Source organism: Ceratotherium simum, chromosome 9, assembly GCF_057802395.1.
Source record: "Ceratotherium simum simum isolate JZ-2026a chromosome 9, ASM5780239v1, whole genome shotgun sequence".
NCBI lineage: Eukaryota > Metazoa > Chordata > Mammalia > Perissodactyla > Rhinocerotidae > Ceratotherium > Ceratotherium simum.
This window is the reverse complement of record NC_141908.1, coordinates 59683273-59824794: the sequence shown is the minus strand read 5'-3', so window position 1 is coordinate 59824794 and position 141522 is coordinate 59683273. Positions and strand designations below refer to the sequence as shown.

The following is a 141522-nucleotide window of genomic DNA, read 5'->3' as shown; positions in this document are numbered from 1 at the left end:
CCTTATTGGAGCATCATCAGCTTTATAAAACATTCCAATTTCTTTTTAAAGAAAAAGCTCGAAGAAATATAGGTTACTTTGCAAAATGAGTTAAGAAAATCAGAGTCTCAAAAGCAGGAGGAAAGAGATAGAGCTGGAGAGTGGGTCCCAGAGGACCGCAAGACAGGGCTTGCCCAGGTTCTCATTTCAGTGCATAAAGGACATGAGCAACCTGGGGCCGGGTTTGCCTAGCAGCAGAAGGAAAGAAAACTGAAATGGAATATAGGAAAGCTAAAATTACATTATAAATGGACCAAAAACCCCTCCTGTTCTGCCTAGATTGTTGCAGTGTCAAGGACTCTGCCTCCTAAGTATTAAGAACTGCTTCTGAGCAACCCTACTGCACAACACAACATACAACCTGACATCTAATCCAGTCCCTGCCCTCTGATTTTGTGACCTAAATGATGAATCCAAGATTCCGCAAATCAAAATCTGTGACACGACTATGAAATTTTAAGACACTGGCAAATATTATTTTCAATAGTGTGAGAAATCTTTAGAACATATTCTAAACCCCTGTGAAACATATTACCTTGGTAGTCTGGAAAAACAGGATGCTCTGACAATGAGAAGCACATATTATTTGCTCAAAATATCATCCTGATCCACATTAAGAAGACTTTCCATAAAATGTCAATGTCAAATTGCTGAAAAAGCAAAGGATTATTACCAAACCTCAGCTGTATTATAGACATATTGACTTACTGACTTCCTGAACGAATTTTTCATGGAGAAGACTTACAGGTAACTGGGAAGTTATTGTTATTTATTATTTGCTAATTAAGTGGGTGTGTAGACGTTTTCTTCAAGCAAACACAACCCCCAAATTCAATTAACAATAGGGGAGAATGTTATTTTCTCTAGAAGTTCCAGAATCTAAGCCCACTTACTAGAGAGAAGAGTCTGCATAGAGGATTGTTAGAGATGCACAAGAGGTTTTAGAAAGACTTTGATTAAAACAAACAGTACGAATCAGAACTGTCACATTTCAGATGCTTTTTTCTTACTACCATTCACTATACCATTCTTTTATGTCACCTTTTTTTGATACCAGTATTTTATCATATCTGTAAGTTTATGTTCCTCTTTTCCCCCAGCACTCTTATGGAGATAACGTGGGTATCTTCCTTTCTGGAGAGAATTACTTAGAGCAGTTTTTCTCTAACTATCTGTGTTAAAGAACTAGCTTTTGTGATGTTTTGTTTTTGTTTGCAATGTGTTGGGGATTAATTCTGTTGTACAACAATGAAAATGAATTGCTGGCAAAATAAAATTAATAAAACATAGGCATACAGAAATAAGCCACATTTTTATTATTAAATTCAGTAGTCATATTGCTCTGTCAAATTGCTATAAAAGTTATTAAAATGCTTACTCCCAATGTTTCCATTTGTCTCAGTATAGACCAGTAACAGTTCATGGATTAGCACCAGCCTATGGCTCACAATTTGAGTAGCATTGACATGGAGGGTTCAGATTAACCTAAAGTATCATGATTACCCATAGTACAGAGAGACACTGAGTTATAGGGATCCTACTCCATACAGTAGCTGCAGAAAGAATCAGTATCTCTTATTTATGTAGCATGTTTTTACTTCCCAAAGTGTTTGCATGTTCATGCTCCCATTTATCTTCAGGGCAAACTATGCGGTAGGTAAAGGAAAGCTCATTACTTTATCTGCAAGAAGCCAACAAATCTTCATCACGAAAATGCATTTGTTTAAGCACACGTGTTTTAGCCTACTATTTTCTAGTACTACACTGTAAAATCTGGATAAAACACACCCTGTGCAAACCACAGGGTAAACTGAGTTACTGACCTTTTTATTCAAATCGAGTGCTCATATGTGCCATGCACTGAGCCTGGCGTCTGTGGGGAATTTGAGAGGTGAATAAGATGTTGCTTCCACTCTGTTAGGGTAAAGGAAGCATACAAGCAGCAAGGTTAGTGCAAGGCACAATGTGATAGAAGTATATTATGAGTACTAAACCAAGTTCTATAGGAGTTGAGAAGAAGGAGAAGTTAACGTCAGCTGGAAAAAGTAGCATTTGGGGGCTGGCCCCATGGCTTAGCAGTTAAGTGTGCACGCTCCACTACTGGTGGCCCGGGTTCGGACCCCGGGCGTGCACCGACGAACCACTTCTCTGGCCATGCTGAGGCTGCGTCCCACATACAGCAACTAGAAGGATGTGCAACTATGACATACAGCTATCTACTGGGGCTTTGGGGAAAAAAAAGCAGGAAGATTGGCAATAGATATTAGCTCAGAGCCGGTCTTCCTCAGCAAAAAGAGGAGGATAAGCATGGATGTTAGCTGAGGGCTGATCTTCCTCACAAAAAAAATAAATAAATAAAACTGTAAAAAAAAAAAAAAAAGGTAGCATTTGGGTTGAGTCTTGACGTAGAGCAGCTTTTGGAATTGCTGAAATGAATTTTTGCTGGGGAGGTAGAACAACATAAGCAAAGTCACAGAAGTAAGAAGAAACAAGGGGAATCTAGAAACCATTTCATCCCAGCTTGACTTTGCGTGAGAATGACTTTTGGGAAATAAAGCTGGAAAAGTAGATATGTGCTAAATTGTGGAAAACTGAGCCAGGAAACTAAGGAGTGTGGGTCCTTTTTCTGTCCCACAGGTATGACTGCACCTCTGAGTGCAGCCTCTTTGCTCTCAACCTTACCTTGAGATAACACTTAATCACAGTCCCCAGAAGGCATTCTTGATCATACAAAAGCTGGCAAAAATAAATATTACAGAAGATTTGATGAGGAAACGAAAAAGAGAATTACATTACACAATATACAACAAAAGTTAACAAAAGTCCTGATTAAACATTAATGTCCTTCTCAATGACTCATCAAGTTTCTTACTGGCTACCAAGACAATTCATCTCTCTCAACTTTTCCTTCTCTGTCCCAGAACAATTTAAAATCTCTCTCCTTATGAAATGCGGTATTTCCGTATTCCTCATTCCATTCAATAAACAGGGAATTATCATTAATGTCATCTTCCTTAGATGATATATACTTTCTCTACAAGGAAAGTATAAATAACATTCAGATCTCTTTCTCTTTCTGTAATTTGAGTGGAGACACAGAGATATTTGTTAGATGAGAGTTGGCATTGAAATAGTCATGAGCGTAAGGATGGGGGACCAGTGGCAAGCAAAGGAAGCTGTTTGAGAGTAGAGAAGTAAAGAGAGAAACAAGGATGATAGAAAACACACAGTGTTTGAGATAGAAAGAATAACCCCTAAGCATGACTTTCAGATCCACCGTTAGCCCCAGCTCTGCTTGGTCTCTTTTCTTAGACACTTGCACAATGATCCTTTATAGCCCTATAATACATCTCTTTTTATTTAATTTAGCTTTAATGAGTTTTTGATTATGAAGACACACTGCACTTGTGTGGTGTATGGTTGTAAAGGAAGAGGAAAATAATAATTGTATAAATCACCTTCAAATATATTCGTTACAAATAGTATAATAGAGACAAGGATTAACTGCCTCTAGAATAATCCAGGCTGATCTTTCTCTCCCTAGTCTTAGTGAAGCAGAGACTGCGCATATATAGTTTTCAGTTGCAAAACTCTTATTCTTGGAAGTTAAATTCCCTAGTAAAAGGAAACTGATGAAGGAAGAGGGAATACTCTGGAAAATAATGGCATACGCGTGGTGGATACATGTACTGCTTCACAGTTCCTCACAACTTCCCCCATTTTATGAAAAGGGATGGTGAAGAAAACCCAACAACGTTAACAGCTATCTTAATGCAGATAAGAATTTAGAATTAAAGTAAAAGAGATTATTTTCTTCTCAAATGAAGTAAAAATGTAAAGCTGACAGGTCTGTGATAAAATCACAGAATCTCGACTCTGCACGTGCTCACAGGCTTTCCGTGCTGAAGGATGGGAGCTGCTCTGTGAACTCAGCATAGATGTTCTTCCCATGAGCCACACTCGTACATTGTCTGTATCGTCACCTTTGGCCACGAAGGACTCCAGTAAATACAGCACCCTCAGAAAAGCTTCATGAGGGCTCATGGACACAAGGCCAAGAGAAGAGATAAAGTCACCAGCACCGGACAGAACAGGCTCTAGGTTTCAGAACACTGAATTTTATGATTAAAAAGGGCTGGTGGCTAAAATTCAGTGATTATGACATGATTTCCCCAACCATACTTAAGGTAACACTAAGGTTACCCAAACAAAATATTTTAATGAATTCACAAAGACCAGAAGGCATTTCTAGATTTCCCAGCTGTAAGAGTTCTAAAATCTAACTATTACGTTCAGCTCAACAGAACAGTAAAGAAAAACGCTTATTGCTGGTGACATTCCAGGGAACAGTTAAAATTGCTTTATGGCCTTTGGTAATGAGAGTGGACAGCAGTGTAACAATACATGATAAGGTGAGTTTAGTTATATGTCCGGAGAACAATCTGCTTTAACCTTATGGTTCAATTCTTTAAACTGTTTCTGTTTTAAGTAATTACAAACGATAGCTGGCAAGTGACAGTTATAACCACTGTAGCAAAAGGACTTTGTTGTAGCTCGTAGGCCACCCTGAATACTATTATCTCAGACTTCTAGGGAATGTAAGTGAGAGTGTCACAGGAAACAAATGCCCCCTGACTTACGCTAGACTTATAACGGTCTCCTTCAAGCAGGACCAGCTCGAGTTTGTGGCTAGTGGTGCTTTCCCAAAGGTAGTGCATATAACATGGATGATGCCTGAGCTGCTATTGGAAGATATAAGAAAAAATGTATTTTCTTTTAATAGTTATATGTTTATTTGGAAATTCTTACATTAAAACAAGCATAAAGACCACAACAAATCCATGATTTGGCAGATGTTATTGCCTAAGATGGGTTTGTTAAAAAAGGTCATATAAAGAAAAATATTAAATAAATAAAAGTATAAGTGGCAGAACTTTTGATGTTGGTGTATAAACAACTGTGGTAGCTAGCCTCCAAGACGGCTCTGTGGTCCTCAACTCCTAGTAATTCTGTCCTTTATAATTCCCTCCCACACTGAATAGGGCTGACATGTAGCCAATAGGCTCATGTAATCAACAGGCTATTGTGGACATGAAAAGAGTGTGACTTCCAAGGTTAGGGTAAAGTCGTTGAGGCTTCACTTTGACCTTTGGTTGTTCATTCTGGGGGGAGTCAACCGCCATGCCATGAAAAACAGCCCTCTGGAGAGTCCCATGTGCCAAGTAGCTGAGGCCTCCTGCTAACAGCCAGCGAGGAACAGAGCCCTCTTGTCTACAGCCATGCGAGTGAGCCGACATCTTGACTGCAACCTCATAAGACACCCCGGCCCAAACCACCTCAGCTAAGCCACGCTTGAATTTCTGAGCCTCAGAAACTGTGTGAGATAATACATGTTTGGTGTTGTTTTAAGATGTAAATTTGGGGGTAATTTGTTAAGCAGCAGTAGATAACTAATAATAGATAAGGAATACCGTGACCACGACTGGGCAACAACGATGGAGACTCCCATTTACCATTGCTCGGAAATAGCTTTGGTTTTTCTCTTCTCTAAAACTTCTGTTACATGCAGCTGAACTGAGATCCAAAGAAAAGTCTACCTCTTGCTTCTGCTCTGTACCAAGCTTGCGCATGGTGCCTCCTGTCCAGCCGTGTTTACCGTCACTTATTCCTTCTGACAATGAGAGGGTTACAGGCTTTCATGAAGGCAAAGACTCGGTAGCCGAGAGAAATTCAGAGCCTTCTGAGAGCAGGTCGGTCTGAGGATGTGATCTGAAATTCTGAATTCCTAACGTTAAATGACCTCCTGTTCCCTTTCTGTTCTTAAAAGAGTCTCAAAGCAGCTGCCGTCTCTCAGCTCTACCCTGAGATTTTATGGTTTTCCTGGGCCCCTAACTGGGTCCGCGGTAAATTCAGAGTTATGGTTACAGTTGTTAATGATTTTTTCCTAACAACTTCAAAATATATTTTAGTCATTTTTCTTGTTAATTAAATTTCTTCTGATGTTAGCAGAAGCCGGTTGCATTAAAAAGTTCCTTGAACTGTTAGTCCCGCTTTTTGCCTTCATTCAGAGGACTTGCTGAGAAGGTTGCTATGATGCTGTTAGTTCCACAGATTAGGGAGCAAAGAGCTAGTGGAAAGAGCATAGAGACCGAGTGAGGAGAATTCAGCTCGTTTTCTGTATTTACACAGACACACTCGCTCACTTTTTTTTATTTCCCAATTATTTTCTTGTCATCAATGGAAGTTTCTTATTAGGGTTTGGGCAAGCATGTTGAAAATTAATTTGGTTTCCGCTGTGTTCTGCTGTGTCAGCATTTCCATAATTACATCCCACCATTGGCTGTCTCCCAGATGATTGCTAAAATTATATATCATGAGATTTAACTACAGACCAGACCACGGTGTTTTTTAATCTTCACTAGAATTCCTTCCAAATAACTAAGGAGCTAATCATCCTAGCCCTGTTTATTCTTTGTCTCTAGTTTGGGCCTTTTCAAGCATTTTTCCTTAAGAGAACAGAAGTTCCTTTACCTTTTAAATTTTCAGGCTGCTTTTGGTTCGTCGTCTTGGGGAAAAGGAACAGAGCTTGCATTTCTTCCATAACTATCAGAAGAGGCTCCATGAGCCAGTCTCACTTATAATTTGCACAATGTTCTAACAAATAGACACATTATTTGCCACATAGTAAATTTAGTAAATATCTACTTTAGTGGGTACCTAAATCTCACACTATCACTTTTTGATTCTAGCTCAGGAATCATATTTTTTAGTATCCATGTCGCAAGTAACTCAGATGAAAGCAATTATTGGTAGAGCTGTAAACTAAATACATCAGGAAGGCTAACTGCTGGTTCTAGATCTCTAGCCATGACTTGGGTGAGTCTTGTCACTCTTCAGGTGACAGTCACTCCATCTGTAAGATTGGAGGGTTGGGGGAAATGACCAAAGATCACTTCCTGCTCTATAAGCCTAGAGCCTCTATCACAGCGATAGCAGCTCAGGACACCACATGTTCCTGTGGGCACTTATTCTCCTGGCCACTTTCGTCTCAGTGTTCCTGCTCACTGGCTATTTTATTGTCATCAGTTATGCCTGTTCCTTTTCTTTATGCTATCTCCCTTTCCTTTTTTTTGGATTCCCCATCCTTTCTTTCTCCCTCTAAAGTCTTAACGATGGAAAGGGGACATGATAGAGATTTGCTACCCCTTGACGTAAATGATGCTCTTCTAGCTTCCTTAGAAAATAGACCTGAAAAAGGCCTTCCAGGAAAGTTGTCACCCAATCATTCTTTTTTTATTATTATTATATGAGTTTCAGATGTAGAACACTGTAGTTCAACATCTGTACACACTACAAAGTGATCACCCCCAAAATTCTAGTTACCAACGATCACTCTACAATTGACCCTCTTCCCCTCAGGTAACCACCGATCTGTTCTCTATACCTATGAGTTTGTTTTTGTTTTCTTTTGTTAGTTCTCTTTTGTTTTTTTTTAGATTCCATATATGAGTGAAATCATACAGTATTTTTCTTTCTCCTTCTGACTTGTTTCACTTAGCATAATACCCTCAAGGTCCATCCACGTTGTCACAAATAGCAAGATTTCATTGTATTTTATAGCTGAGTAGTATTCCATTATATATATATAGCACATCTTTTTTATCCATTTACCCATCAATGGACACTCAAGTTGTTTCCATATCTTGGCTATTGTGAATAATGCTGCAATGAACATAGGGGTGCATATGCCTTTTTGAATTAGTCTTTTTGTATTCTTTGGATAAATACCCACAAGTGGAATTGTTGGATCCTACAGTAGTTCTATTCTTAATTTTTTGAAAAATCTCCTCAGTGTTTTCCATAGTGGCTGCACCAATTTACAGCCTCACCGACAGTGCACAAGGATTCCCTTTTCTCCACATCCTCTCCAACTCTTGTTATTTCTTTGTCTTTTTCATAATCGCCATTCTAACAGGTGTGAGGTGATCACATTGTGGTTTTGATTTGCATTTCCTTGATCATTAGTGATGTTGAACATCTTTTCAAGTGCCCGTTGGCCATCTGTATGTCTTGTTTCACCCAGTCATTATTTATGTGCATATCATTTCTTTCTGGAATGTTCTCTTTTAATTATTTGGTTATGTATTGATTTTAGGTCTCTGTCACCAGAAAGTACTCTTCATGAAAACAGCCATCTGTGTGCCTTATTCCCTGCTTCAGCCCCAGCACCTAGGCCATTGATAGGCAAAATAATAACTGTGTTTGTTTGTATCAACTTATATGCTCAGTATGCTAAATTAATTAATTAAACCAGAATCCTTTCAAGAAAATCTGGCTTTTGAGGAAAGTATGCCCCAAAGACATCAGAACTATTTAGAAATAGCAGCGGTTCAGAAAACACTTAATGTAGTTACATTATATTGTCTCCAGTGTGATACGAGGCAGAAAATGGAAAAGAAAGAAAAAAATTCTTAGACAGAGGAGTGTCTCGTAAACCTCCCTAGATAGTTCACAGCTGTGTGGCATGTGGTATGACTGGATAAACAAACTTAACAAGCACATTTGGGTTGGACAATTCTGGATATAATTGTGTTGTACATCTCTTTCTGTGGTCAGAGACAAAGTAAAAATCTTAGTGGCTCAATTCTTAACGACTGTGCTATCCTAGGTTATGGAACTTCTTCGTTAATTTGAGTTCTATAACTATAGGCTTTACGGGTCAAACTAAACTTGTTTTTCAAGTAGGAGCTGTTTCTGAGAAGAAATATTAAATGAAAGGGAGGGAATATAAATGAAATTTTAAAAAATTAAAATTCATGACTTGAGGGCTAGTTCTACTTTGTGATTTGGTTTAAAGGAAAGAATGAAGTCTTCAATTTCAGTAATTAAATTATGTCTGTGTATTCAACCAGTGTTTTGAAACTATGTTGCTTATTTATTAATTGAAAGGTCCTTTGAGACCATTATGCAAGGAAATACAAATTTAAAATGTTAAAAGGATTGATAAAAGCTCAATTATTTGTACTCCTTTTATGTAAACTTAAAAATTTTAAATTATGTTTCAGTCAAGTTTTGCTTTTCCATAAAAAAGAACTATCCTGAAGTACTTAATTTATGAAACTGAAAAGTCCAAGTGAAATTGTTTTGAGGCTTGCTGTTTCATGACAAGCAAATATAAGTATGAATTATGACATTGTTAACAATACAGTGGCACTGTTAAATTAATGTTTCTATTTTTATAACCAAAACTTTAGTTGTAAATCACTGCAAGCAGATGTTTAGGAATATATTTTAATGTTTCTTCTAGTATTTTTTTAAAAAGTTACATAGATATTTAATTGAATGGAATTGGCAGCCAACATACTTTTTTGATGAATGTGAAAGGAACTTGGAGTTGAGTAAATGTGATCTGAAAATCTAAGTAATGTTAATGAAACTCAGTGACAGATAGTAACAAATTTAATATGCATATAATACTCTAAATACGGAAGATAACTTCAAGTCCCTATGTGACACGAGAAAATTCCTTTACCACAAAAAGTTAATTTTTTAATTTTAAAGGTTATTCATACTCAGTGTATAAAATTGTAAAAACAACAAAAAATAAAAGGGAGAAGAAAGTAACCCATAGTGAACCCATAGTATTTTATTTGTGTTGTTTCTATATCTTTTAAAGCATAGTTAAGATCCTATAGAATACATATATTTATATACTGGCTTTGAGAAGGAAACTTAAAATTTGCTTTTTCCCAATTATAAGTCATATGTTTGTTGTAGTAAATTTTAAACATAAACAAAAATTAAAAGAAAGAAAAAAAGAACTATCTAGTATCTCATTACCCATGGAACACTAGTTGAGCCCAGATAGACATTGGGATTTAATATTGATATAAGTGGCAATGTAATCAGTAGGTAAAAGATGGACTATTTAATAAACAATGTTGAATAAACAGAAAAAATATATGGAATTTATACCTCACTGTATGCACCAAGATAAATTTCAGTTAAATGAAAGATAAAAAGTAAAAAAAAAAAAAAAGTACTAGAATAAAACAAATGGGAGAATTCTTTTATAATATTAGAGAAGGAAAGACTTTTTAAACTATGACTCAAATCCAGCTCTCTCTCTCTCTCTATATATATATATTTCTGCATGTTAAAACAGAACCTAAACATCTGAAACCTTAAGAAAAGTCAAAAGAAAAATGGCAAACCAGAAAACAATACTTGCAACTCATATCATAGAATAGACAAAGGGCCAATCTCCCTAATATACACAGAGCTGCTAGGAATTAATAGGAAAAGTAACAACACGTTACAAAAGTGGACAAAGGGTATGAACACTCAGTCCGCATAAGATAAATAAAAATGGTTCTTACATGCATGAAAAGATACTCAAATTCACTTATAATAAGATAAATTCAAATTAGAACTACACTGAGGTATGATTTTTTACCTAGAAGTCTGGCAAAAATCCAAATTTGATGACACATTGTATTGATGAGGCTTTGGGGAATTGGGTACTCCCATACATTGCTGGTAGAAGTCACAAATTGTACAAACACTATGCAATACAATTTGATAATGCATATCAAAGTCACAAACACATATATCCCTCTACCCAGTAATCTCAATTCTGGGAATTTTTCCTACAAATATAGTTCCATATGTAGGAAAGATATCTATGTATGTATGTATGTATCTATCTACCTACCTACCTATCTATACACACACACACACACACACACACACACACACACACACACAGAAACACAAGATTCTCTCTGCGTAATTCTTGGGAATATCAAAATATTGAAAACAACTTCAGTGTCCATCAGTGGCAGACTGGTTTAATAATTTATGGTGCATCAATAAAATGGAATACTATGGAGCTATAAAAAAGCCATAAAAAATAATGAAAAATATCTCTGTGAAATGAGAAGAGTGAAAAATAATAATTAAAAATCTCTCATGATAAATTTTAAGTGAACAAAAGTGAAAAAAATGCAGAAATTGGCATTTGTGGTGAAACCTGGGAATAAAGTCTTGATTTTACATCACAAGCTTAAGGAATTAATTTTGAGCATACATCTTCTAGGAGTTTTTTCAAGATGGATACATGGGTAATACATTCTGTAGGACTTTGATTCAAATTTGCACATGGGTGAAGCTAGTTCAGCTCTCCTCATACTTGAAAGCTCTCCTCATACTTAAAAGAAAATTTGGCTATGTACAAATGTCCAGGGATACGATTTCCTCCTCAAATTTGCAGACATTGTTTCATTTTTTCATTTTCTTCTGACATGTATTGCAGAGGAGAAATCTGAGGACTGCTTCATTTTACTACATTGTAGATCTCTTTTGGTTCTTAAATTTCTGGGCTTTTATTTTATTCTTATGATTAAAATGTTTGTTACATTTAGTCCAGGTACAAATCTCTTTTTCAATGATTTTGCATAGAATCTGGTGAACTCTTTCGATCTGCACAGTCAGGTCATTTATTTTTCTTTTTCCTCTAAATTGAAGTAAGTTGAAGCTTTTAAGTTACATCTTTAGATATTCCCTTTCTAATAGTTCATGTTTCCTCCACAGGAACACTTATGATTCTAAGCTTAAATTTCTAGTTTTGTCATGTATGTCTCATCTCCTCCCTCACATTTTTTGATCTCCACCTCAGGAATTCAATTTTGACAGTGTCAATTTTGCTTTTTACCAAATTCTAATGTGGATATAATTTTGCTGTTATACCTTAAGATTTCTTGCAAAGTGTGTATAAACTACCCATTGCAAAATAATAATAATCTAATAACTAGGAATAGTAGGAGCAATAGGATAGTAAAGTAGTAGAATACAATAGGTGATATTTACAAGAAATTATTTAAGATGGGGTGAGCAGTGTAATAAACCCTTTATATATTATTTTATCTAGACCTTAATATGAACCCCCTAAGAAGACATGAAAGTCACAATTGTACAGGAGAGGAAACTGAGACAACAAAAGGCTAAGTATTTGTTTAAAATTATATGACTAGCAGATGGAGGAGCTGGGAATTAAAAACAGATCTGATGACTCCAGAGCTAGGCCATTGTTTGCCCCATGGAGTCTTTTTGGGTCATTTTTGGCAAATCCTTCCTTCAGAGTCCAGAAGTTCTCTGAATCCCTCCTCATGTAACCCTTCCTGAGTGCCTGATACAGTGTGGGCAGATTGTGCCTCACATAGATGAGCGAAGGAATCATTGTGCCTCTCACAGCATATCCTGGCATAGGGTAGGTCAGGCCAGAAAACCAATATAGTAGTCGTGTGTAGACCCTACTTCAGATGGTGCAAAAATGACTCTAGGTTGTTGAAAGAGGAATCCAAATGAAAAAAAAATTACTATTTCTGTGATGAAACAGACAGGAAACATTTAGTGGTAGAGTTAAACAGGAGAATATTTATATCCTCCAAGGTCAAGTTAAAGTCCCACCTCCTCAACGAAGCCTTTCCTGCTAGCCCACAATCGTTTTCTTCTCTGCTTTCAATTACATTTACTGTATGTTAGTGTCCCCTTTTTTTTTTTTAATTTTCTGTTTATTGCAGTAACATTGGTTTATAACATTGTAAAAATTTCAGGTGTACATCATTATACTTCTATTTCTACATAGATTACATCATGTTCACCACCCAAATACTAATTACAACCCATCACCACACACATGTACCGAATTATCCCTTTCACCCTCCTCCCTCCCCCCTTCGCCTCTGGTAACCACCAATCCAATCTCTGTCTCTATGTGTTTGTTTTTTACATTCTGTCATACATAATCTTGTTGAAATTTTTAAATGTTTATAAATTGTCTGCTGAATAAGCCAAGCTTCTTGAGGGACAAGTACTCTTTCTTATCTTTCTTTTTATCATCCTAGTATTTGCTAGGTGATTGGCTTATGGAACACCACCCAAAGAAGTTTAATTGGACTGAAATGATGTAAGAATAGTAAGTGATCATTAGTAGCTTTGTAAGGATGATCACAGTAGGATTCACAAGCTATACTTTTTCCTTCTATGAATTCAACTGAAGAACCGCATTGAAACTTTTATTCATCATGATCCAGGCAGAAACAGAAAGTTCTCTCAGAGAGATGATTAGAGAGATTTAAATGAAGGGAATATTTACAGAGGTGTGGCAGGGTTAAGACCAGCAAGGAATGGTGTAGCGCCCCAGGGGCAGCAATGCCATTACCACCCCAAAGCCTGAAGGGGTCAAAGCATGGCAGTGATACCAAGTGTCATGAGAACTAAGTAGTGGCACATGGACCAACTAACAGAGCTGTGATCGTAGGTAGAGGAATTGATTTACAACCAAAACACACTCTATCTTTCTCTCTCTCTGGCTCTCTCTTCGGCTTTCTATCTCTCTCCCTCCCTTCCCCTCTTTCCACCCTCCTGCTCCCTGATATCTACCTGGTTCCTCCCATCAGATGAACCCAATGGGGAGTAGTAAGGCGAGAGAGCTCAGATGACGCAGTCCATTGATGTCAGCCTGCTGGGGCATAGATCACCGTGGAGAAGAGCAGAGAATAGATCTAGAAGGACAAAGGGAGGATAATCAGCACAGGACTCCTTCCTGTTTTCTTTGGATATTACTATTTGTAAAACTTGTTGCTGTATGTTACTATTTTTACCAAATAATATAGGGATGGTCACCAGATGCAAAATAATTATTATCTATCGCCAAATAATAATGTATGTAATTAAGTCATTTGTTTCCTATGTGGCATTTTTTTAGTTTTTCTCAAAATCACCTTATATTATTCCAGTGATTTTATATTCTTATTCAAGTTGCTAGAAACTATTAACCTAACAATGGTGAAAAATAGAACTTACTCTTGTTTTAATGTACGGTTTTTAATGTTAACCTTCACTTCTTATTGAAGTCTATAATTTATCTCCACTTGGTATGTTCTTCTTCAGGACTATTTTGATCCTTCACTTTTTTAGACCACAACTACATATTTACTTTAATTATTTAAAACATATAGGAAAATACATCAAGTAGTTTCAAGAAAAATACTCCTTATGAGAAATGTAGAAATGTAAGAGTACACTTCTTACTTGTGAGCAAATTTATTAACACTGGTTAACCCCCAGAAACTGGCAAGAAATCACAATAGCCTTGAGAAAGAGGCTGAGGACATCATCTTCCTGTTATAAATACAAAAATAAACTCCTGAAATGATCGACAGGACCAAGGGTCCTTGACTCACCGTTTTAGCACCCCCTGTTCACATGCAAACGCATTTGACAGTCTAGATTCAGTGTAAATTTAACTTGCCCCCCTAAGAGTCACATTTCCTATTTTAATTGATATGTTAGAAGAATTCAGTCATTTCTACACTGATATAATGACTGGCTACCACAATATTTGAATCTGCCTTTCATTACATTATCCGAGTAGCTGGTATAAAGCTATTTATTGGGATGGAGAAGAGTGGGGAATAGAAGATCTAGAGAGAAAAAAATTCAAGAGTTTAGTTCTGACTTGTTGAAACAAAGAGGCCTATTCACCTTCCCAGGGAGTAATTGAGTCTGGAGTTCACAGGAGAGGCCTGGACTGGGGACACAAAGAGGGGAGTTGTCATTGTGGAAGGTGCTTAAAGCCATGAGCCTGAATGAGATCACCAGGGAGGAAGTAGAGTTAGGGATGGAGTATTGAAAGGCTCTTCATGAATTACAAGGCATTTTGAGAGAAAGGGAGCTTTCCAGATGTTAAAATGTATTTTTTAAACAATAATGATTAAAACAATGTGATATTGAATTGCACTAGAGATGAATGATAAAGAGTCCAGAAAGAGACTCAACTATATCTGGGAATTAATGCGTGATAAATGTAACATTTCCAATCTGCAGAGCAGGTATAGATTATTCAACAGAACATAATCAGCATGGGATTGCCTCTCCATTTTCTTTGGATATTACTATTTTTAAAACTTGCTGCTATTTTGACTATTTCAACAAAATGAATAGCTAAAAGACTGGAAAAATGTTAGATCTTATTTTTAATCTATAAGGAATTATTTTTGATATAATTTATGAAAAAAATAAATTAGCACACAAGTAAAAATTTTTTATGTAATTCTGGGGTAATGAAGGTATATCTAAGCATAGCATATACGATAGGAAACATATTTAAAAGTTTGTAAAGAAAAAATAATGCAATAAAACAGCAAAAAAATGACACACTAGGAAAAATATTTTCAACAAAACTGACAGAGGTTGTTTTCTTAATGTTTTACAAATCGGGGGTTATTAAACAAATGAATACATCCATAGAAATACAAATGAATACATCCATAGAAATATAAAGGTTATGTCAAACAACAAAAAAAATTGTGAAAAACATAAATGACAGATAACTTGCAAAACAATGCTTGATATATTTAATTATAAAAACAAACTAAAACAACAGTGAAATACCATTTTTCATATTATCAGACAGGCAAAGATATTACTCAAAACTTATATTATTAATGGAGGTCACTTTGATGATATATATCAAAAGTCCTAATACTGGCTACGGCAGATAGTGTTTTCCAAAGATAGCAGCAGGAATATATAACGCATGCCACATGTTTTTTCTTATAAATGCAACATCAACACACCTCCATTGAGAGATGGGATCTATATCCCCTCCCCTAGAATGGCAGTAATGCTTGTAACTGCTTCAATTAATAGAATGTTGCAGAAGTGATACACGTGACTTCCAAGACTAGGTCATAAATTGCAGTACGGTTTCACCTAGAGTTCTCTTTCTCTGTGTCTGTCTGTCTCTCTCGCAATGCTTTCTGTGGAAATCCAGCCACCATCATGTAAGGAAGCTAGGCCCTCAGCTGATGCCTAGCATTAATCACCAGACAACTAGAAATATGAGTGAAGGACCAAACCTTCAGATGATTCCAGCCCCTAGACTTTCAGTCTTCCAGCTGACATCCAATATCATAGAGCACAGACAAACCATCCCTGGTGTGTCTGAATTTCTCACCCATGGAAACCACAGATGATAATTAATGATTATTGTCGTTTCAAGCCACTGAATTTTGGGGTGATTTCTTAGCGCAGTAACAGGTCACTAATACACTGGCTTTCAGCATCATAGAGCAAAAACCTGAATCCAGGGCATATCTGCTAACTAATTTATCTTGAGGAAGCACTCAGACAAGTGCACAAGTATTTATGTACAGGGAAGTTGATTACAGCTTCCAATTTTTCACTCTTATAAGCAAGATAATGTCAAACAATTGCTTAAATAAATGGTGATGTACCCACATTACAGAATATGCAACCATTTAAAATATGTAGTACATGTGTATTTGACATAGGAGTTCTTCAATTTATATTATTAGGTAAAAAATTAGGTTTCAAAATATTTTACATGTAGAATTCCTTTCTTCTGGGAATTTTTTTCCCTTTATCTAGGCATAGACAAGTCTTAAAAAATATCATCAAAATTATAATGGTGGATATCTTTCATAATCAAGTAAAACAAGCTATGTCTATTTTGGAAACTAGAAAGAAAAAAACTTAAATCACTTATGACATTGTCTCTTCTAATACTCACAGATTCTGTGAGGTAGGTGTGATTAGTGCTCTTGTTTTTAAAGAGATGAAGTGCATATGTTAAATTTTGAAAAAACTACCCTTGTCTTCCCATTCCTCCTACACCTCCTTTCCTATTCCTGATCAAACTGACAAGTGTCCTTCTTGTCCTTAAGGAATGTCTAGGGAGGTGGGGATAATAACTTATTTTAAAGAATGTCCATAGATACTACCCAAAAATAAATGAGTCATTATATTACTGCACATCAAAAAGACCCTGGATAATATTATTATGCAGACTTTTATAAATGGGTAGAATAGCTCAGAAACTCTAACTGGCTTGTCCAGTATCAGTCAAAAATTATTTGAAAACAAGCTAGATATGCCAACTCCAAAATTTATGATCTCTGCACTATGCTAAGAAGCGGTGCAAACCATTTCAAATTTTTATTGTATTATGCAAATTCTAGGTGTTTTAGGTATTTTGCAAAGAGAATTATATATTAATATTGCCCTAGACATCATAGTCTACGTAAATTAATACTCATTTACTTCATTTAAACAGAACTATGAAGGTAAAAAAAATAATGAATATTACATATTGAATTTCACAAGTAGATTATTATTGAGATGATACAGTAAAAACGTAAGATAAAAGTTAAAGTGTATACTTTAAATGTATTTTAATTCTGTACCAAGAAAATCCACTTATTTATAGGACTATATCTATGCTGTTTGTTGAATACATTCTGCCTACTTTCCACAGTCTAAAATATTAACCAAAAGGGGCTTATTTTAAGCCTTAATAATATAGGACTTGTCCAAGACATAATTGTGAATTCAATAAAATTTGTCTTCAGAATTCATCCTTTATTCTTCAGATTTCATTACCTAGACATATGGACAGGTGTCTCTTCTCCCCACGGGAAGGTTGATTCTGGCCATAAAACTACTGTAGTTAAAGTACATTGCCTGGCAACTCTGCATCATTGGCCCAGAAGTAATTAAAAATTTTGACAATTACAGTTTTAAATTTTGACAATTACAGTTTTACAAATTAGTTGTCCTGCCTTAGAGTGTTTGACTGGTTTTTCATCATGTTGCTTCAGGATGCTGCATGGAAGTAAGCCACTGAGACTTTTCATTAATACCCTGGTGACATTTTGCAAAATATTTTCTACCTTTAACATCTAAGTTACATAGAGGTGTGCCATTGATTAGGAAAATGCCTAAGAAATTATCAGCTCTGGTTCACAGTCTGTATAGAGGAGGAAATTGAAGCTCAGAGAATATAATTACCCAAGGATCAAAAACTAAATAGTAGAGCCAGAATTAGAAACCTGATTTCCTAAATCTTAGTCTACTGCTTTCTCCCCATGGCTCCATTTCCACTCTCCGGCAATGCTGCATCTGCCCTGTTGGACCAAAGAAAACGAATGACTACTTTTAGTCCTCCAGGACAGTTGTCTGCTGCCTATGGGATCCTCAGAACACAGTGGTTGCTGGCTCTGCCTAATTAACAAGACAGTTCTAAATGTGTACTAAAGATGTGCCTCATGCTATAGGTTGCATCCAAAGCCATCATTTAATTGAGTGATTATGGCAATCTTCCTAAATCATTGCAAATTATTAAGCAGCATGTGGTACAATGGTGACCAGGAAGGCTTAGGTGTAATAAATGATTGTCCTTTGAGAGAATCATTTCTTCATAACAGGGAAGTAATTCATTGGGGAAATAAAAGAAACTTCAACTGTAGCAATTACACATATTGAAAAACCTTTTATACATAAAATCCTTTGCTTCTTGTCTGAATTAAAGCAGAAACCAAAGATCCATTTCCCAAAAAGTTATCAAAACTATGCAAATTCACTTGAAATAGAATTGTTCTTTGACTCATTACTTATATTGTGACATAAACACCGCAATTATTTTCCATGAAGAAGTTTAAATTTCCATCTGAAGTGTATTTATTTAATTCAGATTTTTATGCTTAAATAAAATTCAAAAAACAAACCAACCTAAAAACTCAAAGGAAAACTTAGAAAGTATAATATTATTGGTGTTTAGAGAAACATGATTTAAACCAAAAGTTGAAAATCCAGGTAATTCATAAAACAGAAGAATTTTAAAAATAAATAAGGTATCAGAAATAAGTCTGTAGTTACTGCACCAAAGGTAATAAGCCAAGGACCAGAACGTCAAGAATTTAAGTCCACTTGGCTCTATAGTGGCCCTGCAAGCCTCCTGGCTTGAGTAAAACTGACGACAGCCTCCTTTTCCTTTCTTCCTTTTTTAAAAACTCACGTACGGGGCCGGCCCCGTGGCTTAGCAGTTAAGTGCACGCGCTCCACTACTGGCGGCCCAGGTTCGGATCCCGGGCACGCACCGATGCACCGCTTCTCTGGCCATGCTGAGGCCGCGTCCCACATACAGCAACTAGAAGGATGTGCAACTATGACATACAACTATCTACTGGGGCTTTGGGGAGAAAAAAAAAAAAAGGAGGAAGATTGGCAATAGATGTTAGTTCAGAACCGGTCTTTCTCAGCAAAAAAAGAGGATTAGCATGGATGTTAGATCAGGGCTGATCTTCCTCACAAAACAAAACAAACAAAAAAAAAACCATGTACATTGTGACTGTCATCTTTTACTTGGTGTACACAACTTTCAAAGCATGTTTTTCATTTTTTGCTCCATGTTAGTTTGTTTTTAATACTTTTTTCTGGGTAATATTTATAAATGGATACACCAATCATTCAAGCTGCATTTTTTGATTTATTCAATCATTTCACTATTTTTCAATATTATGAATAAATTTCATTTAAAAGCATTTCTGATAATGTTTGTTAAGTAAGAAATGGTTTGAGGATACAGTACAATTTAAGGGGATACCAAAGTGGATAATAATTTAAATCTCCAAAAGAAGAAGAAAGCCCAAAAGTTTACATGTTACATGCTCACATTAAAAAAATGTCTAACATCTGGGAGTCATGATTAGGCATTCAATTAGGCCAAATGAATGTCAAGAATTTCACATGGATTCCATTAATCAGATTTGCTATTACATCATTTGAATTGAAGTCCTTTATTTCTCCACTTCATAAATAATATCTCTTCAAGGACCTGTCTGTGGGTGAAACTAAGACATAGAATTTACATTACTCTGAAGAAACAGATGCAGAAAGGGGCAATGCCTGCGAGGCTCTCAGCTCATCATCCATACTAATGCATTGGGCCAGGAGAAAGTAGGTTGTTTTGAAATGTACAAGTCTCATTTTTTTCTTTAAATATGGATTTTATTCCTGAAAAATGTTTTGTAATTGAAAAGAATTAATTATGACACAAGTCTTGGAAAGATTTCTGAAAACTGAACAATGTAGTTTAGTACTTAATGTAAAACTGTAAAATGGAAAAAGAAATAACATAACTCATACAAATATAGAATAAGCACGTCTAATATTTACTGAACTTACTAATGAGGGAACAAACAGGATGATAAAATTGGTTCAAAGAGAATTTGAGGACCTGAGTATTTATAGGAAATGAGGAAAGAAAGTCAAAATAAGATTGCTAGGTTAGATGCAAAACAACATAATATTCTATAGTCGATAAAACCATAACGTTTATGGTTAACTTTTCTACCAGGAAGAATTCATTTGAATCTCTACCAAATAAAAATATACAGATAACACGAAACTTCACAGAGCCTGGCCCTTAATCAGTAGTTAATAGTCAAATAAACAAAGCTCCATTCCTCTAGATAATCAATCTCTGAGTGGTCCTGTGGATAATGCTCCAATAACATTGAAAGATCATGCAGTCCTGCTTTGTCTTATTCCTAAGTTTTGGATAATTTCTCTTAACACAATTAATATTTAGAATGATAATATTATATGTCTGGCAGGGTCTATAAAGATGATGTTTATCAAAGGAAACAGACCTACAATTCGTTGGTTGAGTTATACATAGTAATCACTGAGCCATTAATTTGTGTTTTTTAAGGAAAAAAAATCCTATAAAATTGCCCTAAGGCAAATCAAGTGAAGACATCGACCTTCCAGTTTGAAGTAAAAGTATGTTTAAAGGTTCTGAATCATGAAAAATCTTAGTATATTCAGAAAACAGTGAGAGATTCAATGTGACTAAAGTTTAGAGAGCATATATGATTCTAGGAAGCTGGGCTCAAATCGTAGAGGCCTTGCGAGTCCTAATAAGGAATGTGGACTCTTTCCTGACGGTAATAGGGAGCCTAAGGGGGTTTACAGAGCAGGAGAGACATCATCAGCCTGGCTTTAAGGAAGACGCTGATAAGTTCTTTTCACATACAACATATTTTATTGCCTTTTTATCTGTACTTATCTGTGGCGTTAATAACATGATTTTAGTTGTATAAAATGTTGGTGTGCTGAGCACTGGTAGCCCACGTCCCAAAGGCGTGATATAGGTGAAGAGGAAGTTAAGAATGTCCCTTCCCTGTCAGTGTGAATCTGACAGTGTCAATCCTTCCTTACCACTAACTGTGACTGTAATCATTAGTGTGGGGTAGGTGGATGGAGGTGGTGAGGGAATTTTTTTATTAAGATCTAATACATATATGATAGAATTCACTATTTTACAGTGTACCATTCAGTTATATTTTTTCATATATTCACAAGATTGTTCGCCCATCATCACTATCTAATTCGAGAATATTTCATCAGCCCAAAAAGAAACCCCATACCCAGAAGCAGTCACTTCCCATTTCCCTCTCCAGCCCTTGGCAACCGCTAATTAATTTTCTGTCTCTATAGATTTGCCTATTCTGGATATTTTATTTAAATGAAATCATATAATATGTGGCCTTTTGTGTCTGGTTTCTTTCACTTAGCATAATGTTTTTAAAGTTCATCCATGTTAAAGCATGAGTTAGCACTTTCATTTTTATGGCTGTTTTCCAAAGTAGCTGCATCATTTTACATTCCCACCAGCAATGTATAGGGTTCCAATTTCTCCACATCCCTGCCATCACTTGTTATTGTCCAACTTTTTGATTACTGTCGTGCTAGTGGGTGTGAGGTGGTATCTCATTTTACTTTTGATTTGTATTTCCCCTGATGCCTGATGACATTGGACATCTTTTCATGTGCTTCTCGGCCATTTGTATATCTTCTTTGGAGAAATGTCTATTCACATCCTTTCCCCTTTTATTAGTTGTGTGGTTTTTAAAAAATAGTTGAGTAGTAACAGTTTTCTGGGTACTGGATACTAGACTCTTATCAGATAGATGATTTGCTGATATTTTCTCTCACTGTGTGTTGTCTTAAAAAAAGTTGGTGGGGGCTGGCCCAGTGGCATAGTTCACATGCTCCACTTTGGCGGCCCAGGGTTTGGATCCCATATAAAGTAGAGGAAGGTGGGCATGGATAGTTAGCCCAGGGCCAATCTTCCTCAGCAGAAAGAGAAGGATTGGCAACAGATGTTAGCTCAGGGCTAAGCTTCCACACACACACAGACAAAAATTGCTTCTTAATGCCAACCCTACTGGCACAATTTCAAGGCCTGAATAGTCTTGTCCTATGTTAAGCTTGCAACAATATTGTTCTCCGTTTCTCAGAGTGGAGCCACCCTCCCAGTTAAGCGAGCCTTCTGCCCACGTCTCTACCTCGCTGCTCCCACCTCCCATTCACACCCATGCGGCAGCTTATTGCTTCAGTGTAAGGTGCTGGCTGGAGACTGCTATGCTGGTGCCACCACTGCTCTCGAGGCGGAGGAACATATGGGCCTGAGGGATCATCTGTTACAGGGCCATAGCAGGGACAGATTATTGTCTTGCCCACATTTGGGCCACTGATTTCTAGTCCAAACATTTTTTTTTCCCTAAAGGGACAGAATAGAAAATTTTCCCAGTTTGTTTAGATTACATAGAGACCGGAGTGACCATCAGAATAAAAGTCAGAAAGGACAAGTATAGCAAGGCTAATCTAGCCCTGATGCCGCACTGATCAGTGAAGCCCGTGACAAGAGAAACTCGTGACCGGTGATATCATCATGTCGCAGGTCCGCCATCTAAGGGGACGGTGCCTTGTCTGGAAGATTTCAGACCTTGTCCACGTGGACAAGAAGCCATAGAGAAAGTGCATATTTAAGAACTAAAAGAAAAGATAGTTTTGAAGAGAAAGGAGAAAAGTTAAATGTGGTTCATGCTTTCCACATCATTGATGAATCTGAGCCTGGTGCCAAGTGCAAACCAGAAGACCTCTCTCCTACTTATCTGCTTCATATAGTAATTAGTTATTGTTTTGTTCAAGTTGATAGTTTTATAAAACAGGATATATTGTCCCATGTCATTTTGACTAATTTGGTTGTTTCCAAGGTCCTCAGTTTAAAAAGAAATTACCTCCTTTATAATAAAACAGAAGTATCAAAACCTGAATGTCTTCAACTGACCATTTGCTACAATTTTACTACCCAACCAACAATTCCCATTGCGTTGGGTTTACTTGGGAACCATCTCTCCACATTCTATCATATTGATCCTCAATCTTAATCATTTAGATATCGTAGGGTCACCATATTTAAATGGTCCCTGTAGCAGGGATTTTTCCCTACGTCTTTTGAAAGGTGGGTAAATATTCGATTGATATCTAACAGGAAGTTCCTCTGATTTCATTGCAGAAATAAGACATTACATGTACACAATTTTAATCTACGGTAGAAAATACTAATCACTCATTTAGTACTTTAATTCAAAGATTATGTAAATAATGTTATCCTTAAAAAATACTGAAAAAATATCAAACACTCAAAATAAATGAAAACAAATTTCTGCTTTTAAACTTTTATGGAAAATACACTTTTAAGGAAGTGTGAAAATTTGAACACTTTGTTATCAGTGAAAATGAACTACATAGTAATGTCATGATAAACAAAGTTTACTAAGAAGCCAAAATCTAGCAATTTCTAAAAATGATAGGATAAAGATTTGTCTGAAGAAGTCCATGTGCTGTCACATGGTATTAGATCTTATTTTCCAGATGCTAGGCAACATATTCATAAATGCATTTTTGTCTTTTCCCTTGAAAAATAGAAAATTGTTGGAGGCAATATGTTAATTTAATTGCATTTTTTTCTTGTATCTGATTAATCTTGCATACTCAAAGAGGGAAACAGTTGGGATTACTCTTTGTGCTAAATTGATAATAACTTTAAATAAATCGCTGGTATTGTTTGAATATGGATTTTAAACTCTTGATTGAAAAAGACATTAAAACAGATCTTTAGCTGTCTAATGACAAGGAAACTAATATCATAGGGGGTTACAGCATTGTAAATACTTAGGAAATAATCTTAACACAATAAACTAGGAAAGTTATTTTTGAGGCAGTGTCTTGGAGGTATTAATATATTTTTTTCAATTATCATCAATAATTTAAGCTGCTTCAGAATGCAAATCTGGCCAATTTTAATGAATTTGTGCAGTTGTTCAAAAATATATCCATAAATGAAATAGCCAGTACCTCTCCTGATTCCCCCCAAAATTCACAAACAGCTGGAAACTAGGCCGGAATGCAACACTACCAGTTAAAGTAAGGAAGTAAGATTTTAAAACAAAGTATTTTGTGTAGAAAACATTATTTGTCCTCATAATTAATAGCTCTAATGTTATCTGCTACATATTCAAAGTGAGCAGAAAGACAAATGTTTCCTCAGAGAACACCCAGCGCAAATATCAGTAAATTGTTTGACCGTGTGACATCCCCAGAGGCGGTTCTGAGAATGAGTGCACAACTGCCTGTGGAGCTCACCAAAAGGCCAGATGTTGTGCTAGAATGTTCCAAGGCTTGGCATCTGGGTCTTGGCAAGCCCCAGAGATAGCCTTGTGTCTTGTGCCTATTGCTAAAGTAGGAAATGAAAGAAAGTTCCACAGTAGAGAGTCTAAATGATTCTGAAGAGACATACAGGAATCAAAAGTAATTCAAAGTAACACTAGTTTTTAGCAAATTATTGGTTTGTCTATACCAATTAAATATACTGGGAGAACATCAAAATAGTTTCAAGCCTTGGGATAATTTTTCATTGACTTTAAGCATGCTCTAAGTTAATTGTTTCAATCAATTTAATTATTTCCCAGTAACTGAGAGTGCACAGCACATCCTTCAGTGGTGAATAACAATAGAAGGAAGGCAGCCATAGTTCTACTCTCAGATTTCACATAGTTTTAGAATGTTTTAAACTATGCTCCATCACATTTCTATGAAATTTAGAAGTCATAATATGGCTGTTGGAATATAAAAATGAATTGTTTGATGGATCTGATTTTGTAAAGGTATTGTTTTTCTAGGGGCTATAACTTGTAGATTTATAGGTAGATTCTGAAAAGTAGCACGGTAATAACAAGACTCTTGAATTACCTTTAACTCATTAATCCCACTTGTTAGGAAGCTACCCAAAGAAACCAATTAGAAATGGACAATGATTTATTTGTAAGGATGTTCATTGTGAAGGTCAGTAAGTAAATACTAACACAAATGTCCAATAATAGGGGATGTTACACACGATAGGGTATTCTGCAGCACAAAAATCATTTTTAAGACTGTCTAATGGCATAGAAAAATGCTAATAATATATTAAAGGCAGGAGACAAAACTATAGCATACACAACAGGACCCAAATTTGCAAAAAAAAATCAGGCATATACTCACTCAAGACTAGAAAAAAATATTAGCAGTTGTTATGTCTGGATGGTGGATTATGGGTAATTTTTATTTTTCTCTACCTTACTTTGCATTTTTGATATATTTTATAAAGATCACACAATAAACATTTGAAAATATTATGCAAATAGGAACTAAAAAATGTGCTTTGTTATAGCGTTAGCAGAACGTATACGGTTTGAAAAGGCTGAAAACCAACCACAACTTCTTAAACATGAAACATTGGAAATTCTCTAGCTGCTCTTGGGAATGCCACCCAAGTGTTGGGATTTCTGCTTTGTCTTTACTGAGGATAGAGCAACAAATTCAAAGAGGAATCCTGATCCTACTGCTTTGGTAGAAATCTATATGTGAAATGGAAAAAAAAATCATTTTTAAACTAAAATAACACTTCAGGAGTATATTTAACAGTGTTGCATTAAGAAACAATTTCAAAATAGGCAACAATTTCATGATGATAAGTGATCACTTATTATAAAATTGTTTTTTTCAGCTTATTCCAAATGTTGGATCACTTACAATTTCCTTCCCAAGATATATACCCTGTCCCATTTTCCTACACTTAAGAGTGAAAATTAATCACATCACTATTATTGTTTCTGTTTTTCAGTTAGATATTTTCAATATTGATTTTTTTATTAGCAATTTATTTATTGCCACTGCCTTTTAAGAATATTTATTACTATAGCATGTATTAGATTATATGTATTTCCAAACATACCTGTAATTTGAATATTTTAAGTATTTAATACCAATATCTATATGTTTGCATACAAATTTCGTGTTTAATCCCAAACATAAAACTCTTCTGCTTGTAATACCCTCCTGGCACCTGGCTTAGTATTTCACTTACTTGGGGTTTAATTTTCACTAAATAGATTTTTTTTTAATTCCAGATAAAATCATTGTAGTCTATGTTAGATGTTCATTTAGCAGTATCTCTGAGAGGTGGGACTGACTTTCAATAGCAGCATCGAGAGAAGAATACATTAAATCAGGTTCTCTCTCTTTCTGAGGATGGCAGCGCGAGCTCAGCTGGGCCCCGTGGTCCTCAGCCCAGCCCTCGGCAGAAGCAGTGAATTCAGCCATAACTACAGCAGAGTCTGATCATTCTCCTGATGAAATTACACTGATCTAATTTGCACGCTGTGAAGACATTTGGCACTGGCTGGATCTGAGCCTTGACATCTTCATTGGAACTAAAAGTGCACTAAGAACTGACATTACATTTCACGTTCTCTTCTGCCAGGCTGTGGCATTTCGTCCTCTTTAAAGGCATTATTTCAAGAACATTTAATTTGGCTTTGATATGCCTGCCATTTTGCTGGGTGGAACACACTGCACCAGAAAAGCTCAGCTGTAATAAAGTTTGGCACCATAGCCCACCATATACCTGCACCATCCTGTGCAATTTAATTGGCATTCAGTGGGCTGATAAATGGATTGGCTTAATGAGACAATATACTTGACATATGCGGGACTCTCCTGAGGAATAGGATTCATTTTTTCACTTCACACATCAACATGCTACAGATACCAACACAGTCACCTCCAGCAGTTGTGCTGTAGCCAATGGATGCCGCCCACTGGGCTGACCAATAACATTGTGATCTTCCAACCACCTCCCTCTTTTCCCTCAGCACCGAGCAGAGTACGGTTTTAAAATTTCATTGTCTTTTGTATTTTCCCAGACACAAGGAAGAAGATAGTCCCCATGCTTACTTACATAAATAAGGACAAATCTGTATTTTCCTAGGAGATCAAACAGCCTTGTGGTCTAAACAGATTAGTTTTACTATAAAATATACGTAATAACGAATTCTAGGTATAACTACTGAATATGCAATCGTGTAAAGGAGCAAGTGGGTGCCATTCTATCTTTGGAAATGCTAGTTTTAAGAATGCATTAAACAACAGAGATACCATTTTTCACTCTTCAGATTAACAAAGGTTCAAAAGAACCATAATGCTGAGTGTTGGCATGGGAGTGAAAAACAAGTACCTCATGTCTGCTGGTGGGATTCTAAATTGATACAACTTTTCTGGAAGGCAATTGGCAATATGTATCAAAAGCCTTAAAAATGGGCATAGCCTTTCACTAAAGCACTTCCACTTCTGAAAATGTATCCTAAGCAAATAAAGACATGCCAAAGACGAGTATTCAATGATGATCATCACATTGACTATAGCAGAAAAAAATTTAAAACAATTTAGATGTCTAAAACAAAAAAAGGGATTACTTAAAATGTGGAATACCTATATTCTAGAACACTGTACAGCCATTAAAAGGATCCAGTAGAAATATTTGTCATGAAAAAAATTTTTAGATGTCTTTTATGTGGAAAAACGATTATAAAACACTAGCTTCATTGTTGAAAAGTTTATACATAAATTTAAATTGTGAAAAATTTATATATAAATACATCTATACTCATACTCAAAATGGTCAAAGGACAAATAACAAAATAGTAATAATGCTTACCTCTGGAGGTGGGATTAATTAGAGTTTCCTTTTTATTTTTTCTTTATATTTTTCTTATTTTTAAATTAATAATTTATTTAAAGGATTTAATTAAGATGGTATTTTAAACTCAAGGAATTTCTTTCTGACAAAAATGTGATTTTTGGAAATTCTTTTACTGTGTCTTAAGCCAAATCATGCCCAAGTAATTCAATTCTTCCCAAGATTCCAGGTCATTTACGTGTTCAGTTGAATAGCTGTCTAGATAGATAATCTGTCTTAGACAAATGAAGTTTCTTTCTACCTCCAGCTTCCTGGGATTTCTCAGTTCACTAGTAACAGCTGAGTAGTCGAAAGCAGCAGATTTTCAGAACATGATTGACATTCAAAAGACTTCTGGAGTTAACATCTCCTAGTCACAATCCTTATCATATGGAAACTGCTTGGTCTATTCTGTTGTGTGTGTGGTTTTTTTTTTTTAACAATGCTGAAGATTTTGAAAAAGGATGCAAAATATAAGGATCTAGATATAAGATTAATATAATCCTATAATAAAAAGATTATTTATTTAGATTTGCTAAGGCCTCATGGGAACCATATTGTGCCTGGCAATAGGGAAGATAGGGTATGTGCCTTCAAGTCTGCCCAGGCAGGTAGGAAAGGAAAAACAATTGGGATGGAATGAAAGTGCTTTAGAAGGGAGATCAGCTTCGGGGAGCCAAAGTGCTCCATAACGACCAATTGGAGGGCTTGGTGAGCACTGCAACCCAGGCAAGATGAGGCGCCATGTGAACAGCGTCCAGGGCAGCTGCACCGCTCACAGCTTAGCTGTCCTCTGTGCCTCGATGCTACCTGATCTGGCTTCCTTCCTGCCTCTGAGGTGGGGAGGATGCCCATGAGCCACTGCTCCTCATTTCAACTGGGTGCCAGTTTGATGTTCCCCATTCTGCTCCAAAGGAAGTTCCAACACACAAATAAGCTCAAGGAAATGAAAGAATGAACCGGTGTGTGACAGTTTCTAATTACTGCATAAAAACAACATATGGAAACTTCATTGTCCATTTCATCTCTCAACATGTACCATCAAGTCAGACTTCTTTTACTCAGTCACTCTCTTGAGCATTTGGACCTGATTTACTTCCATAAGAAAGTTTAAAAAAAATACTTTCTGATGAGATAACAGTACTTTTTTATTTTAAACATCCTGATCCTGGGGAGGTTTTGATAACCTTTCTCTATTTTTCATTTGAGTTTTCTCATTGTACTTCAGACAGTTAATTCTATTCCATAGTGTTGTTCAAGGCTGGATTGAAGTTGTCCATTCTTCAAAAAGTTTAAATTAACTATCTCTAAGTACCTTTTATACATGCTTGAATGGGTCCCTAATCAGTTATTAGAGGAGGCAGGGGGACTGATTCAGCATTTGTAGCCTACTTAAATCTTCTAAAGTTAGCATATGAACAGGAGGTCGAAAAATAAAAATCAAGCAGACATGTTTGGTGACCTAAAAAATAATGAAAAAACAAAGTTAGTGAAAACAACGTCTCGAGGTAGAATGGCTAGCTGGAAAGTCAGGAGACCTAGAGTCTGGGCCATGTTTTGCCACAATTATTACCTGCGTGACCCTAAGCAAGTTCACTTTCCTTATCTTCTGCTTTAAAATAGGATTTAGGCTATAAGATTTCTAAGATTCCTTTCCTCTTTCCTGCATTCTCAGACTGTATAGAATGATTTAAGTACCATTTGTTCTGTATATGGGCAAAACACTGCTTACCAAAGGTTGCTTGCATTTAAATGCTAACCTTGGAGTAAAGTTTAAACCAAAGTTTAAACCAAAGAAGCAAAGCATACATCAAGTGCCCATTTGCTAAAAGCAAAACCATCCAGTTTCTCCTCTCATCCCCCCTGGCCACAGAAGCAGAGTCAGTTAATGAATCAGAAAAAAGCTGGTTACCAGATGTCCTGGCTTATTAACACGCACATCGCATTCTGTAATGGCATTCATGGAGCAAGCTGTGTGGAACTGCGAGATGGCAAAGGAAAAGTTCTCCTCTCAGATGAGCTTCAAAATGGGGGTGTGCTTTGGTAAATTTCAGGAATGGTTGCTGCACAAGTTCATTTAAGCCGTTGTCAGGCATTCTACCTGGTGGACGCTTGCCTGGGTTACAAAGAACCCCTTCTTCAAGGTCATAGGATATCACGCCTCTCTCAGCCCTTCCTCCTCCCTCTAATCTGTGCAGAATTGCCAACATGAACTCTTATATGTGGAAAGAAAGACAACGATAATAAACTTTGGAGCAATGCAAAGGAAAAGCCAATTCTGTTTGATTGGTTTTCACCACAGCTAATTTTAAAGCCACCCATTGTTCAGCTCTGCAGTCTAATTTTATGTTAATATCCTGAAAGTTGTCAAATCTTGGCAAAACCTATGCATAAATTACACAGAAAGTAGCTCACAGGAGGGGGAAAAGTAATGACTGTCATGGTTAGCCAAACCCATTAATAGTCTGACAAGCAATAACCCAGGAGCTCTGGTCAACTGCTGCAGACATCTGTGAAACTTTTGCAATTAATATTTTTTTTCCTTTTTTTTGTTGGAAGAGGTATCAGCTGTGAAATAGCATGCAACTTACTGATCGTTGCCAGCTCTGCCGGTAAGCGTTGGGTTTATCATCTCTCTTGGTTGATCACTGCCCTACTTTTCACAAAAAGCCACTTTTTTTTTTTTTTAAAGTAATGCCATGTTTCTCAACACAGAGATTTATAGTTTCCAGAAAATGGGTACCCATGGTGTGTGCCTACTTAAATGATAAAAAATAAGATGCTTAAATTTCTAATTCCTTACTGATTTTTTCTCTGTGAGGTTGGGAAGAAATAAAGATGGAGAGACCCAACATCTCTCTTTCAAGCTACACCCTAGGTCCTCGGCTTGCTGGGAGATCATCTTATTGTGCCTTTTTCTACCTTTTCTACGTCATTCCAATACACTTTTTCTACAGGTAAGGGCTTCAGGGTAAAATAAATGTATCTGATTGGTCAGTGTCTGTGCCCTGGTGGAGGTTAAAACATTTGAATATCATTCTCTATATACGTATATATATAATGTACATACATACATAATCTATTGCTCATTTTCGCGAGAATATTGCTGGTAGAATTAATTGAGTTTCCAAGCCTTCCATATAAAGGCTACTCAGCTTTTCCCCACAGCTGTTATAGCTGATGCATGTAGCATAGTGCCTGGCACTGAGTAGATACTCAAAAATATTTGCTGAATGAATGGATGGGTGGGTGGATGGATGGATGGATGTTAGCAGGGCATATTCCCATTTATGACCTTGCTATTGTAACTCCATTTGTTGATTTTATGCAGAACTTACTTGTTGCTAAAAATTATTGCCTGCATGTAGCATTTTCTTGGAGAATGCTAATAGAAGACTTGTTCTTCTTAAAGCTTGTAGGAATTTGCAATCCTGTCTTCTAGAATCATTTGGTAAACAAACTCTGTCTGAGCTCCTGCTTTGTGCCAGGTCCTGTGCTTGGAGGTGGGGATAAGAAGATGAACAAAACACAGTTTTTTCTATCACAGAGCTCACAGAACGTTCAGAGGCAGCCATGTAGAAAGGTGATTCCGATGAAAAATGGCAAATGCCATAATATAGTTCAGACTTAAAGGAGCAGCACACTCTACCTGGTATAGCAGAGGAAAGTGTCATGGTAAAGACATTTGGGTTGGGTCTTGGTAAAAAACGGCCTTCAGAGAGAATGAGGAATGGCTTTCAAGGCTCGAGGTCTGCATGTGTAGAGATATAGAGGAGAACGTCAGTGGCTAAAAGCAGAGGGCATGGGAGAATGTGTCTGGAGATAAGGCTGGAAAGATGAACTGAGGTAGGATAAGAAATGGCCTTGGGGCCGGCCCGGTGGCTTAGTGGTTAAGTGTGCGTGCTCCTCTACTGGTGGCCTGGGGTTTGGATCCCGGGCACGCACCCATGCACCGCTTCTCCGGCCGTGCTGAGGCCACGTCCCACATAGAGCAACTAGAAGGATGTGCAACTATGACATACATCTACTGGGGCTTTGGGGAAGAAAAAAAGGAGGAGGATTGGCAATAGATGTTAGCTCAGAGCCGGTCTTCCTCAGCAAAAAAAAAGAGGAGGATTAGCATGGATGTTAGCTCAGGGCTGATCTTCCTCACAAAAAAAAAAAAAAAAGAAGTGGGCTTGGTGCCATACTAGTGACTGCAGAGTTTACTCTGCATTTAATTGGGGGATGAACGGAAGCCTTTAACCAGAGAAACAACTCTGTAGGTACTACCTGTGATGGCTAGTAGTTGGGGGGTGGGGAGAGGAGAAAGGGAGTGCAGAATCATGATAGGAAGGGCAGTGAGAATGTTATTTCAATAGCCTTATAGAGAGACAATGAGAAAAGAGAAGAAGCAACAGATTTTGAAGACATCTCTGCAGCAGAACTGTCATGATTGGGTGATGGATTGCATGTGGGTGTAAAAAAGATATGATAGAGGATGATTCCCAGCTTTGTGTAAATGGTGAAGACTTTAATTAAGACAGGGACACAGAAAGCAGCTGGCTGGGGTAGGTGTAGGAGTGAGGAGACTACAAGGACATAGGGGAAGACAACATGTAAATTTTCTGGAAATCAGTCTTTGGAAAATAATGAGTAGCTCTACACCAAACCATTTCCAACTACCACTGATAAGGCCAACAAACAAATGAGAACAAAACAAAATCTAACAGATGCTTATCAAAGGCAAATGCAATTGGAAAGACTTCCTTTTAAGGAATAATCAGGAGGAAAAATAATTAAAATATACAAATAATAAATTAGCCCTTTGAAGTTAAATAAAAAGAGCTCATTAACAGGAAGCTATTTATAGCTTCTGAGTTCTGAGGTTTCTGAACTGACTATTGAATGAAATGCTCAACCTGACCTGTTTCTTCTTCTTCCCCTAAATATTGTAACATTCACCAAATGAAAATGATATTCATAAAATATAAAACCTCCTAAATAGTCATAGTCTTCAATTTAGCAACACATGTGGATTCCTCTCCAGCCTGTCAGAACAGAACATATTCTGGACAAATCAAGAAAGAAGGAAGTCCCAGAACAACCACATAAATGAACGTCAGTTGTCTGCAAAACAAGTTTTGCTGTCATCTTGGGACACATCATTTTTAGAAACAATGACCCATTTGGCAGCCTCACACATGTTCCCATCTCTGAAAGCATTCCAACATTCCAGGCCTTATTTTATTTAGGTTTTGGATTTTCTTGAGTATAAATCTTTGGTGAAGCAAGTGTAAAATCTTAATTCCATTCAGTATTACTCATTCCAGTCACACCATTTTTTTTTCTTATAGTATTACCGACCCTTGCTTCACTGCCCCGGAGACCTTGTCTGGGCACCTCATATCAGATGGCAGCAGTGTGGAATGTCTAATTATTTCACTGTTGAATGTGTACAGCTGTCCTAGATGGTCTGTTTAATAGTGCTGGTCCTCTGGTTTTTGAAAACAGTCTTTGTTACATGAAGGATATGGCTTTCCCATTAGAAATATTTTCATTTTGGCCCAGTCAACATCTGAAGGGCCCTGAATTAGTATTATTCAAAATATAAAACTCCACTTTCTCAGTTTCCATTGAATTTTTATTGATTACTTGGAGTTTATAAAGGGTAGGGAGGTAGGTGTCCCAGAACCCAGAAAATATTCCACCTGTCTCCAAGCATCTGACAATATCACTCTTCATTGAATTTTGAGATTTCAAATGGTTCTCTTAGCCTACAGTGGAATTTTCCAGAATATGTGAACTCTAAATCAAAAGAAATTTTCTGGTGAATTTCCAGTCTATAGACCTAGGTTGAGAGAGATTCTGGGGAGCTAAATGTTTTCCCTTCTGAAAGGGAGGTCAGACCAAGTTTCAGGGGAAGGAAGTGGGGTCACAGAAGTGACAGTGGTGATCCAGTCTAAGAAGAGCCTTTTGTTGGGAAAGTGCAGGGTGGGGCGCCTCTGGAAGCAAAGGAACCCTGTCTTCAGTGAAGGCCTTTGACTTCTGAACTCACAGTCTCTTCATCCTTTACAGGGTTTTCTTCAATGTCAATTGCTCTTTTGTTCATGTTTGCCTCTTAACCTGATTTCCATTGTGGAGTGATGATTTTTCCCCTCCCCATCTTTTGGATCTTCAGATACAAATAGTCAAAATGATTCCTCCAAGTTCTTTGTAGAAATAGCCTTATAGGCTGCTTTCTTTTTTCATTTCATTCAGGTTCACAGTTTCAGTTCTGGTTGTGTTGCTATGAAATGCATGTAATGCTTGCCAACATTATTATCACCAGAAGTAGCTAAGAATGTGTATATTGTTCTTCATCTTATAAATCACTTTCCCAACATATCTCATTTATTAATTCATAATCCTTGAATAATTGTTAATTTGAGATCATCCAAAGTAATAAATCTAAAAAATTGAATCTATTCTTCCTCAAAAGAGAGTTTACATATTTACATAGGCCAAATAAAAATAACAAAAAGTTAAAATTTCTTCTTGATAATTAAATTAAAAAAATATTTACCACTTCTTCCTCATCCCAAACATCCTTTAGGAAAAAACTAGAACTGAAGTCTCTCTTTTCAGATTATATGTACGAATCTAAATGAAGGAACATTTGGTTATGTTTATTTAGCAAAGAAGAATTAAGCTCAATTTTCAGCACTCACGAGTATTTAGGAAAAAAATAACTACGGACGGTATTTTGCAACTACATCAATTAATAGGCATTCTTATGTCTATGGATACTTTCAACAAGCCAACGACATAACTGTGTGAGTAAACACATTCTTTTGAAAAATTATTACATTTCAAATAAAAATTGTATAGAATATACTACATTAGAGTGGATATCACTTTTTCTCTTTAGAATGAAAGGGCTAATTTATAACTTGCCAAAGGTCAACAAGGCGAAACGCTCTGAGCAATCTAGGACAACCCATCGTGAATCGGCTAAAGAGTACAAAGGAGTCATTGATTTATAAAGTGTACAGTCTTCTGGTTCTCTGCTTTATATTATGGAGATTCCTCTATAACCCTTTTATTCCTGGATTAAGTCAGTAAAAGTGGTTGGCATGAAGAGGAAGCCTGAGACCCACATTTGGACCTAGGATCAGCTCTTCAGCAGTTCAAGGTTATGCATCTATGCTCAGATATAACTTTTCATCCTCCCCATCAAGTGTGTGGAAAAGGACTAGAGACTGCTAGATGCCGTCTAACATCTATTTTCTCCCTCTTCCTCAGGAATAAATTTTTATTTGGATTAGAAATGCAAGCAACCTAAAGATTACGTTTTTCTTCTTCTCTTGCAGTTAGGTGTGGCCAAATGATTAAGTTATGGCTGATGAGATGAAACAAACTTCTGGGTAGGCTGCTTGAAAGGGAGCTGACTCAGCAGGGATATTTCACTTTTTATTCTTTCTTCCTGATGTTTGGACTGAATGTGATGTGACGTAATGGATGCGATGAATGTGAATAATGACGTGATGTGATGAATGTGATGAAAGATGTGATGAATGGAGCTCTGGTTGCCATCTGGAATCATGAGGTAAACTTGAGGACGGAAAAGGAGCCAAAAAATAAAAGGATTGTGAATTCCTGATGACTGCGTTGCTGTCACACCAGCCTGGACTGCCTAACTCCAGATTTCTTCTATTAAACTTTTATCTTTTTAAAGTCACTGTTAGTATGGGTTTTCCATTACATGAGTCTAATCCAAGGAGATAAAAGGAGTTGTTTCATTTCAGTTCTGCTGCTATTGGGAAGGGCTGTATGACCTTCAGTTTCTCATTATATATAGGATTACATGTGGCAGGACATAAAGATAATAATGATATTATTACCATTTAATAAAAACTTTATGTCAGTCACTCTTCAAAGTTCTTTGTACAGGGTTTTACACACACACACACACACACACACACACTTTTATGGGCTTTTAACTTAATTATATGTATATATAATTATATATATAGTGTAAGTACTGTATGTATTATCAAAACAACCCGAAGAGTAGGTGCTATTATTATCTCTGTTTCATGAATAAGGAAACTGAGGAGGTTAGAGAGCCACTTTTAAATGGTGGAACTGAGAAGTGAACCCTGGACCAAAGTCTATGGTCTTAATCATGCAGTTATACTGCCTCCCAGTGAAGGAACTAGCCATCTCCTAAGCACTTTTATCTCCTGACAATAGTATATTTTCATCTTTTATTCCTTTACCATTGATACCCCATTGATATAAGGTGGAAACTCCATAGACTAGAATGTGTATGTATTGATTCCTAGTCCTGTCTTCACAGATTTAATCACAGAGCCCTCGGGGGCTATTAGGTTAGCAAAGTGGCTCCTCAGACTCAACACTGCTAGCCTTAATTGGAGTGAGCCGGGGGAGTATAGGCCAAATGGGCAGTGCTCAGTGACAGATACAGTGGCATATCACTGTGGAAAACCCACAAGCAACTAACCATTTGTCTCCCAGAATTCTATGCAGGATCTTCTTGAGTAAGGCAGTTAATAACACATACTGATACTGATGCAACCCTGGAAGGCTGTACAAAGAACCCTGAACATTAAATCTCTTCAGAGCTATTTTATGTTCCAACTGTAAAGTGTAAAAGGGCATGCTCTTATTCCTTTCTTTAAGATAAAAGAATTAATAATGCCATGGAAAATGATAGTTTCTTCTCCATTGTTATTTTGCTGTGTGTTATTGTTGCTGCTATTTATATGGCATGGAACACCATCAAAATATACATAGAATAATAGACCATAAATTGGATAAGTCTTTTGTATCAGTCAGGATATCATAGGCTACACACAGTAAAAAAAAAAAAAGGAAGAAGAAGAAAAAAGATCTGCTAATCTCAGAGGCCCCATTCAGGGATGAGAATTGCTGATGTAAATAATCAGGCACTGCACGTTAGTCAACTTTTTTTGTTGTTTTTTTAATCAACTTGCATCTAGTAACAGTCAAGTCTAAACCTCCTTTGGCCTCATATGCAGATAAAGTCAAGCCAAAAAAAAAAAATGCTTATATTCCATGAAGCTCTCAGACATCAACTTAAAAATGCCTGTTGACAGCAGCCTGGTTTAACTCCAAGAGACTAACCATTTTTGGCAACTGGATTTCAAAAGGGAGAAGGGACATGAGAAGGAAGTCCTTCAGAATAGATTATGGCTGATATCCTTGCCCAGGAAAAGGAAGGTCACTGCCTCATTGTTTGTGGAGAGAACAGCACTGACAGCATTCTGAGTATTTGGGGAATGCTTTATGAGGATTTGGAAACATAAATAGAGAGAAAAGAACTTAAAAACCTGAGTAGAGCTTGTATGGCATCATTGGACAAATATATGGCTTGTAAGATGTTTCCTTCCACCTTCTACATATACCATTTAATATAAATTATATGAGGACAGTATTTGCCTTGATAATAGTTTTCTTTGCTCAACTATGTTTTCTTTTTTCTCTTTCAATAATTAGCTGTATGATATTTCATCATAATGCCCAGTACCCAAATATTTCAAAATATCCAGGTGCCTGATGGACGTTTCCATTCTGAAATCTATTATATATAAAACCATATAATTCCTGCCAGGATCAAATACAAACAAACATAATTGCTACTTTAATGGCTATAACCAATGCAATGACTACACTGCTATAATTTTTAAAAATTATTTTTGTTCTTTTTATACTTATAAATTTGGTGCATTTCAGAGACAGCTGAAAGTCATTTTTAGCTAGCTAGTTATCATGGACAGATATAAGGGCCTTTATGTTCAAGGTCTTGTGGCTGATACGGGGTATGCCTGTTTTCAACATTAGGATCATTACTATCTGGCCAAGTTACCTATTCCTACTTTTGAGATGCCACAATACAGGCTTTTGTCTATTCCTCTCAAAGGCAGGCATTAAAGCTAGGTTGGGAGGATAGTATGAAGGTGGATGGAGCAGACAGAGTTGAATTCTCTGTATTTCTGTAAACTTCTAAAAGGCTTTCAACCTCTGCTTACAGTTACCAGGGACCAGTGTCATTATTAGAAATGACCATTGACAGTATAGAGACTTTACCTGGAGCCCTTTGTCTATAGTTTATTTGTTCAAAGTAGCATTTTTCTGAGATTGTTTTTTTATATCATTTTAGAAGTTCTGGTTACTTCTGACCCAAGAGAAAACTTATTTTGGGGTGGGGGGCTAACATTACCATTTTGTGGTTCTATATTGCTTCAGTTAGAGTTCTTCAGCAATGACAGCAAGAAGAGAATTTTATTGAAGGATATGGGGGAGCTCATGGGATTCGAGAGGTAACTAGTGAACCAGTTTGGGACAAGCAGGTCCCTTGTCCAACTGCCACAAAATGAAATAAAACTTCACCATTTCTTCTGCCTTTGCAACACTCTGACCAATATTCAAAGTCCAGGGAGAATGAGTTTTATTGAGTGAATTTAGTTCAAGGCCTAATGGAATCTAGTGAAAGGAATAGAAGGGAAAGTACCTAGCTTTACCATCCCACTAGAGCTCCACACCATGGGGAAAAGACAATTCCCCAAAGAAAAGAATGCTAAGAATGGAGATGGACGCTGGATGGCCAAGAAGCAATAAATGTCCACCTTGCTATTTTTGTTTTTGTGGGATGGGTGACAAGACTTGCTGACTGTCAGCAGGAGCATACCACAGGGGAAAAGAAGGGCATATCAAAAAATCGAAGCTGGGCCAGCCCCGGTGGCCTAGTCATTAAGTTTGGCATGCTCTGCTTTGATGGCCCAGGTTCCGTTCTCAGGCTTGGATCTACACCATGCGTCTATTGGTGGCCATGATGTGGTGGTGGCTCACATACAAAATAGTGGAAGATTGGCAACAGATGTTAGGTCAGGATGAATCTTCCTCAAGGGAAAAAAAATTGAAGCTGAAGAAAGTGGGTATCTTTATACTAAATACAAACTAAAGAAAATAAACTAAATAAAACAAAATAAACAAAATGAAAACAAAACCTGCCTCTGAGTTGGAGTAGGGCTGTTAAATTTCGGTATCATGAACACTTCCTTTTGTTTCTTTCCACCGTTCTTTCTAACATGAGATTCTGGGACAAAACTTAACAAGGAATACCAAAAAGTTCTAAAGGTACTACCAGTTTGCTGGGGTGGTTGGGCTGTCTTTTGCAGTATCATCCATTTTTAGTTATTTACTTAAATTTCCAAGCTGTGAAGATACAATTTTGAAGGCTGGGTAGACTTTAGTTAAGTGGAGGGTAGACAAGATGGCGTTTGGAAGACCCCTTTAGCTGCAGAAAGTTGGTGCAGTTGGGGCATAGAGTAATTCCTAAGGGATCCTTGGTTTCAAACTGAAATGTGACAGGAGCAGCTAAAAGCACAAATAAAGAACAAATAGTTAAGAAAAACATATGACAGAATCATAAGATCTGGGCCAGCCCGGTGGCTTGGTGGTTAGGTGCGTGCGCTCCACTAGAAGGATGTGGAGCTATGACATACAACTATCTACTGGGGCTTTGGGGAGAAAAAAGGAAAAAAAAAAGGAGGAGGTTTGGCAATAGATGTTAGCTCAGGGCTGATCTTCCTCACAAAAAAAAAAAAGAATCATAAGATGTTATGGTCATCACAGAGTCACATTGATTTGGAATGGGAAATACTTGGCTTATAAACTCATTTGATCTCACCCTATACCCAAGACATACATCACCAATCATTCAAGACACTACTACTGATCAGCTACGGAGAAAATTACCCATTGCTCTGTTCTTTCCAAACCCATCTACCGTAACACTGTTTTCATTACCTTTCTAAAATTTCAGACTGGATCTCCAAGACTCCTGATAGTCTTGCTCCAAAAGTATCTCCCCAAAGCCATAGCCTCTGCTTCAAGTCACAATGAGCTTCTTACTCTTTACTCAAACATATCTCCATCATTCACTATTCATGACTTTTATACAAGGTTTCTTTTTTCTCAACTGCTCTGACCTTCTTACCCACTGGTGAACTTCTTCCCATCCTTCAAAACATTTCATCCCATTCTTATCTTTGACCCCTTCCCGAATTCCACCAAACTGAGATAGTTATTCTTACCCTCTGTAATTCTGAAAACTCTGCATTTCTCTCTCTAAGATAACTTTCATTGAATTTTAGTGTTTATATGTCTGTGTCCCTCATTAGGTTTCATGCCATTGAAGGTAGACATACATCTTATTCTTCTTTTTATTTGCCCTAACTTGAGTACAGTTTGGCCCATTGTAGATGCTCAATAAATGATTGATTGAATAAATAAATGTCAACTGAGTTTCGTGGTCATCCTGTCATAACTCCTGAGAAAGGAGGGATCTTTAGACTCAATGTTACATTTTTCTTCCTATGGAAAGACATGTATTTTGAGATTCTTGTGTATAGTGTCTGACCTATCTTCACTTGAAACATTAAATTGAAGTTTATAGCTTTGCTTGTTTCATCTTGCTTTAGCCTAATTTGTATATTGGTCTTTATAAATGTAAATTAAAGTTTTATGCTATTTAGAGAAGCTGAAATTAATCAAACCCCTTGTGCTTTAAAAAGAATATCCATATTTATTATTTGAATTATATATAATTCTGCTTATTTTAACAACATTTTTCTGGATACAGTTTTGAATCTCATTGGCTAGATGTCCATTTTCAACCCCATCTCATTATATAACATTCACAGGAGTGTTTTGTTTAAAAATGCACAAAGGTATCTTATTAAATAATGTCACAAACATGAAGTTCATTATTATGCAAATGCCATCCTTGGAACAGATTTGTTAATTGCAACTCATTTGCATAATTAATGAACTCCCAAATGAATTATGCCTTTGCAGATTTGTGCAGCATTGTTTTAAAATAAATTATAAAATACATGTCAAAGGAAGAGTGCTTTCTGGGTTCCCACAGCATTGTTTGAAAATTAATTACCAAATGCTTGTCAAATTAAAATGAGTTTGTAGGTTTTACAATGTTATTTTAAAATTAATCACAAAATAAAATGTCACTGCCTCAAAGTAAACAACTTGTTATTTTCTCTAAAAAGAACTACAGAAAATAGCATTTTAACTTCAATTATATTGTTTGGTATAGTGATTCTAGTATTTTATTCATTTCGTCTTTACACTGTGACTTAACAAAGTTGGTAGTTGTTAGCATGTTAATGTTTTGGTAAATTGAGATTTAATTTAATTTTATTATATAGCTTATTTTATATGGATGATGATTAATGCATTGCATATGAACCCAGTATGGGTTTGTTCATAAGTTGGAGTTTAAAAAAACATTCAGGGGTCACTTAAATCTGCTGTATAAATAGTATTCTTAAGGCTTATTTTATTGGAATTCTGACTTCTGCCAGTTAAAATGATTAAAAGGGGGCCAGTCCAGTGGCGTAGTTGTTAAGTTCCTGGGCTCCAATTCGGTGGCCTGGGGTTTGCAGGTTTGGGTCCTGGGTGTGGACCTATGCACCACTCATCAAGCCATGCTGTGGCGGCATGGCATATACAAAATAGAGGAAGATGGGCACAGACATTAGCTCAGAGCTAATCTTCCTCAGCAAAAAGAGGAGGATCCCCAACGGATGTTAGTTCAGAGCTAGTCTTCCTCACACACACAAAAAATGATTAAAAGCATATAGCGTGGATGTCTTTCTACCTATTCTGACACGTATAGTAGTATAATTTCTTTCTTCGGTACAGTAAAAGCTTTTGGACACTACTTTCTTCACTCTATGGAAATTCTCTGTTCTTACATGGAAGTCCTGGTTACTCCCCAGTCCTGGACTCCCCATGCCACATGGAACCCCCATCCACCAGGAAATAAAATGGAAAACACCAGCATACCTAAACAATTATTTGGCCAAAGTGACTTTCAAAACAATAGATTTGGTAAAGAGTTTTCAGGAAGTAAGGTTTCCAACCAAATACCTTTTCAAAACAGTATAATAATAATAATAATAATAATAACAATCCCTGCTTAGTGGTATGAGAACACCTAACAGTGAAACATTAACTTCAGAAAAGTTTTTTGTTTTTTTTTTTAAACAATAGTATCCCCTCTTTGCTCCTCTCTCCTTCTCCCTATCCTCCAAACCAAACCAATTGTTTGTGGTTTATATTCCATTTTCTCACTTCTTGACCATGGAATGTAAATCCATGGGGGAAGGCCTTTGTTTGACATGATTGCATCTATGCAAATTGATACCAACTAGACAACAATTCTTAAGTAAAATGATAAACCATTTTGCTTTTGTTTTTTATTCTGTTTATAGCTGCCTTTCTAAACCTCTACCAGCTACTCCATGATGATGCCCTTCCTATAAACTGATAACCATAGCAGTCCTTTTTGAAGAGGCAATATTTCTTCTAATTCATACCCGGTGTGTGAATAAGAACCCAAGGGGCTCATGCGGATACATGGATTTGACCCTTCAACATTTCCCATTCAAATCTGGCACTGATATTACTCAGACACTTTAAAACATATTTTTTTTAACAATCAAGTCAAATATAACTACTATTGTCTAAGTTATTATGCTACCTGTACATGTTCCTTTGTTTAAACACTTCAGGATACTTTAACTTGACATCCTTTTCTGAAATTCTTTATCATTATGCTCATAACTACAGGACAATCAGACATCTAACATAGACAAACTATCTCATGACTAAAGTTTTTAGTGGACCAATACCACTTACTGAAAGCATAGGGTAATTTGTACAGATGCAGGATCTTTCATTATGAATATCCTTTACTTTGAAAGGGCTTGCACTGAAGTAAAGCAGAAGGGTTCTAAGTGAGAGAATTTGATCTATGGTTTATCTTTAATGAAGTGTAAAGCAATCCCAGACATTCCAGTCTTGGGGAAAATTTCATATTTATGAGAATAAGAGTAAACAAAGACAATTTTTGTTGATTGAATGTCAACCTTTTATGAAGCTCAGTAAGGGTTACTAGTCTACTCTTAATCTTCATGGCTGCTCTCTTTTCAGACTGAATTCATTACTGTATATCATTATACAAATTACAGAAACATGAGTAGGCTTGCTATTCTATGAAATAGATCAGAATCCACACTTTATTTATTAAAATCATGGCTTTTTACCTGAGTTTTTATGTGAATTTTCATAGAATGCTATGTATATTGGACTTTGGAAAGTGGGATTTTTCTTTCAAGTTCTCTTGGAGGCCTTTCCAGGTCCTTCAAGAAGGGACTCTATTGTATTTTTTGGAGCCTTTACCAAGCAGCTTTGTTGTCCAGATCAAGATCAGAGATTATAAAACCCAAATCTACCTATTTTTTCTTTCCAAGAGTCTACCAAAGAGAAATCGGTTCAATATTACTTTGTAAACCAAAGCTATCCTTTAGGCTGCAATGTCTAGAATGTTAGTTTCCAATGATTTCTGTTCTATTTATCTAAAATGTATTCCTTTCTTATCCCTTTTCTGATGGTGTTTCTAGGCATTAAATATATGCTATTCCAAATTTGCAAGTCAAATATATATTTCAAGCTACAAGTTAGAAAAATGTCCATTTCTCTCCAAACAGGTGATGAATCATTTTTGTACTATCACTAGGAATAAATAAATCATTTTCTCCAGAAATAGTTTTGGAAAATAAATTATCTTATTTCTTTTTTTTTTTTTTTTTGTGAGGAGATCAGCCTTGTGCTAACATCTGCCAATCCTCCTCTTATTTGCTGAGGAAGACTGGCCCTGGGCTAACATCTGTGCCCATCTTCCTCCACTTTATATGGGACACCGCCACAGCATGGATTGCCAAGCTGTGTGTTGGTGCACACCTGGGTTCCAAACCGGCGAACCCCGGGCCACCGCAGCGGTACACACACTTAACCGCTTGTGCCACCGGGCCGGCCCCTAAATTATCTTATTTCTAATGACAAAATAATTCTCTCATACTGGACCTTTATATAATATTGCATATATTTAAGTAACTAGAAAATTCTGTGTCTTTGATGGAAGGAAATTTTTAAAAATTGCTCAACATTATGTGAGTAAAATAATTGAATTGTATTTTTTACTTTTTCAATTACATGTTTAGGTTGTGTAGATACATAGCTAGGAAGAATAATAGGCAGTCTGTAGCTTTGACAGTAACACAGAATTTCATTTTATTTGTTTATTTTCTTATTTTTGTATCTATCCTCCTCTCTGAACTTTAACTTGTGATTGAAAGATTTATAGACTTATTGAATATTCATGCATATAATTTGAGATCTTTCTTCCCTAGAGTTCAAGCTGAAATACATTGTTGATGTATGTCCACTGTGACATGATATGACACTCTTTTTCAATTATTTTTAATTAGATATAAAATATTAATCCATTTGAGTTTGTGTATAGAATGTATTTGGAGGAGCTAGGAACTCAGAGAGATATACAGTGACAGAATTTTAATTAATTTATTTTAAAGAGAAGTCACTTTAACTTGAACAGCAGAAAACGTCTGCCGCTAATAGCCCCATTTGCGGCACAGAGGAGAGAATTCACAATGACTGCAACTTACAGAGAAAACTGAAATCCCTTTATGGTTTGGTTCTACCAACCGGCTTACTAACCCAAAATGGATAAAAGGCTTGTTTTCTCCCAGGCTTGAAAAGCAAGAAGCTGAACTTGTGACTCTCCTTTGGATTACAGCCTTTTGTTATTAGAGATGCCACTCTGTGCTGAGTTTTAGTGAAGTGAATGTAAAGCACCTAAAGAAATTGTGTTGGTGGTTGGCCCCCGTCATGCAATTTCAGATTCCCTCCTGAAGAAAGGTCTAATTCTTAGAATTTAAAGAATTTGTCAAGGCTTCTCTACTGAGACTATCAGATGACGATTATTGAAAAAAAAAAAGAGTGACTTCTACCCCAATGGCATTTTAGAGATGTGATTATTTAGAATCCCATCTTGTCAATGTTGTTGTCCTCTTAAATAATTGAATAGCATCAAGAACTTCTACTAATTTAGACTATGTGTACATTATGAAGACGCCCTGTATCCATGAATTTGGCAGCGAAAACTGATCCATGTATTCCGATTCTTAAAAGATTTTTTAGCTTCTTCAATTTTGTTCTATCAACTAAAATAACAGGAAGTGGGGGAAGCAGATGCCAAATCACTTCTCCCTGGAGAAACTGATAACTCACTCTGAAATCTACACACTCGTATTTGAACTTTTCTTGATTGGCGGTCTCGTGTTTTCCTACCCTGTGGTCAAAACGGTCAAAATGGTTCTTTGTCAGGTTCTGACTATCTCAGAAACAACTTGGATAGTTCTCTAGTAACTTGTACCTTCTGAATCTTGGAGCTTCAATTCAGTTCACCTGCAGATCAGTTCAACAATGCAGCCCCTACTCTGGGCCGGGTACCATGCCAAGCACTTGGGGATACTCATATGAATAACACGTAGTTGCTGTCCTCAAGTTGCTGACAGTCTGTGAGGGAGACAAACAACTGAAATGGGCAATTATCATTTGATACAGAAAGTTCGATGATGGTGGTGTGTGGAAAAGCTGCTAGCACAGCCTGGAGAGAAGTGGGTCAGAGAAGCCTAGAAAGGGCTTCCAGGTGTTCCAGCATATTGGAATTTGCCATGCTTAACCCTTAGAAGTCATCTGACCCATTTGACCCAGTGTGAAAGGATTATAGCTACAAGCTGACGTAAGATTGCTGATTTCCCTATTCAATACCCCAGCACCCTACATCATAGGTAAATGTGGAAACAGAATTACAGAGTGCTACACTAGGACACTAAAGACAAACTCAGCCCCAAATCTCCCCTAATCAAATTCCTAAGTGATCCTATGTGCTTTATACTTAGAGATCCCCAAATAATTCTGAGTGGGAATTTTATGGAGATTTCCTATACATTACATCACTGACTTGGTTTTCACACTGATTGGTCACCATTTCCTCTTCCCCCCACCTTAAGTGCTAAAATTCTCCTTTCACAAAACCAAGTCAATGCAGAGTTATAAATACTGTTATACTGTTATCTTTCAACTGAATCTCCATAATAAGGAAATGATAATTGCGATTTTCTAAAGCAATAGATAGCTAAAATCTATTTCCTTTGGTTCTTAAAAATAAGTGCTAAGTGCATTGCATACTTTATCACAATTGTAATAATTCTATTTGGTAATTATATTATGCCCATTTTACAGAGAAAGAATCTGGTCTCAGAAAAGTAAGGATCTTGGCTGAAGTCATTAACAAGTAAGTCACACAAACAGTATTGTATTTCTGTATTTGTGCTTTAACTACTGTGCAATGTTAGTTATACGAAATAGCCATACCAAATTCCTAAAAACACTACTATGTTGGTGTATGCTTCCCAGAGTCCTTCTACAATTTCTTAGGATTTAAACAACAGTAGAATGACATGACATATCTACATATAAAGGAAATTAAAATCCCTATATTAACACAATATGACCTGACATATGTCTGTGATATTCAGAAATTCATCGAAGGTGCTAGCTATCAATTGTCACTTGGTTCTCTCCTCGGTGTGGAAAAACAGCAACAAAAAATAAAATTAAAAGCTCCGGTCTTGGCACATTTTTCCAGTGAAGGGGCAAGATCTCTCCACAAGGTATTATCTGTGAGCCCAGCCTAGAGCCCTAAAGGACAGCATGAATGATGATTCATTCACACATTCAGTAGATACTTTTCAAGTAACTACTGGGCATGTGGACTGCACCCATGAACAGACGAGCTTATAGTCCACGTAGAGAAGGCAGATCCAAACAAGTACATGGACAACAGTGTTTCAACAGTGAAATACATAGAACTGATTGGTCTGGGCTTCCCTGGAAAAGTGACATAAAATCTGAGATCTCAAGAATGAGTAGGAGTTAGCTAGATAAAGATGGAAATGATGTAGGAAAAGGACAGAAACCATATTGAGAAAACTGGACATCTGAAGACATTTCAAGGAGGGAAAAACTATGATGTAACTATCTTTCAGAATAAATCTGGTATGGTTGGAACTAAGATATCCAACTGAAAAAGAGATTGGAGAGAGAGAATAATAATAATAATAATAGCTGATATTCATCTGGCACCCACCATAGTAGGATGCATTATTTTTAGCATATTACAATGTCATATAATATTTTAGCATATTACATTATCATATAATATTTATAACAACCCTAAGAGGGAGATATTATTATTATCCCAATTTTACAGATGAAATAATTCTGTCATGGTCATATAGCAAGTTAAGTGGCAGAACTTTGAACACAAGGGTTTTGATTCCAGAGCTCATAGTGACCTCTGCTGTCTTCAGATTACGATGGGCTTTTTAGGGAATAAAATAAGAATTTTAGTCCTTATCCTATAAGCCAGGATTCTCCATGTATGCTCCCCACCCCAGACCTACTGAATTAGAAACTCGGGGGCAGGCCCAGCAATCACGATTCCACAAGCCCTCCAGGTGATTCTGATGCCGGTTAAGTTTGAGAACCTTTGACATAGGCAATGCGAAATCCTGCAACATTTTTAAATAGAGAAGTATCTTAGATGATGTTTCCTGAAGGTTGATCATTCTTATCTACATACTCAAAGGGGAAATTATGGGGTCAGGTCGATAATTCTCTCTTCGGAGTGAAGAAAGACTCAAGCTTTCTCATTTCCCCCTCTGCATCCACAAAGTCACATACCTACTCTCCCTTTCTTACAGAGAATAAAGTTAAAAATAAATGCTACTAAAAGTGGCAGGACTAAAGAGTAATGCAGCCTTCTATTAGGGAGCCTTAACCTGACTGCTGAATTGAGAAAGATAAAAATATCCTCTGTGATCTTACTGAAAGAAAAATGCCACTAATCTGACGGTTGTGACTTAGATAAATTTTAATCTATTAGACTTGCTTAGTTTTATGGGCAAAAAGAGTGCACATGTAAGAGTTACAGATATTATTTCTCATTCCCTTAGACCAAAGAATATTTTGCACTAGGAGTAGCTGCAGTAATAATAATTATGTATATATATATGTATATACATGTACATATATATATACACATAATTATATATATGTATATACATGTACATATATATACATAATTACATATATAATTATATATATTTCCAAAATATATTGTATTAGAGTTACATAAAATTTTCACTCCTCTAGAAAGGGGCCAAGTCATAACATGAATAAAAATCCAATAACCCTGCCTTTAGAAAGTCACATTCAATGTCAACTATAGAAGGATTACCATAGAGTAGTAATCTTCAGTTTGCAATCATTTTGTTTCTTTTCAAGTAAATTACATCCATTTCATTAACTTGTAGTAAAGGCTTCTTCCCCTACCAGTTTTTACATTTTAATGCCCTTTAATCTGACTTTTAAGGATTGTATTTAGAATACCATGATTTATTTACTGAAACTTCAATCAACCTAGAAACCAGAAATTGTGAAAAACTTTCCTAAAAAACATACATTTAAAAGTTGATTAAAAATCAGTAACATGAAAATGACTAATAATGTACATTTTTTTAAGGACAGAAGCTAATAAATATTTGAAAAACTAACAGAGCAAATGACTAGTTTCCCATTTAACTTGACCTTGAAATAATCTTAAGCATAAAAAAAAAAGACTTAAATCTGATGCCCATCCCCACCCCAAATTAGTGTGTGAGTAAGGAAAAAGAGATTTCCTATTTAGTTTTATCGCCAGGGTTCAAAAAGCTATGCTTTATTTATAATTCAAGGAAGAAAATGCAGGCTTTTAAATATGTATATACAATTTTCTATTAATATACATTTAATGTATATTATGTAATGTCTCTTATTTAATGAGTTAAATATCTCTTTAAGCCAACCTAGTAATTTGATAAAAAGCATTTTCATTCTCATTAATTGATGGACATGTAACAGTAGGGAGAAGAGAAATGACCATTTGCTTCCTTCTTCCTGGAACACTTCCCCTTCAGGACTCAGCCTAAACACCATTTTCCTAGATCATCCTTTCCAGACTGCCAAACTCCATTGCCCTTTTCCCACCAAACCAGGATAGATTCCTTTAAGCTCCCATAAGTTTTTTATACCTCTTTGCTGCATTTATAACAATTTTAATTAAAACAGTAAAAAATCAGTAGTTTAACATCGAATCTTCTCTAAAATTATAATTTCCATTAGGACAAGAAGCATTTTGGACTTGTTCCCCATCGGGTCTTCAGCGAGTAATGGAAGGAAGAAAGGAAGTCAGGAAGGAAGGAAGGACCCTGCAAGGTGAGGGCTGTAATAGCAACAAGAGAAACACCGATTCGTGTCCTAAGCTAACACTTCATGTGACTAAATACCACTGCATTTGGCTACATGAATTCAAAACACTCCAGTACCAAATACCTCCACATTTAGGTGAATTATCATAGTATAATTAGGTGAATTATGCTTATTAATGATAAGGGAAAGGAGACAAAGTTATCCATCTTAATTCAAGCTGACTAAAATGTATTTTGGAAATTATCACATAAATAAGGAAACTTCTGAAGGAGACACATTGGGTATACTTACTCAGGAAAGCCAGAGAAGAGTCACTGGGCTGAGGGGGAAATAGCACAGCCGATCTACATCATTAATGCTTGAGCATTTCCAAGTAGAGGCCGCTATGATCTGGCATGTGGCTCCTAAAGGACGTATGCTGAAGATCAAGTGAAATGAAGACCATGGAGAACATGCCTGTATCAATAGTCCAGTCCAGTTACCCTGCCTGTTGCTGCTTACGCATGCCAGGAGCACACATTGCTTTCTACTTTTCATAGCCAAGAAATCAGCTTCTGGAAGCTGCTGCCACAAGAGTCAACCTTTCGCTCAGAATTATTATAAATCAACTTTTGCTGATCATCTATTCAACCATATTTAACAAATATTTATTGAGTATCTACTATGTGCCAGGTAGTGTTCTAGTTGCTTAGGATGCGCTAGGAACAAAATAGAAGCAATAGATGTGAAGCACTGTTCTGGGGCTGACAATAACCTCAAATATATACTAACTGACAGTAAGTACTAAAATGTATAAAATGTGATCCGTGCTCTTGAGGAGTTTACTGTCTTGAATGAGGGGGGCTGATAAACATGAAAATGGTGACCTACCACATGAGGTAGCACACAAGGAGAGTCAGAATGCCTGACACATTTTAGATGTTGAATACATGGGTTTGTCAGAGAGGAGGCCACTTTGAACTTGGGGGCCGTGGAAAGATTCATGAAGAGCTCAGTCTTGAGCGGGCCTTAGAGCCAAGCTTAGAAAAGCAGAGAAGGGGACTGGAGGAGGAAAGGGAAGGAGGGATGTTTCTTATGTACAAAATCTTTTCTTGAAAACCATGTACTGTCTACATTATCAATTGAGCACTTGCTGTCTGCTAGATATTATAATATGCTCTGGGGAGTGTACAGTCAAAGAGAAATTTCACCCTCAAAAGTTTACAGACTAGAAAGGAAGTTGTAAAAATGTGCATTCGTTGCTAAAACACAAAGTGGAAAGTTTTAAGAGTCATAAATAAGAGAAGTGCTGATAAAGTTCTACAGCCATTTGGCGGGGGTGGATATCACTTATAGCTGATTATCCGAGAAGGTCTGATGGAAAACAACTGGCATTCAAAGGGGCCTTACAAGATATGACCGCATGAACGAGAAAATGACATAACGGCAGAGTAGGAGAGGATCCTGATGAACCAGTGGGAGAGATTAGAAAGTGGGAGGGTCATTTTAAAGGCTATTGCAATAGTCAAGGTAAGGCAATCTAAGTAAGGATTCAGACATTTGTTCATTGACTTTAAAATTATAATTGGCCACATCAACTTTCTTGTTCCTCTACCATCTCTTATAAATTATTTTGTTACATTGTTTGAATCACCAAATTGTAATATAACATGCAATTTTCTTTATTATTTAACATCTATCATTTACATCCTATTAAGAGTTTTCTTCTGTAATTTTTGAATTTTTAGATATTTTTGAGCTCACATTTCATCATCAGATTTTATTATTGTCTTTATTAATGTTTAATATTATTTTTATTATTACATGATTTTTGACATGCATTTCCTTAAATAGTGGTCAATGCTCATTTTTATCTATTTTCACCTTGTTTGCTGAAGTCCCTGCATCTGCTGCTGCTCTGCACCCCCTCCCAGACTTAGTATGTTACATGTATATTTCTAATAGTTTCTTTTTTAGCTTTACTGTATGTGGTGAGCTATTATGTTAATATAGTCAGAATAAAACAACAACGATATGTAAAACTCTGCTAGAATCGTATGGCAATCATCCCATATTCTGTCGCTGACAGTGGCGCTAATGAAAATTATAAGAAGTCCCTGATTTTCCTCTCTGAAGTCAACTTCAGAAGGTTAAGGATGTACTTGAAATAGTATAGCTTTCCACAACATATTTTCTCTGTGGAAGGGTCTGAGGTGCGCTACGTGATGAATGATGTGAGGGTGACCTTGGCAATGTGTGAAGGCATCGATTTTTTGGCAGTGCACTAAAGCCTTTGCTAGTCTCAGAATGAATTATGTCGCCATCTGTATATGTCCACAATGGTAGGATATCTGACACCAGGAGACAAAGGTGGAGGAATTGAGTATGAACTGAGCAGAGGTTTAGAGGGGAGGAAAGGTGCTTACTACCTGGGTCGTCTCCGCCTCTCGTGGGCCCTCACTATGCACAACAGTCCTAGAAAAGCCAAGAGAAGAATGAGTGGAGGAAAGCAGAGGATTCCCCACTCCCTCTGTCCATCCATTCTTCAATTCAAAAAACATGCATTGATCACCTACTTTGTGCTGGGGACATAAGATGAGTTAAACTTCTACCATGAACCTTGACTGCTTGCAGCTTATAATCTAGCAGGGGTGACAAACATGAAATGAATCATTATGAGTTATCATGTCATTACAATTGTGACAAAAGCTACAAGGCGGAAGTGTAGAGTGCTTTAAGGGAGAAAGACTAGAATACCAGGCTGCAGCAGCATCCATCCTCAGAACAGAATAGAGCCAATTTTGTTTAAAGCAAACAATTACTATCAGAATGCATTATAAAATGCTATCATCTCAGGGCAACAGTGGGATAGATGATATCACAACAATGGCAAGAAATTTAGAGAACTTTGGCCATATGACAAACTATGCATAAAATGTTGTTATTGTAAAGATGACAAGGAATCCCTGGAATTTTCCCTCCACAATCTTTCAATAATATGTATTTCCCAGAAAAAGAAGGAATCTCATCTGAAATCTTATGCACCTGTGTGGCTAGTCAATTATTCACAAAGCATCATGGATCTGATATAGAAGTTTCCTACCTAATGCTGTTAGACAGTCAATTTGTGATGCTAAACAAAATGTGCACAGGAACCTTTAATATAGCATTGCAGTATTCTTTGAACATTCATTTATTCCTTTACTGTGGGATATTTAGAAAAATAAGATGTGCACACATATCATCTTAGCACATGTCCATCTGTCATCTGGAATTGCCAATAAACGTATTGCTTAAATAGTAGTGGTTAAGAGTGGAGACACCGATAATGAGAGAATCTAGCAGTAGATGATATAAATGATCACAGAGCTACACAAAGATAACTACCAGACCAGCCACAAAAACCATAATAACAGGAGCAACTCTTGCCTACTTGTTCGTATGCTCCATTTCTAAGGATTCTTGAGGTAATTTGTATTGTATGAATTCTTTCCAAATAATGAGAAGAAGAAGAGGAGTTAGTAAACATACACCACTGGAAGTAACTTAATCCTAGAAAACAAAACCCAGATTCGATAAGCCCCTCTCCCTCACCCCTTGGAAGTGGAAGCTACTTTTGCTCTTTATACAATATGTTCATCAAGGATCTTTAGGTGCATTTGTTATGAAGCTGCACCTGAGTATGTTATTCTTGCTGGCATTCTTGAATTCCACGCACCTCTAGCTGATATTCTTTTCTTAGGCTATAGCGGGCTTGTGAGAGAGGCCCTGGCTTAGTCAGAAAGGGAACTCTTTCTGTCTGAATTAGGGTCTCTAGGATGATGAGTGTAGAAGAAGCAGAATTTGGGGGAAGTTCCCTGTTCTTGCTGTACCTGCCATTATGATCAGAGAGTGAAAAACAGAGCAAGAAACCCCTTCTCAAAAGCACCCATCATCCCAGGGATCTCCAGACAGAAATAAATGTGCTTCTGGCTTTGCATTGTAAGAGAAATAAAGCAAATGAGCAAATAATACATCTTCCATAAAAATAAAAAGATTCCTGTTGTACGACAGTTTTTCTATTGTCACCGAAAATTACCATAATATATAATATACGTATAGCAGTTTTCAGACTATAAGGATTTTCACTACCATATATTAGCTCAGTTCTGTTCTGAGAGGGCTGGAGATGGTCATGCATCCACCCTACACTTGGGCAGTAAACCTCCTTCCAAGTTGTTAGAGCACTAATCCCCATATTCTTCATAGAATAAAAGGGTTCTTATCTGATGAGATTGGAACCCACAATTACTTGTTTAACCAAAAAAGTAGGTTAAAGCTGGGAATCATAAAAAACAATGCACATAGATCTTAACATATTAATTTAACCTAGGAAATATACCCATTCATTTGTTAAACTTCAAATGTAGGGCCAAGGTCATTTCTTTGGTATGCGGCTGGAGATCCGAGTTGATCTTTTGCACAAACAAATCCATGTGCATCCTCAGCAAGTGCCAGTTATTCTGTTTTGTTTGTTTTGTTTTGTATATGTGAAATAAGAACTTAAAGATGAAGACAAAGCAATTCAAAGCAGAGTCTATCTAGGTTTTTCTGATTTTTTTCCCCAATCTTTTCTGTTTCTTACCTGCACTTAGTCTGAAAGCAATGTTAAACAAATTTTCAGAACTTTCCAAAGCATTAAATTTAGTGTTCACAGAAATAAGAATTCTTTTGACAATTAAATTTCATTTGTTTATTTCATATTTATTAAATTTTATAATATCAAAACAAGAAACAAGTGGCATGAACAAGTTTGAGAATAAAAACAACTGATTCATGTTAAGAATAAAACTCATTAAGTGGCAGCAGAGGTGTGTGTTTATCCTTAAGAGGAGCCTATTTCCACAAACATCTGGGTGCCATGGGCAGAAGGACTGGACACAGTGAGCAAGTTGATCAAGTAGGGGTCTATTAAGAGAACATCCATGGTAATTGTTATATTCCAGGTTGCTTCTTAAGAGTTATTGTGGTATATAAATTAGAACTAAATTTGTTTAAAAATTATTTGATATTTCTGCATTGAGTGTAAGTTTTCAAAGCACAACTATCACTCAGCATGGCCCCAATGCTTCTATTCATACAAAGAGAATCAGCAACTCTACTGGCCAAAAAGTAGTAGACCCTGGCCTATGTGGTATTACTTTAAGAGCTCTAGGCATACTCTGCATTCCACCCGAATATTTTCCTCACCTACTAGTGATACCTTGGAAGCTTTATTATTTTGGCCAGTGATTCTCAAAATTTAGGGGACATAAGAATTGCTGGATGTACTTGTTAAAATGCAGATCAAAGGCTCTGATTAGAGATTCTGACCATGTAATAACGGGGGAAGCTCAGGAATCTGCTTTTTTAACAAGCATTCCAGATAATCCAAACACTATTCTTAGACATTATTTTGACAAACAAAATTTTGGACGATATTCAAAGTATCATCATCAAGCATCATGCCATCCTTCTTTTGACTCCAGCCATCCTGGACTACCTTCAGTTCCCGAAAAAACTAGAATCTCTCTCTTCTCAGCAGCTTTATATGAACAGTTCCCCTTCCAGAAATGATTTCCCTGTACTTTCTGGACCAACTCCAACTTCTTCAAGTGCAATCCTCATTTCCCCAGGGGAATTCCCTGCCTCTGTAGACTAGGTTAGCAACTCTTGCCATACACTCCATTGTACCCTTTCCCACTCCTTTTCAAACATGTACTACTTTTGTTCAGTGTCTGTGTCTGTCTCTTCCCACTCAGCCCCACCTCCAAATCATGAGCTCTGTGAAGGAAGAAACCATGTTCGCCTCGGTCACCATTACATCCCCAATACTTATGGTGCTGGGCAGAGTGGCAGCTCAGCATTATTGAATGAGAGAAGAAAGGAATAAACGTTAATATACAAATCTCCTCATGAGAGGCAATGCTACTTGCAATTCCTCATTTAGCTGCCAATTAGATCCATTTTTAAGAATACGGTTTAATAGGGAAGTTGATATTTATTTTAGGAAAGAAACAGGAAGATGTGAGATTAAAAATTGCTCACTCTTCAATTTGCCCCAGAACTGGATTGAGATAAAATGCTACTTCCCATGTTGAGCTTCAGTGTAAAAAAATTTTCCATTCAGTGCTCATGTATGGTCTATAGATCATTCATTGATGGCTACTTATCAGCACATGTTTTTATGGTTAAGAGCTATTAAACACTAACCATATCAGGGGATTGGGAGAGGCTCATGGAAATTATCCCTGAAGATCTTAGGAGAAAACATGTGATGGTTAATTACAGATTAGTTTACTGAACGGGCCTCTGCTATTAGATTTTGAGGTGTTCAATTGTGGCTATTAGCATGATCTCTCAGGATAGCCAAAAAAATAGAAAAAATTATTTTCAATCTATCTTTATTCATGAAGCCATCCAATATACATTAAATAAGGCTCCACTGAGTTCTAGGCAAAATGGATAAAACAAAGTGCCTGTCCTCAAAAGGTTTTTAATCTGGTTGGTGATTGCATCAGGTTTTTTCCTAAAAACACCTGTGTAACAAAGAATACCACCTCAATGATTAAACAACAGTAGACATCGTTATGTGCCTGTGAGGTTCAGTTTATCTATATTGTGTTCACTCCTGTGTCTGAATGTAATCTCAGGGTAAATTAACCCAGGCTGGTCTTGGCTGGATCAACTTGGCTCTGCTCCGTGTGTCTCTTGCCCTCATCTTGGGATTGGCAGGCTAGTCTGGGACTGCAATTTACAGCAATGGCTGAAGCACAAGAGAATAAACCCAACCTCAGAAGAACTTCTTCAAGTCTCTGCTTCCATCACATTCACTGATATCCCACTAGCCAAAGCCAGTCACATGCCAGAACTCAGAATCAAGGGGCAAGGAAAATACTTCACTTCTTGATAGGAAAACTGCAAAACCACATAGCAAAGGAAGTGGATATGAAGAGGGGAAGAAGAATCAGGGCAATTAATGCAATCTACTATAGTAATATAAACAGGGAAACAAAAGATTTGGATCCTGTAACAAACTTTGAGGAACGTTGGGATCAAGCAAATCAAGTTTATTCCTTTATTTTCGTATTCTGTTTTAGCACAACTCTGGTGACCTATTTTAAAACCTCAGCAGCAAGTCAATATGTTTGCTTAAACTTGCCTACTTGGTCAAATTTAAGACCTCTCTGAAGGATCAAGAACTCTCTATAAACCGTTGAATCTAAAGTTTGCTCAACATTAGAAAAACATAAAGTAGCAAGACTTTTAATAGCAGGGGATAATAGTTATGGAAGAAAAGTGCCTTAACGCTATTTTAAAGCTACCAGGTATTAGAATACCACAAGCAGGATGCTCTGAATCATGTTTCCATTCTTTATTAAGATGCTTTGTGTAATTAGTAACGTTTCTATCAGAATAAATAGTAATTTGGAATACATCCAAATTAAAAGCCCAAATGAAAAAGGAACATTGGTGAGTGGTGAGTAGAATGTTAAAAAGAGTGAAACTTGTCCAGGGTAGATATGTTTGTGCAAGTCGGTGTAATTTAAATGAAATCTGTAGAATCCATGTGGAGTAAAGCAGAATAAATAGAGAGGAAGTTTGTGGGGGGAGGAACCAGAAACCCCAACAGACTTCTAGTCAGAAGGGAAATTCACTTCTAGTTTTCTGAAAACTCTAAAAATCAGACTAAATTCTGTATATATGCCTGTGAAATCTACATTGGCATCTTAAAAAATAAAACAGCAAATATACGTAAAATAAGTCATTATTCCTTTTTGTTACTTAGTATCTTATAGTTTTGATAAAGGTGGATGCTGCAAAATGGAAAGAGTAACTTCTTGATATAATATTGTAACACTAGTCTTACCGCCCAAGGTGGGGGTGGGGGGTTCGTCTGCCCACCACAAAACATGCCAATAGTCAAGAAGTAAGGAGGTAAGAGAGAAAGGACTTTTTAGTACAGCTTGCTAGCAAGAGGAAAGATGGCTGACTCATGTCCAAAAGAACCACCTCACAGAACAAAGACTACAGGCCAGTTATATAGGAGACTGGTCTCCGGGTGGGGGAGGCATCTGGTCTCAGGGTGGGGCATCCATCTGATCTCCGGGTGGAGGCAGACATCTTATCTTAGTTTCTGACAGTCTTTTGTTTTACTTGATATGTATCAGAGACCGGAGCAGTGTCCTATATCATGATCTTTCAGTTGTCATTGATGATGGCTGTCAGCATAGACTCTCTGCCCAGGGGTCATCACATTCCTAAGGAACTTATAAAACAAAACTTATCAACTTACAGCAGCTGGGAGGGGCCATAAAATCTACAGAGCATGTCTGGGTTAGTTAATCAGAGGTCATTCAAAGTTACAATATGGTTTCTTTTCTACAATATGGCTTCCCTTATGTCAACCTTGTGTTGAGCTGGTATCAATAGGATTGTGGATACTACCTTCCATAGGGAAGGTTGTGAAAGCATTTCCAATATCACTTACAGTAAGTATTCAAGAGAAGGGACCAGGCCACATCGTCTGGATCTAATTTGTTACTGTGCTGCCAGCACCATCTTGCTTCAGTGTCTGTTGGTCGTGTAACAATGATCTGGCACACCCATAAACAGTCACATTGCATCTAGGTAGTGATTATTGGTCTGTCACATTCAAAATTAGTTACTTATATTGTCTAGGAGAAAGTCAACATGGCAGCCCAGGCCTATGCTTACCATAGAAGCAAATAATCGTGGGCTTGGGATAATATAAATATGTGTAGACATTAAGACCTTATCAGCTCCTACAAAACACTTCACAAAAGAAGAAATACAGGCAGCAAAATAAGCACATGTAAAATTTCTCAACATCATTAGTTACTGGTTAAAGGCACAATGAGATACTACTACACATCTACTATATTAGCTAACATTTAAAAAAAAGAAAACGCCAAGTGTTGGCAAGGATGCAGAGCAACTAAAACACTCAAACATTGCTGGTGGGAATGAAAAATGGTACAGCAACTTTGCAAAACATTTTAGCAGTTTCTTGTAGAGTTCAATTATACACCTACCATATGACCCAGCAATTCCACTTCTAGATGTTCACTCAAAAGAAAAAAAAAAGCATCTGTTCATACAAAGACCTGTTTGAGAATGTTTATAGCACCTTTTTTTCAAAATAGCCAAAAACTGGAAATAACCCAGATGTCTATTAATTGGTAAAAAGATTTAAAAAGTTGTGGTATATCCATAAAACATAATATTATTCAGCACTAACAAGAACAAACTACCACTACACGCACCAACACAGATGAATTTCACAATCATTATGTTCAGTGACAAGCCAGTCACAAAAGGCCATATACTTTAAGATTTTATTTATATGAGAATCTTGAAAAGGCAAAACTACAGGGACAGAGAACAGAGCAGATGCTGCCACTGGTTGGGAGAGGTGAGGGGATTGACTACAAAGGGCCATGAAAGACCTTTTTTGGGGTGATGGAAATGTTTTGTGTCTCAATTGTGGTGGTGGTTACGTAACTGTTTACATTTGCCAAAACTTATCAAACTGTAAAACTGAATATGAGAATTTTACTGTATGTAAATTATATCTTAATATGACCTTTAAAGAAGGAAAGAAACAATGGTAGCTTGGACCAGGGTCGTAAGAGAGGAAAAAGAAAGAAGTGAAGGAGTGAGTGGGAGGTTGACCAAGATAGGGACATGGGAGGCTCCTGAATTCCCCTCTTCCCCATAGACATACTGAATGTACAGCTACACATAGACCAATTCCCTCTGAGGGAAATCCAAAACCAGCTGAGCAACATCGGGTGAAGGAGAAAACACCCACATTGAAATGGGAAGGAAAGACTGAGACACACTCTTGCCATAAACCCCAACCCTAGCACAGTACCATACAATCAAGACGGAACTCCCAACTGCCAGCTTCTCTCTGAGGAGCCAAGGGTTTGGACCCCACACTTAATGCCCTTAACTTTTAAGACTTCCACCAGAGGGAATGGATTCCCAAAACACATAGTTCTGAAAGCCAATGAGGTTTTCATCCACAGGACCCACAAGACTACAGCAAACAAAGGAGCTCTTGTTAACAGTCATGCAAGCCCTGACCGCAGCTGTTCTCCGGGGTCCCAACACAGAGGGAGCAGGCAAAATCACCCAGCCCCCAGGCTCTTCCTGAAAGGGGCCCATCTGCATACTTTGAAAGCTGCTACCTGAGGGTCAGGTTTCTAATTTAACACACTTCTGGGGGCTGGCTGCGATCTTCCTGAGAAACCAGAGCACACCTCCCCCAAACCCCTCATCTACTTGTAGCCTGCTCCAAGTCATCAATAGCTCCCTGGAAGGAACTTGTACATCTGTCTGCACCACAGCTTTTTTTTCTTTTTTGGTGAGGAAGATTAGCCCTGAGCGAACATCCTTTGCCAATCCTCCTCTTTTTGCTGAGGAAGATTGGCTCCGGGCTAACATCTGTGCCCATCTTCCTCTACTTTATGTGTGGGACGCCTGCCACAGCATGGCTTGATAAGCGGTGTGTGGGTCTGTGCCCGGGATGCGAACCTGCGAACCCCAGGCCGCCAAAGCAGAGTACGCAAACTTACCCACTACACCACCAGGCCGGCTCCCTGCGCCACAGCTTTCGTGGCTACTTCCCAAGAGACATGTCTCCAGACGGCCTGGTTCTGATAGCCAGTGAGGCTTCCACAGATGAGTCCCGCATGTAGGGTAAGCTCCTAAGCGTTGGTCTTAGCAATGGTTTTTTGGATTTGACACAAAAAGCAAAGGCAGCAAAGGCAAAAACAAACAAGTGGGACTAGATCAAACTAAAATGCTTCTGCTCATCAAAGGAAGCCATACGCAAAACGTAAAGGCAACCTATGGAGTGAGAGAAAATATTTGAAAACCACGTATCCAATAAGGGGTTAATATCCAGAACATACAAGGAACTTACACAACTCAATAGCAAAAAAACAAATAACCCAGTTAAAAATGGGCAAAGGACCTGAACAGAAATTTTTCCAAAGAAAACATACAAAGGGCCAACAGGTACATGAAGAGGTACCCAATATCACTAATTATCAGGGAAATGCAAATCAAAACCACATCTTCACACCTGTTAGGATGGCTATTACCAAAAAGACAAGAGATAACAAATGCTCACAAGGACGTGAAGAAAAGAGAACCCTTGTGCACTGTTGGTGGGAATGTAAACTAGTACAGCCTCTATGGAAAACACTATGGAGATTCCTCAAGAAATTAAAAATAGAACTACCATATGATCCAGCCATCCCACTTCTGGGTATATATCCAAAGCAAACCATTATCTCGAAGAGATATGAACTCTCATATTCATTTTAGCATTATTCACAATAGTCAAGGTATGGAAACAACCTAAGTGTCCATTGGCAGATGAATGGATAAAGAAAATACGGCATGTATACAATGGGGTATTATTCAGCCTTAAAAAAGAAGGAAATCCTGGCTTGTGACAACATGGATGAAACTGGAGGGCATTATATAAGTGAAATAAGCCAGACAGAGAATGACAAACACTGCATTGTGTCACTTACATGTGGAATCTAAAAAAAAAAAGAAAAAAAAATTGAACTCACAGAAACAGAGGGTGGGAAAGTGGTTGCCAGGGTCTGGGGGGTGGAGAAATAGAGAGAGGTTGGTAACAGAGTATAAACTCAGCTACAAGATGAATAGGGTCTGAGGATCTAATGTATAGCATGGTGACTATAGTTGATAACACTGTATTGTATAAATGAAATTTGCTAAAAGAGTAGAACTCAAATGTTCTCACACACACACAAAAGGGTAAATACGTGAGGTAGTGGATGTGTTAATTAACTAGATGAGAAGAATCCTTTCACAATGTACACATTTATCAAATCATCATGATGTACACTTTAAATATCTTACCATTTTATTTGTCAATTATACCCCAATAAAGCTGAAAAAATAGTGGGTGGATGATTGCTATGTTTTTGGATAAAGTAACTAAAATTAAATAAGACAATATTTGTAAAGAATTTAACACCATGCCTGACAGATAGTATGGACTTAACAAACTCTTTTCAATTCTCGTCATTTTTAGTTTCCTAGGTTACAGTTTTTTTAGTAAAGAAAGCCCAGTATGAATAATACCCAAGAACTATCTACAACTAGCATTAGGGAAGTTTAATTTTGTCTCTTGACATTAGTATAGTTCTTGCTTCCTTTTTAACAAAACTTTGTAGAAGAACATATAAAATGTTTATTAATTAATTCCTCTAACAGATATTCACTGAGTGGCAGACATCGTACTACATGTTGGGGATATAATCTAATGGTAAATAAAACATTGTCCCTACTCTCAACAAAGAACTTGCAACATAGTGAGATTTACAAGCAAACACGTAATGACAATAGAAGGGGCACCTACTATAGTAACTCACCCCCACCACAGACTTAAGGATAGGCGGCAAGAGAGTTTTTATTATGGAAATTCTAACTGAGGATCTGGTGGGTAATTATGAGTACACTGGAAAGGGCAGGTGATAGTCGATTGTGGGAAGATGGGAGGGAAGAACATTCAACGCAAAGGTAGGAGTTTGTTTGAGATCCCATACACAAATGGTGCCCCAGTGCATTCCCAGTGTTTCTACAGTCAAGGCTGCAGGACAGCTGGAACACACAGAGTTGCAATGGGTGAGGCTGGAGAGACAAACAGGATCCAGGTTAAGTTGGGCTTGGTAAACCATCCTACGAATTTTAGACTTTACCCTTGGATAATGGGAAGTCACTGAAGCGTTTTAAACTAGGAATGATCTGTTCTGATTTGTGCTTCGGGAAAATTACATTGGCTTCAATATGTAGGAGAAGGTGGGGGCCAAATTAATGGAAGGACTCATAGAGGTAGTGTAGCGGGAACAGGGAAAAGCGAAGGAGTCAACAAACTCTTGTAAAAGTATAAAATTCAGGGACTGATTAGGCATTAAGCCTGAAAGAATGGCGATAAGCAGGAACAACGCCCATATTTCTGACTTCGGCAACTTGTATGATGGTGATGCTAATTATTAGAGCTAGGACATACTGGAGAGGGAGCATATTGGAAGGGAAGATGATGAATACATTTTTGGAGAGTCATACTATAAAAATGCCAGTCATCTGATGTTTCAAGGCCTTATTTTTTTAAGTTAAATGTTTCTTATATTCTGAACTGTAATTCTTATAATGTTAAAGACCTTTAAGCTTCTTGCTTTACAAATTATTTTCTTCTTAAGTTTCTTGGCATATTTTTATTAACAGAAATGGATACAGAAGACATTGGAAGCAAAACCTTCCTATTGCAAAAATGGTGATTCACGGCTCCTTTTCTTCTTCTTCCTTTTTGCGCTCATGAAAGAAATCAGCCACTTATCTGAGTTTTAGGCAGAATCAAGTTTTATATTCCTGAAAATTGCCCTCTTTTTTCTTTATTCAGCTTTACCCATGACTTTGTTTCCTTTCTACCTAGCTATGCAATTATTGTAATTATCTGTTTATGTTCATATTGTTTTCTGTTATTTACCACCATGTCCTTCTATCCGAGGACAGAGATTATGCTTAGTTAGTTCAAAGTACCCAAGTACTTTGGAAAATCCTATGAATTATTTGAGTACTTAATCAATATTTGCTAAATGACTACGAAGTCCATATTCTGAACTTTCTCATCTAATAATTTGGCTTCAAAAGCAATTCTATTTTCTTTATACTTTTTGTCAAATCCTTTAGCATCAATCTATATTATTAGAATAGATGATGAAATCTTACTCTAAAAATAAATCTTTATTTAATTTGTTTGACCTTATTCCCCCTATTTTCTATTTATTTAACCTTAGTCCTTTTAAAAATTTATGAGAAAAGGCCATTTATCCTTCAAAATGCTTAGTCACCCAGACGTTAGAACACTTCAGCTGTTTTTGTCCAGGGTGTGAATGAACGAGTGTTTTTTTTGGGTGGTGAGACCACAACATATTTTCCCAGTTGCAAAAGCACCACCAAACTCATAAACCATGAAAACCAAAATGTATGACTTTCCTCAACCATCACACATCAGTTGCAAACAGTTAATGTGCTCAGGCGAAGCCACAATATGATGTTATCAGACCTGTATGAGAATGTTGTAATCAGAATTTGAATTGTGTTTTGGCATTGGCTATAAATATGACTGGTGGTATAGTTCAAACTGGCTCATTTTAGAGTCACTCCACTTGCATACTTTCCTGATACCTGCAAGATTCTTGTGTTTTCTTTTTCTTTCTTTCTTTTTTTTTATTTGTGCTATCTGATCAAGAAAATAGTGCTTTGTGACTTGGGTTCTAGTAAAGGATTTAGTCTATTAATATCCATGCTATCTGAAAAAAAAAAAAATCCATATCTTCTATCCCAAACGAAAGATATAACAAGCAAAAGGAAGGGCACTGAAACCAAATGGTCACCTTGAGTCACTACTAAATCTGATATAGCATAGAAAATAGTTGCCATAGCAGCAAGAATGTCGGTGTTATCTGAGCAAGTCTTATCTGCTGGCATGGCAGAGTTCTTGACTCATGGAGGAATTCATTATGGTGTTTGGGAAAAAAAGAAAGCACATTCTAGAACTTCTACCTAGCAATATATGTTTTATAGGGGTAAGGTAGTTTAGGAATTAAAAACCTATGGGTAAAATGTTATATAATGTCAATAAACACCCTGCTTGTTTGGAAGTATCTCCTTTCAATATCATACAATTTTCTCTTATAACTTATATGCTTCTGAACAGAAAAACATCAAGAATCAAGAATCACTTGACTATATTATAGCATTTAGGGACATGATCAACCGGTATATACGCTTCTCCCCTAGAGTACATACATGCATCAAGAGGACCTCTTAGCAAAGCCTAATTCATGCCTTGAATCTCGAATAATTCAAAATTTGGTCTTATTCCAAGGCCTACAGATCTTCTTTTGAAAAAATTAGGTGGCCTTAAAACATTTCATATATTGGACTTTTTTATAAAATGGGATGCATCCACTAATAAGCTTTCCATATTTGAGAAATCACGTATTTTAAACATGTGATTTAAAAGCGCTAGCCAACAACTGAGTTAGGAATAAATTCCTTACCTTTCAAAGTTAAGAGATACAGACAGCCTCTGAAGTTGGCCAGGGAGGGACAAAGAAATGGCTTATGAGTGGGAACTGCTTATTTTCTCTTCAGTGACAACACTTGCAACAAGAGTAAGAAGGGCATGGGAGATGTCCTCCATTGTGAAATAAATTAGGTGTTTACCTAGCTCTGGTTCGGTTCTCTACGAAATAAAGAACCTATATCAATTATTTTCCCATATCACCAATTATCTTCTGATAAGAAAAAAATCCAGGTTTCTAAAAATATGAAGTTTTGAAATGGCTCTGTGCCCAGCAAAATGAACTCTTTGGTATTTAAGTGAGCACAGAATGAACAGCAACATTTACCTGATGATTATAGGGAATATGGACTAACTGACAGTTTACCAGATGGAATAAAAGAATTAGTTGATTACAATAGCTGAATGTGCTGGACAGTTAGTGCAAAAAGAATGAACTTCTGGATAAGTTATTATGAAAGTGAAGAATACAAGAGAAAGAGTAAAAAGAAGGAGAAAATGAAAGCCACAAATTAGAGCAGCTGTGCAATGTGAGGGGTTCCGCCCCTACTTTGTGTCAATACCGATTCAACACCTCCTTAAGGTACAAAGAGCCTCTACAGTGAATGTGACCACGCGCTGACACAGAAGCCTACTCTAGAGCCGATATGTAAGTGATAGCAGAGAAAAAACAAAGCAAACATTTCAGCACATAAAGGGTGATGAAGCATCAGATCTCGTAAAACTCAGCTACTCGTTCTCAAGAGACCTGGACAGTCCACATTTAACTATAGTTTGACTTTAACTGGGCTCAGACGTTTTATACCTTTGAAACTCTTTGTTCAATTAAAATCATATATAAAATATAACATCTGAAAGAGGTAAAAACAGACCTACTTAGGTTATGGGTAGGAGATGGTTGGCAGCCCAAAGTCCTACCCACTAACAGCTGTTTTTTCCTCCTTTCTCTATGTGCCAGTGCCCCAGGCAAGTTCTGTGGAATCTCTATGGCTCTGAGGAGCCATATGATGGAAACATTTAAAAAGAAATTTAGGCACTTCAATTGTATAGATTGGAAATATTTCTGCTCAAATTAGACCTACTATTTGTTGACTCCCCAGATCCCTAACAAAAAGACAAGACTTGACAATTGTCAACATCTAATTAACATTGCAGACTCAACAAATCTGTTATCACTGTTCTATTCCTTAACTCTCCTAAAATGATAATCATCAACATCATCATCCACAAAGACAAAAAAAAAAGAGAGAAGCCAATGTCAACAAATTTGAGGATGTTGAAATCTGTAGGCCCCCGGAAAGTGAATTGATTCATGCCACAGATCCCCAAAAAGGTTAGGGAATTGGAGGCGAGAGGTACTGAAGGTGGGCATAAGAAGAAGGGCTACAAACAAGAGGATTGTTAGAGCTAAGCAACCACCTCTCAATTATCTTTCCAGGAAACAGAAGGTTTAATCTCTAACGAGGCCTCAAACTCAAAGATATCTTCCTATAAAAGACAGTTAAAAGAAAGACGTGCTTTCTTTTAGCCCTCTTTCTCAATTTAGCTTTCAGAACAGTGGAAATGGGTGATTCCATATGGAAATCCTAAGATGGTGACTCCGCACCACTCCTAGAGAGTAGCCAGTCTAGAATACAACAGAGAATGGAGGGCTACCAGAAAGGCTTCTCCAGGAATGATACTTATTCTTATTAGCTTTACAGTACTTCATACAATTATGTATATGTGTGAGTATGATAAAAATCAATTTCATTAAAAATAAAGAATACTCAATGCTTGATTACCATTCAAGTGGAGAGAAACAGAAACATAGTTTTTGAAAAATAGATTTCTAAAAATCGTTTATTCTTGCTTTGAAAAATAGTTACCTTCTCATTTCTGTCTTTTCTAGATTAATTAAAAAACATGCTGTGTTTTCAATGACTACTTTGATATGAAAGCTTATAAGAAAGAAAGGACTAACAATAGCTACTGCTATTGTCATGGATGATTCACCCACAGATAATTCAGATCATCTTTTACCATTCAAACAGAATCCCTCATTTGATCACATATTGCCCAAATTGAATTCTTGGACACATTATACCATTTCAGAGTACAAAAATTTAAAAAAAAAACTAAGAAAGCCAAATAATTTTTCTTCAAACGCTGCATAAACGGAATTTGCCCTCTTTAGAATCTAGAGTGGTTACTTACTTTCTGGCAAAACCATCTGTAAAGATTTCCAACTGGAAATGTATTTTGCGTGATAACCGGTTGAAGTCATGAATCACTTGGTAACTCATTAGAGTGACTAGCATCAAAGGATCCCTTAGGAATTTAGGGGAAATGTAGTTAAGCAATTAATGAAGTTATTTAAAATCCTGATATGGTTGAGCCTGCGTTCATGACTTCTAGGGATTAATATTTATTTAATAGATTGTCAGTTTCCATGCCAGAAAAAGAAATGTGACAGAAGTCACCCTAGTCTAAATGTAAAAAAGGTAGCCCATTTGAAGCATATTTTATTGTGGTAGTTGACATCATTATACTCTGTACCATTATATCACCATACAAAAGCCATCATTCTCAAGCTGAAATTAACATTGCTGTTGTTTTCGATTAGAAGAATTGGCTCTAACTCCAGCAATTTTCTGCAGTGATTTATATTTTAGTAGCTGCAATCTTGCACCAGGAGGGAACATGTCAGAGTATAACTGCTCTCTGATGAGACATAAGATATTAAAATTGATATGAGATGACAAAATGGGAGAATAGCATTGTAGGGATAAAGTTTTCACTTGAGCACAGTCTCTGTTATGGCTTCATTCCTGAGACTCTTTGCTAATTTTTATGTTTGATTCAGAATCTAATTCTTCCCCTGGAAATGCACAGGATATGAGCCTGGTGTTATATAATATGCTCTTATCTCTTGAACAAAGTACTGAAAATGTATGAAGTGTTAGAAAGGTTATATATATGATGGCTGAGTTGATTGATAGAATGAAAGCTCCTACAGACATTTTAGTAGTTTCCTTAATTGTACCAAGATTTATTTTCATATGTTGTAGCCCCACCTACTTTTATCACTAATCTCTTTTAAAAAGCAATGTAATTAGTCATTTTTATCCTGAAGTTCAGAACTATAAGCTCAGAAAATTTCATAATATTTGATCACATTATTTAGTTTTTAAACTACCTTTATCCCTGAAAACACTAAGAGTCCTCTAAAATCTCTATTGTGGATTTCTCTTGCTCAGCCATGAAACACTCCGAAATAGGGCCATCATTAAGAGATAATATATATGAGTTTAAATTTTGGAAGGGAAGAACTGTATCTGCATTTTTATATCCTTGTAACAATACCAGACACCTAAATTAATGAATAAAGTGCCGCAAGTGTTAAAATTTATGGTAACATTATTATTATACACAAATATTAAATACCAATAAATAAATCACGTTGGATTTGATTCCTACCTCTGAGTCTTGAAGAGAATGTCTTTTAAGACTGGGACACTCCCCACGCCCTACTTCAGGATGCCTTTTTACTCAAAGGGCTCGTATTTGATATCAAACACAGAATACTCTCTTGTCTAGCCTCTAACAGAATGGAGTTGCTACTGAACGTTGGTAACTGTCTCGATTGTACTATTTCCAGCTTGAATATCCCTCGTTCCATGAAAAGAAATAAAAATAAAATCTTCAGCTTCTAACTTTGCAATGATGACATGGTGGTAGCCACGGTGGAGCGGAAGGGTGGGGTTGGAGATGAAAGAGTAGGGTGCCTTGCTCATCAAAGGCATTAGTCAAGTGGCTGAGAAGGGTGTGGGAGGCAACACTTTTGGAAACAGCAGCCAAGCATCAGTAAACCAGCTCTAACACCTACATCATAATAAGATCAGGATCTTGAAATGCATAGTCAATGCCCTGTGACATGATATATACAAGGAAGACAAGCCAGACGTGTGGCAAGTCAGACAAATAAGGTATATATACAAGAGGTCTTTGTTATTATGACTTATTCAGAAAAAAGTATTTCGTGCTATAGCATCAGTTTACAGCTGACCATCTAGGAATAATCCAATGTCCAAATGCCAGAATAATGTCATCTATTAACAAGTTAACAAACCTATTAGGTTCATCCCACGGTAATCATTTTTCTCACATGTACAAACACTGAAGATGTGGGTGTATCTGTGTATATAGATGTATATATAGGGTGTATATAACTATGTATAACCTTTACCCTAGTTCTCACCATCTCCTTCCAACCTCTCATTTAACAATAGATAAATCAGGAGCTTAGTGTTATTGTCCTTGAAAGGCAAAGTTATTTTGTGCCTGGGTAAGGGTTCATTGTGTAAAGAATGATCGTATTATCGTTTTCAAGAGAAAAGTTTTAAGTAAGATTTTCACCAAGCAACAATTCAGAGACCCTCTTTATCTGCCTAGAGGCTTTGTACCTCTTACAGTGACTCTACCAAGAAAGATTAGAAGACATTAGAACCTCTCTCCCAGACAGTGGAATGTCCAGGTGTCTCGTAGGTATATTTTCTTCTTCACTATGGTTATTCCTCCCCTGATCATAACGGTGGCTACCAGCTATAACCTAGTCTAGTTTGAACACCACCTGACATGCTTTCCCCATTCTCATCCTCTAAATCTAATCTTCCTCATACACTGCTAATATGTCTCCATGGAACTACCATTTAAGCTTGGAATTTTATCTTTTTGACTCCTTTCTCTTGTCTGACATTAGTTATCACAGTTTCTAAACTATTCTCAAGCTTCCATGATCTCTTTCCTTCTGTGATTATAATACTCTTCTAGTGTGCATTCTGGATTCTAGTCTTTTCCTTGCTTCCAACCATCTGTACGTATTCTCAGTATAATCTTTCTAAAACAAATCTCCTGATTATTTCACTCTTTGCACACCATGTCTTCTTCCCAGACACACAGAAGGACCACATTTCCCAGCCACCAGATTGGAACCATAAATTCTGTCATATAGAACTATGAATTGACACAATACATCACTTCTGGTGATGGAACATGAGAGCCAGTATGCCTCTGCCATCTCTCTGTTTCCCTTCTTTGATGATCTTGGAAGCCATGTCTTCGGATGGCAGCATCATCAGATGGAGGGAGCGTGGATGCTCAACTCACTTGATAGAGGAAAGATAGGACCACTTCGAAGTTGACTTTTCCTGTGCAAGAAATAAACTCTCTTTGACTAAGTCATTGACTTTTCAGGATTTGCCTGGTGCAGAACTTGGGGTTACTTACCTAATATTCTCGGAAACTTTCATTTCATTTCCAGAAAACAACCTATTACTCAGATAGTTAATGTCCTTCATGATCAGCTCCTAACCAACGCAAGCACTGATTAGGTGCCAGACCTTGAGTTTAGCACTTTATATATAATATCTCTTTCATCTTTATAACAACCTAATGAGGGAAACTGAGGTTTCAAGAGGTTAAATAATTTACACTAGCTCACATAGCTAACAAAATGGGTAGGATTAACACCAAAACCCACATTCTTTTAACTACACCCTATTTTTCTCTCTTTTGCAAGTTTCCTCCCTAGAGATGTTTCAAAAACATGCTAGATCAATATGCTTGAGACACCTACATGATATGTCTATCTTTATTTGTAGGTCTGGTTAGAAATAGGACTTCGGTTGCCCGAGGGTGATTACAAGCACTAAGGAAGTTCTTTCAGATTAGAGGGGGAGCCTATTTAGCCACACTCATTAAAGAATTCTAGAGCATCAGGACCACCAATGCAACAGACGTTAGGACTCTCCCATGCTGACGTTCAAATTCATCTCATGATCTTTCAATTAATAGCTGGCAAAGCTCCACTGAAAGCTGTAATAATCCCAGGGGGCTATTCGAGCAGTTCTGAAATGGTAAATGGCAGAAACAAAGCATAAGTGAAAGCTCATCAACAATCCTGGGGTCTGCCCAGTTTCTAGAGCAGGAGCGGCTTCTCGTTCAAAGACTCATATTAGGTTAAAACATCCTATTTTATTTATTTAAACAGAAAGTCTTTGTTGATAGCTACACAACAGATATAAGATTTTCTGTGTGTTACTTGGCATAAGGATGTGCAAAAGTTTCCTAATATGACATTCTTGTAACTTGGAAAAATTAGTAACTCCCACCATGCAACCCTTATAGGATCATGTGTTAATGAAGAAGATGCTCTAATAATTAGGCCTAGAGCCCATTGAATGTAACACCTTCCAATTAGCACTCCCCAGCATGAATACCGCCATTATCGTTAAACAACAAAGACAAAAATGGGTATCAATCCACATAATAGAAAATAATTGATGAAGTTGACGGGCGTGATTATTTGTGATTACTTTACAGTCATGCACAAAAGTAAGAGAACCACAGCTAGTGGTTAATCTCTGGCTACCTCTTTGAAGATAATGAAATTGGCTTCCTACTGATGATTATTCATTAACAATTAATTCTTTCTCAGTGATCTGCCTCATTTTCAGCTTCTCACTACAAACATGCAATGGAATAATTACAAGTGGAAATGAAAAAGCAATTAGTGGCAGATAATGCCAACATCTGATTAAAAAACAGTAGAACAGATTAGCAGTTCCATAACTGCAAGTCTGCTGCCTTCAGCAGGGAGGTGTAAGTCACCCAGTTATACTGCACTTCAAGCTGTGCCTTCTCTTTTATTACCTCCCCTCCATCATGGTCTGCCACATTAAATGCTCTCTTTTATTCTAGGGAGCATTGGATTGTTGTAAATACTTTCTACAGATTATGTAGCGTTTGAGATGATATGTGGTCCTACATGCTGAAATTCTAAAAGGCACTGTCTCATAATATGATGGCTAAAACCTATACTATATATACTTTCATTGGGGATCACAGAAAATACCATACATTACTTTTGTTTCAACTTAACTCTTATTTAGTTAAGAGTTTTCAGAAGAAGAGCATCACAAAATCAAAAACAAGCATCTTCTTTGAGCAGTTTACCTCTTTTCCTACCTACATCCATGGTTGCTTTGGTCTTGCAGATTGGTTCCTAGCCTTGCATAACATGGGACATAAATTGACAGCCAGTGGATTTTTACTTAACATATATTAAGCGTTAAAATAGTTCTGGCTGCTGTATAAAGAATCCCTCAATAAAAACCTGATAATTTCACTGTTCTCAGTGACCCAGTTGGTGCGTCAGCACTTCATATGATATAGAACTACATGGGGAGTGTCAAAACCATCAATTCAGAAGGTCAAAAAGCAGTTCTCTTTTAAGTAATTTGGAAGATGTGTTAATATGAAGGTCTGGTAAGATTTTATCATGGAACTTGGCATGGTGGGAGTGTAGACCAGCACTGTTTTAGAAAACAGAGTTTTGAAAAGAGCTATATATTTAACTGTAAAGTCATTTGGTTATATATTATTTTACCAGATCCACAAAGATCAAAAGAATAAAGAAATAAGGTATGAAATGAAAATAAATCAAATTTTGATGAGCTGAAATTCAGCTGGTATATACAGTATGGTGTTCTTTATGATCAGTTGAACCTCCGTTCAGATTGGTCATTTCTTCTTCAGTATGGCTGTTGAAGATTTTGAATATCATCCCTGAATATAACAAAATATTATTAAGCATCTTTTATGTACCTGGAACTGTGTGGAGGCATCAATATTAATTAGACGTGGTATCCTAGCTCTCCACCAGCTCAAAATCTAGTAGGAGAGAAAGACGTGTAAAGAAATGAGTGGAATAAAATGTGATGATTGTTACATTTGGGGCATTTACAGGGTGTAAGAGGGAGTTCTACAGGGAACAAGCGGAGTGATAGTGACTGGAACAACTTCATGAGCAAATGAGGCTTGAATTAAGCCTTGGAAGGTGACCTTTAACAGAACAGTAAGATTTGTTGCTGAGAGACTTGCTGTGGCCCCAGAAACTCCTGTGGCACAAACTCCAGGTTGAGCTTATGATGGGCACATTCACCTGCCTCTCTTACCATGATGCTCTAGAGTTCTTTAATGAGTGTGGCTAAATAGGCTCCCCCTCTAATCTGAAAGAACTTTCTCAGTGCTTGTAATCACTTCCAGGCAACCAAGGCCCTATTTCTAACCCCCTAGGTGGTTTTGAACATCATCTATGTGCTGATGATTTCTAAATTTATATCTGCAGCTCTGACCTCCACTCTGAACTCAACTTGTGAACCCCACTGCCCACTCAGCATCTTTACCTTATGTCTAATGAGCATCTCAGATCATCAGGTTTTAACTCACTCTTGATTCCAGTTCCTCCCCACATCTCTCCTTCTGCCTAAGTTCCCCTCATCAGAGAATGACACTAAGAACCCAGGAACTGTCCTGGACTCTTCTCTTTATCTTATACTCTACATCTAACCCATCAACAAATATTGCTTACTCTACTTTGAAAAAGTATTAGAATCTGACCACATCTAATCTCTTCCACTGTTACCATCCTCTTGCAAGCCTCTTTATCCATCACCCGAAGCTCTGCAATAGGCTTCCAACTGGTGTCCCTGTTCCACTCTTGCATAGCTTCTCCATTGATGCAGGAATCCTTAAAATACAAATCTTATTACCTCCCTCTTGAAAAGTTTCAGATGGCTTTACATCTCAAAGTAAAATTCAAAGTTCTTGCCATGACCTCCAAGCCTGGTCATGATCAGTCCCCGGGCCACCTCTCTAGTCTCACTTCCTACCACTCTTCCCATCACTCACTCTTGGCTTTCTCATGGCTCTCTTTGTACAGGGCACAAGAGAATAAGTTGGTTCAGGTAACACAATCAAGAATTCAGTTATAGACACATTGTTATCGTCCTTTCAACATGTCCTAGAGATATCAAGGAGGCAGTTGCAGTAAGGATCTGGAGTCTCAGCAGGGGAGTCTGGAACTGGAGATATGCATTTGCAAGTCATCTGCACATAGTGTCATTTGAAACTCTTGGCATGATGTCCCAGGGAGAGGAGATAAGGGATGTAAGACCAAGCCTTGAGGAACCACAACATATCATGGCCTAGTGGAGGAGTATGACGTTATAAAAGAGACTGATAACCAGCCTCTAAGAGGTAGGAAAAAAATGGGGGAAGTGATTTGCCAGAAGCCCAGGGAGGTAAGAAATGCATACAGCTGATATCAAAAATTCTTTGGAGAAGTCTGGTAGAGAGGAGGCGATGAAGCTGTTGCAACAGAGAAATGTGTGGTCAAGGAAAGAAAGTCATTTTTATGGGTGAGATTTGAACATACTTAAAAGCTGATAAGAATTATACAGTTGAAGAGAGTGATAATAAGTAAAATTTTTTAAAAAGGTGGAAATAAATAGCATCACTAGTCTAAGAAGGTGGAATGGCATGGAATCACAAGCACAGTTGATTCATTTTTGAAGTAACAACTTAGAAAAGAAACATTTAAAGATGTTTTCAAAAAATATTTAACAGTTGATTGTCTAAATACAAACCTTATACCTCAAAATTACTATAAAAGAAAATAAATAAATCTCAGATAATACAGTTAAAGGAAAATAAAACAAAGAAACAGTGAGAAGCAAATAAAATTAAAGGACGAAAGCAAAGTAAAAGAGAGAGAGAAGGAGTGGGAGGAAAGCCCAGTCTGTAAATAATGACAATAAAAATGAATAGGATAAATCCATTATTGAAATAGATTCCCAAAATTTGGTCAAATACTGAAAGCCTATAGCTACACACAAAAGATCTACAAGAGATACATGTAATAAAACAAAAGCGACTCAGAGTGAATGAAAGGAAAACGTCGAACAATATTTATTTATTTATGGAGCAAAAAGTTTAACTTGTTATAGAGATAGCTACAGTCTATGATGCAAGTATAATTGTCATAACAGTAAAATGCTGAATAAGTTAGTATTGAAGTATTTATGAAGCAAAACTAAAAAAGACAACGAGAAAAAACTGAAAAATAATGGGCAATTTTACTATAGCTCTCTCAGTCTTTAAAAGATGAAGTATATAAAAGCGAATAAGGATGTAGAGAACATGAATAATATCATTAGTAAAGTTTATTTAATAGTTATATCATGAGTTCTATACTCTACAAAGAGGTGATTCACCATTTTTCAAGTGTCTCTGGAAAATTTATAAAATATTGGCCATATGTAATAACCCCCAAACAACTGTTACAAATATCCTGAAGTAGGCATAACATGATATGAGCCATTTTCATACATCATGGTGCAATAAAATTCCATAAGTAACTTGAACTTCAGATTTAGACTCAGATCTGCAACCATTACCTTCATTTTCAATTTTATGTGGAAGAATAATGGAGGTTTGCTTACCTTGAAAAGATATGTTTAGTTTATTCAGAGAAAAAATATATCATTAATACACTGATTTGCAAAGCCAATGCAAATTATGCATATGTTCTTACTCATTGTGTAGATTTTATCACCAAAGACATGAAGTTTTTCTTCAAGTTACTGCAGAAAACAGTCATTGTTTGTAATCAATGCTGATATTTTCACAAAGTTGACAAAAAGTAGAGAATTCAATTTGCTTGTCCTTAATCAATCGTTTTATAGCTTCATTAAGTTCTTTCCTTAATTTTTTAAAAACATCTCTGGTAGTGAGAGCTTCCCCGATGCACAAAACAGTGAGTAGATCTTGTTTCCAGTACAGCAGCTTGAATACACGGAGCAGTCATTCTTGTTGGATACCACTGCCTTAGCACCATCTGCCCAGAACCCGATACATCACTTGCATGTAACTGTTTATCCGAAGTTACCAATGATTTTAAAATCTCTTCTCTAGTTGTAAGCGTTAATAGAGATTGGCCAAACAACACGTCTTCCTGGGCTCTTTTCTTCAACTTATATCTGTCAAAAAACAAAAGATCAGCTGAGCTGCCAATATCAGGGAATTCATCTTAGAGTCTCCAGGGAATATTATGGACTTTTTTGTACTCAGCATAATAAATGTTGCTCTACATTTGGGCCGTATCTGTCATTGTTTGATAAATTATTGTATCTGACAGAGCTGCCCCATCAGATTTTTTTCCCTTGCTTTGTCCCAAAGAGCTCCACTTGACTGTTTGGCAGTCAAACAGTAATTGGGGTGTCGGCAATTATTTGAGCAGCTCTAACCTTGGCAATTGAACCCAATACTATAAACAAGGCCTCTGCAACGTTTGCAATTTCATCTCCTACCACCCCGTGCTGATGTTTTGGAGTTGCTTGAATATCTTACTGCTTTGCTTTAAAAAATTCAATACTTCCCATGGTAGTCTTTGTACATTTCAAAACTGATGTTTGAGATAAAATGCCTTCTTGCCAGAACATTGAGTGTCCCCAAACACACTACACCTAATGGAAGAAGTTGATGCTCATTGTCAGTCCACTAAAATCCAAATTTCAAATAATTTTCATTATATTTTCGTGATATTTTTGTTTTCTTTGCAGCTGGTGTTTTTACAACAGTAACAGGTGGTTTCAGATGGTTCATCCATTTGGTCTTCCTACTATTCTGAAAACATATGACTGATTTCATCGCAATCGCCATTGCACCTACATTTCCATCAGCATCTTCAGCATTATGCTCTGAAAGACTTATTTATAAAGCACAGATCCATGATAGGTTCAAGAGAAAAGGAAATCAATGAGTATACAGTTCCAGTTGCAATTTATAATTGAATATTTTGCAATTTAAAATAATATGTAGGTGCATGACTGAAAAGAATGTCATAATGATACAAAAATTCAGTATATGAGAATCCATTTTAGCAATGAAACAATCTATACTATATTTACATTCCAATAGTTTAACTACTAAGAGTTTTAATAGCAGCACCATGAAATTCATGTGGGCTATGTAGGTTGCCCACTGTGCTAATTATGTTAGCCTCATCTCATGTGAAAATATTTTGAAATTATAGATTTGATTAAAAGTTAAAATTTTAAAATACACATTTAAATAAGCAACTTTTTAAAAAGTTTGTCTACCACATAAATTATCTTAAATCCTATGGTATGCGTATCATACATTTGGAAACACTGTATAACGTGTAAAAGTATAGGTGCTAAAGTCAGATATTTGGTGATTAAATTTCATCTCTAACACTTGCTAAGTGTAGGACATGGAGCAAGTTACATAACTTCTCTAACCTTCAGTTCTTTTACCCACAAAAAGAACAATACTAGTACCTGTATCATAAGATTATTGTGAAGATTGAATGATATTACCCATGCGTAGTGCCTGGAAGATAATAAATTCTTAATAAATCTTGACCATTATGATGATCATTATGATGACATAAGCACTAGATTTTTATAGACTTTTTTTGTTAACTAAGAGTATTAGGGTTTGTATTTGCACATCAGCCCATTGACTCCAGTCCCTAGGTAATTAAGTAGCAAGCATGTCAGAGAACAAAAGCATAGCTGGTTGTGCTCAAGTGTCTTTTAGCTGGAGTTAATGACTAAAGCAGAACTTTTTATTGTCAAGGTTTTTGCACAGTCTATTTGCATGAATAGTTATATAATTTCCCATGGTCCTGTGACCAATAACCTTGATAGCCCATATTTAGTTGAACACTGTCTACACTAGCTGCTTTATAGCTATTACCCAAATGAATTCTTACAACGCTATGACACTGAGCATGTACCATTACTTTTTCTATTTTAAAGATGAGGATTCTGAGGTGTAGAGAAGTTATGTAACTTACCCATAACCACAAAGCTAGTACTAGGAGAACCACTATTCAAACACAGTTCATTTATAATCCCAGGAAATGAGTTTGTGACAATTATATTTTGTTGCCATTTAACAGAAAACAAAGCCCAGAATTCAGCTGCGTAACAATATTTCCTAAAGTTTATCTAGTAGAATCACATCTCCAAAACATTGGAGGTATCTGAAAAACTAAATATTCCGTAATTAATAGAGATTAACTTTAGATTATTCGCTTTAAAGTTAATACATGTATGAATTTTTCTTTGTTGGAAGTTTTATTCATTTTAAGTATACCTATAAAAATATATTAATGACAGATGACAGAAAGGCTTGAATAATTCTCAGCAATTGTTAGGATTATTTTGCTAAGAATTTTTGTACTCCTGGTAGAAGTTCCCTCTGCACCAATTACAAAGTTTCTGACTTTAAACCTTTGGAAGACAATAACTTGATCAAAAAATCATATTTTTAACTGATATGATGGAAGCTTACTAAATCAACGGAGTCCTACTTGCCCTGTTTCATCAGTTCCAATTCTTTTCAGCTGAGATATCATCTGGACAATAGAATGGCATTTTTCCCAAGTGTCCTTAATATACATCCATATGTTTTTTTCTGAAGGAATATTGCAAGTTAATAAGCCCTCGTATGCAATCCACACATAAATGCTTAGTCTGATCATACATCCATTTCTTCAATAACAAGGGAGCCAGATTACTCAGTGTTTGAGTCTGAACTATCGCCCAGATAAGCTCAGAACCAGGCTGATCCTATTATCAAAGGCTTTTACAGGATGAAGCGATTGTAGCTCAGTTCACATGCTTGGTTCACTTCGCTCTCAGTATAATCACCCAAACTCTATAAGTTGGGCAATATATGTCACTACAGTTTGTGTGAAAGTTACAGTAGTTGTATCTGTTTAAAATGTTGAATACATAGCTGCCATTTTGCCATTGCAAATTGAAAGAATATTCGGTAAGCCAAGCTTAAACTATAGAAAAATTACTGAAATGTTTTCCCAAATTTGAAAACAAAGTATTTTTGTTTTAAAATATTTTAAAACATTTTAAATTTTAAAACATTTAAAAATTTTAGTCTTAAAATTATTCAGCAGTACACAAAGGAACAGTAAAAGTGCAATATTCAGAGTGATTGATATACGACATCACTCCATCATGAAAAATGATGAGGTTATGTTGTACTTTGAAATATTCTGTCATAAATTTCTATTTTTCTTCCATTTTAAAAAATGCATGTGTTAGTTATTTTACTGGACTCTGAGGAGACGAAGTGAACAAAGCAGATACGTGCCTCTCCCCAAGAAGCTTATATTCTAGCTTGTCAATGCAGTCAACTGATAAGGGAATTTCAGTAATTTGGAAAAAATTAAATCATATAGAAGATAACTTTTTAATAGCTTAAATAAAACTTGGAGAGTCTCATGGTTCAGTTTCTAGTGTGTTACAAACAGAAAACAATTATGTAGCTAATACCAAAGAGGCCAGAAAAAATCCCAGATGTTTTGAGTAATTTCTTTTTTTTTTTTAATTTTTTGTTTATTGTAGTAACATTGGTTTATAACATTGTAAAAATTTCAGGTGTACATCATTATACTTCTATTTCTGCATAGATTACATCATGTTCACCACCAAAATACTAATTACAACCCATCACCACACACATGTGCCGAATTATCCCTTTCACCCTCCTCCCTCCCCACTTCCCCTCTGGTAACCACCAATACAATCTCTGTCTCTATGTGTTTGTTTATTGTTGTTATTATCTACTACTTAATGAAGGAAATCATACGGTATTTGACCTTCTCCCTCTGACTTATTTCACTTTGCATTATACTCTCAATGTCCATCCATGTTGTCACAAATGGCTGGATTTCATCGTTTATTATGGCTGAGTAGTACTCCATTGTGTATATATACCACATCTTCTTTATCCATTCGTCCCTTGATGGGCACTTAGGTTGCTTCCAAGTCTTGGCTATTGTGAATAACACTGCAATGAACACAGGGGTGCATGTACCTTTACAAATTGGTGTTTTCAAGTTCTTTGGATAAATACCCAACAGTGGAATAGCTGGATCATATGGTAGTTCTATCCTTGATTTTTTGAGGAATCTCCATACTGTTTTCCATAGTGGCTGCACCAGTTTGCACTCCCACCAGCAGTGTATGAGAGTTCCCTTCTCTCCACATCCTCTCCAACACATGTTGTTTCCTGTCTTGTTAATAATAGCCATTCTGACGGGCGTGAGGTGATATCTCATTGTAGTTTTGATTTGCATTTCCCTGATAGTTAGTGATTTTGAACATCTTTTCATGTGTCTGTTGGCCATCTGTATATCTTCTTTGGAGAAATGTCTGTTCAGGTCTTTTGCCCATTTTTTAATTGGGTTGGTAGTTTTTTTGTTGTTGAGATGCACGAGTTCTTTATATATTTTGGAGATTAAGCCCTTATCAGATGTATGGTTTGCAAATATCTTCTCCCAATTGTTAGGTTGTCTTTTCGTTTTGTTGATGGTTTCCTTTGCTGTGCAGAAGCTTTTTAGTTTGATGTAGTCCCATTTGTTTATTTTTTCTATTGTTTCTCTTGCCCGGTCAGACATGGTGCTTGAAAAGATGTTGCTAAGACCGATGTCGAAGAGCGTACTGCCTATGTTTTCTTCTAGAAGTTTCATAGTTTCAGGTCTTACATTCAAGTCTTTAATCCATTTGGAGTTAATTTTTGTGTATGGTGTAAGGTAAGGGTCTACTTTCATTTTTTTGCATGTGGCTATCCAGTTTTCCCAACACCATTGTTGAAGAGACTTTCTTTTCCCCATTGTATGTTCTTGGCTCCTTTGTCAAAGGTTAGCTGTCCGTAGATGTGTGGGTTTATTTCTGGGCTTTCGATTCTATTCCATTGATCTGTGTGTCTGTTTTGTGCCAGTACCATGCTGTTTTGGTTACTATAGCTTTGTAGTATATTTTGAAATCAGGGAGTGTGATACCTCCAGCTTTGTTCTTTTTTCTCAGGATTCCTTTAGCTATTCGGGGTCTTTTGTTGTTCCATATAAATTTTAGGATTCTTTGTTCTATTTCTGTGAAAAATGTTGTTGGAACTTTGATAGGGATTGCATTGAATCTATAGATTGCTTTAGGAAGTATGGACATCTTAACTATGTTAATTCTTCCAATCCAAGAGCACGGAATATCTTTCCATTTCTTTGTGTCTTCTTCAATTTCTTTCAGAAATGTTTTATAGTTTTCGGTGTACAGATCTTTCACCTCTTTGGTTAAGTTTATTCCTAGGTATTTTATTCTTTTTGTTGCAATTGTAAATGGGATGGTATTCTTAATTTCTCTTTCTGCTACTTCGTTGTTAGTGTACAGAAATGTAACTGATTTTTGTATGTTGATTTTGTATCCTGCAACTTTACCATATTCGTTTATTACTTCTAAAAGTTTTCTGGTGGATTCTTTAGGGTTTTCTATATATAAAATCATGTCATCTGCAAATAGTGACAGTTTCACTTCTTCCTTTCCAATTTGGATCCCTTTTATTTCTTTCTCTTGCCTGATTGCTCTGGCTAGGACTTCCAATACTATGTTAAATAGGAGTGGTGACAGTGGGCATCCTTGTCTGGTTCCTGTTCTTAGAGGGATAGCTTTCAGTTTTTCACCATTGAGGATGATATTAACTGTGGGTTTCTCATATATGGTCTTTATTATGTTGAGGTACTTTCCTTCTATACCCATTTTATTCAGAGTTTTTATCATAAATGGATGCTGTATCTTGTCAAATGCTTTCTCTGCATCTATTGAGATGATCATGTGATTTTTATTCTTCATTTTATTAATGTGGTGTATTACGTTGATTGATTTGCGAATGTTAAACCATCCCTGCATACCTGGAATAAATCCCACTTGATCACGGTGTATAATCTTTTTAACGTATTGTTGTATGCAATTTGCTAGTATTTTGTTGAGGATTTTTGCATCGATGTTTATCAGTGATATTGGCCTGTAATTTTCTTTTTTTGTGTTGTCCTTGTCTGGTTTTGGTATCAGGGTAATGTCAGCTTCGTAGAATGAGTTAGGGAGCTTCCCCCCCTCCTCAATTTTTTGGAAGAGTTTGAGAAGGATAGGTATTAAGTCTTCTTTGAATGTTTGGTAGAATTCACCAGGGAAGCCGTCTGGTCCTGGACTTTTATTTTTGGGGAGGTTTGTGATTACTGTTTCGATCTCCTTACTGGTGATTGGTCTATTCAAATTCTCTACTTCTTCTTGATCCAGTTTTGGAAGGTTGTATGATTCTAAGAATTTATCCATTTCTTCCAGATTGTCGAATTGGTTGGCATATAGCTTTTCATAGTATTCTCTTATAATCTTTTGTATTTCTGAGGTGTCTGTTGTAACCTCTCCTCTTTCATTTCTCCTCTTTCATTTCTGCTTTTACTTATTTGTGCCTTCTCTCTTTTTTTCTTGGTGAGTCTAGCTAAAGTTTTGTCAATTTTGTTGATCTTTTCAAAGAACCAGCTCTTGGTTTTATTAATTTTTTCTATTGTTTTTTTGGTCTCTATTTCATTTATTTCTGCTCTGATTTTTATTATTTCCCTTCTTCTACTGATTTTGGGCTTTGTTTGTTCTTCTTTTTCCAGTTCCTTTAGGTGCATTGTTAGATTGTTTATTTGAGATTTTTCTTGTTTGTTGAGATAGGCCTGTATTGCTATAAACTTCCCTCTTAGAACCGCTTTTGCTGTATCCCATAAGTTCCAGCATGTCGTATTTTCATTTTCATTTGTCTCCAGGTATTTTTTGATTTCTTCTTTGATTTCTTCATTGACCCAGTCGTTGTTCAGTAGCATTTTGTTTAATCTCCACGTATTTGTGGCTTTTCTGATTTTCTTCCTATAGTTGATTTCTAGTTTCATACCGTTGTGGTCAGAAAAGATGCTTGGTATTATTTCAATCTTCTTAAATTTATGGAGACTTGTTTTGTGGCCTAATATGTGATCAATCCTGGAGAATGTTCCATGTGCATTTGAAAAGAATGTGTATTCTTCGGTTTTTGGATGGAATGCTCTGTATATATCTACTAGGTCCATCTGTTCTAGTGTGTCGTTTAAGGCCAATGTTTCCTTATTGATCTTCTGTTTGGATGAATCTATCCGTTGGTGTAAGTGGAGTGTTAAAGTCCCCTACTATTATTGTGTTACTGTCTATTTCTGTTTTTATGTCTGTTAATAATTGCTTTATATATCTAGGTGCACCTACATTGGGTGTGTAGATATTTACAAGTGTTATATCCTCTTGTTGGATTGTTCCCTTGATCATTATGTAATGCCCTTCTTTGTCTCTTTTTACAGTTTTAGTTTTAAAGTCTATTTTGTCTGATATGAGTACTGCTACCCCAGCTTTCTTTTCATTGCCATTTGCGTGGAATATCTTTTTCCATCCCTTCACTTTCAGTTTGTGAGTGTCTTTAGGTCTGAAGTGTGTCTCTTGTATGCAGCGTATATATGGGTCTTGTTTTTTTATCCAGTCAGCCACCCTATGCCTTTTAATTGGAGCATTTAGTCCATTGACGTTTAAAGTAGCTATTGATAAGTATGTACTTACTGCCATTTTTTAACTTTTTTTTTTCTCAGTGTTTTAGTAGTCCTTCTTTGTTCCTTTCTTCTTCTATACAGAATTGATGGTCACTTTAGTTTGACCTCTGTCTGAAAGCTGTACTCTTTAAGTCCCCTCCTCCCTCCTTTTATGTTTTTGATATCATATCTAACCTCTTTTTTGTGCATTTGTATCCATTACGTTCTAATCATGGAAATAGATAATTTCTCCTATTTGTGGTCTTCTCTTTTCCCCTTAAATCAGTCCCTTTGACATTTCTTGTAGCACTGGTTTCTTGGTGACAAACTCCTTTAATTTTTGCTTGTCTGGGAAATTTTTGATCTCTTCTTCCATTTTGAATGATAACCTTGCCGGGTACAGTATTCTTGGCTGTAAGTTTTTTCCTTTTAGCACTTTAAATATATCGTGCCATTCTCTTCTAGCCTGTCAGGTTTCTGCTGAGAAGTCAGCTGATAGCCTTATGAGGTTTCCTTTGTATGTAACTTGACATTCTCTTTCGGCTTTTAGGATTCTCTCTTTATCTTTAATTCTGGACATTTTGATTATGATGTGCCTTGGTGTGGGCCTCTTTGGGTTTATCTTGTTTGGTGCTCTCTGTGCTTCCTGTACCTGGATGTCTGTTTCCTTCCTTAGGTTAGGGAAGTTTTCATCTATTATTTCTTGAAATAGATTCTCTGCCCCCTTGTCTCGCTCTACTCCTTCCGAGACACCTATAACACGGATGTTAGTGCGCTTGATGTTGTCCCAGAGGTCCCTTAGACTGTCCTCAGTCTTTTTAATTCTTTTCTCTTTTACCTGTTCACCTTGGGTAATTTCTTCTAGTCTTTCGTCCAGCTCACAGATCCGTTCTTCTGTATCCTCTACTCTGCTTTTGAGTCCCTCTAATGAATTTTTCATTTCCAGTATTGTATTCTTCATTTCTGATTGGTTCTTTTTTATATCTTCCATTTCTCTGTTGACATTCTCACTGAGTTCATCTATTCTTCTCCCCAGATCAGTGAGCATCCTTAACACTCTTAGTTTGAACTCTCTGTCAGGTAGGTTGCTCATTTCTGTTTCACTTAGTTCCTTTTCTGGGGTTTTGTCCTGTTCCCTTACATGGAATGTATTCTTTTGCCTCCTCATTTTGCCTCTTTCCCTGTGCTTGTGTCTATGTATTAGGTAGGTCAGCTACATCTCCTGCTCTTGGATAGGTGACCTTATGTAAGTGATGTCTTAGGAGGCTTCCAGTGTGCTTCCCTCAGTTCTCAATGTTCCAGGGGTGACCCCTATGTGGGCTACATGTGTCCTTCTGTTGTAGCCTGTTTGCTCTCCCTGTAGGCGCCGAGGGAGGCCGACTTATGCTCCTGGCCAGCTGTTGTTATGCTCAGCTGCTTATAGTTGTTGTGGGCCCTTCATTCTCTTTATCAGGTGTGGGGAGCCCCAGCACAGTTGGCTGCAAGTTCTAATACCACATTTGTGTTGCAGTATTTCTTTTAAGTGAGTAAGCCCCCAGCGTGGCAGGTTGTTAGGCTCAGGGCCTTACAATTGCTATAAGCTTCCAGCCTTTAGGTCTCTTGTCAGCTCTCTGAGGATTGCAGCTGGGTGGGGCTGGCCTCAGGCACAGGAGCACCCAATTGTTTCAGGCTTTGGAAGGTGGGGCGAACCCCCTATGTGGGTCTTTGAGAAACACAAGTCTTCTGCAGCTGACAAGCCCTGCCGCCCACAGGTCCACACACACAGTCAACACAGTCCTGCCCCGTGTGAGCGCCCTGACCTCCCCAAGCGGACCCAGTCTCTCCATGGCGGGAGCCCCACACACTCCACCACCGCCCCACACTCTCCACCCGCTCCTTGTGCACACCCTGCCCCGCTAAAGTCGGCTCAGTTTCCAGGCTGCAGAGAATCCAGTCACCAATCTATGCAGGCCCACAAGTTGCCTGAGGGCTTGTTGTTGGGTGGGGCCAGTCTCTAGGGTGGGCTGCCTGCCCTGGCTGAGCTGGATTAAATCGGTGCTCTAGCAGGTGGGGCAGATCCTGGGCTAGCAGGCCTCAGGGAGAACTCCAATGGCGTATGTGCCAGCACGCCCACACCAGGCCACAACAATGGCCGCCGCCAATGTCCCAGTCCCTGGAGAGGTCTCACCCCTCACCGAGATGCACACAGGGCCTATTAGGTGAGTCTGTTTTCACCACAGCACTGTACACATTTCTTTCTGGTGATTTTAGGATGCTTTCTGAAACGGGTGAGTTTGCGTGCGGGCCCTTTAAGAGCCGGTTTTAGTTTCTTTGTGAACTAGCTTTTCTGGGGGTGCTTCCCAATGTTTTAGTAGCAGGCAAAGTCAGATATTATGCCGCTGGTCTCGATTGTGCTGGGTCCACAAAATGCCCACAGCGGGGGCACTCCCCGGCCAGGGCCCCGCACCTCCACGAAGGGCTGCGTACCTGTGAGCTGCTCCCGGTGGCCATGAAGCTGGCGGCTTGTGACGGCGGCGTTTTTCCTCTCCAGAAGGGAGTCTCTGCCTCTTCCACCTCGATTAGGATTGTCTGTTGTTGCAGGACTTCCTCTTATCCAGTTTTCAGTTCTGTCTCAGGGGTAATTTTTCCGCAAGTATTTGTAAATTGGCTGTGTCCGCAGGAGGAGGTGAGTTCCGAGTCTGCTTACGCCGCCATCTTGAGTTCACCCTCCTTGAGTAATTTCTTCCTTCCTAAAAATAGGTAGATAATATTACAAGTCACAATTTGATTTTCCTTCAGTTTTTTTCTCAGTCATCAGTATTTTATCACCACCATACAATAAGAAGTGGGAGTCAAAATATGGGGCAGAACATTGTGGCAGAAAAGGCAATAAATTAATTATGAAAAATGATAGAAAAATTGAGAGGCTGAATATGGGATCCATGGAATACAACAATGAATGATGAGAATCATCTTTTAGTGGCATTTTATAAAACTGGGCTTGTACAGAAGGGCACAGAAGATTCTAATGGTTTATTTACCACAGTCCATTTGTGTGTTACTGGGAATATTTGGGCCCAGAAAAATCTGTTTTTGTGACTTGTGAAGACATAATCTTTGAACCAGTACTGTTGGCCACATTTAGTTTTCATAGCCATAATACAAACAGATTTGCAATTTTTATTTGCTCTATTTGAAGTGTTCTAAATGCTTTTACTTGGCCAGGTTTGGAAGACAACCAGCAATATGAATAAGGTTTCTTTGTTCCAATAATGATTAAACAAATTTAACTAAGCAAAGACTCAAAAAATTTCTAAGTATTTCTTTAATAGAAAATTTCCCATGCCTTCTACCTTGTTTGGCATTGGTCAGCAAAATAAAAATCCCCATCTAGTTAAGAAAATGGAAAACTTAGCTTCTAAAATATTATTGAAAAAAATGCCTCTTGAAAAATTTAGTTCCTTGCACAACCCTATTTTGTTTTTTTTTGTTTTGTTTTGTTTACCTGTTCTGCAATAACATTTATTCATTTTTATATGGGTTATTTTGTAGTTTTTTTTTAATTTTATCTTTTATTGAAGTATAATTGACATATAATATTATGTTAGTTTCAGGTATACAATATAGTCATTCGATATTTTTATACATTATGAAATGATCATCACGTTGTCTAGTTACCATCTGTCACCATACAATGGTATCACAATATTGACGATATTCCCTGTGCTATACATTACATCCCCATGACTTATTTATTTTATGACTGGAAGCTTTTATCTCTTGATCTTCTTCACCTCTTCTGCCCATCCTCTCAGCTCCCTCCCCTCTGGCAACCACTAGTTTGTTCTCTTTACCTGTCTGTTTCTGTTTTGTTTTGTTAATTTGCTTATTTTGTTTTTAGACTCCCCATATAAGTGAAATCATATGATATTTTTCTTTCTCTGACTTATTTCACTTAGCATAATAACCTCTAGGTCTATCCATGTTGCTGCAAATGGCAAGATTTCATTCTTTTTAATGGCTAATATTCCATTGTATATATACATCACATCTTCTTTATCCATTCATCTGTAAATGGACACTTAGGTTGCTTCCATATCTTTGCTACTGTAAATAATGCTGCAATGAACATAGGAGTGCATATATATCTTTGAATTAATGTTCTCATTTTCTTCAGGTAAATACCCAGAAGGGAGTAATCAAAACAGTATGATACTAGCACAACAATAGACAAATATATCAATAGAAAAGAATAGAGAGCCCAGAAATAAACTCACGCTTGTATGGTCATTTAATTTACAACAAAGGAGACAAGAATACACAATGGGGAAAAGATAGGCTCTTCAATAAATGGTGTTGGGAAAAATGGACAGCTACATACAAAAGAACGAAACGGGACCACTTTCTTACACCGTATACAAACATAAACTCAAAGTGGATTAAAGATTTAAATTTAAGACCTGAAACCGTAAAACTCCCAGAAGAAAACAGAGGCAGTAAACTCTTTGACATTAGTCTTAGCATCATTTTTTTAGATAGGTCTCCTCAGGCAAGTACAACAAATGCGAAAATAAACAAATGGGACTAAATCAAACTAAAGGGCTTTTGTGCAGTGAAGGAAACCATCAACAAAACAAAAAGGCAACCCACTGAATGGGAGAAGATATTTGCAAATGAAATCAAAAATATATAAAGAACTCATACAACTCAATATCAAAAAAACAAACAATCTGATTAAAAAATGGGCAGAGGACCTGAAGATACATTTTTCCAAAGAAGACATACAAATGGCCAACAGGGACATGAAAATATGTTCAACATCACTAATCATCAGGGAAATGCAAATCAAAACCACAATGAGCTATCACCTCACACCTGTTAGAATGGCTGTTATCAAAAAGACAATAAATAACAAGTGTGCGCCAGGATGGGAGAAAAGGGACCCCTCATGCACTGTTGGGGGGAATGTAAATTGGTGCAGCCACTATGGAAAACAGTATGGAGGTTCCTCAAAAAATTAAAAATAGAACCGCCATATGATCCGGCTATTCCAGTTGCACAATTCTATTAGGCTCAGAGGATTGGAGCAGTGGTTCTCTACCTTGGCTTCGTATTAGAATGCAAGGCCTTAAAAAAACAAAAGTGATGCTGGGGTTCCAGCCCAGAACAACTAACTCAGAACCTCTTAGTGGGGCCCAGGTATAGTTTCAATATTTCTCAGGTGATTCTAATGCACATCAAGTGTTGATAACCACCATGCTAGACAAATAATGCTGAAGGGAAAGGAAGCGAAGTACAATGAAATCTGAATGCATTAGACCATTGGTATCTAAGAGAAATATAATCTGAGTAATTTAAAATTTTCTAGCAACTGCATTATAAAAAGTAAAAAGAAATAGGTGAAATTTACTTTAACAATACATTTTATTTAACCCAATATAACCAAGATATTATTTCAACATGTAAGCAATGAAGTTATTAATAGGATAGTTTACATTCTTTTTTTGTACTAAATCTTCAAAATCTGGTGAGTATTTTATGCATATAGCATACCCCAATTCAGAATAGCCATATATTAAGTACTCAAGAGCTACATGTGCCTAGTGGCTGCGATATTGAGCAGTGCAGCGCATACTTTGCAATGTATGACTTATAAAACCTTTAACTTCATTGAAAAATATTTACTTTTGAATATATAATAAAAGATTATGTGAATTAACCAATAATATAATACTTAGGCATATTTTTAAAGAATTATATTCTTTATATAAATTCGGGATGTAGATTCCCTCCCTTCTTTCTTCCCTCTCTCTCACCCTCCCTCCCTCCCTTCCTACCTTCCTTCCTTTTTTTCTAAATATATATTTGTCTTACAAATAGGTACACACTCTATATACCTTTGCAATTATTTCTATGGTATAACACAGTATAAGACTGGTTGGGTTTGTATAATGGCCTCACTACATTCTATCTCAGTCACTATAGGAAACCTCTCCAGACCCCAGGGTTTTTACCTGTAAAATGAGATTAATAATAGATAATAAATATACTTCACAGAGATATTATGAGGATTAAATCAATTTATACAAGTCAACTGTTCAATGTTATGTATTATTATGATTTTAATAGCTTCATCATTTTATTAGCATTGTTTTATTTATTTATTTTAATACTTCTGTGTCATTCCACACTACAGACATAGCAAAATTTATTTTACTGGTTTCTATTAACGACATTTGGGTTCTTTCTAATCTTTACTACTGTGAAACGGCTCTGGTGTATATCATTTTACATGCATCATTTTGCACACGAACCTGTACATGTAGAGAATAAATAAATATCTAGAAGTGGAGTTTCTAGGTCAAATTTTATACACTTTTTACATTTTAATGTATGTTGCCAAATTGCTCTTCACAGAGGCTCTCCCTAATAACAATATATGACAACGTCCATTTCTCCTTTCACAGGATGTCAACAATTTAAGGTGTTTTTTAAAATGACATCTGACATGCAAACTGATTTAAAAAATATTTCTGTGTTTGATTGAAGAAAGTGTATTGAACTGACTTTGAATGAAAGAAAATCATCAAATACTTTATTTTAGGGTTTTAAAATGTAGATCTTAGAACTCTTAGAGAATTAAGAAGAAATAAAATATAGAAGAAAAATAAGAAGAGATATCATCACTTAATTTCTCCAATATTTTTTCTATCTGAATGGAGAGTACTAATATTTCAATGTCTCACAATAATTAACAGGTTAATTTCATTAATTTATCATTTTAAAAAGTTTAATTATTTCCATAGATCATTTTGGATCCCTTTACATTCAATTAGGAAATAAAAGTAGTGGACCTATAGTATTATAATTTAATTCATACAACGTTATGATTTTATAACTAGCTCATATTATTTAAATAACTTGTCTCAAAATTGGACTTGTTGATTAATGATCCGTGAATTCCTACAGACTATGATTATAAAGGACTAATGATGAAGCTCCTGGGGGGCTCCTTTGTCCTGATTCTAGTTAGGCCTGTTACCCCTGGGTCAGGGCATGAGCTGTGCCAAAGGTGTGTGCTATCTAGGGCTTCTCTCTCATTAGCAAGAACAAGAAAAAATAGGATGTCCAGGAATTTTCTGGCAAGAACATAGCGTGAACTCACAGTTAAGCAAATTGAATAAACTTGACAATATATACCTAGAAAGGCAAGTTTTTAAAAAGATTATGTTCTAGATAGATTGGGGATGACTTTTTTTCTTTCTTTCTTTCTTTCTTTTTCTTTCCAGTTGTGGCCACTGAAGCCTTGCACACCTGCTGCCTCTCCTGGCTTTGTTACTCTCAATAAAGAAAGAGATTCCTGTTGAGGAGTGAAAGGTTAAATGCCCAGAAATATTGCACCAAAGCATGATATTGTAAAGGAAGAAAATCAACTATAAAATAGCTTCACTGAGGGAGCTGTTGTTCAGGGCAGGTTTCATCTTGGAATTTTTCCAAATACCATATTTAAAGGAAAAATAAAGAGGCAAAAATACAGCACTGAGAATACAGCACGGGAATCCTCCTTCCTTTATGATTTATATAAGCCTTATCATCTTATGAGTTCTTCCTGAATAGGATGGATGGATGGATGGATAGATAGATAGATTTTTAAAAATACATATAAATATGGAATAGGTATGAGCTGATGAGAAAGGGAGAGAGGGCCTAAAGATAAAAGAAAGTAGGAGAAACTGTTGAAATAATATCTGAAGGGAAGGATGGAGCGACCACATGACTCCCTGAAAAATAAACTACACTGTTGTTAATACTTACAAGTCTAGACTCTCTATAATGGATAACGACAGAACTATCCACGTCATATGCCTCCTAGGAATAATCCATGTGTTCATCTCCAGAGTGACAACACTGAGCTATATTCTTTTTCTTAATATCCTCCTCATAACTTTAGTTGAAATAAAAAGCGGGAAATCTTAGTAGACAACCCATCTACTTGTAAAAGAGATATATATGACAGAGAGTATTTATCATGACAAACCCCATTCAAAAGAAATTAAATATATTAGGCTGGATATTTTTATATTTTACATTTTAGTCTTAATTGTATCCATACTCTCTACTTCTGTATTCATTTCTGTAAGGTGTAAAAAATGGAAAAATATAGTATACTCTTGCTATTATGTTATATAAAATGTTAGTTACATATTATTTTCTTTGTCATATTATATGTACAGTATTTAAGCTTTATTGCCTCTTATAACAAAAAGAAAAATCAGGATTCTTTAATTTGTCTTTCTCCTAAGTTTTATTATATCTGAATACCACACTTAAAATGATCTCCCTTAGGGCCCGCCCCATGGCGTAGCAGTTAAGTGCGCACACTCCGCTGCTGGCAGCCCGGGGTCAGATCCCCAGCATGCACCGACGCACCACTTGTCAGGACATGCTGTGGCAGCGTCCCACATAAAGTGGAAGAAGAATGGGCACGGATGTTAGCTCAGGGCCAGTCTTCCTCAGCAAAAAGAGGAAGATTGGCATGGATGTTAGCTCAGGGCTGATCTTCCTCACAAAAAAAAAAAAAATGATCTCCCTTTAGGTAAAGTTGTAACTAAGCTTGAAAACTCTATATGAGAAAATTAACCTTACACAAAAAAAGTTTTGTATGTGTTTGCCTTTGTAAAATTAAATACCCAGATGAGGAAACAAGGAGGAAAAAGGAAATGGGTTTTATAACTGCTATAAATCAAAAGCATATTCAACTGTGAAAAAAACAAATGCCCAAACTGTACTATTTCAGGGAATGTTCCTATGAGCAAACAGTTGATTTATGAATTGATATTGCATTTCCACCCTGTGCTATAAAATACTGACTCTTACAACTGACATCACAAAGTTTTTGTCTCTCATGTGTGACGTCCCTGGTCCTTCATCACAATCAGACGTCTCTATGCTGTGTCCCTTGATCACCAAGAGAAAAGACAGTGAAGCCAAAGAGGTCACCCAAACAGAGTTAAAAAAAAAAAAGTGAAAGTTGTGTGCATTAAAATTCAGGAAGGCCAAAGCACCACGTTAGAACAGAGAAAGGTACAGAGAATTCTGAACACTGATAGTAAAGAACTTGTCCTCCTACTAGATAAAACAATGTTGAGGTAGATTTTTTTTTTTATTTAAAGTGGTTATAATCATTGGTTCAAATTGAGAAATTTAACGAGTCTGGTAATACTTTTAATAAAGTAAAGAAAAAATAACTATTGAAAATCACAATGTGAGAAAGGCGAACTCAAAACATGCATTTGAGTGTTTGCAGCTCTGAATTTTCAGCAGTGACTACTATTTCAAAGGTGGTGGCACAGAGCAGGTGTGGAGCAGGTGTGACGCTGATGGCATCTGCCATCTTCCTCTTTAGAGTCTGCTGCTGCTGGTATCACTTTTGTCTTTGCGTATCTCATACTCAATTTCCTCATTTATAAAGAGAGGGTATTTGATGGGGTGGTTTCTAGAATCTTCTTCAGATCTCATGTTCTTAACTCTATGCAACAACCTTTTTGGGGTAGCAATAGTGTGGGAGGAGATGTGAGTAGAGGGAAATAAACCTTTGTTGACCATTTACTTACATTAGCTTATTTCATCCCCCAAACCACACTTACACAATACAATCCTTCTTCTCTTTTTGTCAGATCAAGAGCTAGTGCTGAGAAGCTGTGTAGCTTTCCTCACACAGCTAAAGGGAACAGAGAGTTGGAAGTCAAATCAGAGATCTAAGGCCCTAAGCCCTAGCACTTTCCATGCCAGCATGCTGCTTAACATTTTATTGACTTTGCCCAAAATTGTCTGTGAAGATCCAATTTGAATATCTTTAGATTAACAGAAACTCCTTTTCAAAATTTTGATATTCTCCCTCTGCTGCTGTCAAGCCCTCCAGCTGATGTTCTGCTTTTCTGAGACCGGTGTTTATGTAAACTATTGACTACATATGTTTCCTCAAAGATAAATTTCTCTATGAGAAGAGCTGAAAACCTTACTTGAAGAAACCTACAGTTTCCTTAAAGGAGGTGAATAAATATGTTTACACCTGCTTTTGTTTTTTATTCACTATTACATAAAAACAATACTCTGAGGTTCCTGCAAATTAGAGTGAATTTTTGCAAGCCTGTATGATCAAGGCTAAGCCAGCTTATGCCTAGCAAAGGGAAAAGCCGTTGCAAGAAGTGCCTATTACAGCTGTAGTTCTCCTCCCTGACCCTGTGTGGTGGTGGAGCTGAACACCGGACTTCCACCAGCCCACTTGCCAAATATCTGTAGTGGAATTAATACGGACTGGAAAAATAAAAACCCATTAGCCCTCAGGCACCATGCTAGACACTGGTGTGAACTAAACAGACTTAAATCTCTCCTTGAGGAGCTTAGAGTATAAAGCTTGATTGTCCAGTAGAGTCTCCACTAGCTTCAGGTGGCTATTTAAACATAAATTAATTAAAAATTAAACAGAATTTTAAAATAAGTTCCTCAGTTGCACTGGCCATATTTCAAGGTCTCGATCGCCACCCTATTGGACAGTCCACATTTTAAGCCATTTCTATCAATACAGAAAGTTGTGTTGAACAGTGCTGGTGTAGAGAGAAATTGACATCTAGAAGCATGGAATGAAATCAAGGTTCAATTGCCAGGATAGTAACTCCAAGCAGTGTAGGAGAAGATTCAGAGAAATGGCATGTTTTCAGGTTTGGAAGGAGACTTGGAAACAGAAGTAGACAGATATACATACATACTGAAATTCGAGATGTACCTCTGTCTATTTCTACAACGTCACTAGTCCATCTCTTTATTATATGCCAGTACCACACCATTTCAATTATAGACGACTTATAGTAGGTTCCATCTGGTAGAGCTAGTGCCCATTTATAGTTTTTGTTCATTTTTGTGCTTATTTCTTTTTTTTTTTTGAGATATAACTGACATATAACATTGTGTTAGTTTTAGGTGTTCAAAGTGATTTTATATATATATATATATATTGCAAAACGACACCACAAGTTCAATTAACATCCATCATTACAGTTACAATTTTTTTTTCTTGTGATAAGAACGTTTAAGATCTACTCTTTTAGCAACTTTCAAATACACAGTACAATATTATTAACTGTAGTCACCATACTGTACATTACATCCTCAGGACTTACTTATCTTATAACTGGAAGTTTGTACCTTTTGACTCCCTTCACCCATTTTTCCCACCCCTCAACCCCAGCCTCTGGCAACCACCAATCTATTCCCTGTATCTATGAGAGTTTTTTTTTTTTCAGATTTCATGTATAAGTGAGATCATACAGTATTTATCTTTCTCTGTCTGACTTATTTCACTTAGTATAATGCCCTCAAGGTCCAGCCATGTTATGGCAAATGGCAGGCTTTCCTTCTTCTTTATGGCTGAATAATAATATTCCGTTGTATATATATACTTCATAAATATACATATATACACACATTATATATGCACATAGGTACATGTGTATATATATACTTTATCCATTCATCTGTTGATGGACACAGGTTGTTTCTTGTCTTGGCTAAATACTCAGAAGTGGAATTGCTGGGTCATATGGTAGTTCTATTTTTAACTTTTTGAGGAACCTCCATACTGGTTTTCGTAGTGGTTGTACCAATTTACATTCACATCAACAGGGAGCAAGAGTTCATTTTTCTCCACATCCTCGCCAACACTTATTTCTTGTCTTTTTGATGATAGCCATTCTAACAAATGTGTGATGCTCTCTCATTGTGGTTTTGATTGCATTTCCCTGATGATTAGTGATGTTGAGCACCTTTTCATGTCCTTGTTGGCCATCTGTGTGTCTTTGGGAAAATGTCTATTCAGATTCTCTGCCCATTTTTTAAATTGGATTGTTTCTTTTTTTAATATTGAGTTGCATGAGTTCTACATATATTTTGGATATTAGTCCCTTATCAGATATATGATTTGCAAATATTTTCCTCCATTCAGTAGGTTGCCTTTTAATTTTGTTAATGGTTTCCGTTGCTGTGCAGAAGCTTTTTAGTTTGGTGTAGTCTCACTTGTTGATTTTTACTTTTGTTGCCTTTGCTTTTTGTAGCAAATCCAAAAATATCATTGCCAACACCAATGCCAAGGAGCTCACTGCCTATGTTTTCTTCCAGGAGTTTTATGGTTTCTGGTCTTATGTCCAAGTCTTTAATCCAATTTGAGTTGATTTTTGTGTTTGGTGTAAGATAGTGGTCCAGTTTCATTCTTTTGCATGTGGTTGTCTGTATAGCTTTTCTTTTTAGTGTTTTCTTGGCTATTCTTATCATTTCTTTTTCTGTATGAGCTTTAATATCAACTTATCTAACTTCATAAAAATATTTGTGGATATTTTTGTTTCACCTTTCATATTTTATGTATTTTTAAAAATATTTTTCCATAATTTAACCTAAATTCTTTTTCAGAGTATCTTCAGTTATAACAATGGATTGTGTTTCCTTTACAGAGTACAATTTTTGTAATAAATCAATAAAACCTACTTTTATATCATTATGAAATAGTTATTTCAACTTCAAATTATGTAAATAACATATACTGAGCCTATTGTGTGTTGAGAACATTACATGCATTCCTACTTGATAAGATCCTCACACTAAGTAGAAATTATTATCTAGTTTATAGATGAGAAATCTGGGGCATATAGAGATTATGCAACTTTTCCAGGATATTTAAGCTGGGTCTATGTAAAATCAAAGCCCACACATATTAAGAATATGAAATATTGCTTCCTTTAAAAAGTAACACTTATCAGAGTCCAAGTCATCTATAATTCCAAAAAGTGAATGCACTTGGTTTCACTGTGTTACACAAGCTGAAGAGAGATACAGGGATGATTTTTCTGAAAGTGATTTTAAAAGGTCAGTAACCACTGGAATGAATATTATAGTCTAAAATAAAATAATATCACACAGAAACTCAAGAAAGTTGGGTTGCAGCCTGGTCATTGTTATTGTTAGCCAGGCACATTTTCTTGGGACAATCAGTCCCTTTCAATAACTCGCCTTCTACTATGCGGGGGGATAACATGTCTACTCAACCTCTCAGAGTTCTCGTGGCAATAAAATGAGCAAACACGCATAATAATACATGGAGATAATAGAAATATTTAGGCCAATGGTGTCTATAAGCCATTTCAAAAGCTGACCTGGCAAATTAATATAATAGCTTTAGATAAAAAGACAGTTTAATCACAGGCCACCTCTTCTCTCTAGATCACTTTGCCTCACTTAGTACTTTTTGTTCTTTTTATGCTAAGTCAAAAGTGTGCCTAGATAGTCATTTAATATGTTACTAAGCAACCACATTTCTTCAATTTGGAAATAGCAATACTAATTTGTGCTGCCATGTAGACAATATTCGTCAGAAGGTCTAAGAATTTCAATTATTTTTATGTAGAAAAGTCTACTAAGAGTATTTGGGTATTTGGAAGGACAAATTCTTACAAAATATATGTGGCTTTCATTTTCAGTACTATTTCCTATTTTCATTTAGCTTTTTCTCACGGGACTTACATACTTCTGCTTCTAATATGAACATTTGAAACACTAAGTAGATTTTCAAGAGGGCCATTTCTTATTTTGCCCAAACTGCCTTATACATTTCTAGTTTCATTTCTGAGTTGGTATTATCAGTTTTGAGGAGGAATTTATAGTGAGTAGCTGGGAGGAGGGGATTTACTTTGTTCCATAAAATAGTGCCTTCCTGATCCATAATGTCTTTTATTTGGAAATTTTTTTAAATGAGTTTTTCCTCTAGAAATACAATGTTATAAACTCATGAGGCCTTGTCTTGCTTTTTGGGCACTTCCATCTTCCTGCCTCTGTCATGATATCACCAATTTCCCAGTTATCTTAACTCACTTAGCTCTTCTGTTCACCATGTCCTTTCTGTTCCTTTACGAGAGAGCCACATCCCTTTTATAGACGAGAAATATGAGGCATATAGAGACATGCAACCTCTGAGGCCCAGGGACTTTAAGCTGGGTCTGTCTAAAGTCAAAGCCCATGCATATGAGAGAACCACATATCTGTCACTTCCTTCCTCGTCCAGGCCATTCCAGTTTAGGACTTTATTATCCCAAAATTAAGCTAGACTAGCCTCAATGTAGCTACTTTCTGAGCCACTACACCTCTTTTCATGGCCCTGCACAAAAATTCCCCTACACCACCATTCCTCTCCCACCAGCCCTGCCTGGAATTTTTTCTCTGTTTTCTCTGACCATTTATACCAGGGATTCTCGCTTTGGCTTAATATTAAAATCACCTTTGTAGCTTTTAAATGGTATAAATGCCTGGGTTTCACCTCAGACCAGTTAACTAAGATTTTCTTGGGGTGGGACCTGGGCATTCACTATTTTAATGTGCAACCAGGGCTGAGAATGACAATCTTAAATCTACACATTCTTTAAATATCAGCCTGAGTCCCACTTTCTGAACTATATCAACCCATTCAGCTCTTATGATCCCCTGAATGCCTACCTTATAGTTCTATATATTACTAGTATCATTTATAATTATTTCAGATTTTTTCATTCATTCATTTACTGAATGCCTATTACCTGCAAAACCTCATCTTATGTCTGTCATATATGTGATTTTCTCTCTTTAACTAATTGAAACAACCTTGAAGAAATTAGTTAAATCATATATTTTTTTCTCCAACCAAAACAGATCTAATGCAGCTATAAGCTGATATTAGATCTCAATAAATACCTTTTGGTGAATAGCTCTTGTTTTATGTTTTATTCTTTTATCCTCCCAGCTTTTCAGCAAATATTTATTGAACTGCTAATTATGTGGAAGATACTTTGATAGTTTTTTTTTTTAAAAATAATCTTCACCTTGACGGACTACAAACATACCTATTTACTTCTTTTATGGCTTTCTATTTCATGTTTTGAAGTGATTTTTACTCCTTTCTATATTGAACAATGCATCCTAATAAATTTATTAAATACTTCTTATATGTCAGACATTCTTCTGAGTTCTTTGCATCCATTAATTCATTCAATAGCCCAACTTTGTGAGATTGTACCTTCACAGCGAGCACCTTCCTAGAGGAGAAATGACTTTGCCTAAGGTTACCTGGACAGTAAGAGGCAGAGCTGGGACTCCAGCCCAGACCGCCTGGCCCCAGAATCCACCACTTCGGCCTTGGCTTTCTGCTGCTAAAGAGACACTTTTCCAGTAGAGAGCTATTTCTTCAATTCAGGGAACATAGTCATGGTTTCCTTAGATCTGTTGGGTTACTTGTAGTTACTAACTTATTGGAAGAATTCTAAAGTAGTTGTAAAGCTAGAAGTGGTTCTCACTCCGGTGTTACTGATGTCATTAAAATATACTGCAGAGTAAGTTCTAAGAAATCTCCATAGCCAATAGGAATAGCCTAATTGTTTTAAAGTTTTGTCACTTTGGATTATTAAAGAATATTTTGAATCTCTACAACTGCCCCCAGTTTAAGGTTTGCATTCTTAAGTGGCTAGGAACAAACTTCTCTCTTCTAACTTCACATTTCATGAATTTTGAGAAGAGGAAAAAAGCAAAGGTTTCAGTTACTAGGTCAACAGTCTATAAATGTACATCCTGTCAACTGAAACAGAAAATATAAGACCAGAGGATTCTCAAGACTGAAGAAAGGGCAGAAGATTTACAGCCTTTTCATAAATTCCTTTGTTCTTTTAGACATTTTTCTTTCATCTCCCTTATATCATTTTTCTCCCTCCCATTTTTCCCCCATTTTCCATAATTCATTACCTTTTCTATTTCTTTTTCTTCTATGATTCATTTCTGAATCTCTTTTGCAGCTGTGAACAAAATTCTCTTCAACATGTATCTTAAGTAAAGATATTACAGAAAATTTTAAAAAGAATATATTTTCTTTTTCTTGCCCCATTAATCTGCCTTCTTTATCCATTCCATTCTGCTCACCTATTCACTTTTGTCTGTCTTTGCTCCCTGGTAAAGTCTCCATATCTCACTAATTACATATGTGAAATCACAAAGCATCTCCTTGCAATAAAAACCAACTTTTGTATTAGGAACACCTAACTTGTCAGCAGTTAGAAACTAAGTGCTTCTTCCTCAGTGAGATGTTAATGCTGTTCAAAGCCCAGCATTTACTCAATAAATTCATTATCAAGCTTCTTACCAGGCACATTTAAGGTATAAATTAGGAAGTAGTTCTTGAAGTCAGATATTTAGGCAAAATTGAGAATTAAATCAACAGTGAAAGGGAAGAGATAAGTAATATGAAAACTCTCAGATATGTCTACTCAACTATGCATCAAGTGGGCATGAACATTTTAACTGAATTGTCTGTAAGGGACTAGGAGAGCCTTCCGGGTCTAACTAATCCTGGTCGGAAAATACTAAAATAACTCATAGTGGCAAAGAAAATTTGGAGTAGCTTCTTCTTGGACCCTATGAACTGGCTGTTTAGGACAACCCTGCCCAAATGTGGCCCACTTGTGGAAACTCGGCCTACCCAGAAACGCTACCAACAGTTTTGTACACCATAACTAAGAAAGTAGGTAAACATCCATAGTAAGTAACAAGTAGGGCATTTCCTCCTCTGTGGTCAAAAGGAGAAGATATTCATTACTAAGCTACAGGCAAAGCAAGTATTTTTCCCTTCATAAATATGCAAGAAGTCCATGGTTAGCGGTTCTGTGTGAGTGTGTGTTGTGTATGTACGTCATCAGTATAATGAATAATATTGTTATTTTTGTCTAAAGTGCCCAAGGATCTTTTAAAGATAAGCCCAAAACTGTCAGAAATAAATACTTCCACTTCACACATAAAAATGGAACTACAACTGAGGATTGAGAACTCTCAGCAAGAACTATATTCATGTATATTTACTTCACAAATATTTATTGGGCACTTTGTATGTGATTTGCAAGACACTAGTAGGTTCTAAAATCAAGTTGTCTTGAATTTCTCTATTGAGTGCTATGAACTGTTGACCATCATAAGATTAATAAGTCTTTTGCAACATTAGCTTAATAATCTCTTTGCAGGGTGAAATTGTATTTGTATTTTATTTGTCTAAGAAAGTAATAAACTTTCTATAATCTAATGGAAATTTGGAACAGTCTTGCTCATAGCTGTGAAGAGATAGACAAAACTAGAAATAAATCCATAACTGATCATCTTTCACAAACAGGAACTAACATTGTTCTTTATCAACACTCACATTGCCAACTGCACACAAACTATGAAGTGAGGAAATGTTAAGACTTGTGCTTTCCTTACAGATGCAACTTTGTCAACATACCTCAACTGTTTTAACACATGCTCTTCGAGATAAGAAAACACACCACGTTACAGAGATATGTATTCTTCGAATTGGTACAACAGCTTCAAACCGTCATTATAGCTCTCCAAACCACAAACACTGACTCCACCATGCGGGGAGAGCAACTGAAGTATTTTAAGCAATTCTCTTGTACAATGGTTTCTTTTCTGTTGGCAGTTACTCTGAACCTCCGCTTTGGACTGAAGATCAAGGAAGCTGTGAGCTGTAAACCTGATGCCTCTCACCTGCTTACTCCTGTGTAATCCTTCCAGCCATCCATAAGAGGACTCTGAGGCGCGTCCCACTGCACTTTGTGCGTTGGGGCCACAAGGAGGCAGGAGACAAAGGCTCACATTTCACACTTGGACTTTAATCTACATTTTAATTGTTTCCAAAGAGGTATTTAACTGAGCACGCTAATACCACTCAGTTTAAACCATGGCACTTGCCAAGGTAAATTATACTTAATATACAACATGATTTCCATAACTCCAATGAAAGGAATAAGTGGCTCTCTCTTGAAAATTATTCCTTTCTTTAAAGTGCATTGTCAATACCAATGATTAATTTAAAGGTGAAAATAACCAAGATTTTTTAAAATCCCAAAGTTTATGGTACTGTAATGGACAGACCACAGTTTTTGAGGTCAGGATAATCCCAGTTTGGATCCAATTTAGGGCCTGTGTGCCCTTAGGCAATTTACCTAGTATCTCTGGGATTCAATTTCTTTGCCAATAAAACAGGGAGAAGAAATATCCATCTCATACATTTGGTGTGGGGTTTAAGCGAGACCAAATGTCTGGCTTACTGTGGACACTCAGTAAACGTTAGTTTTCTTCCCTAGCGTGGAATAAAACCCCTCAGTTCACAAGCTTTATTTATCTTTGAACAACTTTTCTATTATTCATGAGGGAAATTACTAAATTTAAATTATAATATTTCTGAAGCAATTTGGGGGGCTCTTCACTTTCTGAAATAACACACATGGTGATCTCAGGGTGTTTAAACAGCAATGTAAGAGGTAGGAGTAATTTAAGTCAAAACAACCACTTAAATTCTATTATTCAAAGTTCTGTGGTAAAATGAAAAAAGAAAGTTACATACTAATATAGTAATTGTCCTTTAAAGCCCTGTTTTCCCTTATAGCATAATGAGCCTTCACTTACAGCCAGAAAAGTGTAGTGTGTTTTCCTCAAGCTTTGTGAAGAATCTAAAATTCATCATCACTACACAAACAGAAACTAAATTTTTTTTAACTTAAATTCTAGAAGACAGTGAAAAACATCCTGTAGCCATACAGAGCAGGCCCCCATCTTTCCTGGAAGAAACAAGCTTAAACTTCAGTCTGTGAAGCTCTATAGCTAAATAAATTCACAAATTTACATCATTAATGGGGGCGATTGACAGAGAGACTCAAATCTCTAGTTTTGGCAGAGACTTCAAAGAATTGCACAAGTCAGGCTTAGACTTACCACAAAAACCAGTTTGTAACCATGGCTAACCGAATAATGTCACGGTAGCTGTGGAGTCAAAGATAACAAAGGGGTCATTTTTGCATCCCCTAAAGAGAACGGCTGCTGCTTGATGGCAAGTTTCCCTTTACTGCCTGCTCTTTGGGTGCTCCGCAGACATGGCCTAAAGAGGAGGGCAGGTAAGATGTGACTCTGACTCTTGGATAACACAGAGTGACAGCTGGAGGCTGAGACTCCAGGTCCCTGGATGTCTTGCAACCCAGCTACCAAGGGTTGAGTAATCTTTTCTGTGCCCTTGACTTCAAATGAATCAATGAAACCTGCTTAGATATGGCTGCCAGTCCTTTCCAAACTGGCATGTGGACTCGAGTAATTTTGAAGCCAGATTCTGTCACTTAGCTGTCTGGCCTGGGGTAAGCTACTTCCTCATCTGGAAATGGGGCATTGTCCTAGTTCCTACTGTATAGGGGTGTCAGGATGGTTAACTGAGTTAATATTTGTGAAGTACTTGGAACACTGGCTGATCCGCAGAAGGCTCTTTCATTGAGTTTCTTAAATAAAAATAGTAAGCCTCCCACGAATAGCACCAAGGTACTCAGAAAAATAATCTCAGATTTATGCTAAAATCTTAGTCTTCAATAAGGCAAGAAATCAACCACATTTTTTAATGATTGAAATATTATTTTACTTATTTTAACAAAAGTATTAATTAACTATCTAACTGTATATATAAAAAGTATATATTTAAATAAAATACGTAAATATATAAATAACACACACTATACACTGTTATCTATTTTATTTACTATGCTAATGTACAGGGCTCTACTTGGAAGGTGACCAATTTAAAGTTCAGATTAAAGAAGCGTTTACTCAGTGTGTGTCTATGTATAGAAAAATAGAATGTTTTTGTATAGCTCATAACATTTCTATCCTACAATTAGTTAGTTAAGGTTATGATTGACTCTTGCCAACACATCATCTATACTGCATTATCTTCAAGTAATAAAAAATCTGATTTTAGAAAGCTGGCTATGCAAAGTAGAGTCATTGACTAAACAACCCATATATAAAGACACAAAATTATGGTGTAGTCTTAACTTGAAATAATCATATTTGTGGTCTTCAAATTTTTTTTTTTACATTTTGTTTTTGTGACAAGATGTGGTTACTTTATTCATTAAAAATGTTGTAAGAAGATGATTTATAGTGAAACATAGGACATAGGGACTCTCATAAGTTACATAAGAACTTTCATATGTCTCTTACATATTAACTTCAAAATTCTTCACACTTGTTTGCAATTAGGAGTACTGCAGAGCTGACAAGTGGCTTCAGTTTTTCTCCTCTGTGAATGACATCATGTTGATGGACCTACTGGTGGATATTTGAATGTATATATTTAAAGCATCGTGGGGTATTTTTTTATTTGTTTTTTAATTTTATATTTGAAATTAGACTATGTCTAGAAAGAGAAAAATATATAATCATAATCTAATAACCAATTGAACAACAAAAACAAAATATCAAATCAATGATTATTTTACTCAAAGCCATACCAAATACGTGTTTAAGTGATTATTCATGTTTTACTCATTGAATTTGTCAAACAGTTGATTGAAAAGGCCAAACCAACATCTGATTTTTACAGTGTATAAAATTATACGTCTCAAAAGAAATAGCTTTTCCTATGGCTTATGGTCAGATTTACAGAAGCGGAAAGCACTGAAGAACTATGTTCTCATGTTCGTGCTGAATGAAAATCAATCAATCAACCCAGTGGTCTGAAATCTTTCCTATGGATTAGAGGGAGTGTACTGCTATCTTCTTCTTACTTTTAATCAACTTTTAGTTTTAGTTTCCTCCAGAATGGGAGCCGTATCTGATTCACCTATCCCCTATGAGTATTTATCATATATTGTATATAAATAAAAGTATGCTAACTCAAATGGCGCAAGTTGAGAGGCCATACATGCAGCTCACTATAAAAGGTGCTGAACAACACAGATGTGTTTAAGTTATCACACTATTTGAGATATAGGCACATGGTATTAAATATCTTTTTTTCAATACTGAAAAGTAAGAATCATATTTAGAAAAGCAATATTTTCTTATGTGGGGATACAAATTCTACTTTCAAAAAATTTGTACCATTATTTTTCTAACTCCTCCAATAAGAAGTGCTTCTCGGAAATCATTATGACCCTCGACTTGGGTAGACACACTATTTCTTAAATATACATACACTCACACGTGCACTATGAGTGTCCTACCTATTTCCCTCTTGGGCTGGCATTCCTTGCATAAGCTGAAAATGATTCTCCAGCTATCAAAGCAGTCTAATATTGGATAAGAGCTTGAGTTAAAATCAAAGCTTTCAAATGGTGCATTTTGGGAACCATCAATAAGCTGACTTCATAGTTGAGATGGGGGATCACTGTTGGGTAAGGTGTACACATTGCACATATATGGGTTTAGCCATATACAGGGATGGGACTTTTATGCCTAAATTAGTCATTCACAGCTAAAGAACAATACCAAACTTTTGTTTAAAACCAAGGCATAAGATACAGTCTGCTTGAGTATAATAAATAGCATAATAATGGTGGCTTAATTATAAAGACATCTTGAAAAAATATTACATAAATGATATTTTCACTAATTAAAAAACTATTGCAGTAATCCAGGAGAAATTGGATAAGGGTCTCAATTATTGTAATGGTATTGAGATTAGAGAGAAGTGAACAATTTTGAGACACAGTTAGGTGATAGAATTGGTTAGGTGATAGTCATGGTGGTCCATTGGGTGTAGGAAAAAGGGAGGAACCAGGATGATGATTAGGTTTAATGTTTCACTGTACGGGTGGATACTGGTACTATTTACTGAGATCGGGAGCACAGGAAGAGAAGCATACTTGGAACCTCGAAGGAAGGGGAAGATTGAGAAAATGTGTGTAGTTTAAGATGTGTTTGAGGTACGCATGGGACATCCAAATGAGGACAGCCAGTAAGCAGGATGTCATTGATATAGCTAGACTGGGAGTCGAGATTTGGAAACATTAGAACGCAGTCAATTATTGAAGCCATGAGTGTGTATAAGGTCACTCCGGAAGATAACGTAGAGTAAAAAGAGGAAAAGCATAGGAAAATGGTTCTCTATACGATTAAACTGATCACTAAGAGGTGTTCCCTTATAGATATATTTAAATATTGAAAATACATACTCTGATAGCATTAAGTGATGTTGGTTAACAACAATGTAGAGCTGGCAAGATTGTAAATTAATTTTGCTTTCTAACTCCTTCAACATCCTTTTGTTGCACAGTGTGGTTTCCTTCCAGTTACCACACATATAACTCCCTGGCTGTTGAGGCCAGTCAGTTTCACTTTATGACACACAAACAAACATGTGGCATGAGGTTAAATCCTCCTAACCACACATCTTGTTATTTACTTGTGTGTTAGAAAACAGACCTGCACAACCAAGTAATTCAATTGGAATTTTAAAATCTTCTAACTTCTCATAGATAAAATTACCTGCGCAAATGATTCATATCATACACATTTCTCAATTGCCCACTTTTCAACTTCCTCTCCAGTTTATCCACATCAGCCAACAAGAAAAAAAATAACTGATTTGAGGTTTTACTTTGTGTCAAACCTTTGGTGATCAAGACCTTTAAAAGAATTCAAGACCTCACTAATCACAGATCTTTATCTCTGTTCTTTGTCTGGTCTTATCAATTACAAAGGACATTCTGCAATCTTTAAATTCTACATTGAACTTTACCAAAGAAGCAGGATTCCATGCATATCTTATAAATTAAATGTTAAACTAAAGCAATGTGCCACAAACAAAATAATCCCATGCCATACATATTACTATACACAATTCTTAAAGTATTTTCTGAGACCATTAGCATTGTAATAGTTGCAATATACCATTATGAGATTGGTCCATTTTCTTTTGGTAAAATTTTTTAATAGTTCATAAAACGTGAGTTGTCTCATAATATCTAATTCATCAACCATTCCTATCCCTTGTGATTGAAGCCAGGGTTCCCAGTTAATTTTTTTTAAAGTTACCTCTTAAGCCTGGTGAAAATGCTAAATACGTAACCCCTTGTCACCTTCACACACGCAGAATTAGTCTTCGTTTATGTTTTCATACATTATAAAGTTGCCTATGGGAAAGCCATTGAATCCTCTTTCTCAGCTACAATATTATTACTTAAAATACATCTATATAAAGTCAGATTGCTTTTGAAAAAAGGCTAAAATAAGGGCATAATACTCACTATGATGGTATAGATATATCACACTTCTGCGATCTTTGGTGTCTTAAGGTATTTTTGACTTCCCCTGGATCTAAAAAGAAACCAAAATGACACACATTCTCTGAATACTTAAGGCAGGAACTGACTTTGAGAGAGTCTGAGGTTACTGTAGAGTTAAGAAATCACGTAAGTTTGGATACTTTTGAAGTGTTTTCCTGGCTGTTTCCAATAAAGTGTAAAGCTACGTGGAAAATTTTAGGAATTGTCATTTTTTAATACAGTAATATTCAGACTCAGAAAAATGGTAGGGAAATACCTTGGTTTGATCCAAAAAAGAGTCTAATTTCTTCTTCATGATCAAGTGAAGTATTTTTGCCTAGAATGAAAACGAGAGAAAAGCGTATTACCTATTCCCCATATACTCCAACTGGTTTGACTTGTCCTCATTAGCATCACCTTTCTGTAATGGAATGATACGTAGCTGGGTGAACAATGATCATGACTATGATGCGATTTGATGGTCCAGTATTTCCAATCAGGCCAGGTGGCTCAGTATTTCCTTATATTTTGTTCAGTCCAAATTAAAGGAAATGTTTTCTCTGTCCTATGTGTAAAATAATAATTATTATTTTAATATATTTACTTTTTACTCACTTTAGTCTTGAATATTGATGGGCTAATCTGTTATAAATATTCAACCTTTAGGTTGCCACAACACCGTTTCTATTGCATTTGCTGTACTGTAATTTAACAGCTTATTTATCTACCTTCCTTTGAACTAGGAGTTCCTCGAGGACAAGAATATATGCTGACTGTGTCTTATTCATCTATATAAACTCAACATCTAGAAAAAGAACCCAGCCCATAACAGGTAATAATAATAAGTGTTTGCAGATAAATGTATTAGATATTCAGACTAAATGGATAATGATGGTATTAATTTAGAAAGAGAATAGAGACGCAATATGCAGAGTTAACAGCATATAGCTTCTGGCACAATCAACTATAGGTTTAGCATTCAAATCCATCATTTACTAACTGTGTGAATTGGGCAAATAATTTAACTTTCCTGAACTTCAGTTTCCTTTCTATAAGAGGGGAACAGTAATGCCTGCCTTTGAGGATAACATGAAGATTAAATGAGGGAATGTATATAAAGAATTTATCACTGAGTGTGGCTCACAGTTAAGCTCTCGATAAAAGACAGCGAAACAAAACAAACTTGTTTCAACAAATATTTCTGAAAGGAGTCTAGTTTTTTCCTACTGCCTGTTGTTTAAAAGGATCTGGACATTTGCTTCAAAATAGTCGACTAAACACCCATGTTTATCTTGCCTCTCTCCCATGATCCTATTTCAATGACAGTAAAGATTGACAAAAAGAATAAATCTGTGACAGTGCTAAAAACAAAACCTCAAGAGAGTGAGAAAACAAGCCACAGACTGGAAGAAAATATTTGCAAAAGACACATCTGCTAAAGAACTGTTATCCAAAATATACAAAGAACTCTTAAAATTCAACAAGCAGAAAATGAAAAATCCAATTAAAAAAATGGGTGTAAACTTGAACAGACATCTCACCAAAGAAGATATATAGTTGGCAAGTAAGCATATGAAAAGATGTTCACCACCATATGTCATTAGGAAATTTCAAATTAAAACAACAATGAGATACCACTACGCACCTATTAGAATGGCCAAAATCCTGACAACACTAAATGCTGGCAAGGATCTGGATCAATACCAGCTCTCATTGATTGCTGGTGGGAATGCAAAATGGTTCAGCCACTTTGGAAGACAGTTTGGCTGTTTCTTACAAAACAGAACACAATATTATTATATGATCCAGCAAACATGTTCCTTGGTATTTACACAAATGATTTGAAAACTTACGTTTATATCCATACAAAAACCTACACATGGATGTTTATAGCAGCTTTGTTCATAATTGCCAAAACCTGAAACCAACCAAGATATCCTTCAGAATGTGAGTGGATAAATAAACTGTGATACACCCATACAATGGAATATTATTCAGTGCTAAAAAGAAATGAGCAATCCAGCAATGAAAAGACATGAAGGAAACTTAAGTGCATATTATTAAATGGAAGAAGCCAATCTGAAAAGGCTACATACTATATGACTCCAACTATATGGCAATCTGGAAAAGGCAAAACTTTGGGGACAGTAAAAAGACTAGTTGTTGCCAGGGATTAGGGAGGAGAAAGGGATGAATAGGCAGAGGATTTTTAGGGCAGTGAAATCATTCTGCATGATATTACAATGGTGGATACACACCATTATACATTTGTCAAAACCCATAGAATGCACACCAAGAGTGAACCCTAAGGTAAACCATGGGCTTTGGGTGATAATGATTTGTTAATATAGGTTCAGTAATTACAACAAATGTACCACTGTGGTGGGGAAAGTTGATAGTGGGGAAGGTTGTGCATGTGTAGGGACAGGGAATATATGGGAACTCACTGTACTTTCCACTCAATTTTGCTGTGAAGCTAAAATTGCTTTAGAAAATAAATTTTATTAATTAAAAAAAGGAAAAAAAACAAAACCAATATTTTCTTATAGTTAATTAAAATATGAATGCCTATAACTGCAACTCTGTTATTTTCTTCAAAAATGAAACCAAAAAAATTCTGGTTATTCACATACAATACTATTTGTTCTTATTATTGTTTGCTGTTTTAACTTTGTTAAATAATCAACCTATTATCATATGATGATATTAATGGCATCACTTCCAAATATTGTACATTCTATAACTATTGGTTTCTTAAAGAGTATCATCATTGATTTCTAAATATTTCACAACGTCCTCTTTTCTCTTAGGGTAAAGTATTTCTGGATTCTCTCTTGTGTTTTGAGGTAGCATATCTTCAAATATACACAGCTAAGTGATATATTCCTTTATAGCTTATAAAATGCACTAGAGATTAAATTTTTATCCGTCCATATCCCCTGAAGTATACAAACAGGAGCCTTATATATCAATCTATGTCAGTTAATGGTTTTCTTTTGTAAACTGCTACTTGCTTTAGGTTCCTATTTTATTAAGCACAAACACCTCAGAAATGATTCAGATGTATCAATATATCACTGTAGATCTATAGAAATCAATTTATAGATTAACAGTCATCATTTTTATTTCCACGGAGAAGCAATTAACCATTAATTGTAACCTAGTTTGAACCTTAGTCGTTAGGTCATTTGTTCTCTTTATTGCTGTCTGACCCAAGATGGAAATGAAAATATTGATTTAATTTTTTAACTCTCATCCTAAGTCTCTGGACACATATTTATAACTCTCAAATGACACTAAATTTGAATCCTATAATTAAAATGTGGCCTCAAGAAAATTTTCAGAGCAGTATCATGTAACAAAAATAAGACACACATGCACAAAAAAGAGAGAGATCTTATATGAGAACAAAATAAAGAAGAAATTTGAAAATCTATTTCTTGTGTTTCACCCCCCCAAAAAAAACCCATAAAGCGAAAATTAATATTATATAAAATAGAGATAAAAATGAAGAGAGATGTATCCTCTAAAATAATTTCAGTTTGGTATAAAACTTTGTGAAGCCATTGATTTGCTGTGACATTCTAGATGGAAAGGGACCATGAGCCAATGCATGCGAGCAGCCTCTAGAAGCTGGAAAACAACAATGACCCTCAGTTATGACACTTGTCTTCAGGGGGAAAGTGATCTGCATCACCGCAGATCCCTACATGGTATGGTTTTCAGGAATGCATTTGGGATGTAAACAAGGGCTGCCTGTACTTTTCGGGAAGCAGAAATGATATAAACCAGTATTTGACTGAACACTGAAGTGCACCCAGCAACCAGCCACTGAATCATGGTACAAGACAAATAGGAACTAGGCAAAGAGCACTAAATGGAATTTAATATATTGCTCCCTAACTTATCTTTGTTGATGACTCTGTAGGGGGCTAATTATTTTCCTCAATCCTGTGACAAAAGGAATTGGAGGTGACAGGAAGAACAATAACAATTTGGTTCTCAGTGAATTCTTAATAAATGATTGTTAAACTGCAAAAAAAAAGATAAGCAAAATTAACAAACCTTTAACTAGACTCACCAAGAAGAAGAGAGGAGACTAAAATAAATAAAATCAGAAATGAAAGAGGAGACATTACCACTGACAGAAAGACAAAAGATCATAAGAGACTGCTTTGAACAACTATATGCCAACAAATTAAACAACCTAGAAAAAATTGGATAAATTCCTGGAAACATACAATGTTCCAAGACTGAATCATGAACAAATAGAAAATCTGAACAGACCGATTACTGGTAAGGAGATTGAATCAGTAATCAAAAACCTCCCAACATGGGCCAGCCCCATGGCGTAGTGGTTAAGTTCAGCGTGCTCTGCTTTGGTGGCCTGAGTTCATGGGTTCAGATCCTAGGTATAGACCTACACCACACATCAGCCATGCTGTGACAGCATCTCACATACAAAATAGAGGAAGATTGGCACAGATGTTAGCTCAGGTCGAATCTGCCTCAAGCAAAAAGACAAAGATTGGCAACAGATGCTATCTCAGGGCAAATCTTCTTCAACAACAACAAAAACCTCCCAACAAACAAAAGTCCAGGACTAGATGGCTTCACTGGTGAATTCTACCAAACATTCAAAGAAGGATTAATATCAATCTTTCTCAAACTCTTCTAAAAAATAGAAGAGGAGGGAATACTTCCAAATTCATTTTATGAGGCCAGCATTACCCTGATACCAAAACCAGACAAGGACACCGTAAGAAAAGAAAATTACAGGCCAATATCCCTGGTGAACATAGATGAAAAATCCTCAACAAAATGTCAGCAAACCTAATTCAACAATACATTAAAAAGATCTTAGACCATGAAGAGTGGAATTTATTCCAGGGATGCAAGGATGGTTCAACATCCACAACATTAATCAACATGGTACACCACATTAACAAAATGAAAAATAAAAATCATATCATCAACTCAATAGATGCAGAAAAAGCATTCAACAAAATTCAACACCCATTTATGATAAAAACTCTCAACAAAGTGTGTGTAGAGGGAATGTACCTCAACATAACAAAGGCTCATATAAGATAAGCCCACAGCTAACATCATACTCAATGGAGAAAAGCTGAGAGCTTTTCCTCTAAGTTAAAGATTTAGACAATGATGCCTCTTCTCCCCACTTTTATTCAACATAGTATTGGAAGTCCCAGCCAGAGAAATTAGGCAAGAAAGAGAAATAAAAGGCATCCAAATTGGAAAGGAAGAAGCAAAATTGTCACTATTTGTAGATGACATAATATTATACGTAGAAAACTCTAAACGCTCCACCAAAAAGAAACTGTTAGAACTAATAAATGAATTCAGTTAGGTTGCAGGATACAAAATCAATATACAAAAATCAGGTGAGTTTCTATACACTAATAATAAGCTATCAGAGAGAGAAGTTAAGAAAACAATCCTATTTACAATTACATCAAAAAGTTTACCTAGGAATAAATTTAATCAAAGCAGTAAATGACCTGTACACTGAAAACTATAAGACACTGATGAAAGAAATTGAAGAAGACTCAAATAAATAAAAAGGTATTCCAAGCTCATGGACTGAAAGAATTAATATTGCTAAAATCCATACTACCCAAAGCAATCTACAGATTTAATGCAATCTCTATCAAAATTCTAATGGCATTTTTCACAAAATAGAACAAATAATCCTAAAATTTGTATGGAATCATAAAAGACCCCAAATAGCAAAGCAATCCGGAGAAAGAAGAACAAAGCTGAAGGCATCATGCACCCTGATTTCAAACTATATTACAAAGCTATAGTAATCAAAACATTATGGTATTGGCACAAAAACAGACACGTAAATCAATGGAACAGAATAGAGATCCAAGAAATAAACCCACACATATATGGTCAATGAATTTACTACAAAGGAGCCAAGAATATACAATGGGGAAAGGACAGTCTTCTCAATAAAAAGTGTTGAGAAAAGTGGACAGTTACATGTAAAAGAATAAAATTGGACCACTATCTTACTCATACACAAAAATTAACTCAAAATGGATTAAAGACTTGAATGTAAGACCTGAAATCATAAAACTCCTAGAAGGAAACATAGGCAGTAAGTTCCTTGACATCAGTCTTGGTGATGACTTTTTAAATTTGACACCAAAAGCAAAGGCAATAAAAGCAAAAATGAACACGTGGGAATACATCAAACTAAAAAGCTTCTGCACAGCGAAGGAAACCATCAACAAAATGAAAAGGCAACCTACTGAATGGGAGAAAATATTTGCAAATCATATATCTGATAATGAGCTAATATCCAAAATATATAAAGAATTCATACAGCTCAATAGCAAAAAAAAATCTGATTAAAAAATGGGCAGAAGATCTGAATAGACATTTTCCCAAAGAAGACATGTAGATGACCAACAGGTAGATAAAAAGATGCTCAACATCGCTAATCATCACGGAAATGCAAATCAAACCCACAGTGAGCTATCACCTCACACCTGTTAGAATGGCTATTATCAAAAAGAGAAGAGATTACAAATGCTGCAAGGATGTGGAGAAAAGGGAACCCTTGTACACTGTTGGTGGGAATGTAAATTGGTACAATCACTATGGGAAACAGTATGGAGTCTCCCCCAAAAATTAAAAATATAACAATCATATGATCTAGCAATTCCACTTCTGGGTAGTGATCTGAAGAAACAAAAACACTAACTTGAAAAAATATATGCACCTCCATGTTCATTGAAGCATTTACAGTAGCCAAGATATGGAAATAACCTAAGTGTCCACTGATGGCTAAACAGATAAAGAAAATGTGGTATATACATACAATGGAATATTATTCAGACATAAAAAGAAGAAAATCTTGCCATTGTGACAACATGGATGGACCTTGAGGTTATTATGCTAAGTGAAGCAAGTTGGACAGAGAAAGACACTCTATGATCTCACTTAAATGTGGAATCTAAAAAGAAAACAACCAAGCTCATAGATACAAAGAACAGATTGATGGTTGCGAGAGGTGGAGGGGGGCAGGTAAAATGGGTGAAGGTGGTCAAAAGGTACAAACTTTCAGTTATAAGATAAATGAGTCATGGGGATATAACATACAGCATGGCTACTGTAGTTAATAATACTGTATTGCGGGGCCGGCCCCGTGGCTTAGTGGTTAAGTGCGCGTGCTCCGCTACTGGCGGCCCGGGTTTGGATCCCGGGCGTGCACCCACGTACCTCTTGTCCAGCCATGCTGTGGCGGCATCCCACATACAGCAACTAGAAGGATGTGCAACTACGACATACAATTATCTAATGTGGCTTTGGGGGAAAAAAGAAAAAAGAAGGAAGATTGGCAATAGATGTTAGCTCAGAGCCGGTCTTCCGCAGCAAAAAGAGGAGGATTAACATGGATATTAGCTCAGGGCTGATCTTTCTCAAAAAAAAAAATAATAATACTGTATTGCATATTTGAAAGTTGCAAAGAGAGTAGTTCTTAAAAGTTCTCATCACAAGAAAAGAATTCTGTAACTATGTATGGTGACGGATGTTAACTAGACATATTGTGGTGATCATTTTCAATACATACAAATATCGAGTCATCATATTGGACACCTGGAATTAATGTAGTGTTGTATGTCATTATACCTCAATTAAAAAAAAAAGAGGAACTTGGTTAACAAATTAAGATACAACAATAAAATGAATACTAAATTTCCATTAAAACATACAAGAGAGATGTGAAAATAAATTCCTGTCATATTATAGGGTAAAAGATAAAATTTAAAAAAAGTTATAAAACCAAACATGCAACTGCATCCCATATCAATTATAATTTAGCTTACTTCTCTTGAGTGCTTACCATGTGCTAGACACTGAGCTCCATACCAAGTGCTGCATATTCTAGTACATACATGTGCGAGCACATACCCATGTAGACGTGTACACAGGCATCAAACTTTTATTACCTTTGTGGAGTGGGAGCACTGGAGCAGAGGGTGGGGAGGGAGAGGGTTGACAGGTAAGGAGGTTCGAGAAGGATGAGACTCCCTCACTACTACACAGAGCAGTGTTTGCTTGAATTAGTTTTATTATGGACTTGTATTTGCTTTATTATCAGGAAATAAATCAAAGATAGTTTCATTTTGAGAGAAAGAGAAATAGAAATACGTAACACGTTGTTAATTCTCAGAAAAATTATTCGTTATTTTCAGAAAGATTAACTATAATTTTTGCGTGTATTGCTTTCCCAAATATAGTGCCTTGTTCATCTTTGTATCTCGTGTAGTATCTTTACGTGAACAATTACTCATAAATGGTGGCCTAACTGAATGACATGTTACTTTTATTAGAAAGTTTTGGAAATGACACGGTTTTGCAGATTAGATCAAGTTCCCATTACATTAAGAAATTAGCACTATAGAAGTATGCAGTTTTAAAAAATATGTATTTCTCCATAATATACTTATTTCAAATAATAAACAAAAGTACAATTTTAGTTTTTTAAATAATGTAGCTCTTTGGACATTTAATATTTTCAAACATAAACATCGCTTTTATTCTGCTCCCTTTGGTGAAGAAGTTTAAGCAAATTTATAAACTACATATTATAAATAAATATATGTATGCACATGCATATTTTGCATCTTTAACATAGATATTCTGAAATTGGCATATTTTTAGATCATATAAGAAAAATCATTTGTTTTACAAGAATGGCTCCAGCAAATGGTAATATGCCATCACTCCCACCATCCTGTTTTAGTCTTGGGCTCACAAACACATAATTAAAATGCTTTGTCAAAAATAAAACACCTTGACTCTAGGGTCACACTTATTTACTAAGGTTGAAAATACAGATAATGACAAAAAGGGTTCTTAAATTCAATTTTAAAATTCACAAAGGGTCCGTGCCACAAGAAATATTTATCACCAAAAGATTGACTTTCTGCTTTTCTGTATTGCTATCTTTTTCTCCAATTATGTTATAAAATATGACCACATCACCTCCAAAGGAGATCATCCCATTCAATCAAACGAAACCAAATAACTTGAAAAGTTCTTACCTCCGTGGGGTGGAGAATTGATTGGCCTCCAACTGTCAGGAGGCTGTGTTTCAAGGATACTCTTGATTAAGGCCTTCAATATCTTTTGAAAAGAAATATCAAGAGCCAAATAGTATTGCACTGAAGTCACATACAGAAATATGTGGATTTGAAAATCACAAATACAGAAGACTGAAGGATCCATCATTTGACACCAAGTCACCCTCCTGAAAATAGTGTCCTTCCTGTGGAAGTGAGTTAAACAATAAATAGCAATGTTTGCTTTGTAAATGCCTGCACTCTCTTCCGGAATATGCTGCTAAAAGGATTTTGACTGAGCATTCAAGGATACGGGGAGTCTGGCTTGTAACAGGACTATCTTTTATGAGAGTTTATGTACTTATATGCTACAATACATGTCTCAACTTCTAAATGAGTCCTTAAAAACTGCCATTTTGATTCAGAATTCATCTATTCAGTAAATATAATTTGGAAAATTACATAAAATATGATCTTTCATCGCTAAAAACGGTTGGATCACAAGATAAGGAGGTATTGAATGACTAAATGACTCTCTAACTGCATTCCTTCCTCCTTAATACTAAATAAAAGTAGCCAAAAAAGAATGAGTTCATCCTCATTATGAATAAGCAGGAAAAAAAAAATTGAGAACTGAGCACACCTACATTAAAAGAGGACATTATGGGATAGAGATGTAAGATAAGTCTTGTTCTCCTCACACTGTTTTACAAGGCATTTTGTAAGTATTTTTAAAAATTAAATCTCGTTCTTCGCATGGACAAAGATTGTTTAGGATTAGTTAAAGGTAAATCTTTAACAGAAAAATCACTTTGAAGAAGAAAACACTTCAGTTGTTGTGTTTTGGGGTATAAGTTTCAGAGTGATGAGACTTTACCACATCTGCAACATTGCTTGCTAATCGAGCCCATAGAAACATCACATCGGGTTGGTAGTTTGGCTAAATAAAAGGTCTGATGGTGAATTTTTAAATATCAGATTAAAATATCATCTTATCTTAAAAAAAATAAAAACACTTAGAATGTACAAAATGAACCAGAAACCAAGAAGTAACCGTTTGGCATCTGGTAGCGCTTAAAAAGATAACAAAAAGAAGACAGTTTGGACAATTATTGCAATATCTTATACCTTGTATCTATTTATGAAGGGGGAAAAATAACAAACATATCTCTATACATTAAATGTACAAAGTCAGAATTAACCCGGTTTTAAACTTCCATATTTTCTGAAAGCTACGTGTAGGGCCCAGCAACATGAATCCTAGACCACAGGAGTTGTGAGTGAAAAATGTACTCACAAAGTCCTAGTATGACAAAAAATAACAGGGACCTATGCAGACTGTAATCTGATGAATTCTGTGAGCAGGAGGAAAACGGAGGCCAAGTATGGCAATGATGTTTTGATGGAGAATATACGGATTGTTCTGTGGTTCTGGAGGGTGAGAGAGTGGGTATGTGGGGGGGAATGAATTTCTAAAGCAAAGTCCATCTCCAAAACGTTTCTGAGGATTGGCTTAGTTCATTGTTTCATCACTTGTCTGATTGTATAAGGTTCACCTAGCACTCTTGTTAAAAATATTGATTGCCAACAACATTCCCCCTGCCCCAATTCTGATCCAGCAGGGCTGGAATGATGCTATAATCTGTATTTTTGATAAGACTCCAGGTAAGTCTTTAATAAAGTAGATTTAGGAAAACTTTTACTAGTCTCTTTAATTGTTCAACGTTACGCTTGACCAACGCGTCTGATTACTAAACATTCAGTACTGAATAAAGAAAACTACCCTCATTCAAGTAAGCAAGATCTAAAACAGAACAGATTTTACATTACTTCAACAGGCACTGGTCAAAAATTAGAGTGGTTAATTAATGTCATTTGCTCTGTCAAATAATCTATTATTATTATTTTGTCAGCAATAATGCTAGTAAAAGTTTCTTACTAAAAGTTGTAGTTATTAACATGGACATGTTTTCATTCAAATAAAAGAATTAAAGGGCCAGCCCCAGTGGCCTAGTGGTTACGTTCAGTGTGCTCTGCTTTGGCAGCCCAGGTTTGGTTCCTGGGCATGGAACTACACCACTTATCTGTCAGTGGCCATGCTGTGGAGGTGGCTCACATCCAAAAAAAAAAGAGGAAGATTGGCAACAAATGTTAGCTCGGGGCAAATCTTCCTCAGCAAAAAAAGAAATACGTTTGTTGTTATATATCCAGTCGTTATTCCATTTTCCCAAATCTTCTCCAAAACAACAATATAATAACTCTCAATGTGCAGCACTGTTACTTACACTTTTAAACCTTTATTAAAGGAAAGTAACCCCCAGCACAAGTAATTCTTCTTATCCATGATCATTAAAAGTATTTTATATTGAGTAGTCCACTGAGGACTTTGGTTTACTCCCTCACATTATTACAAGGATACCAATCCTTCCTAAAGTGCACGAATCTACCCTTACTTCAGAGGATGAGCTCAAACGTTCTGTTCTCGTTAGAAAACATTGTCTTTTGTAAGATGGCTGCATTCGTCTCTTAAGTTGCTCTAAATTCTTCCTTGGAATAACAAGCTGGACCACGAAAAGCCTACATAGTCGAACTCCATAAACTTTATCCTTCATGGAGTCGACTCCGTTGAGTTGACTAATAATGACAAGATTTTGGCTTTTGTCAAGTGATTAAATGCAAAATAACACATTACTATTTTTGCTTCGGGAATATATTGCTGAAAACATGAATCCTTATAAATCCTTATCATGAAATGCCCACTATATAAATCCTCACATAAGAAATCCCTTGAAGAAATTATTGTTAAGGAAAACTCTGCTTTACTTGAATAGTTGGTATGTTTTTTCCTTGTAGATACTGAAAAATCATATAACTGGACATATTCCTCTTTGTGAGTGGCAGTCATGAATCTTGAAGCCAAATACGAAGCTCAAGTTTGAAAGCTCAAATGAAGTAACTATGTTTGCCCTAATGGTATACAAAGACATACCTCTCATACAAACCCACACAGAGACACATACACCCACACATATACTAACAATGGTTTCCCTTTTCTTCCCCTTATATACTAAAAATAAAAAATCCTGATTCTTTTCCTCTATTTATCATTTTCCTAAGTTTTTAAAAGAATTCATCTCAAGTATTTTGTGGGACAAAGAAGGATTTTCTACTTCTATTCTACTACTAGTAGTACTACTACCAGTGCTAGTACTAACCAACAATCTACTGAACGTGTACTTTGAGCTCAATTATCAAGTGAGATAATGATGATCATTTCTGCCTTACAAATGAAGCAATGGAACTCCAGAGGGGTTAAATAACTGGTCCACAGTGTCACCGACAGTACAAGTCAGATGCAGGTTTTGAAGCTCGATCCTAGGTCCTAATTTAATCCCACATACTAACCACTGTGGTATGTTGTAAACGTCAAACATTGTGATATTGAGGTAACTAGTAAATTCTATCAATTTTGACAGTATGATTATTTGAAATCACAAACAGTTGTTATATATCAGTCTTTATTTTCCACTTTTGGTCAGTGATATTTGTGTCTTACAAACACAGCTTAATACTCTATTGGTTAGAAGCTATGCCTTCTTCTTTTCACTTTATAACATAACTCAGAAGCTCAGTTCACAGTTGTGAAAAAGGAAATTGCCAAAACATTGTCAACTTAAAAATAAGTACCAATTAAACAAAAAGAGATTACTCTCATGTTACTTAACTATTCTAGACTGAAACTTAATACTCCTGGTCTTAAGAAGGTTTAACTCATACTGCACTGGACTCCATAATCAAATGGCTGAAAGCGATATTACAAGATATATATAGTGAATCTACCTTACCTGATTCCCCTCAGATCCTAACACCTAATTCTAAGCTGCCATGTACAAGAAGTGCACTCTATTATATCTGCCTTAACATAAAGTTAGTTTCTTTGCATTACTCTCCCTTGAAAAATGGCTCTTAGAATGGCAAGTAGAAGGTGACTGTCTACATTTCCTGCTAGTAGTAAGCATAAATTAAGCTATAGATTCTTGGAATACTGCCATGAAGACAGGTGGTCCTCTACATTTTTATTCAGGGCTCATATTTCTAAGTGCTGAGAAGCCACAATGATAGATGACATAAAATACATGGCTAGATATTCAAGGAATTAGTTTAAGTCAAGTATTCATCAATTCTGTCTTCTAACATTTGCTCTCTAGAGTTAGAAACTGGATTTTCAGATGCCCTAGTCTGTCAAGTCACATCATGTTAGACCTCATAGACCTCAAAGCTTTGTATGGAATTTTCTATAAGGCCTGCTCATCATTTCAGTAGGGAAGGGAAGGCTGTTCTTATAAGTATGAACCATAAAGACCAGCAATTTAGACCAGGTTTCTCAAGCTATTTATTAGCAAAAGTGAGACAAAAGAAACCAGTTTTTAACCTTGCTTGCATTACATATGTAGCTTGTACTTTATTATTTTACACGTATAACTTGATAGACAAAGTTAGTCTTCTTTTAGTTACAGTTACTTTTATTGTTATAAAAATGAATCAAGGTTGTGCAAGTTCCATATATGCCCAATTTCTACAAGCCAGAAATCACTATCAATCATTCTATCATTCTATCAATCACTATCAAGTCATGCTGCTTCCTTAGCTTTCACATCTCATCAATCACAAATGCTACTAATTGACCTTCCTAACAGTTTCTCAAACCCATCCTTTTCTCTCCATCAGCACTGACATGGTCATTGTTCAGGCTACCATCATCTCCTGGCCAATTAATTACCACTGTCTCCTAACTGGGTCTACGTCTATTCTCTTTCCATCCACCCTGCAGACTACTGTCACAGTGTTATTTCTAAGAGCCAGGCCTAATCAGGCCCCTCTCTTGATTAGAATCCTTTAATGACACCTAATAGACTAAAAGAGATAAATCCTAACTGCTCAGTATGTCACACACGGCCCTTTAAAATCTGGCATCTGTATACCCTTCCAGTCTTACCTCTCATCACTTACTCCACTCCTCCACGCCAGGGATTAGCAAAATGCTTTGCACTTAACAGACCAGCAGTATTTGTTGAATTTAGAATTGAATTGTTTAAAAACATTGATGTACAGAAAAGTTAAGTAACTTTCTCACTATCAATACAGCTGCTACGGCCACCAAACAATTTTTCACTACTTTCCAAATCCATAAAATAACAAAAGAGGTATGCAATTGCCTTGCTCTTTATGTAATATGTCCATTAGCTCACACTTTAAAGAGATAAGTGTTTAGTCGTGAGTGAAATTTCTTCCTCCCTTCAATAAGACAGATTATAAAACTTGACAAAAATGGGGCCAGACTTTGAGGCAAGTTAAGAAGTTGCTCGCATATTCAGATTCTCTGTTACTGCCTTCCTCAGTTTGGCATTTCGCTGTATAGGCACATCTATTCAACCTATGTGCTGTGAGTGCCTTGCATATGCTTCCTCTATGGGCTATTCCAGGGAAATTACCAGCTTTCAAATGAAGTCTTAGACTAATGTGTGGGCTCCAAGCAACTGTGTGCTACTCTACCATGATCCCTTATGTCTTTAACAATTTGCAATTCTATAAATCACAACATAAACATAATTTTAGAATAATTTTATTCATATGTTCCAACCCTCATAGGAAATTTCACTGTGCTTAATGCATTTAATAAATCATTAAATAAACCAAATGAAAGTAGAATGTGATATAAATAGACATGAAAGGCTTTCCCTGGATGAAATTTAAGTTTACAAATGAGCCAGGAGACTTGACCAATAGGAAAGCAGCCAGAATGTCTCTAGGGAGAGAAAAGGCCATATACAAACAATTGCATATGGTTCAATGTTAAAATGACTCCTTTCTATTTCCCTTGACATATTGATACAACTATTTAGCCTAATAAGTTTATGTTTCAGTTGCTCAGAATCTTAGAACTTTTTAATGTTACATGGATCATCATAAAGTGATAACATTTCAGGCTCATGTGAGTTCAAAATAGTGAATTATGATTCTTTCTGCCTGAACACTTTAAAACTCTCACTGCTTTTCCTCTCTTCAGGCCAGAATCCCCAAACTTTTAGGCACATACAGTAAATTAAATATGATTCCTGCCCTTGGTATTCAGTGCCAATATGTGTTGGAAATTAAGGCCTGGAAATCTTCTGATTTTGTAAAAGTCATAGATACAGCTAATTATGTCAATAAATGTTATGAGTATCCTTAACACCATCACTTTCAATTAATTTTATTGAAAAACATATACTACACAGCATTTTATGGCAAAAACAAAGTTACTATGAACAAAAGGTAGAATAATTTTCTCTAATCATGTGGACAGGGAAGATTCAACCAATTTTTCTCTCTTGCATCCTTAAATGGTGTGGTCATATTAATGAATTGCTGGGTGGACAATAATGTTTAATAAAGAAAGAGAACATGGAGAAATATTCTCATTTCCCCGATATACTATTTAAATCAATATTTTGCTCTTTTGGTTTTATTTGGGATTATAAGGCCCAGTACTGGCTTAAATACAAACTAGTTCTTAGAAAGCTACCTAATCTCCACTAACCTTCAATTCCTTAATCTGGAAATTAAAAGGGGTGGATTGGACCACTTAATCTCTAAATGTTCCCTAAAGCCTCTTCTACTTGTAGAATTCTGCAATTTCATTATTCTTCTTATACTTACAATTTCTCAATCCCACTGTGCCAATTTTTACACTTGCCAGAAATGTCTTATTTATGGTTCAATGTTAAAATAAATAGCTTCTTTGCATCAACATTGAGGGAGCATAACATTTTCTTATTATTCAGAAGGAAGAAGCACTATCCCAGACAGCCAAGATATATCATAAAACCTCTTACAATTGTTGTCACATATTTATCATGACCACACCTTGAGAGTGAGGGAATCTAAATCCTTTATTTCTGATTGGTGAGACCAAACAGTTATCTAGAGCGAAAAATTTTTTTGGTTGGCCTTTCAAGACAGTAAACAATATCGAAAAACTTATAATGGCCATGTCTAACATTTAGGTAGTACCTATCTTCAAAAGACTCAGTGCTTTCAAAAAATATGATCTAAGTAATCTTCACATATGGAGTAGGAATGGGTTTCTTATATGTATCAATATAATGGAGCTAAAGCATCAAAAAAGTTACTTGATTCTTTGCTTAAAAATAGCAAATTTCTACTGGGTAAGAAAGAAAATATTGTTTAGTGGAAACTATGTCAGGATGTCTGCCCAGCCCACATCCTCTTCTTTAAGAAGGCCCTCCCACTGCCACTTAAGAGCCATTTTTGTCCTTTGCTCCCTGCCCACAGCTGATTGGACCAAGAGTGGAAACCCTCTCCTAGCATAGTCTATTCATTGGCTGAGCTGTTACAATCAATATTCCCGATAACTAGGTCAAGAGACACTAGCCAGTTGGTTAATGGCACTCAAGCTGGAAGGCCAAGTAACCTAGGAATGGATGCCATATGCACCTAAAGTATCAAGAGAAGGAAGGAGAGAAGGAGAGAGACAGACAGGGAGGGAGGGATAGAGAGCACCGTATTTCTACCCTTGGGTTGTGCTAACAAAAAAAATTCTACAAACCCAATTAATCCTCCTCCTTAACTCAATTAATTTGAGTTGATTTTTTATTCTTTGTAACAAATCCTTCCCTGACTAATATCAAATGACTCTAAACTCAGTCCATGATTCTCTCCCAAACCCTCTTTTACTGGACCAATGTGGTATCTAGTAACTCCTACCAACATTGGCAGAAGCAGATAAGGGGATTCCACTAGGTATAAAACAGTCATCTAGCTCCATAAATGATAGCTCTGACCAATTACATTCAAAAAGATATGATTTTTTTGGGGGGGGAGGGGGGAGGAAGATTGGCCATGAACTAACATCCATTGCCAATCTTCCTCTTTCTGCTGAGGAAGATTGGCCCTGAGCTAACATCGGTGCCCATCTTCCTCTATTTTGTATATGGGATGCCACCACAGCATGGCTTGATGAGCGATGCGTAGGTCTGTACCTGGGATCCGAACCTGCGAACCTCAGGCCACTGAAGCAGACTGCACAAACTTAACCACTAAGCCACTGGGCCAGCACCAATGTGATTTTTTTTTTTTTTTCTGAAAAAGATCAATGTCCTTCCCAGTAAACTTTGAGCAAAAAAGACTCTGAAGAGTGACTCTTTGCAGGTCCTGGATTTTCTCTGTCTCTACTTTCTCTGCAGAAAGTAAGCTCTTGCTCTACTACTTGTAATTAGAAAGTACGTATCATGAAAAAGTGATGGAAACTAAAACTGATTCATAAGAGTTTTTGTTATTTCTAATTATTTCCTAAGCCCAGGAAAGCACAAAACTACTTTAAAATGTTTTTTGCTTTATACATTTTAATAAACTAGCATGGGAAATGGTTTACCTTGTGTCAGTTTTGAGAAAGTACAATATTACTCCTGACTTCAACAATTGATCCTCTAATTTAAATCCTTTTTCTGAGTATGTCCGTCTGGTTGTATGGGTACATACAGGCATATGACATTGATTAGAAAAACAGACCCATTATGAATAACATCGAAGAGGGATTCATAATAGAGGTTTGACCTATCACAATTGTGGGAGCTGGTTAAACAATCTTTGTAACATTGCTGCTTCTGTGTCTTGTGCTGGGCCTGAAGTTGTCAGAGCAGGTCGTAAGGAAGGACAGATGGACTTGAACTGGGGAGGGCAAGGATAAACGTGAACAACAGTCAGTCTCTCAAGGCCTCCAACTTTGATGACGTGGGGGTCCTGCAGGAGAAGCTGGTGTTTTTCATTGCAGAGCTCAAGACAGAGCTGGCTCAGGAATCAGAGCAGCTGAATATCTGGCAGGAGCTAGAGAAGCTGCAGTCCCACCGCAGCCCCACGCCAGCAAGGTGAGCCAGCAAATGAACATCAACACGAGAGAGCCGCCAGCACAGCACGGTGCCCTGAACTGACCTTCTGAGCATACAAGAACATGCCTTCTGCTTCCCTCGAGACTACCAGATCTCACACACTGTGTCTCTTGCATCCCATGTTAACCTGGAAGTGGGGAGGCAGGGAGTTCCGGGAAATTTATTTCCAATTCAGCTAAGCTGACATAAGGCAAATCCAGCACACTGTGGTTGTTGCTTACTAACATCCTCTTACCGATGAAAAACAAAGCCCAAATCTTAACTTCTTCACTTATTTGACAAGTTATACTTGTGTTGAAAAAAGAATAACTATAACATGGCCAAGTTTCAAGTTTCCATTTTTTCTTACCGGGAACCTACGTCAATAGGTTAATAACTAAAAAATAATAATTATGGTTAATAATTAATATTGCTGAATTAAATTTGATTTGATTAGGTAGTTTGCAAGCCATAACCTAGTACTTGACCTGATCCTTTCTTTCTATCTGTGTCAATGTCTCTTAATCATCAGGTTAAGCCCATATTTACTTCTCATTTCCTTTCTCTTCCCAGCTCTTTCTTGAGTAATTGCCAATAATGTACAACATAGTGCAATCTATGGTTGGTTCCCACAGCTCTTTAAATTGTTCAAATTGTAAAGAGAGGCGTCTGATGACAAATAGCTTGGACTCCCAAAATATCCATCCAAACGGAAACTGTGTTACTGGAGTTGTTGTATTGCACTCGTTTGAAGGCATAAACACAGCACTTACTTTGGTTTATACTGGCTGTTTGCAAAGCTTTTGCGGGTTGTACAGTTCATTTTTTATGTAAGATAAATCAACTTATCTCCTACTGCTGGTGGAGCTCTGTTTTCTCCAACACAGTTTCTTAATGTTTGAGAAGTTATGGATCCTCATGAGAATGTATGAAAACTATGCACTCTCTCTTAAGAAAAATACAAATAAATACACACTGTATACAATTTTAGAGGAGTCAGGGACCCTCTGTAGCCCATCTACAGATCCTCTGAAATACTCATAGACCCCAAGCTAAGAAATCCTATTCTTGTTTAATGATGATGGTAATGAGGAAGAATACTTGAAATCTCTAGCATATTAGTTCAAATGTATGTTACATTGAAATCTCCTTGCAGGGTTGGGGAGGGGTACTTATATCACATTTTAAAGAGACCTACGAGTATTTACACTAGACAGTGACTGTCATTCTGAAGCTGTTTTGGGGTTTAAAGGCTGCCTGCCTCCCTCCAAACTGTGTCTTTTAGATTTCATTACTGCTTGACCACTCACCTGGCATTATAACAAAGTGCTTTGCCCTTAATTGACGTCCAACTCATGTATTTTAATACATTTTAAATTACCTAATAGTACATGGATCTTTTATTCTTCTTTATGAAAATGTTCTCAAATTTCCTAATCATATGTTTCCATTTGATGCATGGGCCTCAATACTATTTTCATTCCCATGTGGTGCTGATCTAATATCTAGGTTTGGACACTGCGGACAATCCCCAAGCAAGGAAGAGATTTCTGTTTTAGTAACTGAGCCTGGTTGAATTTGGAAAGTAGGTTCCCACAATTTAAAAAATGTCTAGTTTCGAGCAGAGAATTTTTTTCAGCCTACACACATCTGTATAGATTGTCCATCATCTAAATCACAAAGCAAGTTTCTGATTTTTAATTTGTTCTGGCATGAAATTGAGTGTAGCATCTGTTTTGCACATGTTTCACCTTTTTACCCCTTTTGCTCATTACTATAGTTTTTCTACCCAGAGGTTTCCAACTGCAAATGTTTTGAAATTTTGATCCTTATTCAAGATAAGGAATTTAAAAAATCAGTTTACTGTGCTTAAAACTCAGTAAAAATGTTATAGTATAGAGGTGAGGAAATGCATGTATTAGAAAAAAGAAGAATTTATATAGTTCTTTGTCTAAAACTGGCTTGTCTTTAGTGAGGCAGTGAGGAATGGTATTAAGTATTCCTCCAGCATTACTACGCCCTCCTGATAGCTGTGGTCCCACCACATGGCATTTGTTCAGATCAAGTGTATGTGGCCACCATGCCCTCCTCTGTGGGCACTGCTTTGGGGATCAGCCAGCACTCTGTCTCCTTGAACTCCATCCAGGTGACTCCCAGAAAAGCAAGAAAGAGGGAAAATGGGTTCAGGGACTGGTATTGATATGCTATCCCCAGAAGGTGAAGAACTCACAGTAAAACACTGTGGGTGGGGACAGAAGATTGCAGTATATACCAAATAACCTACTAAATCTTTTTTTCTTCCACACATTTTCCTTTCCTTCTGCTCTCTGATTTCTAGCTGGTAAACAGACTTTTAAATTCCTTGTCTCAGAGATTCTTAAAATCTCTTCCTTCACTCCCTGAAGAGATTCTACTGGATGACTGGGAGGGGAGGAAAGAAGAGGGTGGCTCTGAGAAGACCAAGGGAGGAAGGAGAGATTTCCTGGACTGGACGCTGGATAGAAAGAACCATTTGGGTCCACTGTGTGTGTGTGTGTGTGTGTGTGTGTGTATGAGTGTGTAGGGGTAAACTGCAGAGTCAGAAGTCACATAACCGCAATAACCAAAAACAATAACCAACACCCCCCAGTGTTCAGAAAGAAATAGAAACAAGTATGCCAGAAAATATGCCAGAAAATTCAAGGCACTTGTATTGAAATGGCTCACTCTTCTTCTACTAGTCTGTATTATTGAGATTTTTATAAGCACTGCTTTCTTTTTGAATAAAAAACATTCACAAAACAAAGATGATAACCTTTTTTAGCTCTGTTTTTCACGATGAGGGTGATTAGAAGAGGGCCAGTTGGAGCCACATAATTTAGGAGTCTCAAGCTGTCTCTCTCCTAATTACTGCAAGAATTCATCTCAACACCATTGTATGGTAACTTGAAATATACCCACACATGCTAAAGCATTCCTTGAAGTGTAATCCTCTATGTAAAATAATGCTAGACACCACAATAAAAGAAGCCAAACATGTGTTAAAATACAAGGTGAAAATTAATAAGAAAGAATTCTCAGAGTAACTGTTTAACATATTCAATATTGTGCAACTGTGCAAATTTATCAAACTTCTGCTTTCTCTCTACATATATAATCGGACAGCTCTAATTTGGGAGATGTCAGTTTAAACAATTTTTCAATTGTTCAGTTCTTTAAGAAATTCCAGTAACTGAAAATATTAACTACATGATGGGTGAGGAAATCACTCACGAAGAAAAACAACCTGAAATCCATTCTGAAGCAATGCTGTAATTTAGTTGACCTATAATCCTTGCTAAACCACTTTCAAAATTAACGTTGAGGAGAAGTAAATTGTTTTGATAGTATTCCTTTTGCAAAACAGTAAGTAACTACAGAAAAACACAAAGTTTCCTAAATCTCCCTGATTATATCTTCATTTATATGCATTTTTAATGAAGAACCCAAAGTAATTGCTAACTCTGGAGTAGCGGAGTATACAAACCTATTTATTTTTGTTTAAAAAATACACAGCTGTCCCTTTGAGAGCCGTCAGGAGGAAAAGTTATATGGCTCACCAATGCAGGAAGTTCCCAGGATTTATGGTTTGCACACATAATTTTTTTCACCACTTGTTCTTTACATTTAGTAGTGAATGGCTAAATTTGGAATTGTTATGTCTTGTTACTGAAAAATAACACTACACTCTGTAGTCTAAAGACTTCTTTTATATTCAGCAAGTTTCTGAAACCCAGAAGTGTAAACAGGGGCGTAAAAAAATTCCATTAGCCAAATATTGCATCTTTTAAGTATCTTAAAAAAATACACTTTCAGAAAAATGGCAGATATTTTTGTTTGTCGATAAACCTACATTAGTCTTCATCAGTATCAGGAAGTTTTACTTTGAATTACTGCAGAATTAAGATATAAGATATAAGAGAGTATGACTATAAATAATGAGACAGATTTTCTCTACCACAAATGGAAATGTTGGCATTTTATCCATTATCTTGCACGGCATGTAGTAATATTTTCACCAGATTCTTCAAGATGGTGGGCAAGGAGAAGAGGCAAAGGACAGATAGCATCTGAAGGATGGGAGGATGGTACCCAGCCCTTGTTCCTGCAGGCCACTTACGCTGAGCCTCAGTCTTCTTACCTGTACAATGGAGATTATACTGATTACCACACATTTGACACAAAGATTGAATAATAGTATGTCTGGAAAGCACATAGTCCAGTGTCCCATGTCCCCATAGACATGAGTCCTTAATGACGTTGAGACTCCTGTGATCATTGCTAAGAGGCCGATTGCAGCATATGTTGTCTGTGCTCTGCCAAACTCCCTCAGATCACTTTTGATTTTCCTGGATAAGATGCTTTCATTTCCAAAGCTGACACCTCATCAGAGGGCTACCCTAGACTGCCAGAGCCTACTTTTCCTGCCTGGACAGAGAGCGGAGAGTACCCAGAGGGACTGTATCCTCCAGGTACAGCCTGTGGCCACGGCCTGAACTTGTTTAGGAATAAACACCCCAGTTCCCAAAACCCATGGCAGGACAATCTGAGGGACTGCCCCCATGCATCCAGAGCTTCTTCACGAGATTGAGATCAAGTCAGCCTCCCTGGAACTTTGCTCAATAAGGCACCCTTGCTTGGCCTCCTCTCCTTCCCAGTCCACTGTCTCCTCCTCTTCTGTTTTTGTCTTAGGGGCATTTCTTAGTAAATTACTTTTCCACAAATCCTCATCTGAGCGTCCGCGTCTGGGGAACCCCAATTTAAGGTTGTGATGAAGAAGGAGGGAGAAGAGGAAGAGAGGAGGGATGTGGGTGTGATGGTTAATTTCATGTGTCAACTTGACCGGGCCACAGGGTGCCCAGGTATTTGGTTAAACATTATATCTGCATGTGTCTGTGAGAGCATTTCTGGATGAGATTAACATTTGAATAGGTAGACTGAGTAAAGAAGATTGCCGTCCCCAGTGTGGGCGGGCCTCATCCAGTCTGTTGAGGCCAGAATAGAACAAAAGGCTGAGCAAGAGAGAATTCACTCTCTCTGCCTGATGGTCTTCAAGCTGGGACATCAGCCTTCTCCTCCTTTCAGACTTGGACTGGAACTTAGACCATCAACTATCCTGATGCTCAGGCCTTCAGACTGCAGATTTGGAGACTTCTCAACCTCCATAATTAGGTGAGTCAATTCTTTACAATAAATAAAATTATATATATAAATTCTTTATAATAAATGAAAACTATAATATATAGGAAGTATATATCCTAGTGGTTCTGTTTCTCTGGAGAACCCTGACTATTACAGAGGAGGATTCAGAAGTACATAAGTTCCTAACATTCTTCACTTCCCTTAAATTAGAGTCAGAGTGGGGAGTAGGAGGCAGTAAACATGAATAGAGAGAGTATTTCTGTGGTGGCTGGTGGAGCCAGGACCAGCCCTCCTCTCTCTCTCCCTAAGGAATATGTGGGGGCACGAAAAAAATATGGATCAGAAGACATTCCTTCTCTGTTGGATTTCCAACATGTACAATACTGCCCATTTTGCAACATTTCTCTGTATTAGTCTAGAATCCTGCTCCTACAAGCTTGCTTAAGGTCAGCGGCTTAAAGTAAGGGGCCACTTGTGAATCTCCAGTGCTCACTGAATATTTGATGCATAAGTTAGCGGCAGAGTAAATCAAGAGCATAGACTTCACAGAATCACCTCATCAATGCCGTGTTCTGAGCATCATATTTTATAACATGTTCCCTTAACTAAGAGAGGCTACATAGCACAATGAGAAGAGCAGGGGCCGGCAGTCCAGAGCCCTGAATCCTGACTGTTGTGTTTATCACTACATACTTATGTGACTCGGGACAAGTTGCCAAATTTCAAGCTTCAATTTCTTCACTAACATATTAAAATGTTTGAATTTTGATTATTTCATCAGCATTAACATTGTAGTTTGCTACTAGAAAAAATCAGGTTGAGAAGAATAGAAAACACAAATTTTCTATTCGAACATTGTATAAAATCCAGAGTGATGGCTAACAACCAATCCTGGGACCTGAGGCACATAGAATTTTGCAGCCCTCTTTAAGACTACAAAATTATAAACTCAAAACTAAGTATAAAAGTGTACATTATTTTAAATGAGAAAAAAGTCACAACAAATTACGAAATTCAAAAGTTAGCACAAATACAAAAAATATGAGATGTATTTTATTAATTAACCACCTGACAAAATTCTATTTTCCTAAGTTTTCTGGTTGCATACTTTTTTTTTTTGGCAAGGAAGAGCTAACATCTGTTGCCAATCTTCCTCTTTTTTTTTTTTTTGCTTGAGGAAGATCAGCCCCGAGCTAACATCTGTGCCAGTCTTCCTCTATTTTGTATATGGGTTGCTGCCTTAGTGCAGCTGAGGAGTGGTGTAGGTCTGCACCTGGGATCCGAACCCATGAACCCGAGCCCCCGAAGCAGAGCGTGCTGGTCTTAACCACTATGCCACAAGGCTGGCCCTGGCTGCATACTTTTTGATTGCTTCTCCATATGATAATAATTCTGCAATGTCATAGAGAGAATAGAAAGATAATTTAGTCTTACTTTTTTATGACTGAAAAGTTATTTTTTTATTGATAGCTTAGAAAATTTTTTATTGATTTGTCATCAGAGCTTTTAAACGCCATTGTGATATGCTAAGGGAGTTTTTGACATTTTGAAGCTTGTGCCAGTCTCCTGTCTTTTCACTTTTCAAGGGGCTTCTACCAACACACTTCATTCCAGTTATATTTGAATGTTGATCTGATTAACAATTATGAAAAAAATACAAAATTAAACTGCAATTGTCATACACCATAAGTCAAACCAAAATGCATTTTTAAACTGCCACTCCACGATATTGAACAGTATAATTGTGTAATCAAATTCCCCTTCTATCATATATGTCAACTTCCGGATATACGTCTGTCAATTTCCTCTCTATAAACTAAGCAGATTTTATCGGTCGATTTTTTTTTCTTTTCACTATGAAAACTTTCAAGTGTATAACAATAATCATCCAGACACTCACTGCCTAGATTTAACAGTTGTTAACATTTTGCCATATTCATTTCATCTATATATTTATGTTTGTCATTTCACAGTTCCAGTGACAGTTATGCATGATACTTCATCTGAACCCACTGGACTTCCTTAGGTAGAGATGAGTTAGATTCTCTAAAACATGATATGATATGTTTAGATGCATAAAACATGCAAATTCTCATCCAGAGGTATTCACAGTGTAGTAGAGCAACAGGTTTTCTGATACATATTATTGTGTGCAGTTCCCATATATAGTGCATAAATACCTGTGCTACATTAGCCGGTATATTCCTGACAGGAGAGAATTTGCTTTTGGATCAGGCAGGCGTGAGAATCAATTCCTCAGCTTCCCAATTTACACACATTCTGACTGGATGACTTTCCCAGATGAACTGGGGCTCCATTCATTTCGACCCATGTGTTTCCCCCATTCCTCACATACTTCCTGCACCAGACACCATAGTTCATGTTGTTTTAAGATTTCTAGCCATGGATAGTAAGAGTGTTCCTAGAAGTCATTAGTACCCCTGGAGAGCTAGCAATAACTTCACTTTGCATAGCAGTGATTGCAAACAAAATTAATTATCCAATATGTTTTAAGTGGAATCCCAAAAGCATTCACAGCCATTCCAATCCTACTTGATATAAGTGTGTGCATATGTGTTTGGGGGGAGGTGGTAGGGCAGGAGAAGCCAGACTGAAAAGAAATAATGGTCTGAAGCAATTATGGCTAAGATAGTTTTCCTTGGCAAATTTAATGTAAATGGCTTTAAAAGGAGCCTGAGTAAGTGAGAGCCAAAGTTGTAGTTTCACGAGCATTATGGTATATCTGTATCTGTTCCTGTCTGTCCTCTCATATCTCTGGTGAAAACCAAGTCCAAGACTCCCAGAGCTAGGACTCTAAAATCATCCTTTGAATGGGCTTATGGTTATGGAGGAAAATGTTCTTAATTTCTGAATATACAATCTCAAGTATTTAAGGATGAAATATCCTCATATGTATAATTCACTTTAAAAGGACTCAGCAAAAATTATAGATAGATATACATACATCGATGAAGCAAATATGGCAAAATGTTAGCAAATGTTGAACCCAGATGGTGGATGTCCATTGCAACATTTTTTCCACTGTTCTGTGTATTCGAAAATGTTCGTAATAAGAGTCTAAAAATAAGGCACTGAATGAAACTCACTTACGCAACAGAAGAGGAAACTGAGACCCAGAGGAGCCAAAGGACCTGCCCACGTTCACAGGAAGCTGCTCCCCATTCTCTGTGGCTGCTCCTCGTAAGGAGAGGAGCCAGGCTTCTCACTTAGGGGATTGTCCCATGGTAAAGGTCAGGTTTGCATCTGACTTCTCATTCTGCAATATCTCCTTTTCAACACAAAAGAAATGCACAGGGATTGTGATAACAAAATGCTAAAGAATATGCTTGTTCCCATCTTCCATTCATGATAAGGTCTAGGCAATAGAGGTAGCCCAGCTATGACTCTGCCACCCACTGACAAGCCTGGGTGCTCCACGGAGCACTTTAGCTGATCTCCAAGAGTGAATTTCTTAGTTCCATGCTAATTCTAGTGTTTTGTTTGTAGGTGTTTAGCAGTTTTCTTTAATGGGTGCAAGCGATATTGTTCTCCCAAAGAAAGCAGATCACTTGGGGAAATCCAGAGGACACTTCCTCCTATATGAGGAACTTTTGCAACCATAAGAAAACGGACAAAGGAAAAAGGAAAGATGAGTTTATCCAGCCTCAGCTGCAATCTCTACAGCACTCTGTGATTTCATTTTAAAGAAAATTCCTTGGCAGTTGGTCAGTTCCCAAATATGTATTGAGTTTGTTTTCCGTGTCCATATCGATCTAGTGCAAGGCTGGACAGTGACTGAAGAAAAGATGCCAAGAGCAAAAAGGCACAGGCAAAGAACACAAGAATTCATCCATGAATGAACAGCTCCCAGAGCTGGGGACAGAGTCGGGGACTCCCAGGGGAGCAACACGCTCCAGAGCTCCATAGAAGATACATACCACCCGATTGGGGTGAGGAGCCTGTTAGATCCTTAGAAATGCTCACTTTTGCTATTCTCAACTTTTTATATAAACTCCCTGCCCCCAGGCCTGCTCTAGAGAGGCCGGCTCTATGCCTACTTGCTCACCAGTTCAAATAACCAATACCAAACCCTCCTCCATATTCCTGAGCATTTCCTGTGAGACTCATTGACTCAAAGGGCCCAGGCACTCCAACTGTTCAGGGTAGACTTCAGGCTGCCAGAGAATTATTCCTGTAGCTAGCTTCTGGTAATGCAGCAGTGAACAAGACAGCCACTGCCCTCATGGGGCTTAGAGCTCAGTGATCAGAAAGACATTAAACACCACATTAAAGAGAAATTGTAAGTAATTTCAAATTCACAGAGCTTTGCAAAAGAGAAAAGGGAGTCTTTGTCATGTAAATATGGAGATCTGTCAATCTGTCTATTCTTCTAGCCAGCTAATGGACAAATACACACACGCATTTTACTACAAAGACCCTGAGAGCTTTGCTCTCAAAAACTTCTTTGTTGTTAAATAATGACGCTTAGAGTAAAACTAGATGTTAAAATAAGGAAGGCAAGAATCTCAGACATCCAGCCAAGCCTCATGGGAACCTGGCGTCACAGAAGCTGGACTTACAGACTCCCTAAAACTATGGGGAACTGGAAGTACCTGCATTTTCCAGGGTAGCTCTTTCTACTCAGTTAACTCTGCACCCCTAGCAAAAGGGCTGCATCAACACCAATAATAATATTGAACATCTACTACGGAGTAGACATTATTCCAAATGCTTTAATGTTATTTGTACATAGAGGAGGAAACCAAAGCACAGAAAATTTAAGTGACTTCCCAAGTTCACAGAGGCATGTTTTGAACATGGGAGTCTAGCTCCAGAACCCTCACTTTTAGCCATTTACTTCTCCTATTATAGTGATTTAACCTTTCTCTGTCTTTTATCACTACCAACTGACCGCTTCATGCTCTGCACGAGATGTTATACACAGTCTTGCTTGTTAGGAGGTTATGTCTCACAGCCCCTGCCATTGGCTTTTCTCTGTGTGTCTTGATGTTCTTGTTCCCACTGACAACTTACTTTATCTCTCTGTATCTCAAGTCAAAGTTTTAGAAAGAGAAAATCAAATTTTCCCTATCAAAGTTCTTATAGTAAGCCACCTCCTCTTTCTATAATTTGGCTGCCCTAGAGCCAGATGCCTGTCTGTGTTAGTTATCTATTGCTGTGTAACAAGTTACCCGAAACTTAAAATAGTCACTTATTATTCTTTATAAATTTTGTGGGTTAGGAATTAGGACAAGGCAGAGTAGGGACCACTTGCCTCTGCTTTACTATGTGTGGGCCTCTTCTGGCAGACTTGAAGTTTAGAGGCTGTAACCATCTGAAGGCTCATTCACTCACATATCTGGTGATTGGTGCTGGGAGGACTCAAAAAGTTGGGGACAGGAACAGCTAGGTCTCCTTGGACATCTCTCTGTCTACATAATCCCTCCACGTGGTCTCTCCAGGATGGTGGCTTCGGGGTAGCTAGACTCCATATAATCTCAGAGCTCATGTATTGTTTTTTATTTTTTATGACCAAGCTTTGGAGGTCAGGAAACATCACTTCTGTCTTAGTCTCAGGCTCATCCAGACTCAAGGGAAAGAACCCTAGACCAAAAATAGGACAGGGACAGTGGCACCGATAGAGTTGGATAGGAAGCTGCCTGTGAAAATATTCATCTATTTGACAATTTCTTCTATGGGCCTCCCTGGCCTCAAAGTTATAATCTGCATCTCCTTTAGAACCTATGCCATAGTCAGCTGGCCCAAATTCTAGAACTATGATTATCCCATTAGAAAATTAAGTTGTCTGCTCTACTAACTGTGTTACTCTCCAAACTTAGCTTGCAGTCCTCTTCCAGTATGGAGCTCAGGACCATGCAGCAAAGGGGCTACTTATTTTCAATGTGATATGAGTTTATTTTGGGGAGAAATAGCTACATTATTGCACATGGAAAGTATAGATGACTCTGGGTGCTACTCTCTACCCCAACCCCTCATCTACATGGTATCTTTCCCAACCTTTTGGCGAAGAGTCAGAAAAGATATCTCCTTCAATTTGGGATCGAGCAAAGAAGATGCTGCAGATTCCATACTGCCCTGAGAGAAAAGGGATTCTATTCATCCCCCTTTTAAAATAATTAATTTGCATGTGTTTTACAAGTATGATTGCAATATTTCTGCTATTGTTATTGCTCAATTGCAAATTCTCCTATATTAAATTATGGTTATCTTCCCTAATCTACAGTCTGGCAAGTACTTTGCATGATAATATTTTTAGAGAATAGAAACTATCAAGAGATTATAGTTCCCTAAATACTAGGAATTCGTTTGATTTTGAGGAGTTCTAAAATAACACAATCAATCTTTCCCTCTTGGAGTTATTATTTGCGGTTAGATTTACAGAAAGCCTTAAATGGTTTGTTTCGTTATTGTTGTTTTCAATAATCATCTTCTCAAAGACATAATATTATGATGCTGTTTTTTTTAAGAAGATAGATCCCTCTTTGCCTTTTGATTATAAGGTGGTGTATTTTTCCTCCACATTAAATTTGAAAACTAAAATCATTGACTCCAGATAGATAAAATGTGAACAGAAGCTTCTCTTTTGGGGCTTTCCCCTCACATATCATTAATATCCTAAGTATGAATTATGCAAATTTGCAGCAAGGCCATTCTCTTCTCTCTCCAACACCTCAAGTGTACTTTTCAATGACTCCAAAAGATAGTCCTTTGACAAGGTCTATCAGATTGATAAACCTCTAGCCAGACTGCCAGCAAAAAAATAGAGAAGACACAAATTACCAATACCAAGTGTAAGAGAAAGAACATCTCTACAGATGCTAGGTTATTAATAGAGTTAAATGGATAATGAAAGTTTATGTCAATAAGTTTGAGAACCTAAATAAAATGGATAAATCCCTTTGAAGACACAAATAACCAAAAATCACTGAAGAAGCAATGCTAACCTGGATAACCCTATATATATTAAAGAAATTGAACTTGTATTTTAAAAATCTCCCCACAAAGAAAACTCGGCTTAGATGGCTTCACTGATGAATTATACCAAAAATTTAAGAAAAGATTATACCAATTCTACACAAATTCTCTCAGAAAATTGAAACTCATTCTATGAAGTTAACATTAGTCTGATATCAAAACTGGAAAAGACATTGTAAGAAAAGAAAACTACAAATCAATGTCTTTCAAAAATGTAGATGCAAAAATAACAGCAAATATAATCCAACAATATGCAAAAGGGGTAATATATCATGACCAAGTGAAGCATTATCTCAAAAACGCAAGACTGGTTCAACATCCAAAAATCAATCAATGAAACTTACCATATCCACAGACTACAGAGAAAACCATATGATCATCGCAATAGATGCAGAAAAGTCTTTGACAAAATTCACCATCTGTTCATGTTAAAAACTCTCTACAAATTAAGAATGGAAAGAAACTTCATCAACCTGATAAAGGATATCTATAGAAAATGTGTAGCCAACATTATACTTAATAGTGAAAAACTAAATGTTTTCCCACTAAGATATAGAACAAAGAAAAGATATCTATCTACTTTCACAACTTCTATTCAAAATTGTACTGGAAGTCTTAGCCAGTGCAATAAGTAAAGAAAAGTAAGAAAACACACCTGGAATTGGAAGGAAGAAATAAAACTATCTCTTTTTTCATATGACATGATTGTCTGCATAGGAAATCCCAAAGAACTCTATAAAAAAGCTGTTAAGATAACTACGTATGTTTGGCAAAATTGCAGGATGCAGACTAAATATCCAAAAATCAATCATAAGTTTATATACTAGCAATTGAAAATTGACATAAAAAATACAATTTACAATAGCTCCTAACTATGATATACTTTGATATAAATCTTACAAAATATGTGCAAGACCTGTCCACTGAAAACTATAAAACACTGATGGAAGAAATCAAAAGAGACATAAATAAATGGAGAAATATACCATCCTAATGGAGTGAAAAGCTCAAAATTGTTAAGATGTCGATCCTCTCAAACCTCATCTATACATATTCAGAAAGATATGCAAAATAAACAACATGGTACAAATGGGTCAAAGAATAAATTACAAGGAAAATTAGAAGATACTTTGAGATTAATGTAAATGAAGACATAACACAAAAACTTATGGGATGGAACTAAAGAAGTGCTTAGAGGGAAATTTATAGTGTAATCACCTATATCAAAACAGAAGGAAGATCTCTAATCAACAATATATTCTTCCATGTTAAGACACTGAAAAAGAAGAACGTTAAGCCCCAGAGCAAGCAGAAGAAAGGAAACGATAAGGATTAAAGTGGAAAGTAATGAAGTAGAGAATATACAAACAATGGAGAAATTCAATGAAACCTAAACCTAGTTCTTTGAAACGATCAATAAAATTGAGAAAACTTTGGCTAGACTAATCAGAAAAAAAAGAGAGAAGGCTCAAATTACTAAAATCAAGAATGAAAAAGGAGGCATTACTAATGACCTTACAGAAATAAAATGTTTTATAAGGTAATACCAAAGGCAACTGTACGGTAACAAATTAAATAATTTAGATGAAATGGGAAAAATTCTTTAAAAGATACAAACTACAAAATCTGACTCAAGATGAAATAGAAAATCTGAATACACTTATAACAAGTAAAGAAAATGAATTACTAATTTTAAAACTACATACAAAGAAAACTCCAGACCCAAATGGCCTCACTAGTGAATTCTACCAAACATTTATACCAATTCTTCACAAACTCCCCCAAAAACCGAAAGAGAAGACAACACTTCCTAACTCATTCAATGAGGTCAATATTATCTTGATAACAAAACCAGACAATGACATCTCAAGAAAAGAAAACTTTAGACATAAAAGCCCTCAACAAAATTCTAGCAAACAAAATAAAACAATATATACAGTGGAATTTATCCAAGGAATGCAGGGTCATTTCAATATCCAAAAGTCAATTAATATAATATGCCATATCAACAGAATAAAGGACAAAAAAATCACTTCATTATCGCAATAGATGCAAAATTGCACCTGGAAAAATGCAACACCTTGTCATGATAAAAACACTAAACAATATAGGAATAGAAGGAAACTTCTTCAATCTCATAAAGGACACCTACAAAAAAACCCAAAAATGCCCATAGTTAACATCATATTTAAAGGTGAAAGACTGAATGCTTCTCCACTAAGATCAGGAACAAGACAAGAATGTCTGATTTCACAAATTCTGTTTAACACTTGAGATTCTAACCAGTGCAACTAGGCAAAAGAAAGAAATAAAAGCTATCCAGATTGAAAAGGAAGAAGTAAAACTGTCTTGTAGATAGAGAATCCTATGGAACACACACACACACACACACACACACACACCCTATAAGAGCTAATAAACAAGTTCAACAAAGTTGCAGGATACAAGATCTATATACAAAAATCAATTGTATTTCTATACATTGTCAAGGAACATTCTGAAAATGAAGTTAAGAAAACAATTCCATTTACAAGAATATCAAAAATAATAAAATATTTAGGAATAAATTTAACCAAAAGTGAAAATTATACTGTGAAAACTACAAAATGTTGAAAAAGTTAAAGAAGACTTAAATAACTGGAAAGATATTCCATGTTTATGGATCAGGAGACTTAATATTGTTAAGATGGCAATACTCCCCCAAATATTCTACAGATTCAATGCAATCCATGTAAAAATCCCAGTTGACTTCTTTGCAGAAATTGACAAGCTAATTCTAAAGTCCACATGATAATCAAACGGATCGAAAATTTTGAAACAATTTTGAAAACAGATCAAAGTTGGAGCATGCACGCTTCCTAATTTCAAAACACTACAAAACTAATCAAGACTATGTGGTACTGGCATAAGGACAGACCTATGAATAACTGGAATAAACATGAGAGTCCAGAAATGAAATCTTATACTTTTGATCAATCGATTTTGACAAGAATGCCAAAACGACTTAATGGGGAAAGAAGAATCTTTTCAACAAATGGTGCTAGGACAACTGGATATTGTGCCAAAACATGAAGTTTGACCTCTACCTCACACTATATACGAATATTTACTCAAAATGTGTCAAAGACCTAAATTTAAGAGCTAAAACTATGAAACTCTTATAAGATTGCATAGGTGTGCATGTTTGTGACCCTGTATTATGCAATGCTTTCTTAGATATGACACCAAAGGCACAAGCAAAAAAAGAAAAAAATAGATAAATTGAAGATCTTCAAAATTAAAAACTGTTGTGTTTAAAAGACACCATCAGTAAAGTGAAAAGACAGTCAAATATTGGCAGAATAATTTTACAAATCATGTATCTGATAAGGGGCTTGTATCTGGAACATGTAAAGAACTATTACAACTCAACAATAAAAATAAAAATAACCCAATCAGAAAATGGGAAAAGGATCTGAATAGACACTTCTCCGCATAAAATACAAATGGTCAAGAAGCACATGAAAAGATGTTCAACATCACTATCCGTGAGGGAAATGCAAATCGAAACCACAATGAGATACCACTTTACAACCACTAAGATATCTATAATCAAAAAATGGAAAATAACAAGTGTTGGTGAGGATGTGGAGAAATTGAAATCCTCAGACACTGATGGGATTGTAAAATGAGGCAGTTGCGTTGGAAAAGAACCTAGTGGTTCCTCAAAAGATTAAACATAGAGTTATCAAGTGACCCAGCATTTCCCCTCCTAGGTGCATATCCAAGAGAAATGAAATTATATGTCCAGGCAAAACTTGTATATGATGTTCACAGCAGCATTATCTGTAATAACTAAAAACTGGAAACAGCCCAAAAGCCTAGCAACTGATGAAATAATAAATAAAATGTTATATATCCTTAAAGTCAAATATTTTGGCAATAAAAACATGAAGTATTGATACATTCTACAACACGGATGAACTTTGAAAACGTGCTAAGTGAAAGAAACCAATAACAAAGGATCACATATTGTATTATTCCATTTATATGAGATGTCTAGAATAGGCAAATCTATCAAAGGTAGATTACTGGTTGCCTAGAGTTGGGGAATGGGAGGTTGGTGTTGTTGGCTAAGGGATGCCAAGTTTCTTTCTGGGGTATTAAAAAGTTCTAAAATTTATTACAGTGATAGTCTAACTCTGAATATACTGAATTGTACACTTCAAAAGGGAGAATGGTATGGTATATACAATATATCTCAATACAGCTATTTTTCAAATCTATAGATCCACAGCTATTCCAATCAACATCACAGCAAGTAATTTTATTTTAGAAATCAACAACTGATTCTAAAGTTTATATGAAAAGACAAAGGAATTAGAATAGTCAAAACTATTTTGAAGAAGAACAAAAGTAATGTATTCACACTACCTGATTTTCAGACCTAGTATACAAAAATTAAGACAGTGGTATTGTGGCAAGGACAGACATATAGATCTGTGGAACTGAATAAAGTATCCAGAAATAAACTCTTATTTATACAGTCAATTGATTTTGGCAAACGTGCAAAACACATTAATGGAGAAAAGATAGTCTTTTCAACAAATAGTGCTATAAAAATCAGATATTCCTGTCCAATAAAAAAACAAACTTTGATCTGTATCTCACACCACATACAAAAGATATGAACAGATATTTCATCAAAGAGATAAACAAGTGGCAAATGAAGACATAAGATACTCAACACCATTAGACATTAGGGAAATGCAAATTAAAACTGCATTGATATGCAGCTATATACCTATTAAAATGGCTTTTTAAAAATAGTAATACCAATTGCTGGCAAGGAAGCAGAACAACTGGAACTCTCATAAATTGGTGGTGGAAATTCAAAATGGTGTAGCCATGTAAACCTGTCATATCACTCAGAAATACCTATATACCTATCCTATCATATCACTCAGAAATCTCATTCTTAGGTATTTAACAATGGAAATGAAAGCATATGATCACACAAAAACGTGGATGCCAGTGTTTATATTGGCTTTATTAGTCATCACCAAAACTAGAAACAATCAAAACACCTTTCAACTAAGAAATGAGTAGACAAAGTAGGTCACATCCACATGACAGAATAATATTTAGCAGTAAAAATGAGGGTGCTACTGATACATGCAATGACGTGGATGTTGCTAAATGCACTATGCTAAGTGAAAGAATCTAGATACAAAAGGCCACATACTGTATGATTTCACATATATGATGGTCTCACAAAGGCAAAACCATAGGGACAGAAAACACATCAGTGATTGTCAGGGGCTGAGGAAGGTGGAAAGATTGACTACAAAGGAGAATGGGGAAACTGGGGAGGGGGTGATGGAATTATTCTCTATCTTGATTTTGGTGGTAACTATACAACTGTATAAGTTAATCAAAACTCACAGAATTATACACTAAAAATTGTAGATTTTACTATATGCAAATTATACCTTAAAATGGAATAAAGAGAAACAGGAACCCCCATACACAGCTGGTGGGAATGCAAACCGGTGCAGCCTCTATGGAAAAAGGTATGGAGATTCCTCAAAAAATTAAAAATAGAAATACCCTATGATCCAGCTATCCCACTACTGGGAATCTATCCAATGAACCTGAAATCAACAATCCAAAGAGGCTTATGCACCCCTATGTTCATTGCAACAT

The 141522-nt window shown here is 36.5% G+C and overlaps 1 long non-coding RNA gene across 1 annotated transcript; it reads right to left on the bottom strand.

Moving 5' to 3' along the window:
• Positions 1-74174: 74174 nt before the first annotated feature.
• On the bottom strand, positions 74175-106011 carry LOC147916315 (uncharacterized). Its single transcript, XR_015553232.1, has 4 exons — positions 105931-106011; positions 105636-105705; positions 85000-85262; positions 74175-75097 (listed from the first exon to the last, which is right to left on the bottom strand). It is a non-coding gene; the product is annotated as an uncharacterized LOC147916315 (long non-coding RNA).
• Between the last annotated feature and the right edge of the window lie 35511 nt (positions 106012-141522).